Raw genomic sequence first — 144,179 nt, 5'->3', positions numbered from 1 at the left:
TCTGACCTTAGACCGCAGATCAGTCGCGCACCCTACGTAGCCTCGTAGTATAGAAGTAGTATAGAAGTAAAGTAATAGTAGTATAGAAGTAAAGTGCGATTGCATTCCAAGCTTTTGACCCAGACACATCATTCTCTAGAAGTCGTGTGACGCCACTGTCACTAAAATCCTAATATTTTTGAAGGATCCATATTCGCCGTTTACTGCAGAAGTTATTTAATCCACAGCTGCAGTTTCGGCCTTTGAAGCATTATCAAAACCTATTGCAAAAGCCAAAGAATACAAAAAACGAAGCACAAAGTGTACGTACCGAGTTGCACAAACGTGCCATGCAGACTGTAGTACATTCAAAACTGGTGAAAACAACACATAATTTTTATATCCAACTGTGAATATGATATCGTTTAAAAATTTACAAGACTGTGAACTCCGACAGTGAGAAGTTAATCTCCCAATTGTTTTCACTGTATATATGTGCCTAACGTGACGTTTTAGAGGGTGAGTGACGGTCAGCGCATGCTAGCGCCGTTGCTCTGTGACTACGATGATGTACATGTACATTTGTAAGCCTGTTACACAGGCTACCTAAGACAGTGTCTGGCGAACGGTGGCCTTTAATCTCTAACGTTGTCCGCTCCCGATCTCTGTCCATCGCGAGTGCTGCATGACAATAGCAACTGTGGGCAAGATTGCGTACAAGGACGAGTTTCGGTTAAATTACAATCATGGTCATTTAGTGAAATATGAATGAAAGGCAGGAAAGTAATTTTAATGCTTCTTTGAATGTGCCGTCTCAAAATTATAACAATACACTATGTGATCAAAAGTAACCGGACACCTGGGTGAAAACGACTTACAAGTTCGTGGCACCCTCCATCGGTAATGCTGGAGTGTTGGCCCACCCTTAGCCTTGATGACAGCTTCCACTCTCGCAGACATACTTTCAATCAGGTGCTGGGAGGTTTCTTGGGGAACGGCAGCCCATTCTTCACGGAGTGCTGCACTGAGGAGAGGTATCGATGTCGGTCGGTGAGGCCTGGAACGAACTCGGCTTTCCAAAACATCCCAAATGTGTTGTATAGGATTCAGGTCAGGACTCTGTGCAGGTCAGTCCATTACAGGGATGTTATTGTCGTGTAACCACTCAGCCAAAGACCGTGCTTTATGAACAGGTGCTCCATCGTGTTGAAAGATGCACTCGCCACCCCCGTATTGCTCTTCAGGGGTGGGAAGCAAGAGGGTGCTTAAAACATCAGTGTTGGCCTATGCTGTGATAGTGCCACGCAAAACAAGGGGTGCAAGCACCCTCCATGGAAAACACGACCACACCATAACACCACCGCCTCAGAATTTTACTGTTCCCACTAAACATACTGGCAGATGACGTTCACCGGGCATTCGCCATATCTACAGCCTGCAATCGGATCGCCTCATTATGCACCGTGATTCGTCACTCCACACAGCGTTTTTCCACTGCTCAATCGTCAATTGTTTACGTTCCTTATACCAAGCGAGGCGTCGTTTGGCATTTACAGGCGTGATGTGTGCTCACGAGCAGCCGCTCGACCATGAAATCCAAGTTTTCTCACCTCCCGCCTAACTGTCATAGTACTGGCAGTGGATCTTGATGCAGTTTGGAATTCCTGTATGATGGCCTAGATAGATGTCTACCTTTTACACATTACGACCCTCTTCGACTAACTGCGGTCTCTGTCAGTCAACAGACGACGTCGGCCTGTACGCTTTTGTGCTGTACGTGTCCCTTCACGTTTCCACTTCACCATCACATCGGAAACAGAGGACCTACGGATGTTTAAGAGTATGGAAATCTGGCGTACAGACAAGTGACACCCAATCACCTGACTACGTTCGAAGTCCGTGAGTTCCGTGGAGCGCCCCATTCCGCTCTCTGGCGTTGTCTAATGGTTCAATGGTGTGCTGCAGTGTGCTACTGTCTGGTGGCAATGGCACTTAACATCTGAGGTCATCAGTCCCCTAGACTTAGAACTACTTAAATCTAACTAACCTAAGGACATCACACACATCCATGCCCGGGGCAGGATTCGAACCTGCGAGCGAAGCAGCAGCGCGGTTCCGGACTGAAGGGCCTAGAACCTCTCGGACACAGCGGCCGGCCGTTGCCTAGTGACTACTGAGGTCGCCGATATGGAGTACTTGGCAGTAAGTGGCAGCATAATGCACCTAATATGAAAAACGTATGTTTTTGGGGGTGTCCGGATACTTTTGATCACATAGTGTACGAGGCACACAGTGCCTCTCTCGTTGCGACTGGCACGGATGTTCGAGGAGCACGTGCCGCCTAGTCGATTCCGAGTGAGGAAACGTTCAGCTTCATTTCGAATGTGGTGAAAGACAGGACGACGTTCAAACTATCGATGGTTCGTACAGAGACTGGCAATTAAACAAGTAAAGTTTTGCTGAAAACAAGTAAAGTTTTGCTGCAGAAAGCGAGACTTCCTAATAGAATTCCGTACGTCGTTGTCAATGGGGAAATGTCGCTAGTTGTGAGAGTAGACTCGGGTGTGACCGAAGGAAAAATTGTCTCTCCGAATATAGTATAGTAAAGAGCTCCCTCGGATCATCCAGTCACCTAGCTACATGTTCCGATCCACCTGTATTCCTTGTCGTTACGGACACTCCAGTCTCTTCCTCGACCTATTCCTTTGTTCTTCGAGCACTTCTAATAATTTTCAATATCCAGCTTTTCATCCATTGTCAAGTAATCCTTAGTTTTTGATTCGTTTTCGCGTTTATTAAAAAGCACACTGATAGTAAGCTTTTCTTTTCAGAGAAATCGGAAACGTAGTGTTGATATCAGTTAGTATTTTACCAATATCGTGAACAGTAATAAAATTCCTGGTGAAAAACTGACTCACATTCGACGATAACATCGAACTAAATTCTGTCTCGTAGTGAAAACATACATGGTGTCCCACAAACAAAAAATAAGAAAAACAATGAATTTTAATCCATATAGAGGGTCGCGACATTACTGATGATGTTGTAGTATTGAAGATGTTCAAAATGTCCTCCATCGGCGGCAGTACAGCTTCCGCAACGCTGCGGAGTAGATCGCCAGACACATGTCTTGGTTGCCATTGGAATGAATTCTCAGGCAGTCACAGTCGCCTCTCTCATGTGATCCAGCTTACGTGGATTTGTAGCGTAGGCGGTGTCCGTCAGACGTCCCCTCGGAAAGAAATTTAACGGCTTTAGATTGAGACAACTGGGTGTAGAGTCAACATTTTGGCATAGATCTATCCTCCACAAATGTTTCATCCAGGATTTGCCGCACGTCTCGATGGCAATGTGACGGTGCACCGTCTTGTTGAAAAAAAAAAAAAAAAAAACTAGTCATCTGATAGACTTACCACGCCACATTGATAACCCAAGCGATTAAATAGCTCTTCCGTAACATGGGGGGTTATCTCCTGTCCAGTACACACAGTTATGCCGATTGATGGTTCCATTCAGTTTAAACGTCGCTTCTTCAGACCAAACAATGACATCAGTCAGCTGTACGTTGTCGCAGATCCAGTCACAAAATTCTAAGTGCCTATGCGGATTGTCCTCATTCATCGCAGGAAGCAATCTGGAAATGTAGGGTTTCCACTCTGCTTGCTTTAAAATGCGGTGAACACTTGATTCGCTTTGTGGGTCTTGTGAATGCCTGTACGACTGGGTCTCCATCCAAATTTCATCCACTACTGATTTCTTCCGATATTACCGGCCCCTCTTCGGATTACGCTCGCCTCCTTCCCTGTTAGATCCGTCACGTAATGTCGTTATTGTTAGAGATGACGGTGGCGCAGTATCAAACTCTGCCCGCCATCGTCTCTGCACTTCTCTCGTGCTTTCACATTTCCAGTAACACTTTAAAATCAATTACTTTGCTCCAAGGACAATGTTCTAGCCATCAGACGAAAAAAAGAATGGCTATACACACTGTGAGTCATGGGAGCACCATATAATCACAATTGGACCAGGTTATCATTAATACCTCCTTAGTTATTAAAGTTCAAAATATGTAAACCCCTTTGCGGGACACCCTGTATTTTTTCTCTGGCCAATAATATGGATGCCTCGCAGAAAACAAGAAATTTATCATGCCTTCTGTCTCATGGATCTCATGGCCGAACGGACGGATCGGAACATAATACGAACGCTGCGTTTTGAATACATGTTGATTCCCGCTGAGGTATGTACTGTCTCCATGGAGGGCATCATAGGAGAATATCAAATGTGTTGCATTTTTTTCCATGGCAGATTGACGTCAATGATACAGGCGTGCAGCAACGTGTTTCTAGCCCCCAATTTCCAGCAAAATAGAATGAAATCTTTTTTAAAAAATAGTTCAAATGGCTATGAGCACTATGGGACTTAACATCTATGGTCATCAGTCCCCTAGAACTTAGAACTACTTAAACCTAACTAACCTAAGGACAGCACACAACACCCAGCCATCACGAGGCAGAGAAAATCCCTGACCCCGCCGGGAATCGAACCCGGGAACCCGTGAACCCGGGCGTGGGAAGCGAGAACGCTACCGCACGACCACGAGATGCGGGCCAAATCTTTTTAAATGACTATTGTGCCGTTTTCACTTTAAGCCTCCCCACAGCTTGTTTTGTGTTTTTCGTGGTTTTCCCCTGTCTCTTCAGACTATGGCTAGAATGGTTCCATCGATAAACCCACCACTGATTTTTTTAGTACCTGTCATCCTACCAGCAAACAGTTATCCAGTGAACAAACACGCCTCATCAAAATCGGCAGAAAGTGACTATAATCTAACAACAGGCAAAACTTGCAGAAAATTTAAAGAAAAGGGCAGGGAAATGCCTCAAGTAACAGCCTCGTTGAGCAGAAGAAACACGACATTTCCAATTAATTAGAAGGAAGCTCGTTAACGTAAGAAACACAAATTACAAATATTTTTCTGACACTTGGTTAGAACAGTACAACAAGGAGGTGCAGGATAAAGTCTATGGAGAGTAGAGGGATGGTAACTGAAAGTGAATTTTGAGAAGCTCCAATGTTACTATAGTACTTATGACCTCATAAATGTTTCGCTAAACATTTTCCTGCTTCTATCCTTAGTGCCCTGTTTTCCAGATATGATCGGGACCAGTCATTGATAGTTCCTTTTACTGCTAACGAGTCTAGCTTCTTTAGTAGAATTTTATAGTCAGCAGATCAAAGGCCTTTAATAGATCTGAAAATACCTATGACACATTCATACTTGTATGTAACATCAAGGACCAGTTTAGCTGTTTCTGAGTTGTTTACCAATGTATGTTCTGGAGCAAACATCATTTATGGGTTCAAAGCTGGAGGTCTTGGCTTGAGGAACCGGCGAGGAAATTTTTTCAATGATTTCACAATCCAAGATGGCAGTGACCTGAAATTAAATTTAAAAAAAAGATGGAAATGGTGGGAAATAATTTTTTTTAGCGTCCATTAAAGTGAAACAGACAATCACAGAACAATATTTCACCGACCATTAAAATGAAACAGCCAGTCACTATGTAGCCCATGTTCAAAAGTATTGGATTGCTTATTAAAAAATTCACAATACTACAGTATTTCCATGCTAAGGTTCACCCGAATTGCTCGAATCGACGCCATCTTCACAAGTATCTGAATGATCTTCATTTTTTATCAAAAATGCACGCACGCACAGACACTCAAAAAACACACACACACGTTTATCTCTCACAGTTTTATGTCAAATACTGAGCTGCACTGTTTCATCAGTAAATCTCACCTCACATATGTTCTAACAGCATCAAATTATGTATAGGGTGTGTGAAGGCATTGCTAATTACGCATATAAAATATTTTTCCTGATTTTCTTTAGATTTCTATTCTTTTTCTTTTGTTCATATGGGCATTTCTAATTGTGGTTATGTAACATTCTGCTGTGGTTTTTAAATGTAAAGATGTCACTGTGATTATTTCTTTTGCCAATGGATAAATTAGTTTCTTGATTTGTACCTGTGGTAAAGTTTGTAAAGTTCTCTTTTGGAATATTATTAATTGTGAAAAATGCAGTCAATAACATTTATAAAGATTTATGCAATTTACGATAACGATATAACATCTATAGACAGGGGACAGCGATGGTGATATCAATAGTCGAAAGGTTGTTGTGTAGTAGAGGGGATGGTGGATGGTGTGTACTTTGTTTATGAAAAGCATACGTAATTGTATGGACAGTGATACCGAACTATCAGATTGTTAATTCTCATTACCACTGCGGCATGTAATGCCATCTCCAGCGAACTTTGAGAGCAAATAAACCGGACTGTGAAAGTGCCGCTAACAATACTTTGTTGTGGCCGACACGAACAGTGCTTTTATGCGAATGAACTTTGCTCGTACTGGTTTTGGGTGGTGGAACTGTTGTCTATCACATTCTATCAAGCCGTGAAAGTGAAGACTTTAATTAACTGTGCAATACAAATGACTTTCAGTGACGTTCTGGAAGTTTGAAATGCGAGAACAGAGTGGACATCGTTTACGGTGTGCTTCACACACAAGAACAATTCTATGAACTGTGTATTTGTGGCTAAGACTATATGAATGTGACGAACTGTGTAATTATGGACGATAGCGTCACGGACAGTGCATAGAGTGTAAAAGCGAGCGATGTCTATGTAGTGTACTTTGAAAGAGAGGACATGTCAACAAAGGTCGTATACTGGCGTCTTGTGGTTTGTTAATCACCACGGGGTTAATGATACAGCTGTGCCGGAACTTTATTTGCGTATCGCCGGAGAAGATTAACCAACGGAACTGCCTGTATCCTACTCGCATCATCGTAACCCGCCGACTCGTGCTGCCCAACGCAACGATTCGTATGCAACAAAAGTTAAGAGATTTCGCCGAACGCTATCCTCTGACCTAGAAACTTTCTTTCTCTATTAAAAGTATAAGAATTAGAGACTCTATTCAAATAAATTCTTTGTTTAGTTTATATTTGCTTTCTTCTAACGAAAATAAAATTACAATCAGTGAATTAAAAGTTGCCTGGTAGTCATTGTTGAAACACCAGTAAATATAAACTTCTTCTTCGCATTAGAACCAATTCTCCCTGCATGTCAAAATTATTGTAGTTATTTTATGTAGTTTTATGTATTGTTATGAGACTAGATATATGACAGTGACTAATAAGAGTATTTTTTCGCGAAATATGGCGTCGCGTGAAAATTACGGCGACCGCCATAATTGCTTGCGTTCTGACCAATAACGTAACAGCTGTTATTCCCGTATTGGTGCATTTCCTGACGTGAGCGTGAATTATAAATGTCAAGTGTCAAATCACGTAGGGACTGTTTACCCAGTAATAAAAGTTTTTGATATTGTATTGCTACGAGTCGTAGTATTAAGAGACACTGGTTATACTCAAAAGTGGGTAGATGTATGGTGAAATGACCCCCCCCCCCCCCCCCCAGTGTTCATGCAATTATTAACAGTATTGTGTGTGAAATTTTGTCACTTTTTCTAATTCCTTTCAGATATTGTCTTAGATGTCTTTGAAATTTCAGAGAATATATACACAATTTTGTCGGTTCAGGTTAATTTCAGAGCAGTTCCTCGTGAATATTAGAGTTTTCAGTTCATAAACAAAGTGAGATTGTGACCAGTTGAGAAGTGTAACAAAGAGTGTGGTTTTCCAACTAGAATTTTGGATGACTTCACAGTTCAGATTTTGATAATTATTTTTCATATGGGTTGAGGTCATCACAGGTGTAACTTACAGCAATTACGTCTCCCTCCCTGTTTAATACTTCACTAAAAATGTTATTGACATATACGGTAATACTTTGTCAGTAAATTTCTTCACTCTCTCCTTCTCTGTTTTACGTACAACAAAAGCTGGTTATCTTAAATATCGTAATGTCTCATCAGGAAATTTTTATGACAGGTTAGCGTTTCACCTCCAACTAAAACTGAGGAAATTTTCGTTTGAAATAATTAAAGTGACGTATTTTTTTTTATCTTCACACAATAAATTTTCTCAAATACATTAAAATCAGTTACAAATTCCTTTTAACACTTTTTACATTTTCGCACATACACTAAACTCAGCCACAAATCACATTTTACATTTTCACACTTACACAACAGCATCAACCATCATCATTTTTTCAGGTGCCAGTGATCCAAGGTAAGTTACTCAATTCATGTGGAAGTATAAAACATTTACCATCTTGCGCCGATAAACTTAGCTTGTGCTGTTTGACTGTAGAAACTAAATGTTGTTTGGATTGAATAACGTACTATACAATCGTTTTAAATTCAAAATTGGTCGTTAGTACCTTTGCTGAAGGCAATTTACACCCTTTGCTCCATGCTTACGCGATATGCCTCCCTTTTGAGAGTGTATATTTTTGTGCTCAGTCCTGTGAATTATGTATCGATATCCGCTGACATTTCATTATATCCACTTTCTCTTTATTGTCACATGGAATACTATAAATGTTATTATCAGGATAAGCAGAGGGGTGCTACGACCTACGCACATCACTTTAATAGCGTCATAAAATATTGGGGTACTTACATGATACACCCACGTATGATAACTTATTTTAGCATTTTTTGGCTCAGATTTCTTCAGCATTACCCATAATGAGAGTCTACGAGTAGAGGCTCAGAAATGTTTACAATAATCATTCCTACAGCTATGTCCACATCAAACACTGCATCAAACCTGTTTAACTGAATGCCATATAAATTTTCGTTAAAAAGAACAGTACTTTGAAAATTAGTTTTTAGAATCAATACAGCAGTACCTTATCAACTTACCCAGAAACTCTTTGGTTTTATATCTTTCATCTTTCGAACATTTTGCATAGTTTTACGAAACGCGCTATTATTTACCAGTGTGAAAATTTTCCTCGAAATCATTGCTTGCACTCCTACGTTTCTGTACATTAATCTCAACATATAGCTTTATCCGGGGGGGCTAGTCTTAAATGATAAATTCTCCACGTATCTTTGTTAACACCAATTTATAATACAAACATTATTTTGGATGTCTATTGTGAATAAAACAGGTTTTCATATCGCAGAAAGTCGAATTTAATTTCTTTGTTTTGTTACATTGTGGCATTTTTTGAGGACAAAAGGGCAAACCTGAAGTAAAATCTTGAATACTCTCATGATATTCGAGATCCACTTTTGAAATGTATCCTTTGTAAGAATCATCCGTTATGTTTATCACTTCAGAAGTTTCAACACTCTCTGGAGGAAGACACACAAAACTGGACACTGGTAGTCACCCTAACATTACCCAGCAACAAAGGGCATCAAGATACATACTGTAATGTCAAACTAGCGATGAATCTGTTGTTTGAACAATAAGCAATATCGCTTCTAATGCGTCTCTTCAATAAATTTAATTGCAACGACGGTGATAAGCGGCAGTTTTGCTCGAGCAATTTTCAGTAGAACGTCCTATGCCAAGTAAGGTGAAGTAATGAGCAGGATCCAGTTCATATATGCTACTGAATTTTTCGAACACATCAGTAAGTAGTTGCACATCAAACTTCAAATTCTCCTAGTGTCTTATCCTTGAATAAATTCAACGCACGGCAGGCTGTAGTCTTTTGTAGTTCCATCTGTTAATTAGCTTCTAAACTTATCTGTTCGAGGTAAATGATCTACTGAAAAGATTCATTACTTACACATTCATAGTGAAATACTCCTTTCTGGTTGACTAAATTAAACTGACGATCCTCAGGAAAATGTCCTGATCATCTTGAATTCGTTTGATTTCAAGTATGATGCCCTCTTTCCGTGGGAACATTTCAAAAAATTAAGCGAATCTATAAATCGGAAAAATTATATTGGATTTCCTCTTTCAGTGGATTACTGCAACACTTCGTAAATGTTTTGTATGTCCCCATATTCAATAGTATCATGAAAACATAACCCAGTCTTGTTAACTTCATCGTCATTCCCAACGTGGAAGAATTCCTCACGGTCGGAAATGGTCGAGTCGACTGAGGAACCATTTGTCACGAAAGTTTGAGACATTACATGGAAACATTTACGAAAGAAATCGAATGGAAATGAACGACGTGTTATATTGGACACTCAGGATGCAAAGGCAGATTTGATGGCGAGACGACACTGTACTTTATTAAGTCTGAGACGAAGGAAGCGGCCTATACTGAACATAATCAACGATCTGGAAGGACACTGCGTGGCAGAGGTGCCTGACCTTTAAGTGGCCGATCGTTGGCTTATGATGGGTAGCACAGGTCGCAACTCAGCTAGCGCTGGTGAAGCCAGGTCTTCAAGAACGGTATGTCTCGATCACATCCAGCGAGCCGTTAAATAAAACGTCACAGTGGGTGAATTAGTGTTTGGTGGAAGAGAAGGAGGCCACTCATAGTTGCGGAATTATAAATTTAGACCACAGTGACATTTCAACTTGTAATAATTGTGTGCCGGCCGTTGTGACCGAGCGGTTCTAGGCGCTTCAGTCTCGAACCGCGCGACCGCTACGGTCGAATCCTGCCTCGAGCATGGATGTGTGTGATGTCCTTAGGTTAGTTACGTTTAAGTAGTTGTAAGTCTAGGGGACAGATGACCTCAGATGTTACGTCCCATTTTAATAACTGTGGAAAACATAACAAGAGTCTGATGCACTTCAAAATTTTTAAGGGGCTCCGGAAAGGCTCAAAATCATGAAAAGTTCAATTTTTACTTTTTGGCGTTTTCTGAATCTGCAGACTATTACCTTTTAATAGATATATAATTTATTCAATTCCGAAGACTACAACTATTTTTAAATTTTTTTTGAAATGTGTTCTACATGGGCGTGACCCACTGTGGCGCTGTTAAACTGCTGTCAAATGGTGTTATTATTAACGTCCGTGTTCATCAGGTACATTTTAGTGATGTGAGATAAAGTATGTGTTGTGGCTAACCTGTGATGGTTCAATATATATCGCTGGTGTGATTGTCGATTGTTTCATGTTTATTTACTCTGTCGTTATCTCGAAAATATTCGTAATTAATTCTGTTTCTTGAGTCTCTGTTTTGTTGAAGTGTAATAATGAGTAAAAGTAAAGTTATTATAAATCCTCTGAAGGCTTTTAAGAAAAGGAGAAATGTTGGAAAGCCAAAGGTATGTGTTATTACTGTAAACAGTAAAGACGATAACCAAGTGAGTGAACCTAACCTCTCAAGTACACCTGCCCATAGCAAAGTGGGAAAGAAAATACTTCACAGAAGAAGCTTGGTTCTGTGAGTGAAAACTATGAATGTTTTATGGGCGAATCGGATGTGAATGAAATATTTGATATGTCGGTTCTCAAAGGAATTTTTTCAAACTGTGTAAGATGTATTCATTGTAGGGAAGTTGGTCTGGAACTCTCCATAATAAAGCACGTAAGACTTGCTAGTGAAATACAACTGAAATGGGATAAGTGTTCATACATGACCACCTTTTGGAACAGTGTTGCAGTAACTGCAACTGAAGAAAATGGTAGCAAAATCTACGAACACAACAACGAGCGATGCTTGCTTTAGACAAGGAACGCCTTCGGGCTGCAGACAGGGCTGTAAAGAGTCTAGAAATACAAGCAAGAGTAAACAGGAGGAGGAACAAGAGGAAGCTGGAGGAGGAGTTTGCAGAGGATGAAGATAATCCATCCTATGGACCTGGAATGCACTAAAAAGTTAATCCAATCTTTGTCGCTCGATTCCCAAAACTTTTATTTTCTCATACTAATTACATGTTTTCTAAGGATCTTCCAAACATATTTGTTTCAAACTTTCAGTAAATGTTACACAGTACCTTCTGCATAATTTAACACAGCCTTTTTCCAAAAAACTGTATATTTTTGAATATATAAATAAAAAATTGCAAAAAAATGTTGTGAATTTTCATTACAATTGAAAAAAAATCATCTTTAATAACTGAACTAAAATTTTGTAAAATCGCTGTGTTAAGTTGTAGCCCATATTCCAATAAATAATCTGTAAAAAGTTCAACTTCCTACCTCAAATACTTTGTGAGGAAAGATGTAATTTATAAGCGTTATTTTAACGTTGCAAGTATAGGGCGTTCCGGAGCCCCTTAATACAAACCAAGATACTAATTAAGAAAGAAGGAATGAAAATATTTTCGTTACAAAACGTTGTGGAAGGACATAATTGTCTACTACGAGGTGCGTTCAGTAAGTAACACAACACATCTTTTCTCGACCATTTTGGTTAAAAAGTGCGGAATTTGTTTTGGGACATCGTGGAACATTCCCGCTTCAGCCCCTATAATGCCATGAACTTCCGACAGGTGGTGGCGCTTTGCGTAGCATTCAAAATGGCGTCTGTAACTGAAGTGCGTTCCAAGCAAAGAGCCGTCATTGACTTCGTTTTTGCGGAAAACCAGAGCATCGCAGATATTCATAAGCGCTGGCAAAATATCTACGGAGAACGGACAGCCAACAAAAGCACGGTGAGTCGTTGGGCGGCGCATCTGCATCATCGCAAGAATGTCGTGCAAACCTGTCGGATCTCACGCGTGCCATTCGGCCGGCCGCCCTTAGCTGTGACTCCTGCTACGTTGGAACGTGCGGACACACTCATTTGAGGTGATCGACGGATGACAATGAAACACCTTGCTGCTAAACTGGACGTCTCTGTTGGCAGTGCTGACGCACTCGTTCACTAGTTGGGGCACTCAAAGGTGTGTGCCCGCTAGGTTATTCGCCGCCTAGCAGAAAACCATAAAGGGCAATGAAAAACCATCAGTGCGGAACTTCTTGTGCATTACGAGGCTGTTGGTGACTGTTTTGTCTAACATCGTCACAGGCAATAAAATATTGGTTCATCGTTTCGAAATGGAAACCAAACGGCAATGCATGGAGTGGCGTCACACCACCTCCTTCGAAGAAAAAGTTCAAAGCCGCACCTTCAGCCGGTAACGTTATGACGACGGTCTTCTGGGACTCTGAAGGAGTTATTCAGTTTACTGTCTGCCCTCATTATGGAACGATCAGGTCTGAAGTGTACTGTGCCACCCTCGGGGAAACTGAAGAAACGACTTCAGCGTGTTCGTGACCACAAAAGTGTAAACGCACTCCTTCTTCATCACAACTCAAGGCCTCACCCAAGCTTGTGCAACCTAGAGGAGCTCCCGAAACGTGTTACGTCTTGAGCAATGTAGTGATCCTTGAGTGGACTCTTAGTTCCCTATTTTATGATCGGCAGAGCATGTCTGGAATATGATGTTATGACCTACATTTTCTCACGAGCCTTTAGCCAGCAATCTTATGCACTGACGCACCTTAGAGTTTCAGATGGCAAAAAATTCCTCAAAATGACGTTTGCAAGCTGTTTTGCTTCCATGCCATAACGAATACAATAGTGTATTCGTGCTAATGGGGATCACACCTGATACTTATGTGATGATGGACGTCTGCTCGGAAGGGAATACAAATTCAATAACGTAATATTCGTTATTTGATGAAAGCTTCACGAAGTTTGATAAATATCGGGCTTGTGCTTCATGGTGTACGAGGGTCGCCCAGAAAGTAATGCACCACGTTTCTCTCTCTCTCTCTCTCTCTCTCTCTCTCTCTTTCTTCTTCTTCTTCCTCTCTGTCTCTCTCTCTGTCTCTGTTTTTTTTTCCTACGACAACGATGAAACGAACGCGAAACTTTAGATATGTATTATTTTAAGCTTCCCAGAAATCGCGCGTAAATTATCTGTTACCTCTGACAGACATCGTAGCTGCAGCAGTGTTTCAAAATGGCGTCTGCAAATGATGTACGCTACATGCAGCGTGTCGCCATCGAATTTCTCACTGTGGAGAAAAAAAACTGTTGGGAACATTTACAAATGTTTGTGTGCAGTTTATGGAGCATCTACAGTCGACAGAAGTACGGTTAGTCGTTGGGCAAAGAGGATGACGCCATTACGGGAAGGCGTTTCGGCAGAGCTCCAAAATCTGCAGCGTGCGGGGAAGCTGACAAGATGCAGTTTGGTAACGTGCTGATTTGTGATACCGAGAGGTGGCATCGTTAAGTCTGAAGCATATGTGAACACATTAACCAAACTCAAGAAGCGCTTCCAACGACTTTGGCATCATAACAACACACTGTACGGCTGATCCCGGGGGAGGTTCGAGTCCTCCCTCGGGCATGGGTACGTGTGTGTTTGTTTGTCCGTAGGGTAATTTAGGTTAAGTAGTGTGTAAGCTTAGGGACTGATGACCTTACGAGTTAAGTCCCATAAGATTTCACACACACACACACGCACACACACATAACAACACAGGTGATTGTTTGATTCGGCATGATAATGCTCGACCTCACACAAGCTTTAGGACTCTGCGACACATCACTAAACAGGATTGGACAGTGCTTTGAGGATGACGTAAAGATGATTAACCCTCTGAAGAAATGGCTTCGTGACCAGAACATGGAGTGGTACCGACAGGGCATACACGACCTTCTGTCTCTCTGGAGGAAGGCCACAGAACTGGAAGGAGATCACGTGAAAAAATAGAGAGTGTAGGAGAAGCATCATTCTTTCTTGTGTGCATGTTTCGTTTTGTTCAATAAATAACTGTTGAAAAAAAAGTGGCGCTTTACTTTCTATGCGACCATCGTAGTATTTCCTGTTTACGTCAGCGTAAGTCATCGTATCCGTTGCGATTTTCACATAGCAATGTGGGGCGGTGATTGGTAAACTGCATTTGGTCCGAATGGGGCTCGAACCCGTAATCCTAGTTTAGATTTTCCGAGGTCTGCCTAAATGGATGAAAGCGAATGCTGTGGTGGTTGCGTTGTGAAGGACACCACCAATTTCCTTTTCGATGCTTGCCTATTCCGATCTTGAGATTGATCTTTAGCGACATGGCTTCCTTTCTTTTGAATGGCGTTACATACCAGTGTCTTCGCAGGCGGAGATCTCCTACCGCCAGCAGACGACCTTCGCCCTGGCCCACAGCCAGAAAACACTCTCTAGATAAGCCGCGATACTCCCAGCGGGAACATTCGTATTATCTGTCCCGCCTTGGTATAATTATCTTTCTGTAAACGAATGACCGAGACAGCTTGGCGCTAAGACCCAAGAGTCGCCTACGAGAAGACGTGAGAATAGAGACAGCGAAATAGTAGCGATAGGCGCACAAAACGAGAATTGATAGTCGTTTCTTGACAATGATACGAGGGCGTGCTAAAAAGTAATGCTTCCTAATTTTGTGTGTGAAAACTCTTAAAGCTTTTTAAATAAAACAAACGTTATTAACATTCTACATTTTTATTCTTTTTGTCCTTATATTTATTTTTCCACATAGTCGCTCTGGCGACGACGAAGTCATTCTCCCAACGACAGACCAGTTAGCTGATACCGTCACTGTAGAATGTTCGACTTTGTTAACATAACCACAACCTCATCTCTGCTTGTACCGCTTCGTCGTTATCAAAGTAAAGCTCTCGAAGGTGCTCTTTAACATTTGGTAACAGATGAAAATCGAAGAGTGCCAAAGCGGATGCGAACCCAAGGCATCGGATTGTTGCAGATGTCGCTGCGCTCGTATGTGGTGTGGCATTGTCATGCTGAAGGAATGGGTGCTGTATGTCTGGACGAAGTCTTCTGCGGTTAGAAACTCGATTTCAGCTCGTTGTTTTCGCCGCACCCACATAGTTAAGGTTACACATTGTCATGTTCCAAGCTACTACATTTTGGAGTCTCTAGCAGCAAAGTGCTGCAAATATGTAGACATGAGGAATAAAGATTTACAATGATAATAACTTTCGTTTTATTTAAATATCATTAAGAAATTTGCATATAAAAATTGCGGAGGTATTACTTTTCAGCACGCCTTTGTAAATTTGTGACACAAGTATCGCTCGGGACATCCTAAAGAAAAAAAAAATCAGAGGCATCACTTTTCAGCATGCGCTTCTAAAATTGTGAAAGAGGTTTCGCTCGGGACATCCCCCTCCTCCCCCCCTCCACCCCACACACCCTCAAAAAAGAAAAAGCAACGAGTTGTTTCTAAAGCTATCCCGATCGCCATGTTTGTTACAAGTTCAAAACATGTGAAAGCTTAATCGAAACCCTTCCGTTTGATGATCAAAATGTTACCAATCCAACATCCTGAATAATATCACACCATGCGTACAAAACATAGTTTCACGAAAGAAGTTAATACAGCAGAAGGAAATACTCAAGGCAGTGTGTGCAGTTTGCCAAATATTAAAATTGTAGGCGTTATAAACTTTATAAGTACGAGGGTTAGAACTTAAATAGTGGCAACTATTTATTCACAACCGATACAAAAGAGTTACATGTTTGGACCTGTTCTGTCCTTCAAAGTAGTTACCAGCGTCGTGTAGAACCCGTTGCCAGTGATGTGGAAGGCGTAGTATACCGTTAGCATAGCCTGTTCTGTTGATGATGCGGATGGAGCGGTATACTGCCTGTCGAATCTCTGGAACAGTTCTGAAGCGAATGCCACGAAGTGGTTCCTTCATCTTTGGAATCAAATCAAAGTCACCATCACCTGCGACCAACTTTGAGAAAGAAGTGGCGACAATTTCTGCGCAACCGACCCATCATTTTGCACAACAATGCGCGGGCGCATAAAGCGCAATCTGTGGCTGCTCTGTCTGGTCGATGGGACTGGGAAGTGCTGTACCATCCACCATACTCCCGGTCTTACGTCCTTGTGACTTTGATTTGATTCCGAAGATGAGGGATCCTCTTCGTGCCATTCGCTTCACAACTCTTCCAGAGATTCGACAGGCAGTAGACCGCTCCATTCGCACGATCAACAGAACAGGCTCTGCTAACGGTATATTACGCCGTCCACATCGCTGGCAACGGGTTCTACACAACGCTGGTGACTACTCTGAAGGACAGTAACAGGTGCAAACATGTAACTCTTTTGTATCGATTGTGAATAAATAGTTGCCACTGTTTAAGTTCCAACCCTCGTAAATATTTGCTGCTTGATGTCTGTGAGAATGACACAGTACATCGCTAAATGTATTTGAGAGCGACTAGTTTTTGTCCGTCAGCTCAAATGAAGTACGATTGAAAGACACGAAAGTCACTCAGTTCACTAAATATAATCGGAAAATTGTAGCGAAAAGAAAGCACCCAGATAAAATGGTCGTACATTTTAGCTGATGCCCCATCTTGGATGTAATGACAGGAAGAAGCTATATAACTGTTACACAGTATACGTTAAAATGCTGCAGTAACAGTGGAAAAAGTAAATAAGCGCCAGGGATGAAGATGAAGTAATCCCTTCATTGAGAACAAGTTTCAATTAGGAGTAAAATATACCGTTTTAACCCTGTGGTGCAGTTGTCCATTGCAGTGCACAGCTGTCAGTGTCGCTTATTCGGCGTTTTTGATCATCCCTGAGGCTACAAACGCACGCAGACCACTGCAGTGGGTTGCTCCTTACCGGGGCTGTGCCCTACTTGCATTTGCATCCTCAGGACTGATTAAAAATGCCAAAGAAGCCACACTGACAGCCGTCCGTTGCACTGGACAACCGTAGCACACAGTTAACCAGGACAAAGTAAAGTAATACAGTTGCTGTGATTACAATCGCGTATTCTAGCAATCTGTCACAAACGGAAAAAGGACATTGACAATGCTGTATGACAACAAGGGACGTTATTTTAGACGAAGGATCAATATCCAGAAAACGTGTAGTTGACATGAATTTGACAGTAAGATATTTAAAAAATGGGTCATTTTGCTAATATATTGGCTTTGCAGAAGAGGACATTGAAGAAATTGGTAGTTACCTGGAAAGTGATTTTGATGAGGACGATAATGTTCGTAAGTCCCATAGTGATTGAAATAGATTGTATTTTCCGAACTTTATCGTACTTTCCTTTCGTGAAATTTATTTAAAAAATCTTTTAGTTCAGTGGTTTTGAGTAAGCTCTCAGTTGATGATTTTGAGTAAGCTCTCAGTTGATCATATCACAATTTTAGGGTTGCAGTTGATTCATTGGCTTGCAACACAGACTTTCATAGGCCTCAGTAGGACTTGTAATGATTTTTGAGTATCAAAAAATTGTCTGATTAGTAAGATGTTAGACTAAATTAGTCTAACATCAATTTCTATTGCATCTAGGTGATATGTTTTATCATATCCAACTGTTTTCTAACGGGATGTTTTGTTAACGATCGGTAAAGTAAATAACAGTTTCATAGCGGTCTCAAAATGAAAGATAATCATATTATCTTCTGAAAAATGTTTTTTGCGGATTAATTGACTCAAATCTGACAGTAAAACAGATTTTCAGAGGGTTTGTTACGATTTTTTGTTTCATTGTTATTTTTTCAATATGTACCCATGTTTGCGCTACGCTACAGGCGCCTGAAAAACGTATTTTTTGTATCTTAAATCGGTCATTAAACTAACATCCAAAAATCAGATGTATTGCCGCTATACAGTTCGGTAAAATTTGTTTACATTTTTCAAAACGCCATCAGATCAGGCGCGACGAAAAAAAAAAGCAAATAACTCGATCAGTCTTTCTTTGAGTTCTTGTTCTTTCATTAGGCTTTCCTATTTTCCGAAAAGGCTTGTTTACGCTCATCCGACCACTTAGTCAGTACTGTTTTTATTTTGGTTGCTCTGGTATAACTCCCCATTGGCCTACTTTGTGTCTGAAGGTGTCTCTTTCTAGAACGTTGGCTGGTCTTATGTTTGCGTTATTTAGGTCCTTTCGAATTTCATCTAGCCAAGGTGTGGAATTCTTAAGTGAGATTACATAATCTATTATTCTCTTCGTCAATCGATTTACTGGTAGTCGGCTGAGGTGGTCAAAGAACTTCATTCGACTGTTCCTAACATCAGTTTCGATGTTTGAAAACTTTTCTGTTGTTTTAATTGATTGTATCCTATAACCGTCTTGGGTATTCCTTCCTCCTAGAATTTTCCTGGTGATTTTTCTCTCTTCCTTTTTGATGACTTCAAGTTGTTGTTTTCTGTTAAGTGTAAGTGTTTCATTTGCGTAGAGAATTGCTGGTTGTATGACAGTATTGTAGTGTCGAAGTTTTGCCTTGTTTGATACTGATTTTTTGTTGTAGAAGTTTTGCGTTAACCCTAATCCTTTTTTAATTTCTTGGAAGCGATTTTTCCGTTAGATTTTTTTCAATACCAGTCGGTTCGATGAATTCTCCAAGGAATTTAAAGTATGGGACGTTGCTTTCAAGTTTGCAAATTTTTTTTAACAAAAGAATTCAGTTTTCTTAAATGAAATATGTGAACCTACTTTTCCTCAACATTCTTTGAGTATTTCCAGCTGTCTGACTGCAGTCTGCTCATCCTCTGTTAGTATCGCCAGGTCCTCCGCAAATGCAAGGTATGCCAAGTAGAGGTTGTCTCTAGCAAAGACCAGTCGGATTGGCTTCCAAGCCCTGCGTTTCTTGAGTTCTTTCTTCCATTCTTCCATAACTTCCTCTAGAACTACGTTGAACACAAGAGGAGAGAGTCCATCACCTTGTCTCACACCTGTTTGAATGTCGAAGGGTTCTGAGATCTCGCCATAAATTTTACTTTAGATTTCGTGCCACTTAGTGTTTGTTTTATGATTTCTCGAGTTTTGGGATCTAGTCCCCTCTCTTTTAAAATTTGGAATAGTGAGGACCTTTCTATTGAATCGTATGCTTTTTTGAACTCTAAAAATGTGCATACCACAGGGTTTTGCCTTAGAGCTCGCATTTTGAGTATGGTTTTGATGTTGAAAATTTGCTCCGGACATGATCTGTGCGGTCTGTATCCTGCTACTTTGGGTCGTAATTGCTGTTGTGTTCGGCAAGCTGGTAGAATTTTATAGGTGACTGGAAAAAGAGAGATCCCCCTATAGCCGTTTACATCTGATTTATTACCTTTTTTATGTAGTGGATGAATCAGAGCAATCTTCCAGTCATCCGGGATGTTTTCGTTTTTCCAGGTGTTTTGGATTATTTGAGTAATTTCTTTGAGTGAATTTGGGCGTAAATTCTTCAAGAGCTCTGCTAAAATTCCGTCCTCCCCTGATGCTTTATTGCTTTTAAGTTTCTTGATGTGTGCAACTTTCTTCTTGTGTTGGTGGTGACGAGTTCTGTGCTGAGATTTCTGGCTGCACTTTCAGGAATCTCTCTTTGGGTTCTTAACAATTTAAAATCTGTGAAAAAATGTGGCTAGTACTTAGCAATTTTCTTTATTTGTCAGGGCCAATTTACCGTCTTGTTTTTGAAAGCAAAGGTTTTGTGGCGAGTAGCCTTTGATCTGGTTTGCGAAGCTCTTATAAAAATCGCGTGTATTGTAGTCTTTGAAGTTTTCTTCGATTGACTGCAGTTCCTCACTGACATGTTTTCGTTTAATTTGTCTTGAAATCTTGGAAGTCTGTTTGCGCAATTCGAAAAATATCTTCTGTGTTTCTTCTGATTTGTTGCAATTGTAATTTTGAAATGCCTTTCTTCTTTCTCCTAGTGCGTTCTCGCATTCTTGATTCCACCAAGGGCGTTTTGGTTTTTTGTGAAGAGGGATCAGATCGTTTGCTGTTTTGATGATTTTAGTTTGAAATTTCTCCCTATCTTCAGCGTGTTGTTCTTCCCACTTTTCAGTGATTTTGTAGTCTTTCATTTTATGTAGATCAAATTTTGGGATCAGCGGTGTTTTTTAATTTAGTTTTTATTCTGCTTAAATAATGATCTGAATCGATATTTGCACCCCTACGTACTTGCACATCGTGAATTTATTTTTGATGGTCATGTGATATTGTAACATGATCAATGTGAAAGTCTCACAAATGATGTATGGGTGATCGCCACCTTTTTTGGTATTGGGACGTTTCCGACGTGAGGTTGAAATATTTTTTAGGTTGTTTTTTTGGCATAATTCAATGAGGCGTATGCCATTTCTATTGGTAATTTTGTGTGCTGGATAGTTCCCTACTGTCTTCTTGTATCTGCTTCTCTACCAGTTTATGCACTGAAGTCACTGAGTAGATTTTTCACGTCATCTTTTGGAATTTTGTCCACCTCTGTTTCAACTTCTTCCCAGAATCTTTCTGTTTCTTCAGGCTCTTTTTTATTATCACCATTTGTTGATGCAAGTACATTAATAAGGGTGTAGTTTTTGTTTATGTGTTTGATTCTTAGGGTCATTAATCGATTGTTGTTGGGTTTCAAATCTGTTACTGAGTCCAGCACTTTTTTGTGTACAATAAAGGCCGTTCCAGATAGTGCTGCTCCTTTGCCAATTTTCTTGTTTGTTCCACTTTTGAATATTCTGTAATTATTGTAGTCTACCTTTTCTAAATCTGTGTAGCGTGTTTCTTACGAGGCGAGAATTTGAATTTTCTGCTTCGTGAGTTCTGTTGTGAAATTGTGTAATTTTCCTGCTTGAATCAGTGTCTGAATATTGAAATTCCCCATATATGTGTGTGTTTTTCCAGGAAGCTTACCAGAGCACTCCGACCTGCTCTCTCGTAAAAGTCCAAGCTCCCCAGAATCCGAATGCTTGGCTGCCGCTTTGGAGTGGATGGATCGTCCACCTGGGGTAATTTTGTCGTTACTTGTACGAGTCATGTTCGTTTTCATCAGTTGTCCAGCTTTGATAGTTGTGTAGAACCAGGGATTGTGAGTTCCTGTAGCATGTTTACAGCCGCACCTCCTGGTGAACAGACGCCGACCATACTGCCACTTGCTCCAAGACAGACGCAGCATGGATTCTGGTTGTCATTTTGGTCCGCGGGTGGTATTTTATTTCCCTCCTAACCGGCATATCTACCGAGCATTCCCCTATCCGTCACCTGGGGACGCGCCAAATGGCGGTTGACGAAGCCCATATATGGAGCAAAAAGTTTTTGGTTTAGCCTGGACCAGCGTCCATTTGTGTAGCTATTCGAACATATGTGTTACTGTACACATGTTATGGTTTATTGAGCAAGGTTTGAACAACTAACTTGAGCTGACGCCGCAGGTAAATTGAGCGAATCGATTAATTTCTTTTCCAAAAGATTTTAATCGGGCTGAAATTAATGCTCAGCCAGTGGCATCCATCATCTGTATGTGCAGCGAGGGGTTTTACGTTTTTCTAGGAGGTATTTCAAGCGTACCACTTCTGTACTTTAAAGTTGAACGAATCGGTTCAAATTTCGCACGAGGGTAGATAAATGGATAAAGTCAAAACGAAATTTTTATATCCAATAATCGTCGTCCTTTGTCGAGAACTAGGGTTTAAACTCGAGCTAAGTGCAGCACGTAAAATTCGTTCTTACGTGAATTGAATGCGCGGAAATGGTTTAAAATGAGTCAGATAAATAAATAATTCACTATTACGATACAGTAGAAAACCTTCTTTTAAAAATCTAACATTTTTTTCCTATTTTGTATGTAGAAAAAGCACGTTTTTCGTGAGTTCTTTTAAGCGCACCATAAGTTTCACACTTGTGTGAATCGGAAAGTAGACAAATACGTGTAATTAATGGTTGTCCTGTTGTTTTGTGAAAACTTTAACCGTGCCACGATATAAGCTACGTGCTTCGAAAGACAATAACAAAACCCTACACCGAGTCAGTCGTCACCCGAGTCAACAAAAATCTACACCGGTTGCCAAGCTATGGCGACCTAATGTGAAAATTATCCAAAGTAAAAGTTGGGAACCATAATGAAAAATGTGCCTATCACAGTACACAATGGCGAATATGTCCTGGGCAGGGTTAGGGACGTAGAAGAAGGGAACTAACTTTTCAATTTATCTGACAGCTTCAAAGACATTTTAATCAAAACATCTTGATATATTCGAGCTTTTTTATTAGTTAACCCAACTTTCCCAGCGTAGTGAGCTCTCTTAGCTACAAGATGCCAGCTCACCTGAATCTTTCAGTTTATAGGCTGAAGTTCCTTATCCCGTGCCAAAATCCAGAGGATTTGCCAGCCGTAATAAACATGAAATGATGGCATGTGTCGTGTTATACGACATGACATCTTACATCATGTTACTTTACTTGACACAGTGTATTCATTATATTACATGACATGAGTACTAATACCAACAAATAAAGAAGCGCGAACGTCTCAAGTTGTTTTGGTTTACATGTCTGTGAAGCTGCCAGATACGCCGAAAAGCTTGTTCATTTTCTTTCACATCCGTAACTCTGCCCAGGACATTTTCGCCTTTTTTTGTTGTGGTAGGAACAATTTTCATTCTGGTGTGACAGTGTTAATGTAAAATCGCATGGACAACATCCGGTGTTTTCTCATATTAACTGAACAATACTAAAGGACCTGGTACTGGAAATAATGACCGTACGTTATGTAAACTAAACAAAACTCGCATTAATTTTGATTACTGCTGTTTACAAGTGATTGCAAAGCAAATAACTAAAAACAATTACTTGGAAAACTGAACTTGCGTGTGACAATCTCAGAACTACGTGGTCGTACGAGTCGCCTTGAGGTTGTTTAACTGAACCAATATATGAGCAGGTAAGTTTTCTGTTGACTGAAAAAAGATGAGGGAATGAATATTTAGAACGTTGAAAAATAAGTACGACGCTTGTTTACATAGGCTATTGCTGATATTCTTGTTGTGTACTACGTGAAATCGGCGTAGTAAACTGCTACACGCGTAAAATATGTGTAAAATGAAAAAAGGAATCAGTATTCTGACTCGCTAGCAACCTCTGCGGGCGAAACATCGCGCTGGCGAAAGACACCGGGCTCATATTTTTAAGGAGCGAGACTTAAATCCAACCATCATGATATACACGTTCTACAACTTTGGTAAATCGTGTCTGGTGAATGCAGGAATGGTTCCTTCGAACATCCTACTGCCAAGGTCTCCTCCCATCTTCCTCCTTCTCCGATGATATCGATGCAGGCAGTAAATTAAAATTAAACCTTAGTTGATCCCTTCAAATAACGTAACTGCCGTTCAGATATTAAAAATTATTAAGAAAGGAAGCTGTTTGACACTATAGAGAGCAAAGCTACCTTTTCATTTCTGCTGTCTTGAATATCAGAGTATGACGACTTCCGCCACGTCCCCCCAATAAGAGTATATTTCAATGGTAATATCTAAACAATAATCTACTGTAAATATTACCAGTTACTACCGGTTAGGTACCCATGCGACAGCATGCGCTGCCTAATATGTTCGAAAACGTCACCCATAAATACGGGATTCTTCCGGGGCTCATACCTTTGGTTCTATTGATGATGGAAAAGTAGGGTCAAGTGTTTTGGATAGCCCTTGGGCGAGGGACCATTGGCATACCCAACAGAAGGATCGTCTTAGTGTCACTATCCTACAGTACAACGTCAAATTTTGAATATTGCACACTTTCTCCCGCTCAGGCAAATGGAGCAAATAGTTTGTGTTTTGTTTTGGTTTTTTTTTCATTTAATGTCGTCTGCTATAGGCCTTAAGCGGGCAGTTCATTAGAAAATCACAAAAACACTTTTTTACCATTTTTTCGTACCAAAATTCACGGATTCCAAAATGGATACGCACAGTAAACGACTGAAATTTTTACGATATATTCCTAAAAATTACGATCACAAGTAAACTAGAAAATTTTCTTGATATCTTTATCCGTTTCCGAGATACAGAGGTACAAAGTTACAGTACTTGCACACATAAAATACGCTCGTAAAATCAGGAGTGAGACGAAAACGTAGTGTATACAGTGACATAGCACGGAAAAATAAACTGTAAAGTGTCTCTGTTACCATGAGAAGGGTTCTGGGAACGCCATGTTATAGTACCTAAACACATGCAAATTTTTGTGCACCTAAAATCCCGCCTGTGGTGTAAAATTAGTTTTCGGTTATTTCAATTTCACATAAATAAACTGTCAAAATCTTACTGACCCATAAAGTCCCTTTCATATGAGTGACATGTCCTGCTGTGGCAAGAAAAAGAAGGGACTCACTTGAAACATGCTCCTATCGGAGCGCAATTACCGCAAGTATGCTCCTGTATAAAAGACTCTGAAAAATGGGCTTCCATCTGTCCCATTGTACCTTCCCCAGTACTTAAAGTTTTCCCATACTTTTTGGTCTGTAAACATACTCACGCTTTTTTATATTGAGAGGGAAGACAGTGATGAAGGGAAAGAGACATAAAAATGGTAAAGTACAAGATAGTAGTCACAAACATGGTATAGAAAGAGCAAAGGAGACAATGACAATGTGAGAGAAAGAGAGAGACGCAGTGGCTTAGATCATATTTGACAGGGGACAGAACAATGCTAGGAAAAGAGTGAAGGGGTCAGTGCCAGTGAGAGAGGAATAAAGAGAAGGAGAAAGTGGAAGTGGTTGAGAGCCAGCGATAACGAGAGACCGAGTTTGTGGCAATGAAAAAAGGAGAGAAATAGTGACAGTTGGCAGCACTGGCGGAGATCGCACACGCTTGAATATTAATCTCTTGAAGATAAGTAATTAATTCTATAATAACTGTCAATTACTGTAATATTACGCCATAACGAAATTAATTAGAGTCTGTTGTACATTATCTCTTTAAGTATTAAGTGAAGAATTTAAGTTGTTTTCATTACAAATATACTTCATAGTGCCGTATCTACTCGGGGAATTAAAAGTTTTAAGTTCTATCTTTCATTTCCTTTCAAAACGCTTAAAGTAAGTATCGCGCATACACGATCTTAGGCGTAATTTTTCGGGTATACAAGTTTTGATTTTTTAACGTTGGTTTAACTGCATTACGTTACTATATTAATAGTATACACATACATTAGTGTTCTACATAACTTTGGTGATTCTTGAGATCTGTAGTTAATAGAATATTACTGTTATTGCATAGATAAATTTTGTAAAAATATTGTAAACAACAATGAGTTAGAAGCGTTTGAGCTGCCGTAGTAAAGTCAGTTCTGGGCTTTTGTGCAGCTGTTGTGGCAGATGGTTACATTGGGTTGAATGTAGCGGCATTGGTATCTGGGAAGTAAATGGGTCTCTTCCATGGTATTGCAGATTATGTTCAATGGATAGGAAAATAGCGGAAGAGGAATAGGAGAGTAGAGCCCTTCAGGCTGAACTGGATAGTGCTAGGGAGGAAGTGATGAGGTTAAGGGGGAGAAGGCTGAAGACAGGTAAAAATGGTAGCAAGGAACAGGGACCACAGAAAGAGAACAGTATCTGACAGATTCATCTTGGCACAAACAATAGATTTGCCTTGCTACCTCAGTCACCTAAGGAAGAGGCTCAAGTGAATGTAAGTGTATTCAGCACTCAACAGACTTTCACTAGGAAACCAAATGTTGCAAAAAAGTAGAAAGTGGGAGGAATGTTCTGTTGATAGGTAGTAGCCATGGAAGAGGTATGGGCCAGATCTTGCAGGAAAAATTAGGTGACAGGTACAAGGTCACAAGTATTTTCAAGCCCAGTGCATGTATTAGCCAAGTGATAGAGGATGTAGCCTTATTATGCAAGGGTTTTACAAAGCAGGATCATGTTGTTGTAGTGGGTGAAGCAGGAAACAGTATTGATAGGGATCAGGGTTACAATATTGAGTGTGACCTAGTAAAAATAGCATCTGCAACGAACCATAAAATGTTTGCTGGCCGCGGTGGCCAAGCGGTTCTGGGCGTTACAGTCTGTAACCGCGCGACCGCTACGGTCGCAGGTTCGAATCCTGCCTCGGGCATGGATGTGTGTGATGTCCTTAGGTTAGTTAGGTTTAAGTAGTTCTAAGTTCTAGGGGACTGATGAGCTCAGAAGTTAAGTCCCATAGTGCTCAGAGCCATTTGAACCATAAAATGTTGGCGTGGTTCCTGCTTACATTCAGTATGATCGGCCCCAATTGAACAGCTCTGTCAGGAGGGTCAATATGGAGCTAGATAAGCTGCTTCGGGCAGCTACTTTGTCAGGCCTAGGTTTGGTTCCTATTCATGGTATTGGTAGGTGGGACTTCACAAGACATGGCCTGCATCTCGATAGGAAAGGGAAGGGCAAGTTGGCTGGGATGATAACAAAATCTTTAAGGGGGGGGGGGGGGGAGCACTGAGACTCATAGGAGTACTTTTTTAGGGTAAGATCAGTGTCCCATCATCCTACATTGATTGAAATTAACCTTAATGAGAAGTTCAGACAGGCAGGTACTAGAGATTTGAAAATATTACAAGATTCTCATAACAGCATAAGTGAAAAATAATGTTAGTATGTCACAAAATTCACATAAAAGCATAGTGAAAAGTAATGTTAATATATTGCATCAGAATATAAAGGGATTAAAAAACAAAGTAGATGAGCTTCTTGTTTGTTTAGAAGATTTAGAAACTGAATTTGGAATAGATGTATTATGCCTGTCTGAACATCATATAGTCACAGGTTTGGAAATGGTAAATGTAGGTGTATATAAACTTTCAGCACATGTAAGTAGAGACTCTATAGAGAGGAATGGTTGCCATATATGTTAAAATCTGTCATAGTGTGAAAAATTTGGAAACTAAAAATTTTTGTGTAGAGTATGTGCATGTGAGCTTAAACTAAATAATGGCGCTTTTATAATTGTACCCATTTATAAGTTCCCATTGGGGAATTTTCAACTATCTTTGAAAAACCTGGATTCTTTGTTGTGCTGTCTGTCAGACAGAGGAAAGCAAATTAATGTTTGTGGGGATTTCAATGTAGATTTTCTGAAAGAGTCCGATAGAAAGCTTGACCTTGAAGTATTACTTGGTTCTTTCAATTTGACATCAGTTATTGATTTTCCTACTTAGATGGTACGGAAAAGCAACACAATGATACATAATGTATTCATAGACCAAGATAAATTTAATCAAATAAAAACTTTTCCTGTTAAGAATGGTCTGTCTGATCATGATGCACAGTTAGTTACAGTGTATGATATAGCTCCATACAGTATTGGAAAACAGTCCTCCAAAATAATGCATTCAATTAACGATTTAACTATTCAAAATTTTAGGGAAAGCTTGCAACAGTTAAACAGGGATGAAGTGTACAGGAAACATGATGCTAATTTAAATTTTAACCTATTTCGTGATACCTTTGTGAGTATATTTGAAAACAGTTCCCCTAGAACAACAGTCAAATATAATTTAAGAAACCATGTAAAAAGCCGTGGCTTACTAAAGGTAGAAAAATATCTTGTAAACAGAAAAGGGAAGTATATCCTATAGCTAGGAGGAGTAATGATCCCAAAACAATGAAACATTATAAAAACAACTGCGTTGTATTAAGGAAACTTATTAAAAAGTCCAGAAGCATGTGCATTGTGTCTGAGATTAACACATCTGACAGTAAAACTAAAACAATTTGGAATATTGTTAAAAGGGAGACAGGACAACCGAGAGTACAGGAAGACTGTATTTCTGTCAAACACAATGAAAACTCTGTTAACTAGAAGTCAGAAGTAGAAAACATTTTTAATAATCATTCTTAAGTGTTGTAGAGAAAATAGGATCAAGCTATTCATTAGAAAATGCAAGGCAGTATATGGAAGAGGCAGTACCTAAGCAATTTGATAAAATTGAAATTCAGCCCACCGCTCTTACTGAAATTAGGAAACTAATAAATTCACTCAAAAGTAAAAACTCACATGGAATTGATGGCATTTCCAAAAGAGTACTAAAAGCTTGTTCCCAAAAATAGTGGGATTCTCAGCCACATATGTAGTAGCTCACTTAAAGAGGGCATTTTTCCAGATAGACTGATATACGCTACTGTTAAACCATTGCATAAAAAAGGGGATAGATCTGATGCTAACAACTACCGCCCAATCTCGCTTCTGACAGCTTTATCCAAAATTCTTGAGAAAGTATTGTATGAGGGTGAGTCAAATACTATTTATTGTGCAGAAGTGGTACAAAGCTGTATCACTTTTCAACATAATCTCCCCCCGCTCAATGCAAGTCCTCTAGCCCTTACAAAGTGCATAAATTCCTTTAGAAAAAAAATTCTTTTGGTAGTCACGCAACCACCCATACACCGCGTTGCGTACCTCTTCATCAGAACGGAACTTCTTTCCTCCCATTGCGTCTTTCAGTGGTCCAAACATATGGAAATCACTTGGGGCAAGGTCTGGTGAGTATGATGGATGAGGAAGACACTCAAAAAGCAGGTCTGTGATTGTTGCAACTGTTGTACGGGCAGTGTGGGGCCTTGCATTGTCATGTTGCAGAAGGACACCTGCTGACAGCAATCGACGTCACTTTGATTTGATTGCAGGCCGCAGATGATTTTTTAGGAGATCTGTGTATGTTGTACTGGTGACAGTAGTCCCTCTAGCCATGTAATGCTCCAAAATGACGCCTTTTTCGTCCCAAAAGAGAGTCACCATAACCTTCCCTGCTGATGGTTCTGTTCGAAACTTCGAGTTGTTCGGTTTTGGTGATGAGGAATGGCGCCATTCCTTGCTCGGTCTCATCGTTTCCGGTTGGTGGAAGTGAACCCAGGTTTCGTCCCCAGTAACGATTCTTGCAAGGAAGCCATAACCTGCTCGTTCAAAGCGCCGAAGAAGTTCTTCACAATCATCAACACGTCGTTCTCCCATGACTAATCTGTAAACATGCTGCAATGTCATTCAGTGTCACTCGGCGGTTTTCCTTCACTATGGCTTCAACTGCTGCAATCTTCTGTGGAGTCACGTCTCGTTGTGCCTGACCTGGAAGAGGGGCATCTTCCACTGAAGTCACACCATTTGCGGACTTCCTACTCCATTCGTAGACTTGCTGCTGCGACAAACATGCATCGCCGTACTGAACCTTCATTCGCCGATGAATTTCAATAGGTTTCACACCTTCACTACGCAAAAACCGAATAACAGAACGCTGTTCTTTCCTGGTGCAAGTCGCAAGTGGGGCAGCCTTCTTTATACTGATACTGCGACGGTATGTGTGCATCTGCACTATGCTGCCACCTACAGACCATTCTGCACGCTGTTTGTAGCACGCTTACCAACTTACAGGATAACAGCGCGAAATTTCGATTTGTTATTACAGATTTAAGGTTTTCATTTGACTCACCCTCGTATTTAAGAGGAGTATCACATATTTGTAAAAATGAAGTACTAAAAAAATATCAGTCTGGTTTACAGAAAGGCTTTTCAACAGAAAATGCTATATATGCTTTCGCTGATCAAATATTAAATGCATTGAATAACTGAAAATCATCCATTGAGATATTTTGTGATCTCTCAAAGGCTTGTGATTTTCTAGATAAGCGTAAGTATTCTGGTATGAGTGGGACAGTGCACAAATAGTTTAATTCATTCTTAACTAGAAGAATGCAGAAGGTTGAAATTAATAGTATAGATAGTCTGCAAAAACCAGCAGAGTCCTCTAACTGGGAAGGTATCAAGAATGGTATCCCGCAGGTTTCAGTTGTAGGTCCCTTTTTGTTCTATATATACACTCCTGGAAATGGAAAAAAGAACACATTGACACCGGTGTGTCAGACCCACCATACTTGCTCCGGACACTGCGAGAGGGCTGTACAAGCAATGATCACACGCACGGCACAGCGGACACACCAGGAAACGCGGTGTTGGCCGTCGAATGGCGCTAGCTGCGCAGCATTTGTGCACCGCCGCCGTCAGTGTCAGCCAGTTTGCCGTGGCATACGGAGCTCCATCGCAGTCTTTAACACTGGTAGCATGCCGCGACAGCGTGGACGTGAACCGTATGTGCAGTTGACGGACTTTGAGCGAGGGCGTATAGTGGGCATGCGGGAGGCCGGGTGGACGTACCGCCGAATTGCTCAACACGTGGGGCGTAAGGTCTCCGCAGTACATCGATGTTGTCGCCAGTGGTCGGCGGAAGGTGCACGTGCCCGTCGACCTGGGACCGGACCGCAGCGACGCACGGATGCACGCCAAGACCGTAGGATCCTACGCAGTGCCGTAGGGGACCGCACCGCCACTTCCCAGCAAATTAGGGACACTGTTGCTCCTGGGGTATCGGCGAGGACCATTCGCAACCGTCTCCATGAAGCTGGGCTACGGTTCCGCACACCGTTAGGCCGTCTTCCGCTCACGCCCCAACATCGTGCAGCCCGCCTCCAGTGGTGTCGCGACAGGCGTGAATGGAGGGACGAATGGAGACGTGTCGTCTTCAGCGATGAGAGTCGCTTCTGCCTTGGTGCCAATGATGGTCGTATGCGTGTTTGGCGCCGTGCAGGTGAGCGCCACAATCAGGACTGCATACGACCGAGGCACACAGGGCCAACACCCGGCATCATGGTGTGGGGAGCGATCTCCTACACTGGCCGTACACCACTGGTGATCGTCGAGGGGACACTGAATAGTGCACGGTACATCCAAACCGTCATCGAACCCATCGTTCTACCATTCCTAGACCGGCAAGGGAACTTGCTGTTCCAACAGGACAATGCACGTCCGCATGTATCCCGTGCCACCCAACGTGCTCTAGAAGGTGTAAGTCAACTACCCTGGCCAGCAAGATCTCCGGATCTGTCCCCCATTGAGCATGTTTGGGACTGGATGAAGCGTCGTCTCACGCGGTCTGCACGTCCAGCACGAACGCTGGTCCAACTGAGGCGCCAGGTGGAAATGGCATGGCAAGCCGTTCCACAGGACTACATCCAGCATCTCTACGATCGTCTCCATGGGAGAATAGCAGCCTGCATTGCTGCGAAAGGTGGATATACACTGTACTAGTGCCGACATAGTGCATGCTCTGTTGCCTGTGTCTATGTGCCTGTGGTTCTGTCAGTGTGATCATGTGATGTATCTGACCCCAGGAATGTGTCAATAAAGTTTCCCCTTCCTGGGACAATGAATTCACGGTGTTCTTATTTCAATTTCCAGGAGTGTATATATATATATATATATATATATATATATATATATATTAACGACTTGCCACTCTATATTCATGAAGATGCAAAGCTAGTTCTTTTTGCTGATGATACAAGTACAGTAATCACACCCAACAAGCAAGAATCAGCTGAGGAAACTGCAAATAGTATCTTTCAGAAAACTATTAAGCGGTTCTCTGCAAATGGATTCTTACTAAATTTTAAGAAGACACAATTTATACAATTCTGTACAGTAAATGGCATAACACCATTGATAAATATAGACTGTGAACAGAAGTCTGTTGCTAAGGCAGAATACTGAACATTTCTGGGTGTGTGCATTGATGAGAATTTGAATTGGAAGAAATACATCGATGATTTGCTGAGACAGTTTGGTTGAGCTACTTATGCTATTAGGTTTAATGCAAAATTTGGTGACAAACATGTCAGTAAATTAGCCTACTACGTCTATTTCCATTCACTCCTTTCATATGGAACCATATTTTTGGGAAATTCGTCATAAAGAGAGAAAGTATTCATTGCACAAAAGCGTGTAATCAGAATAGTAGCTGGGGCCCAGCCAAGGTCACCTTGCAGTCATTTATTGAAGCAACTTGGGATATTCACAGTACCTTCGCAACACATATATTCACATATGAAATTTTTCATTAATAACCCATACTAATTAAAAAATAACAGCGACGTGAATAGCTACAACACTAGAAGAAAGGATGATATTCGCTATTCTGGGTTAAATCTCACTTTGGCGCAGAAAGGGGTGCATTATGCTGCCACAAAAATCTTTGGACATTTGCGAAATAGTATTAAAAGTCTGACAGATAGCCAACCAACATTTAAAAGCAAATTAAAATAATTTCTGAATGACAACTCCTTCTACTCAATAGATGAATTCTTAGGTGTGAAGTAGTAACTGTAAAAAAAAAAAAAATATTTTGTGAAAAAAAGACTTTTGTTAAAGTGACACAATCCACATCATTATGAAATGTATGATTTGTGCAACAAGTATTAATGTATGTATGTACGAGAAGAGACAGCAGCATTGGGAAGGAATAAATGAGATAGTAGCAGTAAGAGAGAGCAATAGCGAGGCAGTGACAGTGAGAGGAGACACTAGTAGTAGGACAGAGGGAAGGAGACTGTGGCTGTGAGAAAGAAGACAGTGACAGAGAGAGAATGATGTTTGATGTCGTGTGACTAGGGCCTCCCGTCGGGTAGACTGTTTGTCAGGTGCAAGTCTTTCGATTTGACGCCACTTCGGCGACTTGTACGTCGATAGGGATGAAGTGATGATGATTAGGACAACACAACACCCAGCCTTGAGTGGAGAAAATCTCCAACCCAGCCAGGAATCGAACCAGGGCCCTTAGGAATGACATTTTGTCGCGCTGACCACTCAGCCACCGGGTGCGGACAGAGAGAAAATATAATGCAATGATACAATTACAAAGAGTTTGACAGAATGAATAAGTATGTGATTGAGAATGGCAATGTGGATGTGGATTGATATGAGCGACTTACAGCGATGGACTAGTGGGTGTGAGCGAGTTACAGTTAGGGGTGCTTGTGGGAGTGAGATGTGAGTTGCATGGTAAAGAGAGCACGAATGTATTCGTAAGGACAATTTATTGGTAAAATTTTTAAAGCTGCTGAGGAAGGTAGAATGAGGTAGCTGGTAATCCACTTTTCTGCCAGAGTCTTTTAAAGAGGAGCATATTCGCCTTTTTTGTGCTCTGATGGAAGCATTCTTCCGCTTGTTACAAATACCTGTTTAACTAATAACACAGTTCCACCGAAGAATCGTAAATACACACACCAACATTTCATATTCTTGTTCTTCTTATCTTCATCCTTGCCTGTTCCCGTTTCTCTACGAGGCTGGCAGTTGTTATAAGGGTTCCGACAATGTTAGTGACCTTTGGTGACCTATGCCCTTCCTAACATCCCCAATCATACCCTCTCCCTACCCCTGGACGGAATCTCTGTACCCCCATCTGTCTGCGTCTAGAGAAATCTTATGTTCAGAGGTGAAAATCTTTTCTGAATGTTTGTGTAACGTGCATACGAGGCGGGACGAGGGTACCAGCCCGCTATTCGCCTAGGTGGATATCAGAAACTTCCTGGAAACCACACCGAAGCTGACCAGGTCACCATCCCTCGTCTTTAATCCACGAGGCGGATCCGATCAGGAGCAGGCTCGCCCCCCTGAGCTCCGGATGCGGCGTTTTAACGCGTCGACTATGCAGGCCGGTAATTTCATTTTGGTGTTAGAGTCATAACGTCGGGCTGCACTTTTGCCGATATCTGGTAAATTGCGTGCTTATATTTTAGAAGAAGTAAGACGAAAATATTCACGCCATTGTTTAATGAACGATTATTTATTCCTTAAAGGCTGAACGCTTCTAGTTGGCAACTGAAAATTCTGCAGTGCTTGTTTTAGGTACAGTGTTTGGTTTGTACCTTGCGTTTCAGTTGAGCTAGTCCAGTAAAGCCATAAGTTTCCAGAGGATTTCCAGTACTTTTCCACAGTGATCCGCGGCTAGCGGCGCATGCGCGTATCAGTTGCTGTGGCTACCCCTCTACTCCCTGCCGGTGTGGCGCCTGGCGTTCCATCGTCAGTTGGCCGGCGCGGCTTGCGGGCAGCGTGCAGGGGCTCCCGCAGGCGCCGTGCAGCTGTTTTTTTGTAGCGCGTGACACAGTGCAACGAGTACGCGAAATACTGCATCGTTTAAGGACACAAGTTCCACTTCTGTGCGTGCTTCAGTATAGTTAACTATCCAGCTCTGGCAGTGAAAGTTATTGTTAGCTAAATTCTACGAGTTCAATAAGTAACTACCTGCTACGTAGTGGACTCTTCATAATGCATATAAACACAAGATTTCTATACCAAGCCGCTTACGAAGTCCTCTCTTGTACGCATTCCACATCACATATATTTTTTAACAGTTTCAGAATATCCTGTTTCAAGTCGAAAATAAGGAGCCCCACTAACAATCTCTGGAAGCATATTACAGTAATTGTCGACGATCGTTCATTTTCCCTCATGTAACTCACGGTTTCGAGTTAATACCTAATTTGACTGTAGTCTGTTAAAATATTGGTAAAGAATTAATCGTTTGGGCTGACGTAACGAGTTTTAAAGCAAACAAAATTAATTTAATCTTTCTCTAAATCTTTTCTTGGAAAGCCAAAAGCACAGTTTGATTCCTTAGACTCATTCAAACCTTAGTAACGTGGAATATAATGGTGAAACTACTATAAATGTAAATTAAAACTATAAGCTGCTTCGTATTTTTTCCAATAAAGCTTGAAGGATGAAGAGGACGTAGTTAATTATTTTATACGGATTTATTTAAATGGTATTTCATCTAATTCTTCCGAGTGAAAATTTATTCTCTCCAATTTGTTGATGTTCAGAGCATTAGAATACGGAAATGAAATATGTAATTCGTGATCTATATAGCAGCCACGAAGAACAATGTATGTCATAGCAGATTTCCACTTTCAGAAGTGCGTTTTCCCCAGTGATGAAGTAGAACGTTAGAAATATTTGCTAATCATATTATTTGAAGAGTTGCCTCCGTGTCATTGCTAGTGTAAGGCTAGAAGAACTAGGTCAGTGGAACAAATCTCGTTGCATAAAGCAAATAACTCGCACTGGCAGGCGTAATTTGTTGCTTTCACGAATCTGTGTCTCTCTCTCTCTGTCTCTCTCTCTCTCTGTTTCCGACTTAACGTCTGTGCGTGGAAATGGATATAAATCTTATAAGGGGAAGCCACCCAGTAGTGGATTATTTATGAGTTCGGAACAGAGTGTGGTTTTCAAATTGTATTATGAAGTTTTCTGTTGTGGCCACAGTTACCACTGATGACTAAAAGTATATACACTTGTTAAAAATTGTTCTGTGTATCCATGTTGAAATCCGGTTCTAAAAAAAAAGAACAACACCAAGCACAGCTGAAGTAAGACTGCTGATGTTCTAACACTTACCTGCGTACTGCGTACCAGAACTATTGACGTGAGTCGATTCTCAAATATTGTACTCTTTGTAAATTTCTGTGTAAGGCTCTCAGAATGAACTGGATCTCTTATAAACGTCAGATGTACCAGAAGAATTAAGTGTCTTGCAAAATGTACTTACTTTTGATGCTGAGTAAGTAAAAAAAATTCACATTCGAGATACCGGATATTATGGCACACACGTTTTTTTTTTACGTTTCTACTTTCTGTCTGGTAGGTGCATGTTGAAAACCGTAGAGTATATTGAATCCAAGCTGGAACACATGCAATGACACTACTAAGCGAAGGGTGAAAGACGTAAGAGAAAACATTATTTGAAAGTTTGCTTTGTTGCTGAACGATAACGTGTCTCAATTCCCTGCTCGTAAACATTTTGAAGATAATGTGGGAATCATTTTTGCAGTAATAACAAAATGGAATGCAACATTATGAAATCTGCACACTAAAGAAGTTTTACAATAACCAAATAGCCAAGATTTAGTTCCTAAAGAATTAATCTGAGTTTGATAATCAAAAAATATTACACTGACGACGAAAAGTAGTTTTAATTTCACAGAATTACAGGACTGTTTATGTGGAAACTGAATATGAATCATTAGTATCTATAAACAATTAAGAAAAATCATCCTAACTGAAAAATGCAATTGTATGATATAGGATTTAAACTGCGACCTCAGTGATGCTGGCTGGCATCAAGTGTGTTATTTAGTTAGGGATGGTGTGAGTTCGGAATCTCAAAGTATGTTGTATTCATTGTCGTCATAATTACACCAGTTTGTGCTGCCTAGCCTTGTGCCGGTTATTCACAATCCTTACGTTATTTAGCCCGTAACAGAGATAATTCACAGACCCCTATTGCCAACTCCTCATTGTTACTTATGATTAAAAATAAAAATAAATATTTCCATGTACTGTGCGTTTTACGCGTACTTTCCGAGTATTTGCGATAGAAGTTATAGTTCATATAGGTGCTGAAACTACGTTCCGTAATATCGTGAAGACAACAGCTTTTAAGTATTTCATTTGCTACTAATAACAGAAGCCTCCAGCCACTCAAGGTAGTGCGAGGGTAGTGATTTCTTTATATGTTCAAGTGTTACCGACTGTAACTTATTAGTTATCTTTGTGCTAGGGACAGTATTTGTGTGTGTGTAACTATGATATGGAACGTGTCAGTTCATTTAACAGAGTACAAGTTCTCTCTCTGAATATACTCGTATATTCAAGTGACAGACATTCAAACAAGCTGTTTGAATGATATGCTTTAAATTTACACTAAAATCGGCCTAGATTTAAAATTACTGTCTAAAACATGCACAAACGCTAATGAAGAATTGCTGTATTGAGTAGTAAGAGTTGGCAAGAGCAAAAATTGTTTTCAGTTATCTTAAAATTTGGTTTTCTTATATTAGACTTGCACTTCACTGGGAAGCAGGCAGCATATTTTTGTAATTGCACTTGTTACGAGGCGATTCTTAGAATCTGTGGTTCCTCAAATAACCGTTAGCAAGGGAACTGAAAATCTGTGTCATGTACTAAAGCTCTATTTTTACAGTGACTGAAGTGAAGAATTTCCCCATAAGTTATTCTGAATAACATTAATGAATGGAAATATTCCCATCATTGTAGCTTTTATAATTTAACTGGAAAAAGTTACATTTAGTTAGTGAGAGGTAAGTTAGGAGAAGGGGAAAAAACTTTTTAAATATCACATGAAAACATGTTATTAGATGTCTGGAATGATTGAAACTCAGTAATCTATTTAATCTACTTTATAATACACTAACAATCACGCGTTAGGCGCTGAAAACGTTGTCATGCTGTATATGCCTGAGGTGGTGTCGATACAAGGCAGTAGCTAATTTTATATAAGGCAGAAGAAATACTTGATTAAAGGGAACACGGAAGGTAGTGGGAGCTTGTATTAGTGAAGCTGAAAAATAATTATGTCTCGCAGAGGGCTCAATTTCCATTCAAATCTAAGTTTGGAAACATGGTGTTTAAGTCAAACCGATTACGTACCCAAGAGACACCTAATACGATGGTGTGAATCATATTTGATCTTGATTGCAACAACATGAAGAAATATGTACGTCAGAGGACCGTTGATGATTTTACAACGGTCTGCTTACGTTCATTAATCAAACAAGGAGGTGGCTGCTTTATCATATTCTGTTGTGCTAATGTTGCTCGCCACGGACGAATAATGGTCAAGGGTTGTGAGGAAATTTTAGGTAACCAAGTGCATATACAGTAAAGAGTATCGTTCTCTGATGGTGAGGTCGCCTTCCAAAAGGGCGATATAACAGTTGATGAATATGAGGGAACAAAGCATTTACAGTCACAATGAATTAAACATTCCGGCGTTCGTCTTATTCAGGGTAACCATTGAAAATATAAATTACAGAGACCGTTGCGTCCCGAATAATTGAGTCTGAAGTGCTGAGTCTCTCAGCAGCAGGTAGGTTAGCGATGCAGTCGCATATCAAAAAGAAAAGTAAGTCTCTCACAAGCCTCCCTTCTTCCGTTTGTTTTGTTGAGAGATAGCTCACTGCTTTACAGAAGACATAGGTTCGATCTCCGATGGATGATACGGTATAAGTTCCGATCGCCTTGTGTGGATAGCTGAAGAAGACCATGAAGGATTAGAAGTGTATCCCAGTTATAGAGCAAACATTAACCACCCGGACAGTGCTTTTCTGACCACATTGCATACCCCTCTTGTCCACTTGGGGCACAGGATGAAGCTGAATTTTGTCGGAAGGCGAAAGGCCAATGATCTATGCAGATAACAGGGCCACTGAATTCTGATTTCTAGCTCCCACTTACCTTTCTAGATTTTCTTCTCTGACCATCACGCTGTGGACGGAGCACTAACCCTAACCTTTTCAGTCTTCACAGAAACGTTTGAGTGACCTGGAGTCATTGGAGTGCACAGAACTAGTCTCACATGACACTGTCCGCATAGATACTGCAGCAACAGTAAAAAAGGATGATTACGGTTTAACGTTCCATTGACTACAGCGGCTAAGAATGGGGTGAAAGCTCATATTGGAAAGGAACTCATCCACGTATTCCCAAAGAAACCATCGTGTTAAATTGTTTAGGGAAAACACAGAGGAATGAAATAAGGGGGACATTCGGCGGTTTGAAACCACCTATTGTGATTACAATAAGTTAAACTCTGTAACTGTGATTGAGCAAGGTCGTTGGATTCCTTCGTTAGCTTGAACAATAGGCTCTGTCTTTGGTTACACTGTCTCAGTGTGTGTGTGTGTGTGTTTCTTTGTGTGCGTGTGTGTGGACGGATATTTGTTGAGAACTGGACGCTGTCGATGCTCCCAGAGATAGATGAAGCTTTTTCTAGGAACGGTGCGTCAGGCACCGATATCAATGACCGCCATAGAGGAAGCTGGTCCTGCAGTCTATCGCATCTGCCTTCCCACCACTATGCTGGAGATACTTGTTTGCCAGACGAATCCGGTTCATCGCTCTCCCGCGTTGCTGACGTCCCCTGCGCCTCAGTTCCTCGTTCACTCCTCTCCGTACGCCAGTGCCCGCCATGAGCGAGCAAAGCGCCTGGTAACAGTAAAAACAGCACGTGCCGCACATGACTCAGAGCACTGACCTCGACCTCTGTTATCTGCAAGTCAGGTTTTAAAAGCATAAACAAGTAAACAGAAATATGGTGATTGCTTCAAAATGCGTTAGTAGTAAAATTGAGAGCAGAAAATCACACTTGAGATAGACATTCATTTGGATAACTGTCATCATCGCTGTATTTATTTAGCTTTTTCGGCAAGCGAATTCCAGATAATTATGAAACCACAGCATTGACATCCAGGTCAGTGGAACAGGCTGCGAAGTACTTGCGGTAGTGGGGTACATATATCTTTTGTCTTATCCCTTGACTGTGTTACTGTTAGTCGTTTGCATCGCTTTGTTAGTCCGATATGCAAAATTCGAGATTTAGCATATTTTAGTCAAGGGCAATTATTAAACTGCATCACATACACACACACACACACACACACACACACACAGTCACTGGTCATACCGGACTCGAGAGTCCATTACCGCAGCAACGTATTTTCGCCATCTGTCCCTGTCTTGGGCTATTTCCTTCCATTCCCCTTCAATACCTAGGCTCCTCAAATCAGCCTTCACATTCTCCTCCCATCTACGCCCCGGTCTCCCCACAGGACGTTTTCCCTGTAGGTGCCCTACCAGTACTCTGCAAGCTGCCCTGCCCTCATCCATTCGAGCTACGTGACCCGCCCATCGCAGCCGACGTGATTTAATAATACTTCGCCTCAAGACCACGTGATTTCTACAGTGGGGAATCGAAAAATTACCCCAGCGTTGGCAGGCTGTTGTAAATAGTGAAGGAAAATATGTTATTGATAACTAATGCCTCTGTTATGTGTATCTGTTGTGTTTATTGAACTTATGGAGAAACGCTACGAACTTATGTACCAATCCAATACAGATAAAATACGTCTTAAATATAATGGAGTTAACGAGAAAATCTACGTTTCCAAAGGAATGGTACGAAGACAGCTCCAAAAACACATCTGTTATAGGAGAGAAGTTCACTGGCTTTTACCTTACGAACAAATGCTGCAAAGAGGAAAATATTTGGCCGGCCTGAGTGGCCGAGCGGTTTTAGGCGCTACAGTCTGGAACAGCGTGACCGCTAAGGTCGCAGGTTCGAATCCTGCCTCGGGCATGGATGTGTGTGATGTCGTTAGGTTAGTTACGTTTAAGTAGTTCTAAGTTCTAGGGGACTGATGTCCTCAGAAGTTAAGTCCGATAGTGCTCAGAGCCAGAGGAAAATATTTATATATTGTTAAAGAATGAACACATCCATACAACAAAAAAGGCTATAATTCTCTGATTCATCTCACTGGTTTTTAAACCCTGTATGAGGCTCAAGCTTGAAATCTCAAAACTCTTTCGATTGATAAACATTAGTCATTGCTTGTAGTAACAAACTGTACTGTGTCAACATGTTACCCGTACTGGTCTGAGGCGTCGTCTTGATGTGAACAACCATATTTTTCTTCCGTTAGTTTGGCAACCGGATGTGTATTAAGAAAGTACTCTACCACAATCTATAGCGTCTTCCATAGTGATGTTACAAAATGTTCAACACGTATTGTTGTCCCGAAAATTAATTCCAGATTATGGTGTTTGTGAAGCCATAGATTTTCTTGTAAGATTCTGAACTTACAATACACTAGGTCAGTACTGTCTAAATTATTATAAAGCAGTTAAGTTTAGATTTACGTAAAAAATATTAAGCCCGTAACTTTTTAACTTCTGTAAAGTTCAAATTCCTTCATTTTTTAACACTCATTGTCCTTGTAAAGTGTTTGCTTTTAGGACAGTTAAACAACTAATTAAGAGTTAAGTCGTTTCTGAAAGTATTTGTATGGAGTGTAGCCATGTATGGAAGTGAAACATGGAAGATAAATAGTTTTGACAAGAAGGGAATAGAAGCTTTCGAAATGTGGTGCTACAGAAGAATGCTGAAGATCAGATGTGTAGATCACGTAACTAATGAGGAGGTATTGAATAGAATTGGGGAGAAGAGGAGTTTGTGGCACAACCTGACAAGAAGAAGGGACAGTTGGTAGGACATGTTCTGAGGCATCAAGGGATCACAAATTTGGCATTAGAGGGCTGAGTGGAGGGTAAAAATCGTAGAGGGACACCAAGAGCTGAATACACTAAGCATATTCAGAAGGATGTAGGTTGCAGTAGGTACTGGGAGATGAAGAAGCCTGCATAGGATAGAGTAGCATGGAGAGCTGCATCAAACCAGTCTCAGGACTGAAGACCACAACAACAACAATGGTACTAACGTTATTAACGAGATACGTTGTTCCCAGTAAATAAGTCATTTTGTGTATTGTATAGTGGAGTATTATTATTTACATAGTTTTTTATAACATGACACGCGAAAAAATTACTCATTTTGTAACACAAGAAAAAGTGTTCAGTTTTATGGGCTTCAGGAGAAGATGGGAAGTTCCCGGACTGGCACTAAAAAGCATGTTAAGAATGTACTCATATTACGATGTATTTTTCATTTAGACTAACTTGCATTTTTCAGTGGATAGACTTCATCCTGGAATGAAGTTTTCGGAGGTCTGCGAAGTACTTATGTTAGCCAAAACTAAAGATCCATCTAGAGGCCATGTCGGCCCATTCTGTACAGTTGCAATAACGTCTTCACATTGAAGTCAAAACTTTGACTAGCCATAAAAACAGGATGTGAGCAAAAATAGAAGTCAGAGGCAACCAGATCACGCGTAAGAAGAGGTATCCCAACAATTTATATTTCTGATTGTTTAATTTCCTTATTGACAAAGCGTCTATGTGAATAGGTGGAATATGATTGAGAAATATTGTTTTCTTCTTTTGTAATTCAGGCCTAGACAGACGTTTGTTTCGTCAAATTGATCCAGAGTGTTTGTGGGGTATTCGCCAGATATTTGTTTGTTTTCCCTATTCAAAGTACGCGACAGGAAAGATCCCTCTTCTCCATCAAAAGAGATTACCTCCTCAACAAATGAAATCGAATCGCGGTTTTTATACAGGTTCACGAATTTCCATTCACAGCTTTGATTGCCGTTTCGTATCTCTCATGTGATTGTTTCACGTCTCCGACGCAGTAACAAGATCAGTTGAATTCGCTTTAATACGCTCCATGCATTGCTAAAAAAATTGTTTTTGCGTTTAATTTCGTTCAGCAATCCCGATAGCCAACAGCTATGTTGCACAAATCTTCGTCATAGGTAAATTGTCCGAGCAAGTCCGCAGCTCGTGGCCTTGCGGGAGGGGTCTCGCTTCCCGCGCGCGAGGACCCGGGTTCGATCCCCGGCGGGGTCGGGGATTTTCTCTGCCTCGTGATGACTGGGTGTTGTGTGTTCTTCATCATCATTGACTCCCAAGTCGCCGAAGTGGCGTCAGCTAAAAAGGATTTGCAATACGGCGGCCGAACTTCCCCCGCATGTGGCCTCCCGGCCAACAATGCCATACGATAATTTCATTTCGTTTTTTGTACGTACAGAAGTATTATACTTCTTTCTGATTGGCCTATGGCATCACTTATTTAATATTACTAAATCGCGAATATTTCATTATCATACACTGAGGTGGCAAAAGTCGTGGAATACCTCCTAATATCGTGTCGGACCTCCTTTTGCGCGGCCTAGTGCAGCATGGATTGAGGATTAACGGGTCGTTGGAACCCCTGCAGAAATGCTGAGGCATGCTGCCTCAATATCTGGCCGTAATTGTGAAAGTGTTGCTGGTGCAGGATTTTGTGCACCAACTGACCTCTCGATTGTGTGCCATAAATGATCGGTGGCACTCATGTCGGGCGATCTGGGTGGCCAAACAATTCGCTCGCATTGTACAGAATGTTCTTCAAAACAGTTGAGAACAATTGTCGCCCGGTGAAACGATGCAGTGTCATCCACAAAAATTCTATCTTGGTTGGGAACATGAAATTCATGAATAGCTGCAAATGAAAAAAATGGCTCTGAGCACTATGGGACTTAACTGCTGAGGTCATCAGTCCCCTCGAACTTAGAACTACTTAAACCTAACTAACCTAAGGACATCACACACATCCATGCCCGAGGCAGGATTCGAACCTGCGACCGTAGCGGTCGCGCGGTTCCAGACTGTAGCGCCTAGAACCGCTCGGCCACTTCGGCCGGCAGCTGCAAATGACCTCTAAGTAGCCGAACATAACCATTTCCAGTTAATGATCGGTTCAAGTGAACTAGAGGACTCAGTCCATTCCATTTAAACACAGCCCACACCATAATGTAGCCAGCACCAGCTAATACAGTGCCTTGTTAACAACCGAGTCCATGACTTCGTGGGGCCTGCGCCACACTCGAACCCTCCCATAAGCTCTAACCAACTGAAATTGGGACTAATCTGATCAGGCCGCGGTTTTCCATCTGTGGTCCAACCGATGTGATCACGAGCCCACGAGAGACTCTGCAGGCGATGTCGTGCTGTTAGCAAAGGCACTCGCTTTTTGCTTCTGCTGCCATAACCCGTTAATGCCAAATTTCGCCGCACTGACAAATGGATACGATCGTCGTACGTCCTATATCGATTTTTGCAGTCATTTCACGCAGTGTCGCTTGTCTATTAGCGCAGACAACTCTACGAAAACGGCGCTGTTCTCGGTCGTTAAGTGAAGGCCATCGGCCACTGCGTTGTCCATGATGAGAGGGAATGCCTGAAATTTGCTATTCTCAGCTCACCCGTGACACTGTGGATCTTGGAGTACCGAATTCCCTAGGAATCTCCCCAATGGAATGTCCCATGCGTCTAGCTTCAACTATCATCCTGCACTCAAAGTCTATTATTCCCGTCGTTCGACCATAATCACGTTGTACAACTTTTCGTATGAAGCACCTGAGTACAAATGACAGCTTCGCCAACGCACTGCACTTTTATGCCTTGTGTACGCGACGCTACGCCATCTGTATATGTGCATATCGCTTTATGGCTTTGCCATGTCTTTTCTCACCTCAGTGTATTCTGGCTTTCTTGACGTTTTCTTATGTGGTTTTGAGACGTGCATCTTCCAAATCATCTTCTAGAGGAGTACGATGATATGTGAAAGCCTTTCTTAACCAATCAAAATGAAACGATAGAGTTTTTACAAACCTTCGCCAGAATCCGGTAAACTGTGCCGTTGTATGAAACGATTAGGTACGACTCTGACAGGTGACACGTACGTAAGCATCCTGTTTGATCACATGCATCCATTCATATCCGTTGCCCAATCCGACGAACTTGGGCAATTCAAGCAGGACAATGACACAACCCACACGTCCAGAATTGCTACAGAGTGACTCCAAGAACACTCTTCTGAGTTTAAACACTTCCGCTGGGCACCAAACTCCCCAGACATGAACATTATTGAGCATATCTGGCATGCCTTGCAACGTGCTCTTCAGAAGAGATCTACACCCCTCGTACTCTTACGGATGTGTAGGGCAGCCCTGCAGGATTCATGGTGTCAGTTCCCTGCGATACTGCTTCAGACGTTAGTCGAGCCCATGCCGCATCGTGTTGCTGCACTTCTGCATCCAGGCGAGGGCCCTACACGATGTTAGGCAGGTGTACCAGTTTCTTTGGGTCTTCAGTGTAAATGTCTTGTTGTTCTATGATGGTTTAGTATAGGGGTCCATTTATACGTGTGTGTAATTCTGCAAGATTGTAATTAAATATATGTTTCAGCAGGTCATCTGAAGATGAGCAAAGCCCGGAACGCGTAATGAATAAAAAAACAGTCATTTTAAAAAAATTTCTGTTCTTGTGATTATAATGGTCACATGTCTCTACGGCATTCAGTCACGTCTACGTCACTGAATTAAGACACAGAAAATCCACTGAACGTGAAACTTACATTAAGTTCCCTGTATTGTTACCTGTACGTGGATACCTGTTCCTGTGTATTTTAAAAGTCCTCATAAATCGATAATCACTTGTACTCTTATGACATAAGTGTTTGCAGTTGCAACTTATTAAGTATTTTGCAGTTAAATGCTGAGTGAAACTTCAATATTTTACTTATTTATTTTTCCATTCAAGCCGTTCACAAGGTCGTACGGAAACGTAAAGTATTTGTCGTAATAGTCTTTTGATAAGTGTTAATCTGTTTGGTTGAGTAACGCCAATATTTCCGGTTTGCTGTATGACAAATATCAAACATACTTGTTTTCAGCGCTCTAGCTTTCTGGACAGGAGTGAAGTAAGAGGCGATAAATACTGTAGAACGATGAATCAGGTGTGCCTGGCGATACAGCCTTGTTTAGTTTAGGCTGAAGAAATCTTCCTGTCAGTGTGCTTACACCACACTGGGTGCGGACGTGTCTGTTGACTAGAAGCAAAGATGGCCATCGGAAATCGTGAGTGAATTGCCGATTGTGTCCCTCATTTTCATGTTATCCCACATTCTTTCTTAGTGGAAGATATGATGGAACAGCCAATAAACAATAATTCCATTCAGGCCAAGTAGCTAAATACGTAACATACAGTGACTTAGTACATTATGTATTTAGCCACATGTCCATTTTAAACTTCTAATCCGTGACAAGAAGCCTACAGATGAATTTAGCAATGCAACCTTATTATAAAAGCGATACTTTGTAAACTTAATAACACAGTTGTTAAACTGGCCAAACAATCTGTTTTTCAGCGCTGGTAGTTATTCTTTTATACCTTTCGTTAAAATAACGTAGTGATGTGCGTTGAGAACCTGGAATGTGCAACCGTTTACTGTCTAGGCTATATGATTGCCCATTTGGTTAGCAAGCAACTAGGTATGATAATTCTCAAATATTTCTAATGTTCTAATACTGCCACAGCACTGGAAGACTATTACATTACAGTTAAAAAATCTAACTATGTATTTAGCAGAGCAACATACTGCTCATTTTTGTCAAGAAATAGAAAAAGGAGGAAACTGAGTTAGTCAGAAGATGACTGTGGTACTGCTATATTTAATTCACTTCAGCTTTAGATTTCTGGATTTAAATGAGACGTAGGTTATCAAAGGATCTTCTGTTATTTTTGTTTCGAAAATGAACAATGAAAAAAGAAGATTGGTATCAGTGATTTAGATGCTACAGAGCACAAGCCCCGTGCTGAAGTCAGCTTCACGAACCATTTCACAGACAGCAGGTGCACATACCACTGGGTGCATATGCGAAATTACATCACTACGTATCACATAGTTCAGGAGAAACCCCTCGGTCTCAGGCGTCTTGTCACGGTTCGCGCGGCTCCTTCCGTCGGATGTTCGAGTCCTCCCTCAGGCATGGGTGTGTGTGTGTCGCCCTTAGTGTAAGTTAGGTTAAGTAGTGTGTAAGCTTAGGGACCGACGGCCTCAGCATCATCTCAATAGATCACCAGTTTGAAGAAAGTCAGAACATGTAAAGAATATTGGGTTGTAAGCGTTCCGAGAACGATTTGTCGTGAAAACTCACGACTACTTCGCCGTTCGCACTAGCTCTCCTTGCAACTGGAAATACCAAATGGCTCATTCGAAAAGCTACCAGTGATCATCATTTTATAATGTTTTGTCTCGTGTTCAGGACCTAATGGCAAAAACTGCTAACATGTAAATTATGAAACCATCTGCATGTATCTGAACGTCTTCTGCCAGAAAGCAAAATAATGTGAACAAGTTCATTACAAACTGTGGTCCTTTAGTTACGAGCTTGCGGTACGTACATTGTAAGCGGTAAATAATCATCATAAAGTGGTAGCATTAGTATATTTTGTGTTCAGTTGTTTTGATTTGCATTTTGTAAAAAATTGCGAAATTATGCTTCGGTTTCCTCCATCTGTCAAGTTCCACGAAACTCTTATGTGTACACCCCCTTCCACCCAGACACTTGCTCTGACCCTTAGTACGCCTTGATCATATACGTAGTAATGTCCCCAGATACAGTTCTAATCTATGATTCTTCATGATATTGAGCTAATCTACACAAATTATAAAAAAGTGTGACTGTATATATGTTCCACATCTCCTCCTCAGCCACTGCCACTGCACCGACTTCAACCAAACTTGGTACCCACATTATTCACCACCTGGAAAGAATAAATATGTGGCTACGGTCGCAGGTTCGAATCCTGCCTCGGGCATGGGTGTGTGTGATGTCCTTAGGTTATTTAGGTTTAAGTAGTTCTAAGTTCTAGGGGACTTATGACCTAAGATGTTGAGTCCCATAGTGCTCAGAGCCATTTGAACCATTTGAATAAATATATGAGTAAGAACTACCAACCTATCAAAGGGGTGGGGGTGAAAAAATATTATAGCCCACGACGTGAGGACACCCATATTTACGAAACATTTTCTCACTGAAACCCCCATAAAATAATTAAAGGAATAAAGTTTTTGTCTACTACATTTTCTCTGCTTGTGCAGTAAAACTGCCACTTGAAGCATGACGTTTTAATTTATTACTTCTTTACTGCTTACTCTATTCACAACACATTTCACAGACAGCAGGTGCACATACCACTGGGTGCATATGCGAAATTACATCACTACGTATCACATAGTTCAGGAGAAACCCCTCGGTCTCAGGCGTCTTGTCACGGTTCGCGCGGCTCCTTCCGTCGGATGTTCGAGTCCTCCCTCAGGCATGGGTGTGTGTGTGTCGCCCTTAGTGTAAGTTAGGTTAAGTAGTGTGTAAGCTTAGGGACCGACGGCCTCAGCAGTTTGGTCCAATAGTACTTACCACAAATTTCCAATTTTTTTTCGGGAGAAAGGGCGTCATAAAATTAAGCTGCATGGCGAAACTTGCTAGATATACAGAAATATGTGTAGAAATATGCGTGAAATATGTTAAATGTGTGTGAAATGTATTTGACATCTGCGTATACAAACAAAGCCACAGGTACAAAGCTCATCCTAAATCCCTGGAATAATTTCAGTTAAATTCGGCACACATGTTAGATACAATCTGGAAAGAGATAGTACGAGGGTAAGAACCACTAGCCTCCTACTGGGGAATGTCTCATAACATGGACAGAGAAGGGTGGACGAGGAGATGGACAGACAACGAGAGGGAATGAGGAGACGGGTGCAGATATGAGGAGGAGGAGATGCACAGGGATAGGGGAGAGGGAAACGGAGAGGGGAGAGGAGAAAGTGGACATAGAAAGGAAAGACGAAGAGGTGAACAAGGAAAGGGGAGTAGGAAATAGACAAAGACAGGAGGAAAAGGGGATGGACAAAGAAAGAGGTAAAGGAGATGGAATTAGAGGGGGAAGAATGAGGAGATGGAATTAGAGGGGGAAGGAGAAGGAGATAAACTGAGGGGAAAGGAGCAGAAGGGCAGAGGAGGGAGGAGCAGATTGACAGAGAAAGGGGGAAGAGGAGATGGAGTGGGGAGTGCAGGAGTTGAACAGAGAGAGTGGGTGGTGGAGATAGAGAGAGGAAGATGTGGAGTTGATGGACAGGTGTACGGGGAGATGGACAGGAAGAGCAGGGAGGATATGTAATGTCACAATTTAATATGAACAATTTTACTGGTGATATGACTGTTGGGACTGTGCGATCTATGTAGGAATCAAAGATGCTATCTCTTACAGAGAGATATGAACAATACTATCATCTCTGGTTCATAGATAATTTTTGTTGCTATCTGCAGTGTTAATTATTCAGATTATTGTTTTTCGGACTACTGTTCTCGTTAAGATTATCTTGAAACTGCTACAGCTCTGTAGATATATTGTATTGTATAAGAAGAAATTGAAGACTGATTAATAGATGAGACTCGAAATTAATTATTCTTCCACAATTACATTCTCATAAATATCTAGAGATCCGAATATCTGTATTGTGTGCATATGGAGAAACACTGGAGACTTGGCAAACGAACCTGGAATCACATGCGATTCTTTACACACTCAAGAACTCGCAATTAAATAGCGTTAATAGCGCTTTACCAAGATTTCGTCACTCAACATATTACGCAGACCACGAGTTAAGTTAACAGTACAACATTTGAAACCCAACAATACAAACCAAAATCTTGTCCAAATAATATTCTGACACAACATAAAGCACCACAACAAATAAAATAATAGTTGGCGACCATGACGGGAGACGACTTGAGTCTTCACAGAAACATGAACATTATAGTGTATTGAATTTTACAAATATTGTATGTATTAGTGTTGTAAGGAACTAATATTATACTTCTTCTTCAAGTATGGTTGCTTGAGTGTATTGACGGAGAGGTGTACATAATAGAAGGCTGAAGATCGAGGAATTGTAACAGTAGTCCACTATACAGCATCTACGAAAAGGAGGTGTACATTTCCATCTCTATCTCTGCTGACTTTTCTATGGGTTTTGTAGGAAAGAATTAGTGGTAGACAGGCGGTTTCATTTTAATAGATTTGACGTAGGTAGTACGACAGTTTATTTGTGTCAACTATCTATGCGACGCTATCACTATGTAAGAGATATTAGATTGTTTCTGGCGTGCTTGTTACGTAACAGGCAAACACGGTTTTGCAGCATAGTATTGTTGAGGACCCAATTGCTATTAACTTAAACAATATAAATTGTATCACAACATTTGTGTAAGATGGTCAGAACAAGACAGAAACCTAAAATGGCGGAGCAGAACGTACAAAATGTTCTGCAGGCGGATGTGCAAGAGGGTGCTGATCAGATTACGTTACTGTTAGCGCGTATTGAACAAATGTGAAAAGAATTAAAAACAAATTAAAGAACAGAATTGCAGAATAGTCACCCAGCGCTAACAACTGAATTTCAAACACAATTTCAAAACTGTCGGACTGAATTAAAAACCGATTTGTAGGCAATTAAATATGCGTTGCAGTATATGGAAGAGGCAGTACCTATGCAACTTGATAAAAATTTAAACTCAACCTACCTCTCCTACTGAAATTACGAAAATAATAAATTCACTCAAAAGTAAAAGCTCACATGGAATTGATGGCATTTCCAACAGAGTACTAAAAGCTTGTTCCCAACAAATAAGTAGGATTCTCAGCCACGTATGTCGTAGTTCACTGAAACAGAGAATTTTTCCAGATAGACTGAAAGATGCTATTGTTAAACCATTGCATAAAAAAGGGGATCGATCTGATGCTAACAACTACCGCGAAATCTCACTTCTGACAGCTTTATCCGAAAATTCTTGAAAAAGTAATGTATTCAAGAGTAGCATCACATATTTGTAAAAATGAAGTACTAACAAAATATCAATTTGGTTTTCAGAAAGGGTTTTCAACAGAAAATGGTATATATGCTTTCACTGATCAAATATTATGTGCAACGAATAACCGAACATCACCCATTGGGATATTCTGTGATCTCTCAAAGGCTTCTGACTGTGTGAATCATGAAATTTTTCTAGACAAGCTTAAGTATTGTGGTATGAGTGGGACAGTGCACAAATGGTTTAATTCATACTTAACTGGAAGAATGCAGAAGGTTAAAATTAACAGTATAGATAGTCTACAAAAACCAGCAGAGTCCTCTAACTGGGAAGGTATCAAGAATGGTGTCCTACAGGGTTCAGTCTTTGGTCCCTTATTGTTCTTAATATATGTTAACGACTTGCCACTCTATATTCATGAAGATGGAAAGTTAGTTCTTTTTGCTGATGATACAAGTATAGAAATCACACCCAAGAAGCAAGAATCAGCTGAGGAAATCGCAAATAAGGTCTTTCAGAAAATTATTAAGTGGTTCTCTGCTACTGGACTCTGACTAAATTTTGAGAAAACAATTCTGCACAGTAAATGGCATAACACCATTGATAAATATAGACTATGAACGGAAATATATTGCTAAGATAGAATACTCAAAATTTCTGGATGTGTGCAGTGGCGAGAAACTGAATTGGAAGAAACACATCGATGATCTGATGAAACAGTTAGGTTCAGCTACTTATGCTATTAGGGTTATTGCAAATTTTGGTGATAAACATGTCAGTAAATTAGCCTACTATGCCTATTTTCATTCACTGCTTTCATATGGCATCATGTTTTGGGGCAATTCGTCGTTAAGAGAGAAAGTATTCATTGCACAAAATCATGTAATCAGAATAATAGCTGGAGCCCCCCCAAGACCACCTTGCAGACATTTGTTTAAGAAACTCGGGATATTGACAGTACCTTCGCGATACATAATTCACTTATGAAATATGTCATTAATAACCCATCCCAATTCAAAAATAACAGCGAAGTGCATAGCTACAACACTAGAAGAAAGGATGATATCCACTATTCTGGATTAAAGCTCACTTTGGCACAGAAAGGGGTGAGCCATGCTGCCACAAAAATCTTTGGTCATTTGCGAAATAGTATTAAAAGTTTGACAGATAGCCAAGCAAATTTTAAAAGCGAATTATAAGAATTTCTTAATGACAACTCCTTCTACTCAATAGATGAATTCTTAGATATGAAGTAGTAACTGTAAAAAAATAATTAATTAATTAGAAAACTTATGTTAAAGTGACACATTCCACATCATTACGAAATGTGGTATTCATGATCTATGGAACAAGGATTAATGTATGTATGTATGTGCGTATGTATGAGCCAAGTAGTAGAGTCGCAAACTGTACTCAGCGGGGCAGTTCAGCAGATTTCTAATGTGCAAACGAGTTTAGCCACTGAAATTGGTCAATTCTGAGATCAACATAAGCATTTTCCAGACGCATTTAATACTTCAAAATCGATATTTGAAACTGTGAAATTAGGCCAAGATGAGCTGACGAATACTGTTGCGGAGCCGCCATTAGCAATGGGTAATTTGACTCGGCGTCAGCGTGACATTATAAATGCGCAACTCAAGCAACATACGGAACAATTTACAGACTTTTTCCATTCGTGGTTAGGTGAGCAAGACACACAGCTGACTAGTACTGTTGAACGAGAAGTTCAGTCTTTGCTAAAGGATGTCATCTCAGACAGGGATTTAGCCAATCAGGAATTCGCTAGACGTTTGCAAGCAGGTTGAAGACGTGAGCAAGCAAGTAAAGGATTTACGTTACGCTTGCCTGGATAATTATTCATTTGTCGGGGACACTGAATCTATGAACGAAAGATCTAGTCCACACATGGCGCTGAAAGCTTTTAGAATTAATGAACAGGTCCATACACAGACTTTACTACATGTGAATGTAATGAAAAATCATGTTAGTGATTACGCTACGTTACATACGGAGGAGAAATTGATTAAGGACAGACAGTTCCCATCTTATAATCAGGAAGAGAAGACTGTATGTCCAGTTGTATGTATTAGATCATCTAAAGGAGTATTAGCGAGAATATCGACGGAAAATCAGAAGATTAGTTATGTGAATGGGCATATTTTAGGAGATGGAGCCCTATGGGCAGCTGAAGCTGCAAAAACCTGCACTACATATGCTGAGTTTGAACATGCATTTATTGCAAAATACTGGTCTTCTGCGATACAAGAGGGGTTCGTAACCAGATATACAACACCGAACCGTACAATTAACGTTTGGTACTTTGAGAGGTATCTTAATAAGATTAAGTATTTTACAGAATCAGTATCTGCCAAAGACGTCATTAGAATACTGAACGCAAAATTGGCACTGGACATATAAACTAACTGCATGTCAGTGAAACCAGTTTTGATGTGTTTTTGACTGCAGTAGAAGCCGTATATATGTTAACGGAAGACACCAAAGCCAGCGAACCATAGACGGCAGGGAAACTAGACGCGACCAGCTTTAACCCCGAAAGGCTTGTCATAGTTAGTGAATGGAGATGCGACAATAATATTAAGATGATAAGGGACAACCACAGTGCTGACATTAGACACGAATTATTGCACGGCGACAAACCCTGTAACTTTAAACCGAAAAGCATACCACAAGCAGCTGTTAATGTGAACATTGTTGGATTCAATGTTACAGCACTCTTGAACAGGGGCGCAAGTGTAAATACTATCTCCACGGCTCTTGTGAAGAGATTATGGGAACGAGCTAATTTGCCTACCTTACCCGTGGCGAACTGCAAAATACTTGGGGCTATAGGAGGACGCTCTCGTTCAATTAAACTGCGAACAAGAATCAAAATTGATGTTGGTAATGGAGCTATAGATGGCACATGCCTAGTGGTACCTAATCTTGTTGTGAACTTGATTCTAGGGCATGAATTACCGAGAGAGATGAATGCAGTAATAGACTTCGCCACCAGTAAGCTTAAGTTAACTATAGACGGCGTACCTCTGACGGTTAATCTGGTACAGAAGCAGGAACTGAATGGGTGCTACTGTTAAGGGATTGCGATAAAATTCATTACTCGGGATAAGACCAGAAAGTTTGGAAAGAGGGAGACGAGATACTGGCGGAAGTAAAGCTGTGAGGACGGGGCGTGAGTCGTGCCTGGATAGCTCAATTGGTAGAGCACTTGGCTGCGAAAGGTAATGTTCCCGAGTTCGAGTCTCGGTCCGGCACACAGTTTTAATCTGCCAGGAAGTTTCATAGCAGAAGGTCACCAACCTAATGCCTAGTGACTCTAGCCTATTAGAGCACGTTAACACAAGAGTAACTGAATCTAATGCCGTAATACTTCAGCAAAAGCATGAATTAAAACAATTATTACAGGATTATGATATGGTGTTTTAAGAGAAACCGGTCGTCATAAGATGATATGGCTGTCTTTTAAATGTGAGACTTCATAAAACATACTGTCACAGGTATTACGCCATTTCTTGGGCACTAAGATTTGCCACCGACCGAGAACTAAGCTTTCTGTATAATTACAAGCTTCTACTTGATTGTTTACCTAGATGGATGCTTATTCTACAAGAATACTGTTTTGAAATTATATATGTCCATGGTAGACAGAATATTACTGCAGATGCTATATCAAGACCACCAAAGGACTAAGCGAAGCTGTGAAAATATAATGACAAACAGTGGAATTTAAATTTTTGCTAATGAAGGACGCGGAAAATCAAAGAGTGTATCTTAGAATGTGCAGGAACTTGGCACAACGGTAGCGAAAAGATCCCCATTGTATTTATGTCATTGAGAAGCCTTAGACAGAAAGTTCACCAATGATAAATGAGCTGTATCAACTGCATGATAATGTCTTACTTCACAGGAGACATCCTCAGTCAAATAATTGGTGTGTTTGCATGCCACAAGACTATGTTCAGAAATTAATATAGCATACACATATAGTTTGGCGGCATTATGGGGTATATAGATGCTTAGAAAAGATTGGTAGATATTACCATATTACCATATTGTGCAAAGCATGATCAAGAAGTGTCAAATATGTCAGAAGCAAAAACCGTCGAACCACGGCGCCAGAGTAATATTACATCCAATTAGTATTGAGCGTGTTGTAAGCGTGCTAGAGGAATTGACATATATAGTGTTGGATTCGACGATCAATTGACTAAATATGCAAAATTATATTCAATCAAGGCATGTACTGCGCAGTCCATCATCCACAGACTCACGGCCGATTATATTCCACGTTTTGGAAAGCCACGCATTTTGTTATCTGACAGTGCAGCCAATTTTACGGGATACATATGGAGAAGACATTGACGAGGCAACAGGATTAGACATATATTAATTTCCAGATTCCATTCTGAAGTTAACCCAAGTGAGAGGTTGTTTCGTGAGGTGAATATAGTTGTTGTTGTGGTCTTCAGTCCTGAGGCTGGTTTGACGCAGCTCTCCATGCTACTCTATCCTGTGCAAGCTTCTTTATCTACCAGTATTTACTGCAACCTACATCCTTCTGAAACTGCTTAGTGTATCCATCTCTTGGTCTCCCTCTACGATTTTTACCCTCCACGCTGCCCTCCAATGCTAAATTTGTGATCCCCTGATGCCTCAGAACATGTCCTACCAACCGGTCCCTTCTTCTTGTCAAGTTGTGCCACAAACTCCTCTTCTCACCAATTCTATTCAGTACCTCCTCATTAGTTATGTGATCCACCCATCTAATCTTCAGCGTTCTTCTGTAGCACCACATTTCGAAAGCTTCTATTCTCTTCTTGTCCAAACTATTTATCGTCCATGTTTCACTTCCATACATGGCTACACTCCATATAAATACTTTCAGAAACGACTTCCTGACACTTAAATCTATACTCGATGTCAACAAATTTCTCTTCTTCAGAAACGCTTTCCTTGGCATTGGCATTATACATTTTATATCCTCTCTACTTCGACCATCATCAGTTATTTTGCTCCCCAAATGGCTAAACTCCTTTACTACTTTAAGTGTATCATTTCCTAATCTAATTCCCTCAGCATCACCCGACTTAATTCGACTACATTCCATTATCCTCGTTTTGCTATTGTTGATGTTCATCTTATATCCTCCTTTCAAGAGACTGTCCATTCCGTTCAACTGCTCTTCCAAGTCCTTTGCTGTCTCTGACAGAATTACAATGTCATCGGCGGACTTCAAAGTTTTTATTTCTTCTCCATGGATTTTAATACCTACTCCGAATTTGTATTTTGTTTCCTTTACTGCTTGCTCAATATACAGATTGAATAACATCGGGGATAGGCTACAACCCTGTCTCACTCCCTTCCCAACCGCTGCTTCCCTTTCATGCCCCTCGACTCTTATAACTACCATCTGGTTTCTGTACAAATTGTAAATAGTCTTTCGCTTCCTGTATTTTACCCCTGCCACCTTTAGAATTTGAAAGTATTCCAGTCAACATTGTCAAAAGCTTTCTCTGTGTCTACAAATGCTAGAAACGTAGGTTTCCCTTTCCTTCATCTTTCTTGTAAGATAGGTCGTGAGGTCAGTATTGCGTCACCTGTTCCAACATTTCTACGGAATCCAAACTGATCTTCCCCAAGGTCGGATTCTTCCGGCTTTTCAATTCGTCTGTAAAGAATTCGCATTAGTGTTTTGCAGCTGTGACTTATTAAACTGATAGTTCGGTAATTTTCACATCTGTCAACACCTGCTTTCTTTGGGATTGGAATTATTATATTCTTCTTGAAGTCTGAGGGTATTTCGCCTGTCTCATACATCTTGCTCACCAGATGGTAGAGTTTTCTCAGGACTGGCTCTCCCAAGGCCGGCAGTAGTTCTAATGGAATGTTGTCTACTCCCGGGGCCTTGTTTCGACTCAGGTCTTTCAGTGCTCTGTCAAACTCTTCACGCAGTATCCTATCTCCCATTTCATCGTCATCTACATCCTCTTCCATTTCCATAATGTTGTCCTCAAGTACATCACCCTTGTATAGACCCTCTACATACTCCTTCCATCTTTCTACTTTCCCTTCTTTGCTTAGAACTGGGTTTCCATCTGAGCTCTTGATATTCATACAAGTGGCTCTCTTTTCTTCAAAGTTCTCTTTAATTTTCCTGTAGGCAGTATCTATCTTGCCCCTAGTGAGATAAGCCTCTACATCCTTACATTAGTCCTCTAGCCATCCCTGCTTAGCCAATTTGCACTTCTTATCGATTTCATTTTTGAAACGTTTGCATTCCTTTTTGCCTGCTTCATTTACTGCATTTTTATATTTTCTCCTTTCATCAATTAAATTCAATATTTCTTCTGTTACCCAAGGATTTCTACTAGCCCTTGTCTTTTTACCTACTTGGTCCTCTGCTGCCTTCACTACTTCATACCTCAGAGCTACCCATTCTTCTTTTACTGTATTTCTTTCCCCCATTCTTGTCAATTGTTCCCTTATGCTCTCCCTGAAACTCTGTACAACCTCTGGTTTAGTCAGTTTATCCAGGTCCCATCTCCTTAAATTCCCAACTTTTTGCAGTTACTTTAGTTTTAATCTACAGTTCATAACCAATAGATTGTGGTCAGAGTCCACATCTGCCCCTGGGAATTTAAAACCTAGTTCCTAAATCTCTGTCTTACCATTATATAATCTTTCTGATACCTTCTAGTATCTCCAGGATTCTTCCATGTATACAACCATCTTTCCTGATTCTTAACCAAGTGTTAGCTACGATTAAGTTATGCTCTGTGAAAAATTCTACCAGACGGCTCCCTCTTTCATTTCTTAGCCCCAATCCATATTCACCCACTATGTTTCCTTCTCTCCCTTTTCCTACTCTCGAATTCCAATCACCCATGACTATTAAATTTTCATCTCCCTTCACTACCTGAATAATTTCTTTTATCTCATCATACATTTCATCAATTTCTTTATCATCTGCATAGCTAGTTGGCATATAAACTTGTACTACTGTAGTAGGCATGGGCTTCGTGTCTATCTTGGCCACAATAATGCGTTCACTATGCTGTTTGTAGTAGCTTACCCGCACTCCTATTTTTTTATTCATTATTAAACCTACTCCTGCATTACCCCTATTTGATTTTGTATTTATGACCCTGTATTCACCTGACCAAAAGTCTTATTCCTCCTGCCACCGAACTTCACTAATTCCCACTATATCTAACTTTAACCTATTCGTTTCCCTTTTTAAATTTTCTAACCTACGTGCCCGATTAATGGGTCTGACATTCCACGCTCCGATCCGTAGAACGCTAGTTTTCTTTCTCCTGATAACGACATCCTCTTGAGTAGTCCCCGCATGGAGATCCAAATGGGGGACTATTTCACCTAAGGAATATTTTACCCAAGAGGACGCCATCATCATTTAACCATACAGTACAGCTGCATGCCCTCGGGAAAAATTAGAGTTATTAGAACATATTGCCACCATAAACAGACATTGGGAATGGATTATCTGCAGCAGTTTGAAGAAATTTATAACAATTTAAGACATTCTTCAACCGAGTCTACACCAACAGAACTAATAATGAATAAGAGAGGGATCATTGAGTGGGTTAATTGTTTACTCAAGGTACATGTATTAGAAGAACGTCGGGAGGCCAAGATTTATCGAGGATTAGCCAAAATGAGGAGAAAAGCTCAACAGAGGAAAACTTATCATGAGCAACAATTGAAGAAAGAATATATACCAAGTGGGTACAGAAGCACTACTAATGACCTATGAAAAAACGTCATTGCTTAAAAGGAAGAACAAGGAATGGCCACTTGTGTACTCAGGACCCTACAGGATCATTTCTATACCTAATGGTGGAGCCTATGAATTAGGTTAATCGATAATAACAAATTGAAGGGAAATACTGTCATCACAATCTGAAACCTTACCATTCGAAGGACTGATGTAATCAATGATTAATAATGTGTAATGGACCCTGTAAGTAGACTATGATAAGACTGATTGTTATATTTCAGAAGACCGGTCCGGTTGTGATAATTAAAACTTAGGGACAGCGTCGTGTTAGTCATTTCGTAGAGAACTTCGTCATTGCGAGTGGAAAAAAATGTTTCTGTAAGTCTGGTGAAATCTATTCGTTAACATTCACAACAACTGTATATTTCCGGAAATTGCATGCAACGGATTCTGACAGAAGATTTGCACCTTTAAGCTTATAAAACCGAACTCAGACAAGAATTAAAGCAGAACATTTGCCCAGTGGGTGTTTGAGAAACAAAGAGCGGGCAGCAATTTCTTCAAGAAAATAATATTCACTGGTGAGGTGAACAAGCAAAATTGCAGGAACTGAATCACAGTAATTATGGAGAACTCTTACATCCAAAACGAGTGACTGTGTGGTGTGCCATTTAGGCTGAGGGGATAACTGGGTAGAATTTCTTCGAAGATGACGCCGGAAAAGCATTAACAGTGGACAGCAAATGCTACTGCGATATGCTAAGAGAGTTTTTATTGTCTGAACTGGATCGTGTGAATGCTGAAGAGATTTATTTTGAATATGATAGCGCAACCTGTAATACGTAAATTGCAACGGTGTAGCTGTTACTGGTACAAGAAACATTCACTCGTCGGGTGATTCCTAGCAAAGGTGATGTTAATTGGCCACCCAGATCTTGTGATATGACATCATGTGATTTCTTTCTCTGGGGGCCATTTGAAATAACGTGTGTATGCCATCAAACCATGATCACTTTCAGAGCTCAAGTCCGTGGTTCAACCTGTAATGGCGGAACTAGAGCTGTGCCGATGAGGTACGGAAAATTTCATCAAAAGAACGAGATCGTGCCTGCAGGGCCGTGGAGAACATTTGAATAAGATCAACTTTCATGTCTAATCACAGGTAGCATGCACAGCAATAATTTATGTAAATTATTTAATTTCATCAGTGACTTTGTATGTTATTATACATTCAAAATTTGAGTTCTTTGTGGGACTCCGTTTACCTCTAAATACTCGTCGGAGACTTGTTCGTTATCTACTATAGGTTTACAACGAAAAGTGCGTTAAATCTGGCGCGAACGTAGACATCAGGCTCCATTATGGCCCCATTGTTGCCACGACATTTATTACGCATTCACATTCTTTGGTTTCGTCAACCCACAACCAAAGCATCGAATTCCAACCTAACTTAGGCTTAGAGCTACGCTACAGGTCATTGTTTCACCACGACCAAAGTATGATGGGGATCTCAGTGTTACACTTCAGGTCTCATATCAAACGACGAGCCACGGCTATGAATATGTGCACACTCCTGCCCTTTCTTTCTTTCAAGAATTGCAGTTTGCAGCGTGTTCTAGTTTAACACATTCGTCAAACTTTCTAGCACCTTTACCACAGGTTATTGAAACAGATATTGCAATACGTCAAATAACTGGACTGCTGTATAGCATATTTTACTCACGGTAAATCCGTGCCATGTTACGACGTTGACAACAACACAGCGCATCATTTGCTGTGTTTACATGTGACACAACTTCTATAAGATAAAAACCGAATTTTGAAAACAGTCTTTTCGCTTTCGCTTTACATGTCAAGGCGTGAATGGGTTTTGCAATCCAAACTAAATATCAATGTTTCGATCGTCAGATGTTTTACGCAAACGGCCTCTGGAAATCAACTGATTCGGTTTCCGATTTAGTCATTAGGCTGGCTATTTCTCTTCAGTTATGTGTAAGAGGTAGGTAATTTATTGCTCAGTCTAATACTTTTCCTTCACTTCGTCACTTCATGCAGATAGCTTACGTTTTTATAATCATACATAGCCTGACAACTGGAGTACGTTTTGAAAACGGTTGTGCTCTTACATGAGAGCAAAAGTCGTTTGTGGAAGAGAAAATACGACAATAAGAATAGCGTTTCCAAAATCGGTATTGGAGTGTCTATATAAAGAATCAGTGGCACTATCGGAAAATCGATTTACGAAAACCAGATTTGGGAGGCCTATGTAAACACAGTGCTGCGTGCCAACCTTATATACGGCAGTAAAACGGGTAAAATTCTCAAAGTCCCCGAGCGAAGCCATCTCGCTACATTACGGCAACGTCAACATGAGGCTGGCGCAATGAAAACATTTCGCCGCCGAGACTAGGATCAGGGCAAAACAACATCGGCGTTTCTAGCGGGCCAGGCAGCAGACTTCAGCAGAGTGTAGTGGGTCAGAGCAGCAAAACAGGGTCACGTCACCTTCGCTATGTGACGAAAGAAAGGCTAAAGCGATTGCGACAAACGATACCAAGAGCTTTTAGGAACCAGTTCTAGACTGTTCAGAATGGTTCAAATGGCTCTGAGCACTATGGGACTTAACTTCTCAGGTCATCAGTCCCCTAGAACTTAGAACTACTTAAACCTAACTAACCTAAGGACATCACACACATCCATGCCCGAGGCAGGATTCGAACCTGCCACCGTAGCGGTGGCGCGGTTCCAGACTGTAACGCCTAGAACCTCTCGGCCACTCCGGCCGGCGTTCTACACTGTAACAAACCCGTTAAGCAAGCACGGCAGAAGGAAAACCGCCGTAACCTTCGTTATAGCAAGCGCTATGCGGTCATGGCGAATGACGTTGAGTGAACATTAACCAGTACTTCGCTCCATAAATATCCCAGCGGTGTAGCTCGTAAGGCAGTCGGTCAGAAGGATCGATTGCGTACATGACGTTCGCTCTCGATTCCCTGACTGCAGCAAAGGACGTCTGGCAGAAGTCTGTTGTAGATTACCTTCACACTACCGACAACAGCAGCCGCCACTGGGAGAGATGGCTACCTCGCGGTTTTCACTAGTCGCAAAGCTCAGCAGCAAAGTCTGCCTATGTCGCTGATGGGAGGACCTGGCGATATTTCCGTCCCATCAGGATCAGGACACCAGAGTTCCTGACATTCCGGTGGACTGAATAGGGCCTACCTGGACGGCAAGCCAACATCGTCGAACTTCACGGGTACGCGGCAACTGTCATCGCGGTACGACGGATGACGAAGACGTGTGGTCAGCGGGAGGGGACAGAGCACCTCCCATGCTGGCGTGTGTTGAGTTCAATAGACGCGCCGCCGGCACTCACTGAAGCGGCGCCGTGGTACAGACGGAGCCGGCGCCACGGCAAGGCGCGAACGCCAGTGCAGCAGCCGGCTGGAACGAAGTGTGCGGTGTCAGCCGCGTGGAGCGGGCTGAAGGCCGCTTACGACGCTATTCCTCAGCGAGCATCGACAGAAGGTGCTAACCACGAGTCAAGGGGTCATCTGTATTTTATATGGAAATAAATAGCTAATTCTGAATCTTCTTCCGCTGCGCCTGTCGGTGAACACAGGTCACTACCGTCCTCCCGAGGAAAACTGGCAAGGAACGAACTGGAAGAGTGGCTCCTGACACAGAACCAACACTGCTTTCGCTCTCCCAATAGTCGCCTCGTGCAGTAGTAACTAAAACTGCTACAACCCATGTTAGCACAGCAAATCCGTTTACCGTACCAGCATTCTATTACCTACGCGCAGTTTTACGAAATGCAGCTGTAAGCATCGATACAGGTATACTGGCGTGGTTGCGCGACGCATGGAATAAAGTCTAGTGTCTTATTCCACTCGTCGGCTTTGAACAATGACGTCATACCAGAGGAAAGGACGTTTATACACGCAATATTTGAAAGCAGCGCATGATATTTGTAAACAAAGGACTGCAGCGTATGGTACAGTTACAATCGCAACACACGTGATTATTTACTTAGCCGCGAGTTACACATACAGTACGCTCATTTTAACTGAAGACATTGAAACACTGCGAAAACTACACATGTTAACAAAAGAAGTTATAATTTCAGTTTGTTTGTCTCGGAGGGGCACACCCAGTGATATCACACTCGACAGTCCACCCCATCCCGTTCCGTGGGTGACGGGGGCAACTCTATTCAATCACAAAATGTTTTTTTACTGCAGATTACGATTCTACGGCAAGATCTGCATACATTTTGCCTGAAGCATTTTTTTCGTTTCGCCATAGACGGCGTTGTAATCGAAGGAATAGAAATGGGTAAACAATCTTTATTTACGACATGCTGCTCAGTGGTCCTTGAATATCCAGTGGCATGTGGGACACCATACACACAAACACACACACACACACACACACACACACACACACACACACACACACACACACACACATAAACAAACTGTGTTTGAAACAAATTATTGTCGTAATTTATGAGAGTAAGAAAAGCACGAAATCCTTTAACCCCATTACACTATAGCGTGTAGTGAAGTCTTAACATTATAAAATAGTGTTAATTTATAATAATTATTATTGAATACAGTAGAACAACTACGGGAAAGTCGGAGTTTTGGGCGGGGTAAAACTAAAACAGCAACAGGAAAATGAAATAAACAATACTGTATATGAAACAGTAGCTTGAAATGTGGAACAACCGACACAGAAATCACAGAAATACTAAAGGAAAACCAGGACACAAAAAACGAAAATTCACAAAAAGTAACAAATATTGGAATCCAAACTAGTACTGACCTCTTACGTAGTTCAATTCTGGTTGCCGATTCCATTATTTATCATTTGTTACAGTAGTTTAGAGAGCAATTAAAAATGCCGAAATCTTATTATATTTCAGAGTAAGCACGTGCCGGAAAAACGATCTAAATAATGAGCCGCGGCATGGTCGGAATCGGTAAACAGAATTGACCTACAGAGGTCATCATAGATATAGCAATTCGATGGTCCATAGTTTTTAACATGTTTGCCGTAGTGTGTGAACTCGGTTTTTGTAGTATTTCTAGAGTTCTTATTGATCTCTGAACTTCTGCTAAAAAGTAACAAATATTGTAGTATCGATTCCAAGGTCTTTTTTTCACAGTAGTCGATGTAGAAATCTTATAACACTTAGTGGACACACTTGTTGTAAAACCGGCCTAAACAACTATTCATGGATTGGTTGGAATCGGTAACTAGATTAAACGTATATAAGTCAATTCTAGTTACCGATTACAGTATTATAAATACAAAAAAAAATTACAATGCAGTGCACACACTTGCTGGAAAAACAATATAAATAATGAACCATGGAATTGTTGGAATCTGTAACTAGATTTGACCCGTAATGAGTAAACACGGAATAATATAGGACACACTAACTACAATTTCAATGAACAAACGTAACGAACTTTATGTCAAAGATACCAACACGAACCATATATAACATTACCGGTAATGCACAACCATGTGTTCAATACATGTCAAGCTACGATACCAGCTTTTTTATGCTATTTTCCTTCTATAATGTTACGTTTTAACCTTCTGACAATCTTTTGGTACATTCGGTCTTTCACAGATTATAACCCAGCTGAAGAGTTGAGACAGCAAGGTTTTTAAAAGGTAGATATTTCTCAGTTACAATTGCTTATACTGGAGTCGCATGACCTACTCAAGAGGTTCAAGTTTTAATCCCACTTTTCCCACAACAAAGAAATAATTATACTCCATGATTGCAGCAGTTGCTACTAATATGTCTCTCACTTAGAATGCATTAAAAAAATATTCTTCTTTGGTGCGATAAATTGCCCTGGCTTGTATAAATTTACTGCCACAGATTTTCATACTAATGTGTGATTACAGCAAACACAATATAAGATAAATTTCTTGCCATGTTACTCCAATAAACGGATACAGGCTTTCAAAACACTTATTTTCATCAGCGTTTTTAATATACTAGCCAAGAAATCCGGCGTTGCCCCCGTATTTACGAGTATTTATTCCAATCTTTTGTTAGTTCATCTCCTCCTCCCTGCTCTCTCTGTCTCCTCCCTTCTCCTCTCTCTGTCCTTTTCCTCCTACCCCCTCTTTCGTTCATCTTCTTCCCCCTATCTCTATCCACATCCTCCTCTCCCTCTCTCCCTACCGATCCCCTCTCTCTTTATCCACCACTCTTTTATGTTATTGTGTTTGCTGTCGTATTTTATGTTGTAATGGAATATTATTTGGACGAGATTTTGGTTTGTACTGCTGGCTTACAAGTGTTGTACTGTTAACTAAACTCGTCGTTTGCGTAATATGTTGAGTGACGAAATCGTGGTATTCGCTCTCAACGCAATTTAATTGCGAGTGCTTGAGTCTGTAAAGAATCGCCGTATGATTTCTGGTTCGTTCGTCAAGTCTCCAGCGTCTCTCCAAATGCACGTCAACGCAGGTACCTGGAACTCTCCGGATATTTATGAGAATGTAATTGCAGAAGAATAATTAATTTTGAGTCTCACTTATTAATCAGTTGAGATGAGCTCTTTTATTTCTTCTGATACAATACAATATATCGAATGAGCTGTAGCAGTTTCAAGATAATCTTGACGAGAACAATAGTCCGAAGAATAATAAATCTGAATAATTGACATTCCAGATAACAACAACAAAAAAATATACAAATCAGAGATGAAAGTATTGCTCATATCTCTCTGTAAGATAATAGCATCTTTGATTCCTACATACATCGCACACTATCAAACGGTCATTTCACTAATAAAATTGTTCATATTAAATTGTGACGTTAAAATGTCCTCCCCAGGAGTACGGCAGAGTGCGGCACAAAATAAAGTGCTGCACAAACCCTTTATAGTTCGTAATTTTAATAGCACACTGTTAAGTTCTTTCGTGGGAGATGAAGAAGCATGCACAGGATAGAGTAGCATGGAGAGCTGCATCAAACCAGTCTCAGGACTGAAGACCACAACAACAACAAGTTCTTTCGACCTTTTCGATCAGACACATTAGTATTAAGTTTTCGTCCAACTGAGGATTGTTCATGTTTACATGACAATAATTATAGTTTTATGTATATCTACATTTACTTGTGATGATGTGAAGTTTATTGTTGTGTAATGTTCACTACGTTTCATTACAGTTCTCAACACTTGAAAAGACTACCCTGGATTCTAACTTGACCCTCATTCAAGCATGGATTTTCGAGCATGGGTGACCGGAAAAATTAGGAAAAACCGCATCGAGGCCTTCAGTATTGATAACTGCAATGGGTGGGTCACTGTATATCGACAATAAATGAACGAGCCTAGATGTCTGTGTGCATAAATCGTGTTTGATGACTAGATTTCACTAAACTTTTCCAAATCTCTCTCTCATTTGTTAGACACATGTCTCGTACAGCATAGAATTAACAATCTTCTAAATATATGCTATCATTGTCTACTTGTGTCGTCCTGGTGTGCAGGTGGTAGGCGACGACGAAGTTGACGGAAAAGTCGACCGGAATCAGGATCGCAGAATGACCGGTTCAGAACGGCCGTTGGACACGGATCTTAACCATCCTTCGGGTTGGCGCGGGAATCAGCTCGGGGATGGGACAAAGAACAATCGTAATAGGGCATTAGAATTTTTGAAAAGTCAGTTTCTGCACCTGTAAGAAATGTATGGGGTCTTATAGACAGCCCATTCTCACATGACGAATCTGTGGTCCCTAGAAATTTGGATTCAGAGTTCATATCCGAGAATTTAATAACTGACAACATGGTAACTGTATATTATCTGGTCCACATAAACCAGCGAAAACTTCAGATCACACAGATGTTTCAAGAACTTTTTAACAACACTGAATATCTTTATCACAGTTTTAGTGAATGATTGTTGCACATCACTCATAGAAATGCACTGTTCTATTGCAGCACGACTGTTCGCAGGAGTTCGTGCAAATAGATTCGGTCACAATCCATGACTTAAATTGAGCGTTCACAATGGAATACATTATATCATGTGGAGCACAGTCTTCTCAAAATTACAGATTGAAAAGTCGTGCAGAAACACCAGTTTTAATTAAATTTTACGTTAATCACTGCACAATGTGCATATACATAATTATGTGTCTCTGAAAATCATTGCGCAGGGAAACCGTTCACAGAGTTGTTCTCTGAAAACATTGTGTCCGAATGTCCTTGGGAAACAGATGGTCCCACAGTCAGTTCTGTTCATGCACATTCTATCATTCTCTAATATAAGTAAGCTGCAATATGTATGGTATGGATACCTGCATGAGATGCAGATGTACCTTAGTATGTACACTTTCGTATCTATCTCTACTGACTCATATCACGCGGATGGGCTTCCTTACACGAAAGAAAAAAATAGATTAGCAATAGATAGATCCCACTAATATTAAAGTCTGTCATCGCTAAGTAAGTGTGCATGCCTATGGATGTGCTATGTAGGAATAAATCACGAGCATCCTTTTCATAGACAATGAAAGAAATAACAAAACAACATGATATCATTGTTGCAATGCTAATAGAAACAAATAAAATGGATAAACATAGAGGTCAAACAACATAATATCTAGATCTATATGTAGAGTTGTGAGTGCCAACAGACAAGCATCACTGCGCGAAATAACCGGAGCAATCAATATGGGACGTACGACGAGAGCATCCGTTAAGACAGTGCTGCGAAATTTGGCGTTAATGAATGGGCTGTGGCAGCAGACGACCAACGCGAGTGCCTTTCGTAACAGCACAACATCGCCTGCGCCTCTCCTGGGCGCGTGACCATTTCGGCTGGATCCTAGACGACTGGAAAACCGTGACCTGGTCAGATGAGCGCCAATTTGAGTTGGTAAGAGCTTATGGCAGGGTTCGAGTGTGGTGCAGACCACACGAAACGATGGACCCAAGTTATCAACAAGTCAGCAAGGCATAGTGCGAGCTGGTGGTAGCTACATAATGGTGTGGGCTGTGTTCAATGCAATGGATTGGGAGGTTCGGCTACTTGGAGACCATTTTTAGTCATTCATGCGCGTCGTGTTCCTAAACAAGGATTGCATTTTTATTGATAGCAATATTGAAGAAGCTGTATAATTTTTTTCTGTTTCGTCCGTCCGTCTCAGTTGCACTGAGATAAAATTCAGCTGCAGAAATTATTATTCATACAGTACAATACAATATGGTAATTACGGTTAGTAACAAGGTGCGTGTGATAGTCGCGAGCTCTATCTTCTTATCTCGTGTTTTCTACTGAAAATCTCATGCTTGTACTCTTGTTAACTTTACTATTACAGAGATCGCCTAAACTTTATTTTTTTAAATTGGTCCTGTGCGCAACAAATAACTTACTTGGTCTTTCTGCTGCCACTGCTTGGTCTGCTGCATTCCATTATTTAACAAAAACGTAAACATCAACATTCATGCTGAGTGAAATGCATGTTCTGTATGGCGGCTCCTGCTGTTGCTGCGGCTGCTGCTGCTTACTACAACTACATATAATTCAAGAGAATGGGTTTGATCAAATATAAACTCGATAAATGATAACCCAAACAAGTAATTCCTTTTTTCAAAAACTATATTCTGAAAGCGATTTTTTTCTCATTCAATTAACAAAACGCTAGAAGCTCTTTGAACAATCGCTCCGTATGTAAATCTACCTCCAGTGGCATTAAAGCAATATTACAAATTAATCAAATTCTTGAGACAGACTGAAATACTTCTCAATTAAATACATAGTGAAACACTTCCCTGACAATTACAAAAGAAATCAATGACAAAAATCAATAGCTTGAGAATGGGCGTGTCAGCCCAAAATCGGTAACCACTACAGCTGAATTTTATATCAGTGCAACTGAGACGGAGTAAATAAAAAAATCATCCCATTTCCTCCGTACTGAACAGTTGCCAACCCACCATCCGAGGCAGCATGCCTCGAATAAGCAACGATGACAATGTGCCATGTCACAGGGGCACAATTGTTCCCGATTGGTTTGAAGAACATTTGGACAATTCGAGCGAATCGTCTGGCCTCCCAGACCGCCCATCATGAATCCCATCGAATATTTATGGGACATAACCGAGAGATCAGTTCGTGCAGAAAAACTTTCACCGGAAACACTCTCGAAATTATGGACGGCTGTAGAGGAAGCATGGCAGGGGACTTGCAGTGACCTGTTGAGTCCAGGTCACGTCGAGTTGCTGGCCAAAGAAGGCCCGGCTCGATGTTAGGAGATATCCCATGGCTTTCGCCAACTCAGTGTAGGTGTTTGTCAACAAAACATTCCACGGAGTTTGCGAGTAGTTTTTGCGCAACATTCACCACATTTGTAAAACATTTTCACTGTGACAGCACACTGTTCTGTCGTCATGCACTCCATTAATAACCAGAAAAAAAACATGAAAACCATGCCAACTACTTGAACAGAAATGGTGGTAATTTCAAAAGTAGCATTCTATATTCGTTGTAACATAATAAAACAGGGAAGAAAGCGCACTGCGCGAAGGAATTACCTGAATGGGACGGAAATCGGTAGACGTGATGTACCTGTACAGACAGACAAATAAGCACAGTTTCAGAAAAATTAGATGATTTATTCAGGAGGAATAGCTTCACAAATTGATAATGTCAACACCGCATTTCATGACAAGCTATTCCGAACTTACTTAGCAGCAAGGTAATGCCTGCTTGCACACGGCAAGAGTTTCTACTGCTTGACTTCGTGCTGCTTGGCCAGAAACGTCGCAGGATCTCTATCCGATTGAGACCTTTTAGAGCATTGTGGGCTGGCCTCACCAACCAGTTCGGGATTTTGAAGAACTAACGCACCAGTTGAACAGAATTTGACTGATGTCCCTCAGGAGGACATCCAACATCGCTGTCAGTCAGTGTCAAGCCGAATAACTGCATGCATAAAGCAAAAGGTGGTGACCTGCTCAATATATGAAGCTGTTTCTCTTGATTAAATCATCCAACTTTTCTGAAAATGTAATCATTTGTTTGTCTGTACACGTACGCCATGTCTACCGGTTTCCGTCTCACTCAGGCAATTCCTTCGTGGTGCATTTTTTTAATTTTTTATTTGTATTTATTTATTTATTTATTTCATCGAGGAAAGGAAACATTGTACGTTTCGCTTAGGAAAAAACTCAGCACTCTTGTTACGTCGCAATGTTATTCACGGCATGTTTCTGGATGATACTTGCGACAGCAGTAGTGTCACATACTCAGAGTATTCAGTAGACAAAGCGAAGCTTGCTATTTAGAGGCGCGGACGTTATGGAGAGTATGGTTTCTGCTGTGTTCCACAGTGAAGCGCACAGAACACGCCGATTTGTGGGACCATGAACCAAAATTCTGTAAAGCACCCAGCACTTAAGCTAGAATAGTTTTTATGTGACGACGGAAGCTGGCCGTGTTTCTGGGAGTACTTAAAGTTAGTTGGTTAGTTAGTTAGTTTGTTTGTTACGTGATCCAGGAATAATTCTGTGTGCTAAATCGTAATGGTGTCGAACGAGTCATTCTACACTCACATCGCAAATTAATTTCCAAACATGGCTACATGCCGAACATTTGTAAGATTTTTAAATACACAAAAGTGAGCCAGTAATTCCTACCTACCACTTTTTACAAAATACAATAGAAATCCTTCTACAGAATCGAAGGAGTTGATAAACAAGAAAATTTTTCAGTTTGTTTCCAAGTTTTGGTTTGCTGTCTCTCAGACATTTTATATCACTAGGTAAATGATCAAAAATTTTTATTGCACTATTCTGCACCCCTTTTTGTGCTACAGACAACCTCAAGTTGAGTAATGAATATAGTTTTTCCTTCTGTAATTGTAATTATGTACACCACTGTTCCTTTTGAACTGCTATGGATTATTTACAACTTCATGAGGGAATAAATATACTGGGAAGCAGCAGTCAAAATACCTAATTCCTTAAACAGATGTCTACAAGATGATCGTTTATGAGCACCACATATTACTCCTACACCACGTTTTTGAGCAATGAACAATTTCTTTCTTAACGGTGAGTTATCCCAAGAAATTAATCCATATACGTAAAATACGCCAAATTACAAATTTGTCTCTCCCCAAGATTTACAATGATTGTAAGTGCAAATGTGGCTGAACTAAGTTGTTTTAAGAGTTCCAAAATGTGCTTTTTCCTCCACTTTAAAATCTCATCAATATGAACACCTAAGAACTTTGAATTTCCACATTATTTATTATTTCCTCACCGTGTGGTACACTTATCATTGTTGTAGTACTTCCAGATGGCAGAGCTGAATATTTTGTGTCTTTTTAAAAATTGAAGGTGATACCATTCTTATAAAACCAGCCAATAATACTTTTAAGAACTTTGCTCACCATTTCTTCTGCTTTCTGCACGTATCCATGTATTGATTACTATAGTGATGTTAACTTCAAAAACAGCTACTTCTGTTTGTTGTATATTAGACAGAAGGACGCAGAAATTACCAACCGCTCCTATTTCATTATTTAGTGTGTGTAAATTTTGTTGAGTGAGCAAGTACATGTCATTATCAGTACAGCAACTCTTCTGAAACTCAATGTGATTTGCTAAAGATATTATTATTGCTAAAGTGAGACGCTATTCTAGAATACATCAGCTTCTCAAAAATTTTGGAAATTATGTCAGCAGCGAAATCGGTCGGTACTTATTGACATCTCTGTTATCACCTTTCTTAAAGAGCCATTTAATAACGACATATTTCACTCCCTCTGGAAGAATGTCTTGAGCTAGTTATGCGATACATATTTCTGATAGGAGTGAGATTGTTATATGGGAACAAATCTTTAGAACTCTATTGGAAACACCATCAAAATCTGACGAGATTTTATGTTGGAGAGAATGTATAATTTTCTTAATTTCCCAAGGATAAGTTGGTGATACATTCGTATGACTGAATCTTCTGAGGGTTACCTTGTCAACATGCTGCTGTGCTTTTCTTTTGAACTGTTTCTCCCTATACTTTCTACTACATCTTGTCTGCAAAATCCTCCATAGAAGATAATCCGTTCCTGTTAATCGGCAACAAGCACATATTACCCCGTCGATATCTTGTAAGACAAGCGAAACTGCTCTTTGACTGTACCTCAGCTTTTGAAGATCCATAGAGAGTGACCGGCTTGCAACGTATTTTCAGACGGCAGTCGGATTGTCCAAGTTCCCCTTAACTACACTACTGGCCATTAAAATTGCTACACCAAGAAGAAATGCAGATGATAAACGGGTATTCATTGGACAAATATATTATACTAGGACTGACATGTGATTACATTTTCACGCAATTTGGGTGCATAGATACTGAGAAATCAGTACCCAGAACAACCGCCTCTGGCCGTAATAACGGCCTTGATACGCCTGGGCATTGAGTCAAACAGAGCTTGGATGGCGTGTACAGGTACAGCTGCACATGCAGCTTCAACACGATACCACAGTTCATCAAGAGTAGTGACTGGCGTATTGTGACGAGCCAGTTGCTCGGCCACCATTGACCAGACGTTTTCAGTTGGTGAGAGATCTGGAAAATGTGCTGGCCAGGGCAGCAGTCGAACATTTTCTGTATCCAGAAAGGCCCGTACAGGACCTGCAACATGCGGTCGTGCATTATCCTGCTGAAACGTAGGGTTTCGCAGGGATCGAATGAAGGGTAGAGCTGAAATGTAACGTCCACTGTTCAAAGTGCCGTCAGTGCGAACAAGAGGTGATCGAGACGTGTAACCAATGGCACCCCATACCATCCCGCCGGGTGATACGCCAGTATGGCGATGACGAATACACGCTTCCAATGTGCGTTCACCGCAATGCCGCCAAACACGGATCCGACCATCGTGATGATGTAAACAGAATCTGGATTCATCCGAAAAAATGACGTTTTGTCATTGGTGCACCCAGGTTCGTCGTCGAGTACACCATCGCAGGCGCTCCTGTCTGTGATGCAGCGTCAAGGGTAACCGCAGCCATGGTCTCCGAGCTGATAGTCCATGCTGCTGCAAACGTCGTCGAACTGTTCGTGCAGATGGTTGTTGTCTTACAAACGTCCCCATCTGTTGACTCAGGGATCGAGACGTGGCTGCACGATCCGTTACAGCCATGCGGATAAGATGCCTGTCATCTCGACTGCACGGCGTTCCGTATTACCCTCGTGAACCCACCGATTCCATATTCTGCTAACAGTCATTGGATCTCGACCAACACGAGTAGCAATATCGCGATACGATAAACCGCAATCGCGATAGGCTACAGTCCGACCTTTATCAAAGTCGGAAACGTGATGGTACACATTTCTCCTCCTTACACGAGGCAGCACAACAACGTTTCACCAGGCAACGCCGGTTAACAGCCGTTTGTGTATGAGAAATCGGTTGGAAACTTTGCTCATGTCAGCACGTTGTAGGTGTCGCCACCGGCGCCAACCCTGTGTGAATGCTCTGAAAAACTAATTGTTATATCCTAGCCAGTAATGCCACCCGAGCCCGCTGCCAAAAGGTTGGCAGCATCAAAGTCCGGACGCCGTCCGCATAAGCAGCGCCAGTGAGACAGGAAATCGCCGCAAGTCTGCGCGCGCCACCGCTGGCTTCTGGTTTCTTAAGCGCTGGAGTCGCGAGCGCTAGGACAGTTCTGTATTCGCCGCTCAGTTGTATACTCGCCACCGAATTGTGTACTTGCTAGTCAGTTGTGTGTTCATCGCAGCAGAGTTGTTGTTTGTCGTCAGCCGACGCTGACCTAGCCGCTCCGATTCGAACTAGACAGATTTCTGTAGACACGGAGTTCACTACTGTGTTGCTGTATCTTCGTTAATAAAGATAAGTACCGACTTTTATTTAATCAGAGTGTTTGGGTTTTCCTCTTTCTGTTCACTGTTCCAGCGGACCGGTCGGCCCGCTACTAAAAGTGTGGCGGTGACTTCGTAAGCCGTTTCTACAGCGAACTGCTTGTCGCTACGAACGCCGCCACAAAACTGGCGACGAGGACTTCCGAACTCGTGTGCAGGGCTGGTTCAACTTGTTTCTGGTTATACTAATTATAGCGATAAAATTTTGAGGGCTGGTTTAATTTGTGTTCACTATGTCTGCCGAATTACAACAGTTGATCTTGTTACAGAGTCAGCAAATACAAAGTCTGGTGGAAGCAATCGCCAAACAAGCGGCTAATCCTCCAACACAACAGGAACAAGAACAAGCACAGGCAGCACCACCTTTCCGTGCTTTTGATGCATCAAGAGAAGAATGGCGAGAATATTTCGCGCAGTTGCAGGCGCACATGACAGTCTACAAAATCACGGGTACTGAGCGGCAGCTTTATTTAATTTCCACTGCAGGCGTGGAAGTCTATCGACTACTTTGTAAGTTGCTCCCGGAATCCAAGCCAGAAGCTTTAGACTATGACGTTGTTGTTAACAAGCTTGCTGAGTATTTCGAGTCGCGAGTTCATGTGGCTGCAGCCAGATTCAAGTTCTTCAGATTAAAGAAACTGCCACATCAATCTAATAAACAGTGGGTAACAGATTTACGGGGCCTCACCCGTCAGTGCCGATTTAATTGTGTGTGTGGAGCTTCCTACAGTGATGTCATGTTACGAGACGCTATTACTCAAAACATTGCAGATTCTCGTATTCGTGCTGCTATCTTAAAGTTGCCTGACCCGTCATTAGAGACTGTGATGAACATCATTGAAGCCCAAGATACTTTTGACTATGCTGAGTGTGAGTTAGATCAGCCATGTATTTCTCAAATTGCCTTTGCTAAGCAAGTTATGTCACGCCCGCGGCCCCACCGGCAGAGTCAGACTGTAAACACTAGCCGGCCGCGTCATGTTAAACACATTCGTCAGCCGCGTGTGCAAAATGATAGAGTTAAGTCTTGCCCTAAGTGTGTTCTTGCTCATCCTCGTGAACGTTGCCCGTTAAGAAACGCGGTTTGTCACTTTTGTCAAAGGAAAGGACACATCCAGACTGTTTGTTTGCGTAAACGCAAGAACAATTCTAGTGCTGCCCAGCCCATGGATATTCATGTTCTTCAAAGCCAGCCCGCCCAGAAGGTCGCGTTTAAAGCCTCTTCCACGGTTCGTGTGGGTAATAAACTTGTTCGCAATAAGCCACCCACCCAGCCCTCTGCTATGCGACCCAAGCGTAATTCAAACGCTGTAAAACGTAATGTACAGACTGCAAGTGAAGCGGGAGTTGTTGTTCCACCCGCCCAACCCACGAGTTGTCGTAAGCAGCGAACACGCGCTAAACGCGCTGATTTTGTGTCTTCCGCCTCCACTGCACCGATCCAGAGACAGTGTAATAAACTATTTGTGAAGCTACGCATCCAGGATAAGACCTTCAATTTTCAATTAGACACTGGTGCGTCTGTGACTCTCACAAATAGTGCTACGTATGCGGCTATCGGCCGCCCTAAACTTTCAGCGGCAAAACATTCTTTGGCTACTTATAGTGGAGAACAAATTCCTGTGTTAGGTGTATGTAGCGTGCCAGCCACATTCCGTGGCAATACAAAAACAGTTTCATTCACAGTGCTCCGCGCTACAGACAGTGTAAACATTTTCGGATTAGACTGTTTTGACTTGTTTGGCCTGTCTATCCAAGACAATGTGTTGCAAATTAATTCTGTTGTTGTTCCTCAAGACAGCATAACCGATTTGTGTAAACAATACAGTGACATATTTAAAGACGAACTAGGTTGTGCTGCGAACTTTGCCGCTCATATTACGTTAAAAGATAATGCTCAGCCTCGATTTTGTCGTGCTCGTCCAGTGCCTCACGCCCTCCGGACACCTGTAGAAGATGAACTTCGTCGTTGGCAAAACAACGGTGTTATTCAACCCGTTTCAGCGAGCCAGTGGGCTTCTCCCTTAGTTATTATAAAGAAACCGTCTGGCAAGTTACGTTTGTGTGCTGATTTTAAGTCGACAGTTAATCCTCAGACTGTCATTGATTCTTTTCCTTTGCCTAGACCGGACGAGCTGATGGATAAGTTAGGGGAAGCTCGTTTCTTTTCCAAAATTGATCTCCGTGAAGCATATTTGCAATTGCCCCTCGACGAGCAATCACAACAGTATTTTGTCATAAACACGTCGTTGGGGTTGTTCCGTTTTCTGCGTTTGCCTTTTGGTTGTGCGTCAGCTCCAGCTGTTTTTCAGCGTTTTTTGTCACAACTTCTGGCTAATGTGCCATCGTGTTGCAACTATTTAGACGATACTGTTGTGTCCGGTCGGACGCCTGCTGAACATTTCCGTAATTTGGAGTGTTTGTTTACAGTGTTGTCTCAGGCAGGCCTACGTTGCAACATCGATAAATGTTCATTTTTCCTTACGGAGATGGAGTATCTGGGACATGTTATTAATGCTCAAGGCATTCATCCCTCCCAGTCACATTTAGCAGCTATTCGTGATTTGCCCGCCCCTCGCAATCTGCATGAATTGCAAGCAGTTCTTGGCAAATTGACATATTATATTAGGTTTATACCTAATGCATCACAGATTGCTGCACCGTTGCATCGTCTCCGCCGTAAGAATGTTCCGTTTGTGTGGTCAGCTGATTGCCAATCAGCCTTTCAGCAGCTTAAAGAGGCTTTATTGAATGATCGTTGTCTGGTCCATTACGACCCTAACAAGCCTCTGGCGTTAGCTTGTGATGCCTCTTCTTTCGGCCTCGGTGCTGTGTTGTCTCACCGAGTCGGTAACACCGAACGTCCTATTGCGTTCGCATCTAAATTGCTAAACAAAGCTCAGTGTAATTATAGCCAACTGGACAAGGAAGCGTTGGCTATTGTGTTCGGTGTCACAAAATTCCATCACTACCTCTATGGTAGACCATTCTATTTAGTAACAGATCACAAGCCCCTGACGTCACTGTTTCATCCGTCTAAACCAGTTCCTCAGCGGACAGCTCAGAGACTACAACGCTGGGCTCTTTTGTTATCACAATACCAGTATGAGATACTGTATCGCCCTACAGCTCAGCATGCAAACGCTGACGCGCTTTCTAGATTGCCGATTGCTGCGGATGATGTCTTCGATTCCTCTGACGACTCTTGCCATCAGATTGGCGCCGATGAGCATCAATCCCTCCGGGATTTTCCGATTGATTATCGTCAGGTGGCACGTGAGACAGCTACGGATCCTCATCTGAGTTTACTATTACGTCTTGTTCAACGTGGTTGGCCGTCCAAGGCAAAGGACATATCGGATCCTGTGAATCGTCGCTATTATCCGCAACGTCATCTGTTGTCTGTTTCGCACGGAGTTTTGCTGTTACGCACCGAGAATGACCAGCTTCGTGTAGTGGTCCCCCAAGTGCTCCAATCCAAGGTCCTCGACTTGTTGCATCAAGGTCATTGGGGAGTGGTCCGCACCAAGCAGCTTGCCCGCCGTCATTGTACATGGATCGGCATTGATAAGCAGATTACGCAGATGTCTACAGATTGTTCGACGTGTGCCGAACACCAAGCTGCTCCGCCTCAACGCTATTTTGAGTGGGCACGCCCTGCCGGTCCCTGGCAGCGAGTACATATTGATTTCGCTGGTCCATATTGGAATTCTCGTTGGCTCATCGTGATAGATGCATTTAGTAATTTTCCGTTTGTTGTGCCCATGCAGTCTACAACGTCTGCACAAACTATACAGGCGTTGACTTCAATTTTCTGTATTGAGGGTCTTCCAGAAGTTTTAGTGTCTGACAATGGTCCACAATTTACCTCTGCTGAATTTGAAAGTTTTTGTTCTGCCAATGGCATTCGCCATGTTCTTACTCCGCCGTTCCACCCTCAATCGAATGGTGCAGCGGAACGTTTTGTACGCACATTCAAGGATCATATGGACCGCCTTCGTGCTACGCACTCTCGTCAGCAGGCCCTCATCACGTTCCTGTCGTCGTACCGGACCACGCCACCCGACGGCCCTTCGCCTGCCGAGCTTCTCCACGGCCGTCGTCACCGCACCCTACTACGGTTGTTGCACGCCCCGGATCGACCCGCCGCTTCTGAGCATCGTACGCGTTTTCAGCGCAACGACGCCGTTTTTTTTTCAGAGTTTATCACGGTCGTCGTCGTTGGGAACGTGGTACCGTGATAAGTGTCCAGGGTCGCGGTTTTTATACTGTCCAAGGTGCTACTGGGGTGCACAGGAGGCATCAGAACCAGTTGCGCCGCGCTGGCCGCCCGGATTCTGCCGCTCGTTCTTTGTCCACAGATTTGGTCCGCGGCGGGTTCCAGCCGCGCCTTCCGACTTCGCTGCCGCCCCCAGGGCAGCAGCAGCAGCCGTCGCCGCTACCACGTCGACAGCCCGTCCCGTTGATGCCTCCCGCGCAGCTTCATCCGGGAGCGCCCCAGGTGGTCGCTCCGGCGCCTGCGGTCCCTCTTAAGTCGCCACCGCCTTCGGAGCTGATGGACGTCGACCCCTCAGCCGGGCCGCCTTCCCAAGCGGTGGCTGTGCAGCCTGTCCTGCAGCCGCTTTCCTTGGGCGCCCCCAAGGAGTCTGACACCGCAGCGCCTTGTCCGGCGCCCACTCAGCAGCCGTCGACGCAGCGTCAGGAGACGCTGCCTCTCCTCGTGGGTCCCGACGCCCTGTCGCGTCCAGTACCAGAAGCTGCGCCCGTGGTCACAGGCGTGCACCCTGACCTCGCTTTTCAGTCGGTGTTTCCCGAGGCCCCGCGCAGCCAATGCTGGGGTGCGGACCGGGGACTGCCACCGACAACAGTCTCCGCCCCGGTCTCTTCTGCTACGCCTGCGGCCAGACCCCTCCCCCGCCGTCGACGCTCGCCACGTCATTATTCAACGACGGTGCGGCGATTTGGGGGGGGGGGGGAGGAGTGTTATATCCTAGCCAGTAATGCCACCCGAGCCCGCTTCCAAAAGGTTGGCAGCATCAAAGTCCGGACGCCGTCCGCGTAAGCAGCGCCAGTGAGACAGGAAATCGCCGCAAGTCTGCACGCGCCACCGCTGGCTTCTGGTTTCTTAAGCGCTGGAGTCGCGAGCGCTAGGACAGTTCTGTATTCGCTGCTCAGTTGTATACTCGCCACCGAATTGTGTACTTGCTAGTCAGTTGTGTGTTCATCGCAGCAGAGTTGTTGTTTGTCGTCAGCCGACGCTGACCTAGCCACTCCGACTCGAACTAGACAGATTTCTGTAGACACGGAGTTCACTACTGTGTTGCTGTATCTTCGTTAATAAAGATAAGTACCGACTTTTATTTAATCAGAGTGTTTGGGTTTTCCTCTTTCTGTTCACTGTTCCAGCGGACCGGTCGGCCCGCTACTAAAAGTGTGGCGGTGACTTCGTAAGCCGTTTCTACAGCGAATTGCTTGTCGCTACGAACGCCGCCACAAAACTAATCATTTGCATATCACAGCATTTTCTTCCTGTCGATTAAATTTCTCGTCTGTAGCACATCATCTTCGTGGTGTAGCAATTTTAATGGCCAGTAGTGTATAATGCAAAAGTCGTATTGAGGCTCTTCAGTCGTTTGGGGCGGGAGGGGGGCGGCGAAGAGGCGATAAGGTAAATAGTCGTGTACTCGAGCCGAAGATGCTACGCGTATTCCCTGACGGCATGTGCTAGTGCTGAATAATTCACGCAAATCAGTAGCTTCCTACGATAATCTATTAATTATTAAGCTTACTTCTCTCTAATGGCAGCATCGGCCTCGTAAATCACTCCCCTTTCCCTTATTTCCACCCTAAGCTGTTTCAAATACGCTAATTACATTTCTCCTCTTACGACATAGGATACACAGTGACACACAGCCGTCACTATTTTGGTCATATTCTCCTTGCACCGAATACCACTAATCCATTTTCTATCTCCCGCAACCTCAGGAAAACTCTTGCAGTCGCCTTTCTTTCGGCACTCGCGGAGTCACAAACAGGGCGCGCAAAATCTCGGACACCCCTGTGTTATGTCACATGGCGGAAGCACCGGCCAGTGCCTCTCGCGGCAGGTAGTGCCTAACAAAGGGACAGACCAGTCTGCCACCCTGCTCCAGGCTGCTCAGCGGAACGCGTCAGAGCCTTTAGCAGCTCACTGCAACATCCAGTCTTTACCTGCACATTATGAAGAACTTAGCCTCCTCTTCAACCAACTAAACTACCACGTAATCCTCTTATCTGAAACGTGGTTGAAACCACACATATCCTCTGCATCTATTCATCTCCCAGGGTACACATTTCTTAGGGCAGACAGATCAAAAAAGCGAGGTGGCGGGGTCGGCGCGTATATACGAACAGATCTCAAAGCGAAAGTCTTATGTACGTCAAATCCTGCTGAAGAAAAAGAGGCTGAATTCATGTTCATTGAAATAAATATACAAAGTCGGAAATTCTCGACTGGTGTCGTGTACAAGCCGCCAAAAATAAGCTCAATGAGTTCCTTCCAGTCGGAATTACATTCACTTCAGTGTCAATACGAACATGTTATCGTAATGGGTGACTTGAACATAGACCTGCTAAGAGACACTCCCTCCGCAATAAACCTAAGAAGACTGTTTAGTTGCAATAGCATGAACATTCTTCCATTACAACCTATAACCACCATACGGCGCACATAGACGTAATCGCAACGAAACAGACTGACAAAGTAAGAGATGTTGGTCAAACATCGGCCCCTGGCCTGTCAGCACATGATGTAATATTCCTGGCCTACTCTGTGCAGCCCCCAAGGATCAAATCGCGTTACATAACTTGTAGGAACATGAAACGTATTGACCTTGACGCTCTAACAGCCGATTGCCCAGAAATCTCATGGCATCAAATAATCAGAGAACCTACAATCGACGGCAAAATTAATGAACTTGGTGATAAACTCACTGTCCTCTATGACAAACATGCACCTGTGCGCACAATCCGTGTAAGAAAATCTCCTGCTCCATGGCTGACAGCTGAATTACGTCAAATAATGACTAATAGGGATGCTGCCCACAGGCGTTTCAAAGCAGATCCGAAACCCGAGCGTTTCGAAGAATATAGAAAGCTACAGAACAGAGTGAAATAATGCATTCGCAATGCTAAAATCAGGCACGCTCGCTCCCTTGTATGCAGCGATCTGACGCCCACGACTCTATGGAAGAATCTCCGTAGCTCGGGGGTCGGAAAGGCAAAATCGGAAACTACTTTTCATGTGTCAGCTAACGAATTAAATGAATTCTTCTCTGCACCTCTGAATACCCGCACGGCTGATAATTACTGTCCACAAGAATCCACAAACAGGATAACTAACAACGATACCTTCCATCTAAAACATGTAACAACAAATACGGTAAGAAAAGCAATAATGAGAATCTCTTCTGATGCAATAGGCAACGACAGTATCGGTATAACCATGATTAAGAATGTTGCCGATATCTTAGTACCTGTCTTAACTGACATATTTAATTTTTCCCTCGTGAACGGAATATACCCCACTGCATGGAAAAGAAGCATAATTCGACCCATCCCTAAGATCGAAAACCCGCAACTGCCTAGTGATTACCGACCAATTAGCATACTGCCCGCTGTTTCCAAAGCACTTGAATATATTGTTCATGACCAAATTACTGAACACTTGCACGAATTCAGCCTATATGACAAATTTCAATCCGGTTTCCGTAAACATCACAGCACAAACACTGCTCTAATTAAAGTAACTGATGACCTGGAATATGCCATCGACAATCGAAAGGCAACAATATTGACGCTACTGGACTTCAGCAAAGCTTTTGACATTGTTAACTTTGACATATTGCTCATAAAAATGCAACAGCTTAATTTCTCTGATAGTGCAATGAGATGGTTTGAAAGCTACTTAAAAGACAGACAGCAGTGTGTTGTCTGCGTAAATGAAAAATTTTCCTGGAAACATGTTTCCTCGGTAGTGCCACAAGGATCAGTCTTAGGATCACTTTTGTTTTCTTTGTATGTCAACGACATTTCGTCGGTTCTGTCCTCCTGTAAATATCATTTCTATGCCGACGACCTCCAGCTCTACCTAAGCGTCAGACCTGAAGATGTTAACACTGCAATCGCTTAGATGAATGATGATCTGTCTTCAGCAGTGACATGGGTGAAAAACCTAGGGCTTAAACTAAATTCAAAAAAGACGCAAGTAATCTTAATAGTTACCTTCAGAAATTAATAAGTTCAGATTTCCGCGAACGGCTACCTCCTATTCTGCTCGACGGTACTCCAATACCATATCAGAAAACAGTGAAGAACTTGGGTGTAACTTTGGATGAGCATCTCAACTGGGCGGAGAATACAATCGCAGTGTGCCGAAAGACGTCTGCTTGTCTCTATGCTCTCAAAAAATTTCGGAACATATTTCCACAGGACTTGAAACGCCAGCTCGTGCAAGCACTCGTTCTACCGAACCTCCACTATTGTGATGTGATTCAACAAGGCATGAGTAGTGAAAACAAAAGACGGCTAGAGCTAACCATGAATGCCTGTGTGCGTTACACCTGCAACATTCGCCGATATGATCATGTTAGTGCTTCATACTCCGAGCTAGGGTGGCTGCGGCCGGACAAATTGCGTGACTAGCACACACTATGTCTACTTCACCGACTCCTCGTCGCGCAAGCACCCCAGTACCTTGCTTCAGAGATTAAAAACCTGTCATGCCATCATAATCGAAACACGAGGCCACTCTTATTTGGTATCCTAACTGTGCCCACTCACAAAACAAAAACTTTTGCAAACTCCTTCTCAGTTGCCGCTGTCCGCCTCTGGAACAAACTGCCCCTTACCTTGTGCAAAATTCAATCTCCTGCTGCTTTTAAGAAGAAGTTGAAGCATTTCCTACTATCATCCTCATAAAGTTCTCCACAAAATTAATGTACAAGGCCAATCCTCTCATCTGTCAAATAGCAAAGCTAGCGTCTCCTATCTTGCTCCTGAGATGCCTTCCTCTTCATCTATCTCTATTAGCCACGCAAGCTTCTTTTCCTTTATATTTCCCTAATTATGTTTCATTATGTCTCTCTATTCTTCTCCTCCCTTCACCATGAGTCTCCCTCATACTCCCTGCTGCCAGCACTCCTATCTAAAATCTGTCTCTTCAATAATGTCTAATTATAACAGTACTTGTGATCTACGAATATAAACTCTATATGTATGTATTTTTCCAGGTGTACCTTTCTAATTGTTTATTTCACTTTTTGTACTAGATGTAGTTTAACATGCCTACTAAAACATATGAATGTAAAATAAGTAGAATGCCTGGTTAGATGTAAGAGAGGGCCTGATGGCCCTAAACTTGCCAGGTTAAATAAATCAATAAATAAATAAACGTGCGTAAGTTCCCGGTTTTACCCTTTGTACAGCTGCATTTCGTGTTTTCTCGTAACCTGCATTTCCACAAGACAAGTTCACGACAAAGGCAAAGGAGTATTGCGTGTTTTGTTAGCAGACATGCCACTGGTTACAGGATTATAAGACTTACAAATGAGGGTGAACGTATCATGATACTGAAACCAAATAACCGTTTTTAACAGACATAATTGTCTCCCGTGGCTGCCAAAATTATTTATGTTTAAAATCCACGGCTGAAGTTTCGGCTGTTAACCATTTTCTGGCGGATCTCAGCAAAAACTTTGCGTTTCAGCACAAGGCAAAATTTAAATACTGTATATCAGACATATGGACATGTGCCATCATCAGAGGACCAATCTCCATTGGCTGAGTACGCAACGTTTTTAACATCTTTTGCACAACTAACGTGAAACTGCTCCACGTGATCGTTGTTTTCTGGGTAGATAGGAAATGGCTCTTAACAGCTGGAAAATATTTATATGCTACAAGGTCACCGAAACTCAAGCCTTCATCATATCTATTGGATCAGACGAGTCCATGAAGAATGCCTCTCTGGTGAGACTAACGCCTCACATAATGAAAGGCCACCGTAGCGAAAATCGAAATGAAACGCTTCTAACGACTTTTAGGTACCAGTAGTGGTTTCATATTTTTTGTGGTCGTCTACAATTTACATATCTATCCCAAGAAGAGAACTGCCTGTTCGTCTCGGAAAGAGACCATCACTTTACGTAACTTATGACCCTGCATACACGTGTGAATCTTCGCGTCAGAACAGTAGTCTCTGAACTTTCATCATCTTTTTAGGAATTTTATGCATGTCGTGCTGTCAAGAAAGTTATCAATCGCCACCTTTCTTGTAATACCCCTTGTTCCAACTCTAAGTGAAGTAGAAGCCTGGAGATCGTTACAGTGCCCTTTTCATCTGTGAGAATCAGTGCCTTTTACTTGGAACTGCCCAGCAATACACCAGCAGGTACATTTATTTATTTTTTATCGTATGTTTTAAGCACAATATTAAATATAATACAGGCAATATCACATGTACTTTACAAACAGCCATCCAAATTTTTAATATAATAATTTCGTCATTCGTTGCCATCAGGAAATAGTCAAAAGTACCACAATAGGACCTGTTGGGACATTCTGTAACTATGTGCCTAACGGTTTGCTTAGCTGCTCCACAAAAATAAACATTGTCCATGTTCTGCGTGATTGGTCAAAGGCAGGGGATTTCTTTCATGTGCAGAGCAAATTGTAACGTACGCTACTGAGAGATCTATAAGTGCAGTTGACGTTTTTAAATTCTTTTGAATGTCTTCTTCTGTGTATGTCGTGAATCACATTATGTGGTCCGTTCAGCTTCTTTCTAAGTAAAAAACATCTTGTTGAATTGGAATTTTCTCAAGTATTGTAGCTGAGATTCTTTTGTAGATGGCTCTTTCAAGAAGCTTGTGTAATGAATTAAGAAGGGCTATTGGGCGGTAGCTTTTCGGTTCGTTGACACTTGGTTTGACTGGCTTAAGCATAGGGATGGTGTTAGACTTTTTCATACTTTTCAGGATTCTCCCTCTAATCGTGATATCAGTAAAGAACGCAGCTGGCCATCTTTTTTATATTTACCGCAGTTTAGGAGGAATTCAGGTTGAATTCCATCAGGCCCTGGTCCCTTGAGGAATTCAGGTTGAATTCAATCAGGCTCTTGTGCCTTCACCTCTTTAACTTTTCTGAGGGCCTCGACCTAAATGGATGGAGAAATACGGTCTGGTCTGGGCTAGATGTCTTCAAAGCCATGGATTCGTGTTTGATATGGGTGGTATGTGATTTGTCCCGTGGTGTTCTTGAAGTAGCAGTCACAACGTGATTCGCAATCCTGTCTGGGTACAAGGCCACTTGCCCTCTTGCATCCTAAGGACTTCCACCTAATTTTTTAAAAGAACACAGGCTTCTCTGCTATATCTTTTGAAGATCAGGTTCACGACTGTTTCTCTCCATTTCCCACATTGTGCGTGGGAGATCGTTAGCTGTCTCTCCATCCCCTCCTTGGGGGAACTCCTTGTACAGTTCTTCACGTGGAGCATTTCATCCTGGAATGTACTCCTTACGGAATCCTCTAGGGACAGTCTTTGCTGTTTCAGTCACTGCTCTTGTAGCTTGTAACTTTAGGTGGTGGGTGGTATCCAACCTAAACATTTGTCAAGGTGGTTGTAGAAGTACTTCCAGTCCACCTTCTTAAAATTCCGTATTGGGTTAGGATAGGATCTGATCAGAGGATACTTATTCCTGTTTCAGTTAGGTGTGGTCGATGTTAGCTGTGTAGAAAGTCTTTAAGCATTCTGCAGATCCCTTGCAACGGTAAGTCCTTGTCGTCTTTGCTTACAAACCACAAATCAGGTTTGTATTATAGGCTCCAAGCTGCTGATTTAAAATATCCCTTCTCTTTTGCATCAAACGGCAGAATTAGGTTGTTATCATCAGCCCAGCCTGTTAGAATTTCACTGTTCTATCGTTGGTCGTATATTTCTATTGTGTGTGGTGACTGTTGAAGTCCCCCCCAAATAGACCACTGGGTTGGACAGCAGAGGCAAGGTTTCAGGTTCCCTTCAATGTGTGTGTGTGTGTGGGGGGGGTGGGGGGGAGTTGTATACTCCTGATAGTTATTTCTCCCACTTTGATGACACCTTCATGAATATTGTTGGTGATGAATGTCTTAAGCAGGTAAGTATGTTCCAAAGAGGACTGAACATCTGTTGCGGCTCATAAGTTTGGTGATATGTGACTCCTAACAAGTCATATCTTGGTATTTTCCTTCGTTTGGTTAAGTGGTCTTCGTTGTCAGTATGGGTTTCCTGGAGAGCTAAGACGTCAATATCGTTATCTGCTAGAATGGAAATATTTTAGAACTTGAACAGTAACTTGAACAGAATAGGACTGACCTTGTCGTCAGTATCAGTGTAGAGACAGGGATTAGTGAGCATGATGTCATCTTGGTAACGACGGTTACTAAAGTTAATAAATCCTTCAAGAAGGGAAGGAGAGTATTCGTGCTAGAAACAGCAAATAAGCAGTTTTTAGCCTTCCACTTAGACAATGAAAGGAAATCATTTAGTTTCAATGCGACAGTTGTAGAGAAATTATGGGCAAAGTTTAAACTGATTGTTAATCGCGCTCTGGAGACATTTGTGCGAAGTAAGTCAATTAAAGAGGGAAAAGACCCTCCGTTGTCTAACAGTCAAATTCGGAAAATGATGAGGAGTCAGAGATTCTTGCATTCTCTGGTTCAAAAACGAACGCTCAAATGTTGACAGGCAAAAATTAGTACAAATTCATGCATCTGTAGGAAGATCAATGCACGGAGCCTACAACAACTTCCACCGTCATACCTTAACAAAAGATCTTCCGGAGACGAAGAAAATTCTTGTCAATGTGAAACCATTAAGCGGATCGAAGACTTATATACAATCACTCGTTTACAAGTCTGGTGTGGCAATAGAAGACAACAAAAGGAAATCTGAAGCTTTAAATATCGCGCATAAAGAGTCATTCGCGCAGTAAGATTGTACAAACACACCGTCGTCTGGTCGCCTCACAGACGCCCGCCTGGAGACATAGAAATGGCATAACTAGCGTAGAGAAGCAACTAAAACAGTTGAAAACAAATAAGTCGCCAGTTCCAGATGAAATCTCATTTTGTTTTTATAGTGAGCACTCTCCGGCATTGGCCCCTTGTATTTTTCGTGAATCTCTGGCCCAGCGCAAGCTCCCAAGAGACTGGAAAAAACTAGGGTGACTCCTGTGTACATGTTGTTGTTGTTGTTGTGATCTTCAGTACTGAGACTGGTTTGATGCAGCTCTCCATGCTACTCCATTCTGTGCAAGCTTCTACATCTCCCGGTACCTACTACAGCCTACATCCTTCTGTATCTGCTTAGTTCCTGTGTATAAGAAAGGTAAAAATACGGACCCGCAAAATTACAGACCTATATCGGTTTTCTACCGAATTCTTTAACACATTCTGAGTTAAAATACAATAAATTTCCTTGAGACAGAAATGCTTCTGTCTACAAATCAGCACGGATTTAGAAAGCATCAATCGTGCGAAACTCAACTTGCCCTTTTTCGCATTATATCCCAGAAACCATGTATAGATGGCAACAGACACATTCCATATTCCTAGATTTCCGGAAAGCGTTTGACACGGTGCCTCACGGCAGACTGTTGACGAAGGTCCGAGCATACATAATAAGTTCCCAGATATGTGAATGGCTGTAAGACTTTTTAAGTACCTAGTAGAACCAAGTATGTTACTCTCCATGGTGAGTGGTCCACCAGAGACAAGGAGTGCCTCAAGGAATTGTGATAGGACCACTGTCATTCTCTATATACATAAATGATATGGTAGACATGGTGGACAGCAATCTACTGCTGTTTGCTGATGACGCTGTAGTGTAGAGGAAAGTGTCATCATTGAGTGACTGTAGAGGAATACAAGATCAGTTAGCAGAATTTCTAGTTGGTGAGGTAATGGCAGATTGTTGTAAACGTAGAAAAATGTAAATGCAGATGAGTAGGAAAAACAATTCTGTAACGTTCAAATACAGCTTTAGTAATGTGCTGCATTAAATAGCTAGGCGTAATGCTGCATAGCCACGTGAAATGGAATGAGCATGTCACATTGATTGTCAGGAAGGCAAATGCTCAGCTTCATTTTGTGACAAGAATTTTGGAAAGTGAAGCTCATCTATAAAGGAGATGGAGTATAGAACACTACTGAAACCCATTCTTGAGTACTGCTTGAGTGTTTGGAATCCCCACCAGGTCAGATTGAATGAAGATGTTGAAGCACTTCAGAGGTGGGCTGCTAGATTTGTTGCCAGTAGGTTCAATCAGCATGCAGGTGTTATAGAAATGTTTTGTGAACTGAAATGGGACTCCCTGGAGTGAAGACAAGGCAATTCATGAGGCACTAATGTGGAAAGTTAGAGAACTCGCCTTTGAGGCTGACTGCAGATACATTCTATTGCCACCAACATATATTTCACATAAGGACCACAAAGATAAGATGAGAGAAATTAGAGTTCAACAGATGCTTATAAAAAGTTGTTTTTCCCTTGCTCTATTTGCAAGTGGATTAGGAAAGGAAATGACTGCAGAGTATGTATTTAGATGTAGATGTACTATTCTTAAATGTGCTTGTTTGCTAAAATTTAGCTTTTGTTGAACTCAGTTGTTGATATGTACAGTTTCATTGTATAACATACATGCTTTGTAGATAGTGCAAATACACAATGCCCTAAAATCAAACTTTGACAGCTTGATTTTTGTAACACTTCAAATCTGATACTAACTCTCCAGAATGATCAATCTCAACAGTCTCCAATAACGAATGGCATGCAGAAAAAAGCAGACAAAAGATAAAAATGCACAAAACTGAATTCAGCAAATTCTGCAATTCAATGTGTTCTATATTGCAGAGAATTATTATAAAAGTTTCCAAAAATAGATAAATGTCGTTAATAAATATTATGCAGTCAGTATTAGGAGAAATCAGAATGGGAATAAAAAGCTGTAAAATTAAAACTCAGCAGGCCCAATTGAATGACAGTGTAGGAGTTGACAGAACTTCTCAGAGGCATACATCCTTCATTTACAATTTTAATAAATCAGTTATTCAGATCAAATGTTATTTCATAATATTTTTAGTGGCAAAGACTTATGCCTTTATTGAAGAAAGACAATACTGTGATACGTCAACTTATTACCCAGTTTCTCTGTTGCTATTATTACCAAAGGCAACCAAGGTAATAACGAAAGATGTGTTAATGAATTTTCTGATAAATGTAATATTGTAAGTGAAGCATAGTTTGATTTCTGAATTGTTAGATATATGGAAGCAGTGTTTGTGGAGTTCACAAAAGTTGTACACAGTACACTTGATAAGAGAGCTGTAGTATAGGCATATAGTTGTACCTTTTGAAAATAAAGTATGTTCACTAAAAAGTTATTTTGATGATACATACTAAATGTTACAAAATACACTAAAACAAGGTAGTTATGACACAAATATCACAATCACTGACAAAATACCAGAACTTCTGACTGAGAGGTCACATGAAAGCACCAGTGACTTTTGCAAATGGAATAAAGTGTAATTAAGCATAAACACCAAGTCATGTGGTACTGAACTGCAGATGGGCACAACAAAAAGATTCACACAATTATAGCTTTCAACCATTAAGGCCTTTGTCAATGATGGACACACAACACATACACTAATGCAACTCACACACATGACTGCCAGAGGATAAATTTATGAATTAAATAAGAAGTACAATATTTTTATAAATGAGAACTGACTGCCAACTAAAGTGAGCACACAAAAGTTATATCTCAGATAATTTCATCACAGTACTACCAGTGTGCTATTAGAGCTCTATTTTTAACGTATGACAGCCAGTGTTACACTCAGTTCATAGTTATCATTTAATAATCATTGTATACCTTTGACACATTATTGAGTGTAACTGAAACATTACTGTGCATGAACAGTCTAAGATGTGGAGCAACAGTGCAAAACTATTTTTCATATTAAAATTTACCTTGTGCAAATTGCGTATGAGCAAAAGAACATTGCATAATAGGGACCAACTGAATGAGGCAATGCAACTGTTAAGACACTTACTTCACATTCTGGAGGATGGAGTTTCTGTACCCAGCCTTCATGATTTAGGTTTTCCTTGGTTTCCCTAAATCATTTCAGGCAGGTGTGTTTTATAGTTCCTTCATCAGGTCCTGTCCTGTCCTCATAATGCATACTTAAGTATTCTGTGTATATCTACATTTTGTGCTATTGATTTTCACCCTATTGTCATGATTATTCTCATATCATTGTGAAATGATCCTCTAGTAAATTAATTGAGACAGACTAGTCGATTTTTATTACTTTGTTTCTTACAAGTATTTCATGTTTTGTCTGTCTAGGGCTACTTCACATAACATTTACATTACTGTTAGAGAACCTACAGTTCCAGAGAAGGAAGTCTGGAAACAATGCCATATCGAATGCAATCTCTCTCCAGATGAGAAGGCACTTCTAAGAACACTATAGTAACATGTTTACTGCTTTGGAGTACTGGAACCAAAATCAAGCCAGATAATAAGGCTGAATAGTCAAGACCTGTAGAAGAGAAGATGTTGAATGAAACAATCACAACTTCTATAAACTCCACCTTATTATTTAGACTGGACTATGGAGCAGTTGCATTCTCTGCAGCAGTATCAGCAATGCAGCAGTGTACAATTATGGTAAGTATATCATATTATACAGTGTACTCATATTTATGTAATATGCACATATCTCCTTTTGTATAAATTATGTTGACTGAGTCCAAATGACTAAGGAGACAATTAAATCTTCTTTCCACTCAACAATGTTTCTGTACATTTGTGCCATCATCAGTGAGTTATGTTCTTACTGAAGTCTTAGTCATGAGAAACATTGATTATTCTACCTGTTCTCTTAGGCATCTTCCTCTCTTGCAGGCTGAGGCACAAAAGCATGGTAGTGGAAAGCATCATTAAACCACTGAACTTCAAAAACTCAGTGTTATGTACACATAATTTAATCACAACCCACAGGTACTGTTTGAATGTACCTGTCCTTTTTTCCCCGTAAGGTAAGTCTTTCCACTCCCGGGATTGGAATGACTCCTTACCCTCTCCCTTAAAACCCACATCCTTACGTCTTTCCCTCTCCTTCCCTCTTTCCTGATGAAGCAACCTTGGGTTGCGAAAACTTGAAATTTGTGTGTGTGTTTGTGTGTTTTTTATTGTCTCCCATCTACATACCAACACTTTTGTTTGGTAAGTCACAGCATCTTCTTAAAGATATATTTTTCCCACATGGGATGTTTCCCTCTATTATATCCACATCACATTATATTCATTTCATAATTGATTTATATATATATATATATATATATATATATATATATATGATGTGACTTACCAAATGAAAGTGCTGGCAGGTCGACAGACACACAAACAAACACAAACATACACACAAAATTCAAGCTTTCGCAACAAACTGTTGCCTCGTCAGGAAAGAGGGAAGGAGAGGAAAAAGACGAAAGGATGTGGGTTTTAAGGGAGAGGGTAAGGAGTCATTCCAATCCCGGGAGCGGAAAGACTTACCTTAGGGGGAAAAAAGGACGGATATACACTCGCACACACACACATATCCATCCACACATATACAGACACAAGCAGACATATTTAAAATTTGTTTTCAAATTTTCTGGTGTTCATAATTTGAGTTCACTGTGGTGGCAGCTTGGAAAAGACTTTTGCACCATTCTGGTATTACAGAATACTGCTTTGATTCCTAAACAAAGAGACATGGCATACATGCAAGTTCCTCTTGTATCACAGTTCCAGAAAATAGATTTTTACTGTTAGGTAAAAATATAATCAAGGAGAAGATTAACATAAAGATAATGTAAGGATTCTAAAGTATGGGAAGACACTATAAGACATGCAGCTGCCAGCTCTACACAAGATTCTTATCACTCAATTTTTCACAAATTATTACTTTATTTACTTGATCTGCATTGTCGCAGAAGATAATTTTGTATGAAAAACATACATTACAAAAACAGAAATTCTACTACAGAGTAGGAGTTATCCAGAAGAAGCTTTTACAGTTTGTTTTCAAAATTTACTTTGCTGTTTGTCAGATATTTTATATCACTGGATAATTGATCAAAAACTTTTGTTACAGCATTGTACGACCCTCTTTGTGCTAAAGACAACCTTAATGTAGAGTGATTTCCCTTCTGCTATTGTAATTGTGTACATCATTATTCATTTTGAACTGTAATGGATTATTTACAACAAACTTCATGACAGAATAAATATACTGTGAAACAGTACTGGTAATCAAAATATCCAACTCCTTAAGCATATGTATACAAGATAATTGTTTAAATACCACATATTATTCTTACAGCACATTTTTTTGGCAATGAAGACTTTCTTTCTTAAAGATGAGTTACCCCAGAACATTATTCTGTATGACATCACTGAATGAAAATACGCAAAGTATGTCAACTTCAGTACTGGTTAGTCTCTCCACAAGGCTTACAATGACTCTTAAGTACAAATGTGGCTGAACAAAGTTGTTTTGGGAGTTCCAAAATATGCTTTTTCCAATTTAAAATCTCATCAATGTGGACACCTTAGAATTTTGAAGTTTCCATTCTATTTATTATTTCCTCGCCATGTGTTACACTTACCATTGGTGTAGCATCCCTACATATGCAGATTTGAATATATTATGTCTTCTTAAAATTGAGGGTGAGACCTTTCACAGGAAGTCAGTCAATGACATTTTTAAGAACATTTTTGTCATTTCTTCTGTTTGTGTGTGTGCTTGGATTCATTAAAATACTAGTATCAACTGCAAAAGTAACTAATTCTGCTTGTTGTATATTAGGTGGAAAATTATTTACACATATGAGGAACAACAGTGGACCTCAGACTGAGGCTTGGGGAACTCCATACATGATTTCTACTCAGGCAGAATTACGTCCACAGATTATACTGTTTGAATTACTACGTATCATATAATTTTCTGTGATTTTTTTTTATTTATTTATTTATTTTTTTGTTAGATATGGCACTATCCATTGGTTGGCCATACAATCAACCCCAGAAAACTTCAATTTATCTAGGAGAATACTGTGATTCATGCAGTGAGATACCTTAGATATGTTGCAGAAAGTACCAACCAGCACTATTTTCTTATTTTATGCTTGTAAAATTATGTGAGTCAACACACAAATAACATTCTCAGTAGAGCAACTCTTCTGAGACCCAAACTGTGATATGCTAAGGTGAGATACTATTCTAGAATACATCACCTTCTCAAAAATTTTGGGAAATGATGTTGGCATGAAACAGGTTGGTAGTTATTGGCATCCCTCTTATCACCTTTCTTAAAGAAGGGTTTAACAATGATATATTTCGGTCTCTCTGGAAAAATGCGTTGAGTTAGTGATGCATTACATATTTCAGATAAGACTGGACTTATTACATGAAAACAAAATTTTAGTACTCTGTTGGAAACACCATGAAAAACAGGGGAGCTTTAATTTTTGGGATAATGTATATTAATCTTAATTTCAGAAGGAGAAGTTGGTGACCCTTTCATATGACTGAATTTTATGAGAGTTACTTTTCCAACATACTGCTGTAATTTTTCTCTGGAACTGTTTGTCACTATACATTCTACTACATTTAAGATATGATTATTTAACAGATGTGCTAACTGTAACTCATCATCTATAGCCCTTCCATTCAGTTCAGTAGTAATGTTAATCTGTTCTGTGGACGGTTGTCATGTGTCTCATTTCACTACATTCCATATAGTCTTACGTCTTGTCAGAAGTACAGATTCCTGATATTATGTGCATCTTCCCGTGATTTTTAATAACCTTCCTTAGTAGTTTTGAGTATTTTTTGTAGTGTGCTATTATTGCAGGATCTCTACTTGTTCTTACCAAAAGATACATTTTCCTTTTCCTTTCACAAGATACTTTAATCCCTCTAGTGATACATGAATTTTACATTGTTGTTTAATGTCCTTTCTGATTATGCAGAAAGTTGTTTCAAAGTAATGATATGACTTTATCATGCAATAGATTAAATTTTATATTAGCAGCTGGTTCATTATTAATTTCATGCCAGGATACCTCTTGTAATCTGTTCTTAAAAACATTTGTCCTGGAGTCATTAATTATTCTGATTTCTGCTGAGCAGTATCCACACTGTAAAGTACTATGTTCTTTATCCTAACTAACTACACATCATGATGAGAGATAGTATTTGTCTTATTGGATTAACTGTTGTTTTTTTGTTTTGAGTTTCACCAAAGAACGCATTATCAATTATGGTCCTACAGTCGTTTTCCACCGATATTGGAATGTTGATTACTCAGATCAAATTGAAGTATACAAATAAGGTTTCTGAATCAGTTTTCTTATCAGAATCCTTTAGAAAATCTGCATTGAACTCGTCGCAGACTATAAACTGCTTTCTGCTGTCAGGGAGATAATGAGGAATCCAGATTCCACATAAACACTTCAGAATTTCCCAGTTGGGAACTATATACAATTACAATTAAAAGTGAACTATTTTCCAGTATTATTTCATATGGATGCACTTCTGTGTGCTGATCACTAAAAAATTTACTTGTCTCAATGTTTTTGTGCTTGTATTCTGTCTTAATATACGGGGTGACCATTATAGAACTATATGAAAAGAAACATAAATTATTTTCAAACTACAGTGTGCACACATTTTATTCACCATGTAAACATCACTACAGATATTTGGATTTAGATTATGACATGTTTGATACACCTGTCATCATTGGGGATGATGTGGCACAGACAAATAGCAAATTTCTGCATGACCCACTGAGGTGTCGGAACATTGATGCTGTTGATGACCTCCAGAAATGCTGTTTTCAGCTCAGCAATGCTTTATCTGTCATATAGCCCAACAGAAAGGAGTCACATGTGCCCAGAGAATATGGCAGCCAACTGAGGCCCATGCCAGTGGCCTCTGGGTAACCCAGAGCCAGAATGCAGTCCCCAGAGTGCTCCTGCTTTGATGGTGTCAAGTTCCATCTTGTGTGAACCTCATCTTGTCAAAAACATGGTCACTTTGGATAATGGGGATGAAATTGTCTTCTAAAACTATCACGTACCATTCAGTAGTCACTATGCCATCAAGGAATATCGCACCGATTATTCCATGACTGGACATTGCCCACCACACAGTCCCCCATTTAGGGTGAAGAGACTTCTCGATCATGAAATGCGGGTTCTCGGAGTCCCAGATGTGGGGGAGAGTGGGGCAAGATGGGGTTGGAAGGCAAGACGGGGTTTTTGTAAGTGCTGCCATGGCAGATGTTGCAACCTAGTGGCAAATATTTGAACTAGTACACTGTTGCTGTGCGAGTGTCTGACAGTGCTGGCAGCCATTTTGAGCAAATCATTCGGAGTTTTTACATCAAAACATGTTTTCGTCTCTGCTGATGTAATTTTTCATCATTTTCAGATGTGAAAAGGTAAGAGAAGTAATTGTTTTCTGTACTCTTGAGTATTATCATTAAAAAAGCACTTTTTAGCAATAAATTAATGAATACAATAACTAATTGAATATATCCTTTGTGCTATAATATTAACCTAACCTAAAAGGGCAAGACAGGGTACATAGTGGGAGGCAAGATGGGGTGCCCCACATGACATAACACAAAATGCAAGAAATCTAATTATATTTCCTATTTCCAGGAAATGGTTCAGACATATAAAAGGAAAACAGAGAGGGGTTCATGGAGTGAAGTAGTTATGAAAAATGCTGTCACTGAAGTAGTCAATGGCCAAATGGGTTATTATCGAGCTGCAAAGGCATTTCTGGTGCCTCAAACAACTCTTGAATGTAAGGTAAAAAAATTCAAATCAGAATCTAATGAAGTCGAAAAAAGTGAATCTTTTGTTGCAAAGGATCAACTGGGACCTTTCAAAAGTGTGTTTAGCCCTGAAGAAGAACAAGAATTAGTTATTTATATAAAGAATATGGAAAGCCATTTGTTTGGTTTGACTGGTAATGATGCAAAGCAGCTGGCACACCAGTTAGCTGTGAGAAATAATGAGCAGCATAATTTTAACCAGACCTAAGAATCAGCCAGAAAGGATTGTCTTAGGGGATTTTTGCAAAGAAACCCAAGTTTATCAATTAGGAACCGTGAGCAAATCTCCACAGCTAGAGTGATGGCTTTTAACAAAGTTAATTTATCCAAATTCTTTGGTTATTAGGGGAACTATACGACCAGCAAAAATTTACAGCAGATCAAATTTATAATTGTGAAGAAAATGGGATTTCTGGTGTTTCAAAGAACGCTTACAGGATATTGGCACTGAAAGGGAAAAAACAAGTAGGCTCATTATCATCTGCTGAAAGAGGGAAAACTGTCTCTGTTGCATTTTGCATGAATGCAGCTGGAAGTTTTATGCCACCCATGTTAGTGTATCCTCACCAGAGAATGAAGCCGGAACTGTTTAACAATTGTTCACCTGGAATGTGGGCAAAATGTCATGTGTCTAGTTGGATGCAAAAAGACATTTTTCAGAAATGGTTCAACAAATTCACTGAATTTTCTATAGCAACCAAAGAGAAACCCATGCTGTTATTGTTGGATGGACATTCAACCCATTTGCAGAGCCTGACTATAATTGATAGAGCAAGGGATAATTGTGTGGTCATCATCTGTTTTCCACCCTATTCTACCCACAGGCTTTAGCCTCTAGATGTTTCATTAATGAAGCCTCTCAGCACATACTATGATCAAGAGCTAACCAGCTGGCTAAGATCAAATCCTGGTAAAGTTGTTACCATGTTTCAGATTGCGGAGATTTTGGGCAAAACTTTTCTCAGAGCTGCAATCATGTTGACTGGGGGGGGGGGGGGGGGGGGGCAAAAAAAAAAAAAAACCAGGAATTTGCCCTTTTGAACAAAACATCTTCCCAGATTCAGTGTTTGAAGCTTCTCTCACTGCAGACACTCCTTTAGCTACAAGTGAGGCTACTAATGTTACTGTCAATAATGACCAAGCAGGGGCTTCAGTTGGCTCACATAAGCAGGTTATGCCAGAGACAAGTGATGGTCCTGTCAATCAAGCTGGTCCTAAAGAGAAAGATGCACTTACTAGGTACTTGTTTTGGAATGATAATAACCCCAATTACCAACACTACAAACAAGCAGGCTTCTGAGAACAACAGAATTGGTTATGGTCATTTGCTGTTTCACCTGAACAAATTGTCCTGATCCCTCATGCTGGAAAGAAAAGCATGCAAAAACAGGCCACAAAAAAGGAAAAACTGTTGTTGTTACTAGCTCCCCTTACAAAAGAGAACTTATGGAGAGTGCAAGTAAAGTTAAGCCTGGCAAAAGAAGAAAAGAGCACACCTGAGAAGAATGTTAAAAAATCCCTCTTTGTTTGTAAAGGAAAAAGTGGGAAAAATAAAAAACCAAGGACAAACTTGGCAAAGAAGATAAAAAAAGAGAAAAATGAAGAAGAAAGCACATCAGAAGATGACACTGTGTGCCTGTATTGCGGCTATTTCTACTCGTAGCCAACGGAACGATGGGTGTCATGCATCTCTTGTAAAAAGTGGGCTGACTGTTCATGTGTGGGAGAAAAGGGCAAGGATGCCAAGGTATATCATGTCTGTGAATTTTACTTACAGAAAGATGGTGATAACTGAAGAACAATAAACTAAACCTACTAGAGATTAAAGTAAAAATGATTGAGCATCTTTATCCTCCATTAACAAGAATTATTTTAGTTAAGCCTATTGAAGTCAATAGTTTGAGTAACTAACATAACTTTTTTATCGTACAGTGGATTAGATATTGAAGTTAATGTTACAATTACTTTTTTTTTAAGTTAGTAGCCTATTTATATACTTTCTTCATAATACAATGTTGAAAAGAAGATTTGTATTTAGTTATTGGAGTTATCTTTAGTAATTAAAGTTAATGTTTAAAGTTAATATTTTAAAGTTGATGGTTACTGAACTTTAACATCATATAATGCTTACTTAAGGCATTTTCATTAGATATTAAAATAAATCTTTTATAAATTTGTAAACCAGTGTTCATTGAATCATTTAATAACCTTTGCTTTATACAGTATTGAGGTAACCCATCTTGACCCCACCCCCATCTTGCCCTCACTATAGGGAAAAATAGGGTACTTGGTAAACCTTGAAAAAATATTTTTTTATAGTAAATACTAACATTTTTTGGTCCTATTTAAAAAAAAAAAAAAACAACTCTATAAATACTGAAGTTTAAGGTGGAATATCTGGTATTTTTATTGAGCATTTTGTAAGCCTACAAAAAATTGTTAAGTGCTTAAGTACCCTGTCTTGCCCTGCTCTCCCCTGCCAATTTTGCCAGCCATTGTGGCTGAGCGGTTCTGAGCGCTTCAATCTGGAACCGCGCGACCACTATGGTCGCAGGTACAATTCTGCCTCAGGCATGGATGTGTGTGATGTGCTTAGGTCAGGTAGGTTTAAGTAGTTCTAAGTTCTAGGGGACTGATGAGCTCATAGTATTCAGAGCCATTTTTTTTTCACCAATTTTGCTTATTCACAAACCTATACAAATGAAAGTAGGCTTTATTGCTTAAACAAACCATATCCACATCAAAGTACTGTTCATCAGTTCTGTGGACAATAGTGTTAGCAAAACACAACTGTTATTCCATGGCTTTGGGGCTTAATGGCTGATGGATTTGAATTTTGTATGAGAAGAGATGCAGATCCTCGACAACGATTAGTCACAGTGTCCCTCAGTTGATTCCCACCTATTGTGCAGCTTGTCTCATTAATTTACTAGGGCTGGTTTGAAAGACAGCATGTCTCTTCTCTATGTTTTCAGGCATTTTTAGTATTTTTGGATGACCAACATTACCGACACTGTCATCACGAACATTACCTGTTCACTCAAATTTGCAAATCAACCTGTTCACTCAAATTTGCAAATCAAATTCTTGATTGTTAGCGCACTTGGACTGGCTGTCTTCAGCTGAAACTAAGTCAAAAACTTCCTTTGAGCCACAGTTGGGCTGTTATTGCTTCCATAGCCAACCTTCACAAGTGCTATATGCTCCAGCATGCTGTACCATGACACTTTCATGTGCAAATAGCCAACAACAGAAAGGAACGTGCACATGCACATACTAATTCCCATAATACCCCACAGCAACAGTGCAGTTTGAATGTCCTAATGCAAACTGTTCAGAAGTTATGGTGATTTCGTTTCATATAGTTCAATAATTGTCATCCTGTATGTAACAAATCCTTCTTTTCCCATATTAGTTTTGCATGAATAATTTGGTAGAATTTAATCTTTTATGTATAACTTATCACCTTATCTAACTTATCTAATCATGTGGTTATGTAGTGGCCACAGGATATGTAGTGGGCACAGGATAGGTAACCTCAGTTGCCAGTTTTTGTTCTGCTAGTCAGTAAGAAATTAATTCAAGTTGTTGAAATTAATTCAAGCTGTTTCCTTTAGTGTACAGCAATTACCATCTATTTTTGTACCTGAAGCTCATTTTTATACATTAAAAACTGAATGGTAGTATTTTTTGTGAGATGAAGATTTATTTAAACTATTTGTATCTGCTGGTAACTGTTTTCTGAATCACCAATTAAATTATTTTGAATGCTATTTGTGTAGGTTAAGAATGAAAGTAGACAAATGTTAAACCTTGTGGTCCTCATATTTCATATTTGCTCATGTTGACTTGGGCTTGATTGGGAGGAGTAAAATTTGTCAACCATTAGAGGTGACTGGGCTAGCTTAACTTTCACAGGTGAGTGGCACTGCTGCATGTTGTCAGAAAATGTTCTCTGAGTATTTCACTGATTGCAAAGATAGCTTAATGTTGATGCCACAAAATCAACAAAAGACTTGAGAAACCTAACATAATCATCTTTACAAACAACTATGTCACTCTTCAGTGATACAATGACTTCTGCAGCAATCTTGGGGGTGTGTTTACTGAACTAGTGTCTGTTATTATTGTGTAGAATGTCTGTCAGAATAAATATAATGCATCTGCATTTGGTTGTTTATTTGTCAGTCCAGTATTTGATGTCAGTATTAAGAGATAATTACTGAATCTGATGGGCACCATTTCATATCTCAACATTTTTGTCAAAGTTGCTACCTCAGAGATCAATTTTATTTGTTACGATACTCCAGATTATTTTTATTTTATTTATTTATTTTTTTTTATGTAACAGATTGAAAGTTTTTTTAGTGCTGTTCATATGAGGGGTTGTGAGAAACTAATAACTGCTGATTTATTTCTTTTTTTAAACTCATTCACAGGTTTAGACACAGCAGATATAGAGAAACAGCTGTATATGACTGCATTAATTCATCTAATATGATAGAAGATCTTATGGATATAAAACCTGCTACTATCATACTTCTATGTCTGTCATAGACTTTTGACACAATAGATCATAAAATGTTGGTGATAAAAATTAAACAGTATGATATCAGAGAACTGAAAAATGAAAGGAATGCATAATTTTTAACCAGTTGCTGGCATAAGGTCAATATGATATACACACATAAAAGCAACTCAATTCAGTACCATAACAAATTTTATCTGGAAGTAAAACAGTGAAGCAGAGTATGCCTCAATGCTTGTTACAGGGACCTCTGCTGTCCCTCTTGCATATCAAAGCATGGGCCTGAATGAAGATGCTCTAAAACCATTATATTTCCAGATGACACAACTGTACTCCTCAAAGGAGACAATACAGCAACATCACAGGATGCTATGAGTGTGGTTGCTGAACAATTTGGCAACTAGGATATAAATAACAGACTAACTATCCATGATAAAATGACTGTTCCCATGAATTTACACACTACACAAAACACCAGTTCCTCCCAGGCAAATGAAACTATATGGTTCCAGAGACCTTTTCAAGTCTCAAATACCAGTGATGTACATAAGCAGTAAAATTTTCGTATGTCACTTCATTCTGCATATACACATCCTCTCAGGCCCTTGTAAGAATTGAGGAGCAACCAATGAAAACTAAATTCCTGGAGCTGTGGTTACAATGTCATCTACAATGGAATAAACATTTTGAACAATAAAATAAGTACTGACTGCTATTCCCTGAGCATGCTGTGAGCATGTACTTGTTAGAAAATGGTAAAAAGCTCACACTATGATCTCATAACAAGTGTAAGATTTACTGTAATATTCTGGGGTAATTCTTTGCCCTTGGAACTTTCAGAATACAAAAGAGAGCCATGAGGCTCATTAATGCAAGCAAAACTAGACTCTCAGACTTTCAGGAAGCTGGAGCTCCTAACACTGCCTTTCTTATATATTCTCAAGATGGTAAAATTCTTAAAAACACTTAGTGCTAACAGAATGGAGGGTAAATAAAACAAAGAAATTCACAAACAATATGCTAGGATAAATTGAAATTTGTATGTGTTACGTGCTAATATACAATTGTTTCGAAAGGGACCATTCCAAATAGGTCTTCACCTGTTCAGTAAGTTTCCCAAAAGTATAAAGTCTACCGAAAACATGACACAAATCTATAAAACATGAATTATTACTTAATGTATTGCCTTTCTTTTATAAAAGAATGCATGTAATGGGAAATGTACTGTTTATGATCAAGTGCAACTATTCAGTGAAGCAAATGTTATATAAGAGGCAGTAAGATGTAAATGAGACAGATGGAAAAAGTAAGCAAACTTTTCATTATTTCAGAAGTAATTTCCATAACTGAATGGTTATCATGCTAAAGGAATTAGGTAATAAAATGTACTTTCTAGTTAATTCAGAACATAATTTATTTAAATAATGTGGACATAAATATGCACCAACTCCACATTAATACTTGCTCATTGACTTTAGCAAAGCATGTTATTACTTGGCATGATCCACAAATATCAAGTACACACTGACATTTTGGAATAAATTTTCCCTGAAGTGTTAAATAAGCTAAGTCCATCAAAAAATTTTTTTTTTGTAATATTTCAACCTCTAATAACCATTTTACTGTTCAGTCTTTGCACAGTTCCCTTTAAAGCTGTTTGTGTACCTCAGGTTTGTATTCCATAATACTTCTGATATCTGTTTTCTTCTCTGAAGACAATCGTTTTGGACCATTGGCCTCATTGAACATGCTCTTCTTGAAATCTCCACTTCACCATCCTTTTTTCAACACCCTTATCTCCCACCCCTCTATTTCATGAAATGCCTTTTCTTATCTCAATTACTTAAATATAGTTATTATAAACCATGAAACAGATCTTATATTAAGCTTAGCTTTGTAGCTGCTTACTGAAAAGTCCACAAAATAATTATCTTTCATCTGAACAACTTTACCTTGTTTCTTATTGGGAGCTGTGTTATGGTATTCATTACAACATCAGGAGCAAAATGCTTCCCCACCTATGCTCCATTTCCAGAGTTACCAGTTTTTCTGTTACTACCCTTCAGAGTTATTTACATTGTTTCCGCTATTTGTTGTACCATCAACGAAGGCACACAAGAGACAGGCCATAAAATGACAGGAGCAAGTGGAAGTGTATAATCTCTATGTCCAATACAGCCAACCTGTCTAACATGTTCTGCACTTACCCCATTTAGCTTGAACAAGTCATTTACTCTTCGAACAGTACCTATGTAAGTGATCGTTCAACACGAAAATTAGTCTACTTTGCTTATTTTCATTCTCTTATGTTGTATGGTATTATATTTTGGGGTAATCTCTTCCCATTCTAAAAGGATATTTTTGGCTCAGAAACAGGCAGTTCAGGCAATAGGTGGTGTAGGTTTGTGAACCTCTTGGCGACCCCTATTCACTAGTCTGGATATTTTCACATTGGCCTCTCAATATACATATTCTTTACTGTCATTTCTTGTTAACAGTATCGGCTTATTCCCAAGAATAAGCAGCTTTCTTTTAGTTAATACTCAGTAGCAATTCAACCTCCATTTGGACCGGACTTCCTTAACTCGTGCAGAAATTTGTGCAATGGACTGCTGCATCCGTTTTCAATAAACTACCACAAGAATTAAAAAATTTTAGCAGTAATACACACACTTTCAAATCAAAACTGAAGAGTTTTCTCATGGGGGTCACTCCTTCTATTCTGTCGAAGAGTTCCTTGAAAATTAAGCTGACTCTTGTATTGTTGATTATTTTATTTTTATCTGTTATTACTTTTATTTTGTAATTTCATGTACTGACACATTCTATGATCTTGGAGATTTGGTCTTCAATTTGGTCCTGTGTAAATAACTAAATAAATATATATAAAAACAAAGATGCAATAACTTACCAAACAAGAAAGTGTTGGTATGTTGACAGAGACAATAAAAAACACACAAACACACACACAAATTTCGAGCTTTTGCAACCCAAGGTTGCTTCATCAGAAAAGAGGGAAGGAGAGGGAAAGACGAAAGAATGTGGGTTTTAAGGGAGAGGGTAAGGAGTCATTCCAATCCTGGGAGCGGAAAGACTTAACTTAGGGGAAAAAAGGACAGGTATACACTCGCACACACACACACACACACACATATCCATCCGCACATATACAGACACAGGCAGACATATGTAAATGCAAAGAGGTTGGGTGGAGATGTCTGTGGAGGCGGAAGTACAGAGGCAAAGATGTTGTTGAATGACAGGTGAGGTACGAGCGGCAGCATCTTGAAATTAGCGGAGGTTGAGGCCTGGTGGGTAACGGTTCAAATGGCTCTGAGCACTATGGGACTTAACTTCTGAGGTCATCAGTCCCCTAGACCTTAGAACTACTTAAACCTAACTAACCTAACGACATCACACACACCCATGCCCAAGGCAGGATTCGAACCTGCGACCGTAGCGGTTACGCGGTTCCAGACTGTAGTGCCTAGAACCGCTTGACCACCCCGGCCGGAGTGGGTAACGGGAAGAGAGAATATATTGAAGGGCAAGCTCCCATCTCCAGAGTTCTGACAGGTTGGTGTCAGTGGGAAATATCCAGATAACCTGGACAGTGTAACACTGTGCCAAGATGTGTTGGCCATGCACCATGGCATGTTTAGCCACAGGTTGATCCTCATTACCAACAAACACTGTCTGCCTGTGTCCATTCATGCAAATGGACAGTTTGTTGCTGGTCTTTCCCACACAGAAGGCTTCACAGTGTAGACATGTCAGTTGGTAAATCACGTGGGTGCTTTCACACGTGGCTCTGCCTTTGATCATGTACTCCTTCCGGGTTACAGGACTGGAGTAGGTGGTGGTGGGAGGCTGCATGGGACAGGTCTTACACTGGGGGCGGTTACAAGGGTAGGAGCCAGAGGGTAGGGAAGGTGGTTTGGGGATTTAATAGGGATGAACCAAGAGGTTACGAAGGTTAGGTGGATGGTGGAAAGACACTCTTGGTGGAGTGGAGAAGATGTCATCAATAAATCTCTACCAAACTTTGGGTTGGCAGGCTTGGGTAACCAAGAAGGCTTCCTCTAAGCAACCCATAAATAGGTTGGTGTACGAGGGGGCCATCCTGGTACCCATGGCTGTTCCCTTTAATTGTTGGTATGTCTGGCCTTCAAAAGTGAAGAAGTTGTGGGTTAGGATGAAGCTGGCTAAGGTAATGAGGAAAGAGGTTTTAGGTAGGGTAGCAGGTGATCACCATGAAAGGAACTGCTGCATTGCAGCGAGTCCTTGGATGTGCAGGATATTTGTGTATAAGGAAGTGGCATCAATGGTTACAAGGATGGTTTCCGGGGGTAACAGATTGGGTAAGGATTGCAGGCATTCCAGAAAGTGGTTGGTGTCTGATGAAGGATGGGAGACTGCATGTAATGGGTTGAAGGTGTTGATCTACGTAGGCAGAGATACGTTCTGTGGGGGCTTGGTAGCCAGCTACTATGGGGTGGCTGGGATGTTTGGGTTTGTGAATTTTAGGAAGTAGGTAGAAGGTAGGGGTGGGGGGTGTCGGTGGGGTCAGGAGGTGGATGGAGTCAGGTGAAAGGTTTTGTAGGGGGCCTAAGGTTCTGTGGATTACTTGAAGCTCTGCCTGGACATCAGGACTGGGATTACCTTGGCAAACTTTGTATGTAGTGTTGTCTGAAAGCTGGCGCAGTCCCTCAGCCACATACTCCTGATGATGAAGTACCACAGTCATGGAACCCTTGTCAGGCAGAAGAATGATGATGGATTGGCCAGACTTCAGATCACAGATAGCCTGGGCTTCAGCTCTGGCAATGGGAGTAGGATTAAGGTTTTTCAAGAAAGATTGAGAGGCAAGGCTGGAAGTGAGAAATTCCTGGAAGGTTTGGAGAGGGTGATTTTGAGGTAGAGGAGCTGGGTCCCGCTGTGATGGAGGACAGAACTGTTCCAGGCAGGGTTCAATTTGGATAGTGTCTTGGGGAGTTGGATCATTAGGAGTAGGATTAGGATTATTTTTCTTTGTGGCAAAGTGATATTTCCAGCAGAGACTATGAGTGTAGGACAGTAAATCTTTGACGAGAGCTCTTTGGTTGAATCTGGGAGTAGGGCTGAAGGTGAGGCCTTTGGATAGGACAGAGGTTTCGGATTGGGAGAGGGGTTTGGAGGAAAGGTTAACTACTGAATTGGGGTGTTGTGGTTCCAGATTGTGTTGATTAGAATTTTGAGGTTTTTGGAGGAGTGGAGCTGGAAGTGGGAGATTGAGTAGATGGGAGAGACTGGGTCTGTGTGCAATGAGAGGAGGTTGAGGTTTCTTGGAAAGGTTGTGGAGGGTGAGTGCGTTGCTTTTCCAGAGGTGGGAAACCAGCAGATTGGATAGTTTTTTGAGGTGGAGGATAGCATGCTGTTGTAATTTGCAGTTGGCCTGTAGGAGGATGTGCTGAACAGCCAATGTGGATGTGGGAGAGGAAAGATTGAGGACTTGGATTAGGGTTAGTAGTTGACGGTTGTGTTCATTGGCTGAGTTGATGTGTAGATGAAGGATTAGGTGGGTGAGGGCTATGGATTGTTCAGTTTGGAACTGGTATAGGGACTGATGGAAAGAAGGGTTACAGCCAGAGATGGGAACTTTAAGTGTGAGGCCTTTGGGGGTAATGCCAAATGTCAGACAAGCCCGAGTAAATAAAATATGGGAGCATCATCTGGCTAGGGTGAAGGCATGTTTGCAGATGGAATGTAAATAAAACTTAATGGGGTCGTTGTGGGGATGTTGTGAGGGTGACATGGTATTCAGAAGGTGGAAAGTGTAATATGAGGCTGAAATGAAGATAAAAATAAAAATATATGGGGAGTGATAAAGGTGAACTAGAAAGCAACTGGAGTTCTGGTGTGAAAAAAGTCAGAAAAGTGTTGGTTAAAGCTGAGCTATGTTGATCCTGTGGTGAACTTGGGTTGGTAAACAGCGGTGTGCACAAAGGTTAGGTGGTTGTGTTGCCTCCAAAACACGTTAAAAGGTGGAGAAATTAGGGAAAATTTCGAAAAACTGCGTGTAAATGTATTAAAAGGAGTGGTTATGTGGTGGCAGATTATGAAAATGAGGCTAACAATTGTCTGACGAAGAAATAATAACGTTAAAACCTGTGGGAATCTGCTAAAAAATGATCAGTGATGTGGGAAAAATGGGTTGCTTAGAGGAAGCGTTCTTGGTTACCCAAGCCTGCCAACCCAAAGTTTGGTACAGATTTATAGATGACATCTTCATGATATGGACTCACAGTGAAGAAGAACTCCAGAATTCCCTCTTGAACCTCAACTCCTTTGGTTCCATCAGATTCACCTGGTCCTACTCCAAATCCCATGCCACTTTCCTTGACATTGACCTCCATCTGTCCAATGGCCAGCTTCACACATCTGTCCACATCAAACCCACTATCAAGCAACAGTGCCTCCATTATGACAGCTGCCACCCATTCCATATCAAACGGTCCCTTCCCTACAGATTAAGTCTTCATGGCAAATGAATCTGCTCCAGTCCTGAATCCCTGAACCATTACACCAATAACCTGAAAACAGCTCTCGCATCCCGCAACTACCCTCCTAACCTGGTACAGAAGCAAATAGCTAGAGCCAGTTCCTCATCCCCTCAAATCCAGAACCTCCCACAAAAGAACCTGAAAGTGCCCCACTTGTGACAAGATACTTTTCGGGACTGGATCAGACTCTGAATGTGGCTCTCCAACAGGGATACGACTTCCTCAAATCCTGCCCTGAAATGAGATCAATCCTTCATGAAATCCTCCCCACTCCACCAAGAATGTCTTTCCACCATCCACCTAACCTTTGTAACCTCTTGGTTCACCCCTATGAAACCCCAAACCACCTTCCCTACCCTCTGGCTCCTACCCTTGTAACCGCCCCCGGTGTAAGACCTGCCCCATGCACCTTCTCACCACCACCCACTCCAGTCCTGTAACCCGGAAGGTGTACATGATCAAAGGCAGAGCCATGTGGGAAAGCACCCATGTGATTTACCATCTGACATGCCTACACTGTGAAGCCTTCTATGTGGGAAAGACCAGCAACAAACTGCACATTCGCATGAAAGAACACAGGCAGACAGTGTTTGTTGGTAATGAGGATCACCCTGTGGCTAAACATGCCTTGGTGCACGGCCAGCACATCTTGGCACAGTGTTACACCATCCGGGTTATCTGGATACTTCGCACTGACATCAACCTATCAGAACTCTGGAGATGGGAACTTGCCCTTCAATATATCCTCTCTTCCCGTTACCCACCAGGCCTCAACCTCCGCTAATTTCAAGTTGCTGCTGTTCGTACCTCACCTGTCATTCAACAACATCTTTGCCTCTGTACTTCTCTCTGCCCAACCTCTTTGCATTTACATATGTCTGCCTGTGTCTGTATATGTGCGGATGGATATGTGTGTGTGTGCGAGAGTATACCTGTCCTTTATTCCCCCTAAGGTAAGTCTTTCCGCTCCCAGGATTGGAATGACTCCTTACCCTCTCCCTTAAAACCCACATCCTTTCGTCTTTCCCTCTCCTTCCCTCTTTCCTGATGAAGCAACCTTGGGTTGCGCAAGCTTGAAATTTGTGTGTGTGTGTTTGTGTGTTTTTTAGTGTCTCTATCAACATACCAACGCTTTCTCGTTTGGTAAGTTACAGCATCTTTGTTTTTATATATATTTTTCCCACGTGGAACATTTCTCTCTATTGTAACTAAATAAATAAATAAATAGGATCTACCTCTTGTGATATCTACTGCCCTTCCTAGCACCTACATCATCCATCATTGGAGATAGCCTTTCAGTATGTGTAAGCCCTGTTCACATACCATCTAATGATGTAGATAAAACAGTTAATGTAAAACTGGTACTTAATCTCTATAGCATGATAACCTTTCAGCTGTTAATACATTTATCCCACTGTGAGACAAGGTAGCCAATGCCTTTGTGGAAAAATATTTATGGTTGCCTATGGAACTTCAATTTACCCAGCCATGCACCTTGATGGCCATGAATGTATTCCTTCAGGGCTCCAAAAATATGGCAAACACACGGGGAGAGTTTGAGACTATATGGAAGACATGTAAGGGCTCCCCAGAGAAACATCTGCAGCATAGTTGAAACAATCTTGGCAATATCTGGGGGGACATTGTCCTACAACAGAACGAAGCCATCCGTCGACCCACTGCTCAATGATTTTCTGCAGAACAGCACCATAATTAATGCACAGTATTATGTGGATACTTTGCAAAAGTTTCAGCATGGCATCAAGTCCATATGTCCAGGAAAGTTCCTGGAGAATGCCTGTCCATATGATGCTTAAGTTGTTTTTCAGTAAGCTGCAGACATTTCACTGGGATGCCCTTATGTATCCCCCATACAGTGCTGATCTGTTCCAATATGACTGCCACATTTTTGGAGCACTGAACAAAGACATTCATGGGCATTTTTTGCTTTGGATGAAGAGCTGCACACCTTGATGCAATCATGGTTCTGTAGTGTAACAGGACATCCTCCTCTAGCATTACTTTTCCTTAACAGTAGTTGTCGATACCAGTATTATTTTTCAATTTTTGGACAGGTCAGTATTATCTCAGCTGCTTTTCTGAAAACTTCCATATAATTTTATATGCTATATGTTACATTTCAAGCTAAAATTTATGAAAATGAATTACTTTATTTCTGATGTTACAGTCGATAAGTACTAGTTGTGAATTGACAGTTAAAATAATTTTTGTAGAAATCTTTGATATTATGAATTATTTGGCACACTTAAAATATCTATTATTAATTATGCAATCTAGTACTGTTTACTATGTTTACTTGTGGATTCATTTATGAAATAATGATTGAAATTAATAGAAATTCGTTGGTCAAGAAAAATTGTAAATTCTTTAGAATATGGTTTTTACCACAGAGTGAAACAGTTGTAAGCATGCCTCTGATGTGATCAGACATATTTTTGTATTTCGAGCAAACAATTTAATTTTGGCTCTATTAACGTGGAAATTCAAAAGACTGTATGATGTACTAAAATGCGACAAAATATATTAACATAACAACAAAAATTCTGAAACCACAATCTTCAAATTTATTTAGATCAATTCAACCACGAGGACTTGAAATGTGAGAATTTCAGCTTCAACAATCAGACCCCTAGACAAGAAGAACTGGAGCCAATTCTACACGGAAAGCTAAACAAGCTAAAAATTTTTTGTGATCTACAAATGATAGAGCACAGCAATCAGTTGTCTTTTTCTGCAGGTTTTATTTGGCAAATCTAGATTTCAGGTAGTGCAAAGCCATTATAAATGCATCATTTCAGAGTATCAATGCATCATTAGTGTGTGTGTGTGTGTGTGTGTGTGTGTGTGTGTGTGTGTCTATTGTTGACAGAAGCCTTAATGGCCGAAAGCTATAATTGTGTGAGTATCTATCTGCAACGCAGCAGCTCTGCTATATGGTGAGTAGCAACTTTCCTTCTCATAATATTGTTACATGTCAGTCCCCTGTTGTCCGGGCATCTATCACAGATCTCTCAAGACTACAATACTTCCTAATGGAAGGTAATCTGATGAATTTTTTGTAATCTTTGCTTCTCTCAAATTGTTCACAAAAGACTTTGCTTATTGTGGGCAGTAACTGGAATTAGGAAGAAGGGGGAAGATTACAGTAAGCATTCACAAACACTTGCCTCCTGGTGGGATAAATGTATTAAAATATATGTTGCTTATTTTTGAAATAATAAACAGTTTACTTACTTTTTTTCATCTGTCTCAATTTCATTTGACTTTCCCTTGTGTAAACTTATCATGTATTGTACACCATAATCTACCCAAAATAATTACGGGTATTAATATATTTTGTCTAACATCTGTGACACACAGTGTAATATCAGATCTCATGGATCTGATAAATAAATATGGTAACAAAACAAAAAAATTAAAATAAAAATCCACAAAACTCTTGTTATAAAGTCTCAAGAACCAATATTAGGCAAAGAATGTAGAGATCTTCTTCTTTCCCCTATGTATGACCGCCACACACCGTCAGGTGGCTTGCGGAGTATGGATGTAGATGTAGATGTAAATAGAGATCATGATGACAGACATGATTAGATCAATTACAACACACACAGAGACATTTAAGTAGTCATCCTTCCCAAGCTCGGTATGAGTGTGGCAAGAAGAACCTTAACATGTGATACCACGCTAAATCCTCTTTGCCGTGCAGTTCTCAGATGTTTGCATGGTATGAAAGCATATGTATGTAATTAATACTAACAAAGAGATAGAGGGGCTGGCCAGTACTTACCTCACCCCAGTACAGCTGATAGATACACAAAACAGAACAGAAAATTTACATTCCTATCTTTCGGAACATTGTTCCTTCATCAGGGAGGAGAGAGGGGAAAAAAGGGAAGAAGGGAAAGTGGATTCAGTTACTCACAACCCAGGTTATGAAGCAACAGGGAAAGGTAAACAGGGAGGGTAGTAAGGACGGAGGCATGGTTGTCAGAGGGAAGCCAAAGATATACTACTGTAAGTACTGTGCCAGCTTCAAACCAAAGAGGATGCATACAGAAGTAAAGAGGTATATAGTATAAAGATAAACACAACTATGTAGGAAGAAAAGATGCGTGAATGGCTAAAGAGGAGAGGGAAAAAGGAGAAGACTGAAGAGTAAATGGGAGTGAAGTTGGTTAACGTAGGTTCAGTCCAGGGGGATGGCGGGATGAACGGATGTGTTGGAATGCAAGTTGCCATCTCTGCAGTTCCAGAGGGACTGGTGTTGGGTGGGAGAAGCCAAATGGCACATACAGTGTAGCAGGTTCCTAGGTCCCTAGAATTATGCTGGAGGGCATGCACTGCTACTGGGTATTGGACATCTCCCAGGCAGACAGTTCGTCTGTGCCCATTCATACGCTTAGCCAGTTTAGTTGTCGTCATACTGATGTAAAAGGCTGTGCAGTGCAGGCAAGTCAGCTGATAAATGGCACATGTTGTTTCACATGTGGCCCTGCCTTGAATGTGTATGTTTTACCAGTAGTGGGGCTGGAGTAGGTGGTTGTGGAGGGATGGGTGGGGCAGGTTTTGCAGCAGGGTTGGTTACAGGGGTAGGAACCGCTGGGTAGAGAAGGTGGTCTGGGAATATTGTAGGGTTTGACAAGGATGTTATGGAGGTTAGGGGGGGGCGACGAAAGGCAACTCTGGGTGGTGTGGGGAAAATATTGTCAAGGGATGATCTTATTTCAGGGCTTGACTTGAGAAAGTCATATCCCTGGTGGAATAATTTGTTGATGTATTCGAGGCCAGGATAATACTGGGTGACAAGGGGAATGCTTCTGTGTGGTCTGGGGGTAGGAACAGTGTTGTCGATGCGGAGGAATGTATTGCTCAGGAGATCTGTTTGTGGACAAGGTCTGCAGGATAGTTGTGGGAGAGGAAAGCACTGGTCAGGTTATTGGTGTAATTGTTGAGGGATTCGTCACTGGAGCAGATACGTTTGCCACGAATACCTAGGCTGTAGGGAAGGGAGCATTTGATGTGGAATGGATGGCAGCTGTCAAAGTGAAGGTACTGTTGTTTGTTTATGGGTTTGATGTGGACAGAGGTGTGGATGTGAGCTTCAACAAGATGGAGGTCAACATCCAGGAAGGTGGCTTGGGTTTTGGAGAAGGACCAGGTGAAATTCAGATTCGAAAAGAAGTTGAGGTTATTGAGAAAATTAAGGAGTTTTTCTTCACCATGAGTCCAGACCCCAAAGATGTCATCTATAAACCTATACCAGGCCAGGGGAAGCAGCTGTTGGGTCTTCAGGAAAGCCTCCTCCATGCGGCTCATGAAGAGGTTGGCATAGGATGGAGCCATCCTGGTTCCCATGGCCGGTCCCCTGATTTGTTTGTAGGTATGGCCTTCAAAAGTGAAGTAATTATGGGTGAGGATGAAGTTGGTAAGTGTGATAAGGAATGAGGTTTATGGCAGATCTTCGGGTGGGCACTGGGAGAGGTAGAGTTCAAGGGGAGAGAGACCAAGGGTATGTGGGATGTTTGTGTAAAGGGATGTAGCATCTATTGCGACAAGAAAGATTTCAGGTGGGAGGGGAGTGGGAATGGATTTGAAGTGTTCTAGGAAGTGGTTTGTGTCTTTGATGTAGGATGGGAGTCTGCGGGTGATAGGTTGGAGGTGTTGATCTACCAGAGCTGAGATACGTTCTGTTGGGGCTTTGAAGCCTGCTATAATGGGACAACCAGGACGGTTCTCTTTGTGGATTTTGGCTAATAGGTAGAGGGTAGGAGTACGTGGCTCATGTGGGGTGAGTAAGTCTATGGAAGCTGTTGTGAGGCCTTGTGAGGGACCTTGCATTTTTAGGATTTTCTGCAGCTCAGTCTGGATGGAGGGAATGGGATCCTGTGTAACAGCTTTGTAGGTTGAGGTGTCGGAGAGTTGACACAGTCCTTCTGCCACATACTCCACACGGTCAAGTATCACAGTTGTGGTACTTACATCTGTCGTCTAAACACTTTCTCTTCTTCAGAATTGTATATATATAGATATTTTCGTCACCAACTGTACTAGTTTCATTTCCCTCCCTCCAATTATCTTCTTCCGTTTATAGTCCACTTCTCTTTATTTATTCATCGATTTACTTATTTAACATTCCATAGTTTTCCAGCCAACAATCACTGCCAATAATCTTTTCCACACCTACCAGTATCATCCATTTCCGTCGATTTCGTGTTGCTGGCGATCTTTTTGTACCATTGGCTGTCTTTCTCTGCCACAGGCAAATTTTTTTGGGACATTTTTGCGCCACGCGCGATCTTTTTTGCGCCACCCGCTATCTTTTTTTCGCCACCCACAATCTTTTTTCCGCCACTCGCGATCTTTTTTCCGCCACCTGTGATCTTTTTTGCGCCACTCGCGATCTTTTTTCGCCACTCGCGGTCCTTTTTGCAACACTCGCGATCTTTTATTTAGCAACGTGTGTTCGTTTCCCTCTGATCTGGACATACTTGCTTGGTCTGGTCAACCTTTATCCGTACTTTTCTTATTTAGTGGTATTCCTTTGGTATTGAACATTACCAACACATTTTCTTTTGTTTCTCGTTCTTCCCTCCTTGTTTTATTCCTTCTTATTATTACTATTTTAACTTTAGTTATTTACTTTCCCTACCCACCAGTTACCCACTATGTACCCTAATCCTATACCACATTATTTACATTGATTCCGGAAACATGCATTCATCCTAGCCAAACTGCAATCCCATATACTTTTCTCCGTCCTGCTTAACTTTTGGAATTACCCCTAAAGGACTTACACTAAAATTTCCCATCTCTGGGTGCAATCCCTCCTTCCAGTCTCTCCTGGACTTCCAGAACCTTCAATCCTTAGCCCTTACCCAACTTGTCCTGAATCTCTACACTACTTCGTGTAACCACCACTCCCAACAGCTCCTATCTCTCTTCAAAGTACTCCCCCTCTCAAACTCCTGCTTGGAGAACACACTCAGTAACATCATCCTAGAAGCCAGCTGTAAACTTGAGTTCCATGCCACACACCACCTGAAAAAATTATCCACAGTACTAGTGCAACACCTAAGAAGTGGGGTCCCTCTCCCTATCCCTCACAAACACAACCACAACAGCACCTTCAACAAACCCCCCTCATAGCCAAGAAACCTAGCCTGGCCACCCTGCTCAATCTCCCAATTCCAGCACATACCCCACACAGAGCGAATCCCAACTATAACCATAGTCAAATGCCACATATCACCAGTCCCAATTCAATTCTAAACCTCTCATCCAGATCCCTCTCTCCTCCAGAGATATCTGTTCTATCAAAAGTCTTAACCTTTAGCCCAACGCCTAAATTCAACCACACTGCCCTGGTTAAAGATCTCCTCTCATTCACCCAGAACCTCAACTGGAAGTATCACTTCACCACCCAAACACATATCCCAAATACTAAACCCAGTGTTGAACCCTGCCTAGAACAGTTCCGACCACCTTCTCAAAGGGATCCTCCTCCCCTCCCCCAAAACCATCCCTTGCAGACATTTCAGGAATTCCTCACATCCAGTGTTGCCTCCCAGTCCTTCTTGAAGAACATCCCGACAACCTCCAACATCATCCCAGCAGAATCCCGTGCCATTAAGGAGCTGAAAACAGACTGCTCTATTGTCATCCTCCTGACAGATATAGGCTCCACAACTGTGGTACTTGACCGTGTGGAGTATGTGGCAGAAGGACTGTGTCAACTCTCCGACACCTCAACCTACAAAGCTGTTACCCAGGATCCCATTCCCTCCATCCAGACTGAGCTGCAGAAAATCCTAAAAATGCAAGGTCCCTCACAAGGCCTCACAACAGCTTCCATAGACTTACTCACCCCACATGAGCCACGTACCCCTACCCTCTACCTATTACCCAAAATCCACAAAGAGAACCATCCTGGTTGTCCCATTATAGCAGGCTTCAAAGCCCCAACAGAACATATCTCAGCTCTGGTAGATCAACATCTCCAACCTATCACCCGCAGACTCCCATCCTACATCAAAGACACAAACCACTTCCTAGAACACTTCAAATCCATTCCCACTCCCCTCCCACCTGAAATCTTTCTTGTCGCAATAGATGCTACATCCCTTTACACAAACATCCCACATACCCTTGGTCTCTCTCCCCTTGAACTCTACCTCTCCCAGTGCCCACCCGAAGATCTGCCATAAACCTAATTCCTTATCACACTTACCAACTTCATCCTCACCCATAATTACTTCACTTTTGAAGGCCATACCTACAAACAAATCAGGGGACCGGCCATGGGAACCAGGATGGCTCCATCCTATGCCAGCCTCTTCATGGGCCGCATGGAGGAGGCTTTCCTGAAGACCCAACAGCTGCTTCCCCTGGCCTGGTATAGGTTTATAGATGACATCTTTGGGGTCTGGACTCATGGTGAAGAAACACTCCTTAATTTTCTCAATAACCTCAACTTCTTTTCGAATCTGAATTTCATCTGGTCCTTCTCCAAAACCCAAGCCACCTTCCTGGATGTTGACCTTCATCTTGTTGAAGCTCACATCCACATCTCTGTCCACATCAAATCCACAAACAAACAACAGTACCTTTACTTTGACAGCTGCCATCCATTCCACATCAAATGCTCCCTTCCCTACAGCCTAGGTATTCATGGCAAACGTATCTGCTCCAGTGACGAATCCCTCAACAATTACACCAATAACCTGACCAGTGCTTTCCTCTCCCACAACTATCCTGCAGACCTTGTCCACAAACAGATCTCCTGAGCAATACATTCCTCCGCAGCGACAACACTGTTCCTACCCCCAGACCACACAGAAGCATTCCCCTTGTCACCCAGTATTATCCTGGCCTCGAATACATCAATAAATTACTCCACCAGGGATATGACTTTCTCAAGTCAAGCCCTGAAATGAGATCATCCCTTGACAATATTTTCCCCACACCACCCAGAGTTGCCTTTCGTCGCCCCCCTAACCTCCATAACATCCTTGTCAAACCCTACAATATTCCCAGACCACCTTCTCTACCCAGCGGTTCCTACCCCTGTAACCGACCCTGCTGCAAAACCTGCCCCACGCATCCCCCCACAACCACCTACTCCAGCCCCGCTGCTGGTAAAACATACACATTCAAGGCAGGGCCACATGTGAAACAACAAGTGCCATTTATCAGCTGACTTGCCTGCACTGCACAGCCTTTTACATCAGTATGACGACAACTAAACTGGCTAAGCGTATGAATGGGCACAGACGAACTGTCTGACTAGGAGATGTCCAATACCCAGTAGCAGTGCATGCCCTCCAGCATAATTCTAGGGACCTAGGAACCTGCTACACTGTATGTGCCATTTGGCTTCTCCCACCCAACACCAGTCCCTCAGAACTGCAGAGATGGCAACGTGCATTCCAACACATCCTTTCATCCCGCCATCCCGCTGGACTGAACCTACGTTAACCAACCTCACTCCCATTTACTCTTCAGTCTTCTCCTTTTTCCCTCTCCTCTTTAGCCATTCACGCATCTTTTCTTCCTACATAGTTGTGTTTATCTTTATACTATATACCTCTTTACTTCTGTATGCATCCTCTTTGGTTTGAAGCTAGCACAGTACTTCCAGCAGAATATCTTTGGCTTCCCTCTGACAACCATGCCTCCGTCCTTACTACCCTCCCTGTTTACCTTTCCCTGTTGCTTCATAACCTGGGTTGTGAGTAACTGAATCCACTTTCCCTTCTTCCCTTTTTTCCCCTCTCTCCTCCCTGATGTAGGAACAAAGTTCCGAAAGATAGGAATGTAAATTTTCTGTTCTGTTTTGTGTATCTATCAGCTGTACTGGGATGCGGTAAGTACTGGCCAGCCCCTCTATGTCTTTGTTAGTATGTGTTTCACATCTTTATATGAGATTTTCTATTAATCATTTATGTATGTAATTACAATTCTGCCACATTGGCTGTCACACATAGTAACAAAGTACTCTATTATTCTGCATTTTGATTGTGTAACCTTTTAAAAGTGCTTGGCTTGTGTAGACCATTAAATGGACATACTTGAGATACATGCAAAGCATTCATCAAGTCACTCATCAGTAAAAAGTGTAGGGGATTGGCCAGGATTTACAGTCATAGACATGACACCAAGTGTCTCTTACACATCAGTGATGTGATATACCACTTAGGAACGTAAATGCATTCTGGACTGTGTGCAGTGACACATATTACCACATACATTTGATGGGTCCTTTTATAAAATCGTTTGAAATGATTAGAAAGCTAAAAATTATGCTGTAGTGAATGCAAAATAATCCAAAAGCCAGTGTAGTAAAATATTATTATTCAGAAAGCCTGACTGTCAACATTATTGCTACTGCAATATTTTTTGTGCATTTTATTTATGAAACTTCTGTATTACTCATCATAAATTATCTTCACAGTGTCCATCCAGCCTTCTATTGACCATATTTCAGAACTGTCCTAAAACTTGTAGCACTGGAAACATTTTCCTAAATCTTAAAACAATTGCTGGCATTAATGTATTTCTCTTTGTGATTCACCTAATCCCGTTGTACCAAATGTATTACTCATTGACATTTGTTACTCCAGTTCTTAGATAGCAGCTGACTTCAATACTTAGTAATAAAAACTTGACTGGCTATTAATCTTCTAGGCAGTTCTCATGCCAGAGGTGTAGGCCAACTTCTGCAGGAGGAATTAGGACCAGAATACCAGGTCACAAATTTTTTCAAACCAAGTGCTAGTCTGGATCAGGTGACAGAGGATTTAGGTTCACTCTGTAAAGGATTTACCAGGGAAGACACCGTGGTTATTGTGGGAGGGCCAGGTAACAGCATCGACAGAGATCCTGGGTACAGTTTAGAGTGTGACCTGGCAAAGATTGCGTCGACATCGAGACACACCAATGTTGAATTTGTATCTGTCCTGAGACGCCATGACCAGCCTCATTTGAACTCTTCTGTTGGGAGAGTTAATTTGGAGTTGGAACGGCTGCTTGTGTCGGATGCGGGGGCTCATATTGGTGTGGTTCCTGTTGATTATCTCAGTAGGTGGGACTATACCAGGCACGGCCTACATCTCAACAGGAAAGGGAAGGGGAAACTGGCTGGGGTAATAGCAGGAAATTTAAGGGGGGGAGGCACTGCCGTGAATGGTAAAATACCAGTGGTTACAGGTGTTGGAGCAGCACCTTTTTTAGGATAGGTAAGACAGAAAGATGTCAAGTTCTACGAGAGGTCAGGATTGAAACAAATCTTCAGTTTAGGAAAGAAATTCAACAGCACAATTCTAGCACATTGGATCACCAATCACAGCTATCAATTATAAATTTTCACCAATCACCAGAAATTTTATCTCCACCAAGTTGTATCTCAGTCCTAGGTAATTGCATTGATGAACTAAAGTCACCCAACCCAATTGACATAATCTGCCTCTCTGAACACCATGTGACCACTGGTATAGGAACTAGGCCTAAGCACAATGAGAAACTCAGACAGGAGAGTACTGCAAATGTTAGAATAAGGAAAGGTTCTCATAAAAGTATAATTAAAAATAATGTAAGTATATTTCATCAAAATATTGGGAGTTTAAAGAATAAAGCAGATGAGCTTCTGGTTTGTTTGGAAGATTTAGAAGCTGAGAATGAAATAGATATACTATGCCTGTCTGAGCATCACATTGTTACTGATATGGATAAGGTAAATGTAAGTGGTTATAAGCTCTCTGCACATGTAATGAGAGAAAATATGGAGAAAGGAGGAGTTGCCATATATGTCAAAAGTTATCATTGTGCAAAAAGTATAGAAACAAAAAAGTTTTGTGTAGAGAAACATATAGAAGCATGTGCCTGTGAGCTTAAATTAAATAAAGGCACATTTATAATTGTAACTGTATATAGGTCCCCATCAGGAAATTTTCATCTATTTCTGAAAAATTTGGACTCCTTGTTGTGCTATCTGTCAGACAGGGGGAAGCAAATTATTATTTGTGGGGACTTCAATGTAGATTCTCTGAAAGAGGGTAATAGGAAAAATGACCTTGAAGTATTACTCGGTTCATTCAATTTGACACCCGTTATTGATTTTCCTACTCGGGTGGTAAAGGATAGCAGCTCACTGATAGATAACTTCTTTATACACCAAGATAAGTTTAACCAGATAAATGCTCAGCCTGTTGAGAATGGTCTTTCTGATCATGGTGCACAGCTAGTTACAATATATGACATAGCTCCATTCAGCAATACTAAACAGTCCTCCAAAGTAGTACGTTCAGTCAACAATTTAACAATTGCAAATTTCAGGGAAAGCCTACAGCAGTTAGACTGGGATGAGGTGTACCGTGAACCTGATGCCAATTTAAAATATAATTTATTTCATGACATTTTTGTAAATGCATTTGAAAACTGCTTCCCCAAGAAAATAGTTAAATATACTCGTAAGAAACCTTGTAACAAACTGTGGCTTACTAAGGGTATAAGAATATCTTGTAACCGGAAAAGGGAAATGTATCTGACAGCAAGAAAGAGTAGTGACCCAGAAACTATCAAAAATTATAAAAACTACTGTGTTATATTAAGAAAAGTTATTAAAAAATCCAGGAGTATGTGTAGCATGTCTGAAATCAGCAACTCTGATAATAAAATTAAAACAATTTGGAATATTATTAAAAGAGAAACAGGTCAACCAAGAGCAGAGGAAGACAGTATTACCATCAAATTGAATGAAAACTTTACGAACAAAAAGTCAGAAGTTGAAAATATTTTCAATAATCATTTTCTAAATGTTGTGGATATAGTAGGATCCAGGTGTTCCTTAGAAGATGCTAGGCTGTTAATGGAAGAGGCCATACATATGCAATTTGATACAATTGAAATCTCAACCACTTCTCCCTCTGAAATTAGGAAAATAATAAACATGCTTAAAAGCAAAAACTCACATGGAATTGATGGCGTTTCCAGCAAAATACTAAAAGCTTGTTCTCAACAGATAAGTAAGATTCTCAGCCACCTGTGTAATAGCTCTCTGGAACAGGGCATTTTCCCTGATAGACTGAAATATGCTATTGTTATACCTTTGCATAAAAAGGGGGATAGATCTGATGTCAACAATTACCGTCCAATCTCCCTTCTAACAGCTTTATCCAAAATTTTTGAGAAAGTAATGTATTCAAGAGTAGCTTTACGTATCTGTAAAAATGAAGTACTAACAAAATGTCAGTTTGGTTTCCAGAAAGGTTTTTCAACAGAAAATGCCATATATGCTTTCACCAGTCAAATTTTGAATGAGCTGAATAACCGAACACCACCCATTGGGATTTTTTGTGATCTCTCAAAGGCTTTTGATTGTGTAAATCATGAAATTCTGCTAGAGAAGCTCAAGTATTGTGGCATGAGTGGGACAGTGCACAAATGGTTTAATTCGTACCTAACTGGAAGAGTGCAGAAAGTTGAAATAAGTAGTTCTCGTAACATGCAAAGATCAGCACATTCCTCAAACTGGGGAACTATCAAGAATGGGGTTCCACAAGGGTCAGTCTTGGGTCCTTTGTTGTTCTTATTATATATTAATGACTTGCCATTCTATATTCATGAAGAGGCAAAGTTAGTTCTCTTCGCTGATGATACAAGTATAGTAATCACACCTGAGAAACAAGAATTAACTGATGAAATTGTCAATACTGTCTTTCAGAAAATTACTAAGTGGTTCCTTGTAAACGGACTCTCACTGAATTTTGATAAGACACAGTACATACAGTTCCGTACAGTGAATGGTATGATGCCATTAATAAATATAGACCTTAATCAGAATCATATAGCTAAGGTAGAATATTCCAAATTTTTAGGTATATCCATTGATGAGAGATTAAATTGGAAGAAACACATTGATGATCTGCTGAAACGTTTGAGTTCAGCTACTTATGCAATAAGGGTCATTGCAAATTTTGGTGATAAACATCTTAGTAAATTAGCTTACTACGCCTATTTTCACTCATTGCTTTCATATGGCATCATATTTTGGGGTAATTCATCACTGAGGAATAAAGTATTTATTGCACAAAAGCGTGTAATCAGAATAATAGCTGGAGTCCACCCAAGATCATCCTGCAGACATTTATTTAAAGATCTAGGGATATTCACAGTAGCTTCTCAGTATATATACTCTCTTATGAAATTTGTTATTAACAACCAAACCCAATTCAAAAGTAATAGCAGTGTGCATAACTACAATACTAGGAGAAAGGATGATCTTCACTATTCAAGATTACATCTAACTTTGGCACAGAAAGGGGTGAATTATACTGGCACTAAAGTCTTTGGTCACTTACTAAATAGTATCAAAAGTCTGACAGATAACCAACAAGTATTTAAGAAGAAATTAAAAGAATTTCTGAATGACAACTCCTTCTACTCCATAGAGGAATTTTTAGATATAAATTAAGAAAAAAAAGAAAAAAATATTTAAAAAAAAATAAAAAAAAAAGAAAAACAAAAAACACAAAAAAATAAAGTTGTTATATTAACTTAAGTATGTTGTTAAATTAACCTAATTATGTCATGTATTGGAAAATTCGACTCGTTCCACATCATTACGAAATATCGTATTCATGATCCATGGAACTAGTATTAATCTAATCTAATCTAATCTCTAATCTAATCATTACTGAGGAATGGTTTTGGACATGATATAATGAGTACTATGAGTGATATATACTGAGTTTGTCATCCTTGTAAAAACTCCAGGGCAAGAACTTTGATCTAGTCAAAAGGGAAGCAGATGGTAAGTCAATGCAGTGAGTGTAAGAAACATCCCATGTATTGATGATGTTATTCACAGTGACTGTCGGGTAATAACCAATGAGATGTCATGCAAGCTCTTGTGTGCCAAATCTTTTACGTGACAGTGCAAAACCAAACAAAAATTGTACATCAGCTAAAAGAATGGAAAATTTAATGGAAACTGTGGCCTCTTCTGCTGCACAATCATGATACAGAACCATCAGAATGCCTCCTCTTCAGGCTGCTAAATGTCTTTACACTGACAAATGAGAACTCCTTTAAGTAATCTCTGTGGAACAGATTTAAGATTTTTCCTGTGTGAGATTATATGCATTATCAGTGTTTTTCACCAAGTGACAAATTGTGTACTAATACTGAAGTGAAAAAGTAAACTAGTATAAAGGAAGGAGCCTGTATTGAAAAGCAAAAGTTGTAAAGATAGTAATGAAATACTGTGGTAACAACACTTTGTTTCCTTGTGGTTTAAAAAAAAATTAGTAGGTATTACTTTCTCTCAACTCTCATACAAGTTTTATGAATTAAATAAACAAATGAGGTTTAAAAAAAAGAAATTAACTAGCATGTCTTACTTTCTCACCAGTTCTCATACAAATCCTTCAAGTTGTTATACTGCCATTAGCTGTGCAACATGCAGTGTGGCTTCAGTAATTGGTATGGTGCAGTTTGCCATTTTAGTTATTTGTTATTTAGTACTTACAAATAACTGAACTGGTAACCCACATCATTCCTAAAAGGTTCTCCATTTCTAAAAGGGTCTCCTAATTTATTATATTTGAAACATTTGTATGTTCTGGAATATTTCATGTTGGTGTAAATAGCAGCATTCTCTGTCCAGATCAGTTCTGTTCTGTTGGTGTTTGTAATAAAGGTGCTGTAAGATCTAAGCTTACTGATGTCCCTGCTTTCAGATCTGGACTTGATTTTGGTTACAACATGACAATATACAAAAATAAATAAGTAAATAAATAAATGAAACCTTACACAAACATGATTTTAAAAAATATAAAGAAACAGGAGCAGGCTTTTTCAGCAGTAAAATAAAAATTATCTGGAGCACTATAACAAATAAAATAATCACATCAGAAACAATCAATTATTGACAAAATAATTTAATTGTATAGATAAAAAATCCACTCACCAAGCAACAAGAAAACACACACATAAAAGACAATTGTGATTGGCAAGCTTTCAGAGCCAGTGGCTCCTTCTTCAGGCAGAAGAGCTGAAGGGGGAGGAAGAGGTGTTAAGGATAAGAACTAAAGAGGTCTAGGAAAAGGTGCAGATTTCGGACAAGTCACTCAGAACTTCAGTTCTGGGTGACTTTCCCAAAATCTACCCCTTTTCCCAGACCCCTCCAGTTCTTTTCCTTCACACTTCTTCCTTCTGCTTCAACCCTTCGGCTTGAAGAAGGAGCCACTGTCTCTGAAAGCTTGCCAATTACAAGCGTATTTTATGTGTGTGTTCTGCCACTTCTTGGTGAGCAGATTTTTTATCCATGCAATTAAATAAAATAATCAGATAAATGAATCTGAGTTTCCAGGTAATATCTGTGACAAAAATTATAAGACATTGAAATAGTGACCGTAAGCATCAATAATCTTTTTATAACATTGGTGTCAAATATTGGACTGATAAACAACTAAATGCAGATGCATTAGATTTATTCTGACAGTCATTCTGTGTAACATCAACAGATACTAGTTTCAAGAAATGTAATTCCTAGAAAGGCTACAGAAGTCATTTTTTCACTGGAAGATGGCAACTATTCTGACTGTAAAGATTACTATGATAGGGTTCTTAAGTCATTTCTTAATTTTATAGCACCAACATTAAGCTATCTTTGTAACCACTTACTCAATAAATGTTTTCTGATGTACATCAATATGCAGTAGCGACACTCACTTGTGAAAGTTAAGCTGGAGTGTCCATCCAGCCTTCCGTTCACCATATTTAAGAAATGTCCTAAGATGTGTGACACCTCTCTCCAGCTGTAAACCAATTTTGCTCCTTCCAGTCAGGCCAAGAATTTTTCAGGAAATGTCCTACATAGTAGACTACTTTTTCTCATAAAGAGAATTTGTTAACTGTCGGTTTCATTTTCTTTAGGAGTCATCTACAGAGAGAGTAGCTGACAGTTGTAGTGGATGATTCTTTCATCAGACACCAGTTTTGTCAACTTGGCAAACTGAAATTTATGGCTTTATTTATCTTTGATACAAAATTTAGCCTTTTGTTCATATTAGCAAGCAGGAGATATGGCCACCTTGTATCACATGAATATACTAAAATCAACATGGAAAAACATGACATATGAAGCACTGAAAAGTTCATCACATAGTCTTAAGGTTAACCTACACAAATATCATTCAAAATAATTTAATTGGTGATTACAAGAGTGCTTTAGTCCAGGAAAAACTTCACATAGACCATGTTAAATGGTAGCTGAACAGGACTACAAACAGTTAAAAGCAGGTACCAGTAGTTTAATCATATTTTCATCCTACTAACATTAATATCAGACAATTCCTAAATTACAGAATGACCTGTAGTTACCAAAAAGAGACGATAACTATTGTACTCAAAATGAAACATTATGCATTAATTTCCTACTGCCTATAAGAATAAAATAAGACAATTGAATCTACGTCCAGGTAAGTTAACACAAACAAATTGTGTTTTGCATCTACAACTATCTCTCAATGCACTCTTTTGGAAAAGCAGATGCCACCTTATTTTACCTAAATTCACATCTTTTTTCCACAGAATTATCTTCTGTGTCAATATAGATAAAGTAAACAAAGTGTTAATTCGTCAAAATGATTGATAAGAATCTTATGTGGTAACCACATGTCTTATTGAGACTCTCCAAATATCTTGGAATCCTTAAATTTTCTTCATGTTATATTTGCTCCTTAATCATATTTTAACTAACACTAAAAATCTGTATCCCTGAAGTACTGGATAGGTATGAGGAGTGTCTTATGGTCTCATTCTCAGTGAAAGAAAAACCCCAACCTACACCTCCTAGTGGTGGGGAGCAGGTAATGCGTTAGGCAGCTAATGTGAAAGTGCTGACTTTGGACTGGATAATTTCAGAATGATTCACAGTGGAAACCTTTTTGTGCCATGCTAAGCCTGAGTGATGGAAGCATAAATAATTTTTTATTCTAGTATTATATTTAAGAATGTTACTGTTTGTGGACTAAGACTGTCTGTTGACAACAAATTTCACAAGGATCCTCTGAGTGTCAGAGAGTGAATGTATTTTATTTTTCTGTATTTATTGAGTTTTATTTAATATTTTTTGTTAATCTCAAGAGCATTTGTACACATTTAAATTGAAAATGTTTAACAGGATTAACTGTGATGTTATCTTGCAAGAGGAAGAGTTTACATTTGTATCAATATATAACAAGTTCTGATATAACAATGGCAGGACAGCAGTTATGGAAGGTTGTCTGTTGGCCAGAGGACAAACATGGATGTAGAATATGTAACAGCAGACAGACAGATTGTTTTTGGCTGTATTGTGAACTGTAAAAATAATGGACAAACTGTATTTAAATGTTACATGTCCTGGACTAATTTTTCACACAATATTATAAATGCTGCAAAATTTTAATAGTGCAGTGACATATATATTAATGGGATGCACTATGAAGTACAACACAGAGTGCTGGGCTGAAGTTCCACTGTGTCAGTGTGCCTCTTATCATGAACTAATATGGTGTAATATGAAAGTAGTGACTATAAGGGCAGGGTTATCAAATGAGTTCAATAATGAGCACATGCCACATGCTCTGAACTGTGTACCATATACTAAAAAATGCTAAGTTCAAACAGCAATTACCAGTGTTTATGACATGCATAGATAGTGGGTCCACAACTGATTATATTGAGCTAGGAAACTAATTGTTGGAAATAAATACTTACCAAGCTGTGGACATACACAGCATACACCACATAACAAAATCACATCTCACAATAATTGTTCAACGTGACAACCGCCAGTCTCAGTGTATGTATTGCAGTGGCACATGCAGTTCTGCTGCTCACTCACAAAGGTCCCAGGCATGTATTGTACACTGGAACAGAGAGCAGATGATAAATAGTGTACACCACTGACCACCAAATAAATATACTGTTTACAACTTAGCTCATAGCACGTTGTCATGTAACAACCGCATGCATCATGCCAGCAATATAACCTGCACCACATCCATGCCATTATCCCTAGTGTTAGTTGTCCATTGCATCAGACAGCTTGTGATGTGCCCTGGTGAGGTGAACTGCTGTATACAGTGCATGATATGTAGTCAAAGATGTAATGTTACTTGTCACGAGAGTTGGCAGGCATGCATCTACTGTGCAGTGCAGCTGAATGTAGTGCCCATAAAGCAGTACAAATATGCAGAGAATGCTTTCCCAATGGGCATTACCCTAACTGTAAGAAGTTTATCTTCATGGATACCTACTTATGAGGGATGGGGTCTTCACACCACAAAGAGCCAGTCGGGGTTCTCACCAAAGGCATGTCAAGACATCAGACTTGGAAGAGATGGTAGTGGATCATGTGTCTAACCACCAAGCAATTAGAACCCATCAACTTGCCTGTTAAACACACTTCTAAGGATACAGAGTAAAGGACGCATGCAAGTACTGGGATCATTGGATTTTGAGCCCCTTTTCACTTCTGTCAATAGATTATTCACAACAGTATTGTAGTGCTAAACTTCGTACAGTTTGTATTGTTCACATGTGAAGCCTCATTCACCTGTAATGGTGTTTTCAAAAGCTACAACACCCATGTTTGCTGTGAGGACTATCCACAGGCCACCCTCGTCAGTGGCCACCAGCAACAATTTTCTTTCAACATATGGATGGACATTGCCCAATATCAGCTAATAGGACCTTATTTGCTGCCTCTCTATTGTACTGGTCCACATTACTAATGTTCCTGCAAGATGTAGTGCTACACTTCTTGGAAACTGTACTGCTTGTTAACCATGAAAGGATGTGGTTTTGACATGACAGTGCACTAGTCCACTAGTCCATGAGCACCTGAACAACACACATGCTCATTGTTGGAATGGTAGGGGAGGTCCTCTATCATGGCCAGTGCAATCACCAGATCTCACACCTCTGGATTTTTTCCTCTGGGTTATGTCAAGAAGTTGGTATGTGAAATGTCAGAAATTGATGAAAACCTGCTTGGTAGGGTTCAATCTGCCAGTCTCCTGGTACAAAAGACACCATGCATCTTTGAGAGAGTGTGGCAGGACTTCATGCATCATTTCCATGAATGCATTGATACTGGTAGTCATCACTTTCAGCAATTACTATGAGCTACATTGTTGTTAAGTGGTGTACACAGTGTGTGTCAATAATACAATAAATATACATTTCTGATCATTGATTCTATGGCTCAGTATAATTGTGGACCCACTAACACCTGTTTCAGTCAGACCCAAAGGTCTGAGACACTCTGATATGAATTGGTATTAGAAGTGTTTATGAGTGCTGCTCTTTCTTTTGTATGTTTGGTGAGATCTAGCAGTGGCTTATACAACATTTAATTTGAATTGTTAGAAAAAAACATATGTATCATAAAGTATTTCCAATTACTGCAGCTAGATTCAACTAGTCAGAGCAAAGGAGGACTAATTTCATTGTTAGACCATTTAGGCAGCAGGAAAGCTTTAAATTGGATAGGTCCATGTGGAATAAAGTTTGTCCACATAAACAAATTGCCATATTGTTGTATCCCAGATCTTTTGTGGGAACTTGCCTGCTTGTGTTGGTGGGTGTTAATGATCATTTTAGTACATGTGAGAAATCTATACAGTAAATGTTTTCTAATTATTCCAGAATTATGTACAACAATTCTTGTACTTGATTCATCGGGAGAAATCAGGTTCCTTCCCCCTTCTTTGATATTATACACCAGATTTCATGTTTGTTTAACACATCTCTTCAATGTTGTTAGATTTATTGCATTAATGTGGTCATTGCTGCTAGGAAAATTAATTGAGGGGGGATCCTGTTCTGCTATATGTCTCACTTTGGATTTCATGAGGTAGAGATAATATCTGTGTCAATTTACAATTTGAAATATACACAATTAAAATGACAAAATACTGTCAGTGACAAGGTAGTAGTTCCTGGAGAGGAATTTCTGTGACTTGTTAAAACCATTTGACTGTGTAATTCGCACAGAGTAGCTCAAATACCAGAAATCTTGCTGGTTCTGGTTTTAAAAAAACAGCAGCTTCCAAATGGTGAATCATCGCTACTTGTGTACCATATAAATGTGGTCTGTGTAAATTATTTACCAGCGTATACCAAAGAAGTAAGAACTCTTCTCTTCACTCACAAGAGCATGTGTTAATAATGAAGCTTAATGAATAAACTTTAACAACTTTAATAAATGTATGTAATTTTTTAGCTAGTAACTGGTTCTCTGTGAATGAACTGTCACTGTACTAAGAAAAAATACAATACAAACAATTCTGTACTGCTCAGAAACTGATCACACAGTCAGAAATGATGTACGTCAGTACAGAAACAAGTGAACAGAGTAGTCTAAATTCTTGGATGTTTATAGTGATACGAACCTGATGTCATAAGATACAGAGAGTACTCTTAAAAATCTTACAGCTTTTGTGCCATGGGTAATAGCAGCATCTGGAGACAAAAATATAAAAAAAGCACTTACTTTTCTTATTTTCATTCACAAATTTATGGCATGATGTTGTGGGACAATTCATGGTTGAAGGAGGTGTTAGTTGTGCAGAAAATAGAACCTTTGCAGAGTGCTCCTTAAACAGCTGAGCTTACTGATGGCAGCCGCACAGCAGTACGTTTTCTCCATTTTGGAGTTTGATGTGAAGAAACAGTCAGTTGGAAAACAATAACATTCTTAAATATAGTAATAGAAGACAAATTGATTTATACTACCCATCACTCAGTTTTAGTGTCTCACAAAAAAGAGTGAGGTATTCAGCCATAAAAAGTTTTGACCAGTTACCTAGTGATGGAAAGAATGTATTAAAATTAATTTCAAACAGTAACAAAAATTATATCTGCTAGGCAACTTCTTCTATTCCATAGAAGAAATTTCTAAATGTGTAATAATGTGAAATGAGTGCATCTGAGTTAAATATAAATAACTGTATTTATAAAGTAGTATCACGCAATCATGTAATTTTTAAATGTTTAATAATATGAAATTCAGTGTGTCTGAACATACTTCAATATGGATCACTGTACCATACATAAAAAGGGGTTGAGGAAATCATGCAAATAGTCAGTATGTCAACATATTTTTAATTATGAAGTGTACTGTGGTCAATCTGGCAACTGATTCATTCCACATCATAATAAGAAGTCATAATTTAGATCTAGTGAAAATACAAATAACTAACTAAAATTGAGTAATTAAGTAATTATTTTATCTTCTCACATCACATTACTGTCATATCAGATATTATTTGGCCCATGTTTAGTAAGTTGGTATTGTTTGGACCAGACATCACTTAGTAACTCATAATAAAACCATCAGACAAGATCTTTGTGGAACTTAAGTAGCTCCATTTATTCTGAGGAAAAAACTTCAAATTTGGAATGATGCAAAATGGGGCAGAAACAAATCTACCTTACTTAAATAACAGCCAGTCAGACAAAGGCTCTAAGGCAAAATAGTGATTTTGAGCAAATCAGGGCAATTTATGTGGCTCTAAGGCTAACCATATTTAATATTAGGTGGGAAAGTGGGTACATTATGAGATATACAATTGCCTATGTCATAAATGTTGTCTCCATGAGTTTAGCATTACTGAAAAATCTAGAGGACATTAAACAAGTTTGAATATACTATAGGCTACAGCAGAGACAATCCATTTGCATGAGATTATCTGCAAGAATAAGGGACAAATGTGAATGCAGATTGTAACACAAAACTTTGCTTTTGTAAATGGTGGTCTAGAAAATTACATACATGAACATCTAATGACTATTCCCACATATACAAGGTGATTCCTCATTTTGAAAGGTGATGATATGGACCAAAACAAGAAAAAAACGTTCATTAGACATGGGCTACTGTGAAACATATTTCTAAGTTATGCATTTTAGAGTCAATGTTTACTGGAAATTTTTTCTCACTTTCTTCCATACTACCACTTCTCAGGATATGGAAAGTAAAGAGCTTCCAGTGGAAGACGTGTTTCACAGAAGTGAAGATTTAAAACTACTCATAGCTTTATAAATTACAAAGCACAGCAATCAGTTGTCCTTTCTTTTGTAGATTTTATTACAAAAATCCAGATTTCGGCTAGTGCCTAGCCATTATCGATGCACTATTTCCTGATTTGATGCATGTTAGTTCCCTGTTGCTCAGGCTTCAGAAACAGTTCTCTGAATACTATAGTAGTTTTCAAAGAACTGTGATTGATGCCCGAACAACAGGGAACTAACATGCATCGAAATTAGAAAATAGTGCATTGATAACGGCTAGGCACTAGCCGAATCTGGATTTGCATAGTAAAACCTGAAAAAAAAAAGGGATGACTGATTGCTGTGCTCTGTAATTTATAAATTGCGTAACAGTCACTGAGTGCACCCATTTTCCTAATGGAAGGTAACCTGACTACTCATCATAGCTCTTAAAGTATGAATCTTGTGGCTCATATTTAATGACAATTTTTTTCTTATTTTAGTGCATACATATTGGGTACTGTTTTAAACACTCTATATAATTCAAAATGTTAATTTTCATTCACATATAATCTAAAATCCCAAGGCCCATTTTATAATTATTTACTTTCAATTCTTTGTCCTTTATTTTTATTTTCAATAATGTTTGCATGTAATAATATTTGTATATCTGAGAGTCAATTTCTCCAATACAGTAACTAAATAAAAATTAAGAAATAAATTCTCTTTAGAGGCAGAGGGTTTCTGGCATAGAGACCTCCATCTGATCATAAATGTGTGGCCCAAAAAAAGTTATCGTAATGGCTTAAGTCAGAATATGAGTAACACAAAATGAATATCAGTGAAGTTGTAATGTATGCTCAGTGATAAGTGTTTACTTCAGTAAAATATTATTTACCTTATGCCTTTATTCATGGCATTTAGTTTCATCTTTTATTAGTGTATTTAATTATGAAACATCATTAACAAGCACCAGTAATACTATACCATTTTTTTTAAAGCCATTAATGCTCTGACAAGTTTGAAACAGTTCTTTGGTTCCTCACATGCATACATCATACAAATATATAGTCTGTGTTTTCTTTTATTAATCGTCCTTTCTCTACTCCTGACTCTCCCAGTAGTCAGAATAATAGTTGGAAGCCACCCAAGATCATGTTGCAGGCATTTATTTAAGGAACTTGGGATATTCACACAGCACCTTCAAAATACATATATTTACATATGAAATTTGTTATTAGAAACCCACCACAATTCAAAAATAATAGTGAAGCGTGTAGTTACAACACTAAAAGAAAGAGTGATCTTCACTATTCTGGGTTAACTCTGAGTTTGGCACAAAAAGGGGTGAATTATGCTGCTACAAAAATCTTTAATCATTTGCTAAATAGCATAAATCCGACAGATAGCCAACCAACAAGGATCATCCTGTGGATAAACATGCCTTGGTGCACGGCCAGCACATCTTGGCACAGTGTTACACCGTCCGGGTTATATGAATACTTTCCACTAACACAAACCTGTCAGAACTCGGGAGATGGGAACTTGCCCTTCAGTATATCCTCTCTTCTCGTTACCCGCCAGGCCTCAACCTCCGCTAATTTCAAGTTGCCGCCCCTCATACCTCACCTGTCATTCAACAACATCTTTGACTTTGTACTTCCGCCTTGACTGACATCTCTGCCCAGACTCTTTGCCTTTACAAATGTCTGCTTGTGTCTGTGTATGTGCGGATGGATATGTGTGTGTATGCGAGTGTATACCTGTCCTTTTTTCCCCCTAAGGTAAGTCTTTCCACTCCCAGGATTGGAATGACTCCTTACCCTCTCCCTTAAAACCCACATCCTTTCGTCTTTCCCTCTCCTTTCCTCTTTCCTGATGAGGCAACAGTTTGTTGTGAAAGCTTGAATTTTGTGTGTATGTTTGTGTTTGTTTGTGTGTCTATCGACCTGCCAGTGCTTTCGTTTGGTAAGTCACATCATCTTTGTTTATATATATATAAACAAAGATATATATATATATATATATATAAACAAAGATGATGTGACTTACCATATGAAAGCGCAGGCAGGTCGATAGATACACAAACAAACACATACATACACACAAAATTCAAGCTTTCGCAACCAATGGTTGCTTCGTCAGGAAAGAGGGAAGGAGAGGGAAAGATGAAAGGATGTGGGTTTTAAGGGAGAGGGTAAGGAGTCATTCCAATACCGGGAGCGGAAAGACTTACCTTAGGGGGAAAAAAGGACAGGTATACACTTCCACACACACACATATCCATCCGCACATACACAGACACCAGTCCTTTGAATATGTCTGCTTGTGTCTGTATATGTGTGGAGAGGGGCTAGTGTAATTGGTTAATACAAACCATAAAAAAATGCACGGAAATATGTTTTTTAACACAAACCTACATTTTTTTAAATGGAACCCCATTAGTTTTGTTAGCACATCTGAACATATAAACAAATACATAATCAGTGCCATTTGTTGCATTGTAAAATGTTAATTACATCCGGAGATATTGTAACCTAAAGTTGACGCTTGTAACCTCCGACGTTCAGTTGCGTGTTGTAACAAACGTGGGCCACGCTCAGCGAGCAGCATCTGAAGGGACACTGAGAACTACTTCTTTCTGTGGGGTACGTTAAAGGAGAGTGTGTACCGTGATGTGCCTACAACCCCAGAGGATATGAAACAACGTATTGTGGCAGCCTGTGGCGACATTACACCAGATGTGCTGCGGCATGTACGACATTCATTACGCCAGAGATTGCAATTGTGTGTAGCAAATGATGGCCACTACATTGAACATCTATTGGCCTGACATGTCGTGTCAGGACACACTCTATTCCACTCTGTAATTGAAAACGGAAACCACGTGTGTACGTGAACCTCACCCCTCATGGTAATGTACATGTGCATCAGTGAAAAAGACCAATAAAAAGGTGTTAGCATGTGGACGTAATGTGCTGTTCCAGTCTCTTCTGTACCTAAGGTCCATCACTGTTCCCTTTGGATCCCTACGTAATTCGGTGCTCTCCGATACACACGATCGAACAGCGGAGGAGTGGTACTCAAGCGTCAACTTTAGGTAATAATATCAACGGCACTGATTACGTATTTGTTTATATGTTCAGATGTGCTAACAAAACTAATGAGGTTCCATTTAAAAAAACGTAGGTTTGTGTTAAAAAACATACTTCCGTGCACTTTTTTATGGTTTGTATTAACCAATGACACTAGCCCCTCTCCTCACGTTTGGTCTGTGGAGTCGATTTTTCAGTATTTGATGTTAAACTGACACACTCCACATCATTATGAAATGTCCTGTTCATGATCTACGGAACAAGTATTAGTCTTATATAATGTTGCTACATGCCACTATTTTCTCCAAAAACAATTTAAGTGACTCTGAATGTCTTATGGTTCATCCATATGACTTATCTCCTCTTTTGGTGAGACTGTCAGTGACATCTTACCTTTGGAACTTCTTTAGCCAGCCAGTGCAGCCAAGTGGTTCTAGGTGCTTCAGTCTGGAACCGAGCGACCGCTGCAATCACAGGTTTGAATCCTGCTTCGGGCATGGATGTGTGTGATGTCCTTAGGTTAGTTAGGTTTAAGTAGTTCTCAGTTCTAGGGGACTGATGACCTCAGATGTTAAGTCCCATAGTGCTCAGAGCCATTTGAACCACTTTGAACTTCTTTAAGTAACATTACTTGAATGATAAATTCTTAGATGAAATTATAGGTAGTAAGGCTAAAGCAAAACTGCTCAGCCCTGTTTTCAAATGTTCCTTTACTAAGAAAGTTACACATGTAGTGCCAAGTTTACTTCATGCATCATGGCAAATATGAGTGGTGTAGGTATTAGTGTCAGTGGCATTAAGAAACAGATAAAATCACAAATACTAGAGAAGGCTTTGATGCCCAGTGGAATCCCTGTCAGATTCTATACAGAATTTGCAGCTGAGTTAGCTCCCATTTTAATCACAATACAGCACAAATCCCTTGAATAAAAACCTGTGCCCAGTGCCTGGAAGAAAGTGCAGGTCATATGCATCTACAACAAAGGTAGCAGAAGTGCTGTAACTGGCTCCAGCAGATACATTGAGCTATCACAGCTATTGGAGATCTACTCATATTTGCAGCCCTCACCATCAGTGGCACCGTGATCTGGCTGTCACCACAAGTTGGGCTCTTGAGAGAAGCCACATGATAGAGTTCCTGTGTCAGCATATTTCACCTAATAAAATATGCTCATTATTGCAGACTTCAATAGTGGTAAAAATATTTTCAAACTTGAAATGCATCAATCTGTCAGCCAATATGGACCTGAAATTCATGAAGCAGTGGCTTCTACAACACCAGGAAAAACAGCAGTGACTGCTGCAACAGCAGCAATAGCAATTGATCTTATTACAGCAGCAAATAACAGCACCATCCATCAGAAGCAAGACACCTTTGAGATTCTACCATTTCCATTATTTCTATATGGTGTTAATGATTGGGAAATGTATTTATGGTTCCTCAGCCATTATTTCTCTGCTTACAAGGTAACTGATTCAGATCAAAAATGAACATTTTTTTTTTCTTTCATGGTCTCGACGTAGTGTGCTGGTGTTACCCCATAAGTTGTCATCCACAACATTTCCTGATAGTCTGTCTTTTGCTGAACTTTGTTAAATGTTGTCACATCATTAATGGTGTTCATCATGAGTCCATCCTGAATGGGCTGGAATTTTACCAGCAAGTCAGAATACAATAAGGACTGTGTCACTGACCTTTGGCATCTTATTGGTCACTGTGCTTTTGTGTGCTCAGAAGCAGCATGTTGCAAATCATAAGCTGACTCCATGATTAAAGACTTGCTTCTCCAGTGTTCAGCCAATAAAGAAATGCATGCACAGGCTTTATGGCATTCAGACCCTTCCCCAGACGAGGTACTTAAATTACTCAGCCTTTCAGATTCACACAGGAAACTGACAGCTAGTTGGAGGCTCAGTCAGTAGGGTCTGCCATCTCACCAGTGTGACAGACACTTCCCATAAGTGCAACAGTGTACTACCTGAATGCTGATTAGGGGCATCTAACTACTCACATTAATGAAACTCTCTGTATTATTTACAACTAGGCAAAAAGTAGCAGTTAAATATTAAACATCCAAACTGCAAGCAGTCTTCGAAGCCCATCAAAGATTTGTCCATTCATATGTGCTGTGTGGATGCATCTCACATCAAAAGTAAGTGTCCTCTATCTCATCAACAAGGTCATTCACACATCTGAATATTTCTGCTCCTCATATGACATTCTGCCTCCATAGCTGAGCATTCTGCAAGGCTGACTGTCATGTGGGGGACCCAATTTCAATTCCTGGTAAGCCAGGGATTTTTCCTTGGTGGAGAGACTGGTGTGAGGTGAGACTAACAGAGGAGCTACTCAACTGATCAGCAGTAGTTTGAAGGTCAAGTAACTTGACTATGACTGGAGATCAATGTGCTGACCACATGCCTGTCCACTTTGCATCTGGTGATGCTTTTTGGTCGGTCAGGCCCAGCAGCCTGTCTAGGTCCAGCATATGGAATTAAGAACTTGAGGAAGAGTGTTTGTGTGAAGCCTGTATGTATTGCAAGCACACTATAGAATAATTTGTCCTGTAACATTCTCTAACATATTTGTTACTCATTTCATAAAATTTAAAATGTAATTTTGTTAAACAAATTGTCCATTTCTTGTAATAATGGTAAATCAGACTTTACTTTACATTAGGTCCTTTACAGTTTTAAGATTGTTACCCATACTCATCAACAAGTTTTTAATTCTGTTTATACTTTTTCTTGATTTCCTTTTCCTAGTTAGTAATTTTTTTTATTAAATATGATATACTGTTGTATATTGCCCACAAATGCTAAGCTTTAATTGGTCAGTGCCATCATCATTACCATCACTATCAAATATTTGACATCCAATGTTTGTATAATTCACCTTATTCTATGATGTTCCAATTATTGTTTGTTTGACACTCTCTGCCTATACATTTTAATGGAACATATCTGAATCACCTTAGTTTTGAAGATGACATAGTACACTGCTGTTTTCCTCCACAGATGATGAACTTCGAGAAAAGATGAAGGATTACAGCAGAGCAAAAATTGGTGTGTGAGAGAAAATCAGCAACAACAAGACTAAAATGAGAAGAAGAAAAGTTAAGAATGAACTATAGAATCAGGAAATGAGATGCACAGAAAAGGCAGTGAGACATGTAGTTTTGTGTAGAAACATTTCAAAAAGGTGATGCTTGAATAGAAAAACATGTATAAATGTATGATGAGATTTACTAGGAGCAAGAGGAAAACTCACAAATGGATCAGAGAACAGATTGCATTGAAAGATTTAGTTTTGACTGTAATTTAAATGAAATTTAGATTGACAGGACAGGTGAATGGCTGATAGATGCCTCAATAAAGTTTCTTCCTGGTTTCCAACAGATGAGAGAACACCAGGGCAAGAACCTAATGGAATGTGCATAGATGACATTAGAAATTCAAATGGAGGACTTTATCCAGCAGTGGATGACAAATGGCTGATGATGATTATGGTGAGGTTGTATGAAAATAAAATAATGATGACAAAGCAGTTAATTTAAAAAGGTCTGCTTCTTTCTAACATGCTTCCATCATTTGCTTTTAACCTGCTTCACTTTATTTGACATTTGTGTGGTTACTGCTTGCTGAAACTTCATGCTACATTAAAACTCTGTGCCAGAGGAGGCTTCAGATGTGAAACAATGCATTTTGTAGACAGTGCTGTGTCCTAATATGCCATCCAAGGATGACTTACAATCCATCCTCATTGCTTCAGTTCCATCCATATGCCTCACCTGTATTCCATACTATTGTTTGTTGGGACAAATGATGTAGTAGTGAAACGCGTCAACAATAGCCTTGGGGCTGGCCCGCATCCTGAGGTGGGCCAGATTGTGTAAAGCATCAATGATCCTCCACCAAAAGGCAGACGGCACCAAGGGGCAGGGGGAGCCAGTAGAAATGACGCAGAGGACAGGGGTAGATGACACTTCCACGGTAAAAGATTTGATAGCGAGCGAAGACTCGTCATCTGAAACCAGTCGCTTGGTGTCCACATCTTCAGTCTGAGGTCGTGCCAGTTCATCTAAGTTCAAGGATGCGGAGATCACCGAGATACGAGATAGACAGCTACAACATTTTCCGCACTGCGAATGTAACAAGCGTCCGAAGAATGTTGGCAAATGAAGTCCATGTGCCGGAAGCGACGTGGTGGGAGATCCTTCGGCAGGTTGCATATTGCGTCAACGAGGGGTTTATGGTACGAGTAGATAGTGAAAGGACGCCCCTCAACGTTACTCCTGAAGTGTTTGACTGCCTCATAAACCACGAGAAGCTCGCAGTCGAAGGCTGACCATTTACACTGACTCCTGGTTAGTTTTTTTCGAAAAGAAACGGAGCGGCTGCGTGGAGTCTGCAGTGTGCTGTTGTAAGACAGCGCCCACAGCTGACTCGCTAGCGTCGGTAGTGATAGAAATACAGGTCTCGGGGTCGGGATGGGCGACAGTGACTGCTTTCGTGATGGCTGATTTCAGATTGTCGAAAGCGTTGAGCATGGGCTTAGTCCAGTCCAACTTTCGCTTTCCCGTGGTATGTTTATCGGAGGGGGCGGCAGTAAGGGCCGACTGGACGGAGGCAGCCCAAGGGATATGGCGTCGATAAAAGATTACCGCACCTAGAAAACGTTAGAGTTGCGCGTAATCCTCAGGAAGAGGCAGTGCAAGAATGGTTTCGACATGAGAATCCGTTGGCTGGAGGCCATCGGCCGAGACCATATGGCCAAGTAATGTAACTGATGCAGAGCAGAGTTGAGATTTATCGTGGTTGATAACCGCACCATTGACCATGAGAGCCACACGAACTGCGTCAAGGTGAAATTTGTGTTCCTTGGCAGACGAGTGAAAGATCAGCATGTCATCCAAATAGGCAAAAGTGAAATGCAGAGGTAGCAAAACTGAATCAATGAAACGTTGCCATGGCTGCGCAGTGTTTTTCAAGCCGTAAGGCATGTAACAGTTTTCAAATAGACCGAAGTGTGTTATGATGGCCATCTTCGAAATATCTGGTGGGTGCATGGGAATTTGGTGGTACACCTTCGAACAGTCTAAGACAGGGAAGAACTTCGAGTCATTCAGGAACTGAGGGAAATCCTGGATATGTGGAATGGGATAGTTATTGATTATTGTCCTAGCATTAAGGGACGTGCAGTCCCTGCACATGTGTAGCGAGACGTCCTTCTTAGGCACAAGGTGGATAGGTAAAGACCAGTTGCTGTCCACTGGTCGGAGAGTGCCCGAAGCCAATAAATCCTGAACAATTTCTTTCGCTCGTAGCAATTTGCAAGCATTAAGATGTTGAGGTTTATGATGTATGGGTGGACCATCCATGGTGCAGATTGTGTGACGAGTGCCTTTGCTGATTGCCAAAACCCGTGAAGGGAGGCAGGTGGGGGGAGGTGCGAAAGGGGGGAACGAGCAACGGCAGTTCACTGACCTTGTTGGGCCGCAATGGTGTTGGTGGTGCATCGGCAGCAGACAACAACTGAGGGCATGGCGCAGCAGCCCCGCAGTGCGAGGGATCCCATGAAGTAAGAACATGTGCATCCGTGCCATGTCGGAGTGACGTGGGTGGGGTGACGGAGGCAGACAATGATGGAAGGTGTGGCGTGGCAGCCACGCAATGCGAGGGATCCTGCGGAGCGGGAACACGAGTGTCCTGTAGATGCAATAGTGACAGCGCAGAACAGCCAGCAGGGGAAGGTAAGCTCGATTCAGGAGCGATGCATAATGAAGATGCATTAGAAGCGGCTGACAATTCTGAAAGAAATGACTCTGCAGACAGTACTCCGTACACGAACCAATTCAGCAGAGGTGGCAGCAGTGCGTGTGCATAAGTCCTTGCATTGTGGCTGGAGCCCATAAATCTGCGTGCGGACGTCTGCCAAGCCGGAGAGATGTGCAGTAATACCTTCAACAAGAGATGCACAAGTGGAAAGCATAGCCAAGGAGGTAGAGAGCGGAGTCGTGTCCAATTTGTTCGAGCAGGGAACGGTAGAACTGGATGCGTGGTGGAGCGTTGCGGCCTGCAGGTCAGGTGAAAGATCATAATGGTGTAGAAAGTCGAACCTTATCACAGGTTCATCTACTTTGGCGACGTGGAAGGTCCAAGGAAACGTCACAACCGGTGATAGGTGAAGCGACATTTTGATGGAGCCAAGGACCACGACAGGAGAGTGATTTGCAGCTATCAAAGCGAGGTTTGCATGAGAAAGCATGTTGCCCACTAGCTTGGCTGGGATAACACTGACATCGGCGCCGGTGTCAGCGAGAAAGCGCTTGCCTGATGACAGGTCCATGACATAGAGGCATTGCAGCACCAAAGCAAGTGGTGCGGCATTGGAAGGTAGGCGCCATTTACAATCATAAGGGACGTGGCACTTAAACATGCGTGCTGGAGTCGTTTGGGTATGCACAAGGTGCAAGGCAGTTGCGAGCGGTGTTCCCATAGGTTGCATGGTACCAGCATAGCGGGTAAGGTTGAAGGCGAGGTGGTGTGGATTGGGTGGGGGATGCAGCTGACTGCATCATTGCCCAACATCACTCGGGCTGCTGCTTGGGCTAGGTCAGCTGCTGTCGGGTGGTTGCAGGCAGTACCTCCTGTAGGCTGCCAGGTGGCAGCTCCTGGCAGGCCACTGAACTGCTGAGGCATGTGCGCTGGCCCCTCCCGGCAGGGTGTAGAACCAAAGGTGCAGGCGTGCCAATTGGAGGAGATGGCGAAGTCGTACGTGACAGACAGTGTCAGTGAAGAATGATTGCATAGGCCTGATCGGTCATACATAGACGAACATCGAGAGGGTCTGCTACATGAGATAGTAGGTGAAGGTCTGACGGAAGCTTTGCCATTCTCAAGATCCACAGCACAGCGTCTGGTAGAGATTGATCATCAGTTAATGGATGGAGGTGCCGCCATAGCTGCGAAGGTGTGCGGTCATCCAGGTGCTCACCATGGATGATGTGGTGGATATCCTCTGCTGGAGGGCGAGAAAGGCATTCGATGAGATATGTTTTTGCCATTAAATACTTGGGCAAGGCGGGCAATGAGAGGAGCAGATCACTGATGATGTCTGGATGAGCATGGAAGTGGCTCACCAGGCAGACAAAACATGCGTCGTCATCCAAAATCTCATGGATATCCAGTAGATGATCCACCAATACGAACCAAGTCTTAGGGTTGTCCTTTTGCAACGCAGGCAACTTAGGAAATCTGCCAGATAACAAATGTTGATGGAGTACAGGAAGGCGAAGCTCTATGTGAGTGGTGTAGGAAGCCCCTGACACTGGGATTGCAGTTGCGGTGGAGGATACGTCACTCGAGGTGTGACCAACGGCACGATGTGTCCCAACAGCAAGCCTGGAGGGGGCCATGGTGCAGGTGTAACGGCCAGTGCCGTTACAACAGTGGGCGGAAGGTCGCAGTGCAACCAAGTGAGGGCTGATCTGGAAACAGGCATGGATGAAACGGCCAGTGCCATTATGAGAGCAGATAGAGCGCAAGCGTGGTGTGACCACGGAGCGATGGTCGCGGAAACCAGCGCGGTTCAGACAAATGGTGTCGCCGAGGCAGTGTGCGGGTAATAATTTCAAAAAAGTAAACAATGATTAATAGGAAAGTCCCATACTAGCTTGATATATAAATGAAGAAGTGTGCATTTCGGTAAAGGTGCTAGAAAAGTTATTTTGAGAGTCAGAACTATCTTTATTATGTATGAAGGTTTGTTACGGAGCATGTTTCCATCGTGGTTGTTCTAATTATGTACTTGAGGTATTTGTTGTGAACATCTCTGCTAAAGGTGGCCAATGGGAAATGTGTAAAACCTACAGGAAGATGCACCATTCGTGTGGGTATAAGTCGTCATACACAGCCCTTAGAATTCATCGTCTCACAAGAGTGTAGTCATGACGTAATTCTCGGATGGGACTTTTTTAAAGCTTCTCAGGCAATTATAGATTGTGGTCGGTCGAAGATTATGCTAGACGAGATGAGATACTGTGGATAGGAAGATGCACATCCGAGTGTGTGGAAACTATGTGTGCTGTATGAAGTGATCATTCCTGCAGTCAGCGCTAGAAAGCTAAGCGTCACATGTCATGCCATGCATCATCCATGGATCTTGTAGTAGAATGTAAGAGAAGCATACCACTGAAGAATAACTTAGTCATCCCAGCCTCTGTCGTCTCATTTAAGAACGGATTCGGTGAATTGTGGATAGTTAACTGTCGCCGAGGACCGCAGATCCTTCCAAGACGAATGTGCGTAATAAACTCTGAGCCGTTAAATGAAGAACAGCTAAGCATCATAGAAACCTCCCATGCCGAGTCTGTGAGCGTAATTAGCGCCACCACTATGAGGCAAGATCTTCTAGCTCGACTATCACCAGATCTCACTACGGAACAACAGAAGAAGCTACTTGCCATTCTTCAAGAGTCCTCTGAATGCTTCAATCCACAGGCGAAGAGCAAATGAGACAAATGGAGGGTGAAGCACCGGATTAGCACTGGAGGCCATCAACCAATAAGCCAGAGAGCATACCATGCGTCAGCAACGGAACGTCGAGTAATTCGCTACGAGGTAGAGAAAATGATGAAGAATAACATCATGCAGCCTTCGCAGAGCCCATGGCCGTCACCAGTGGTCCTCGTCAGGAAGAAGGATTGCAGTTGGCCCTTTTTTGTTGATTACAGGAAACTTAATAAGATAACTAAAAAGGACATTTACCCTCTTCCACGAATTAACGATACACTAGATTGTCTGAAGGGGGCTAAGTTTTTCTCAACCACGGACATGTACTCGGGGTACTGGCAAATCGAAGTAGATAAGGCTGATCGTGAGAAAACTGCATTCATCACCCCTGGGGGCCTGTATGAGTTTAAGGTAATGCCGTTTGGTTTGTGTAATTCACCAGCAATTTTTTAACGGATGATGGATAATCTTCTATGTCGCCTGAAGTGGACGATGTGTCTTTGTTATTTAGATGACATTATAGTGTTTCCAGAGACCTTTGATGAACATATAAAAAGACTGAGGGTCGTTCTTAAGAGTCTCCAACAAGGCGGACTGAAACTTAATCCAAGAAAGTGTCTCTTTGGAGCAAAAGAAATCAAAAAACTTAGGCCAGACCCAGAAAAGGTGAGATCAATAGCGGAGTTTCCTATTCCTAAAAGTATTAGAAATGTGAGAAGCTTCCTCGGATTATGTTCTTATTACTGTCGTTTTATCAAAGACTTTTGTATCATAGCCAGGCCACTCCAAGAGTTGTTCAAAGCTGATGCTAAATTTATCTGGGGTGGTGCTCAACAAGATTCTTTCGATGTGCTGCGAAAAGCTCTGACGACTGACCCTGTACTTGGTCTGTATGATGAGAGAGCACCTACACAACTACACACAGATGCCAGTGGGTATGGGATCCGTGCTGTTCTGGTGCAAATTTCGGATGCAAAAGAGAAAGTTGTAGCCTATGCTTCTAGGACTTACAAAAGCCGAGAGAAACTACTCAACTACAGAAAGAGAATGTCTTGCTGCGATCTTGGCCATGTGCAGATTTTGACAGTATCTATATGAAAAGCCATTCACAGTTGTTACAGACCATCATTCACTTTGTTGGCTGACAGATCTTAAGGATCCAACAGCACTACTCGCCAGGTGGGCACTCCTCTTCAAGAGTATGACATTACCATGGACTACAAAAGTGGAAGAAAACACCAAGATGCCGACTGTCTCTCAAGAAACCCTGTGCAAGACCATCAAGAGTTTGATGAAGATAATGACTGTCTCGCTGCGCTCCAGGATCTCTCTGCTGAGCAGAAGAAGATATCTCAAATTACGCTTATCTTAAATCGGTCAGCGGATATGAAAGGACAATTGAAGGTAGTTAATGGATTGCTTCGCAAGAAAGACTTTGATCCGTTTGGAAAGAGGTGTCTACCAGTGTTTCCTAAACACATGCACTTAGATGTTCTACAGAAATTCCATGACACACCTGAGGCACAACATTTGGGATTTATTAAGACATACTATAGAATCCACATGAGATTTTTCTGGATGGGTTTATTTAGGAGTGTCCGTCACTATGTGTCGCAGTGTCGAGAGTGCCAGAGGAAAAAGGCAGTTCCTCAGAAACCACCTGGCCGACTCATACCACTTCCACCAGCCGAAATGCCTTTCCAACGTGTTGGGATTGACTTCCTCGGACGATTTCCAACGTCTGCTAGTGGCACTTGTTTGCACTGATTATCTGACACGCTATGCCATTACAAAAGCCATGAAAACAGTCAAAGCATCCGAGGTTGCCAAATTCATCGTGGAAGACATTGTATTAAAACACGGTGCCCCAAGGTCGTTAATTACGGATCGAGGGAAAGTTTTTCAGTCTAATCTAGTGACAGAGATAAACCGTCGGTGCTACATTACTAATCACATGACGAATGCCTACCATCTGCATACTAACGGACTTACTGAACGCCTTAATAAGACCTTGGCCGATATGCTATCAATGTTCGTCAACGTTGAGCAGAGCAACTGGGATCAGGTGCTACCTTTCGTGACGTTTGCCTACAAAACCGCCAAACAAGACACCACAGGATTTAAGCCATTTTTTCTGGTGCGTGGGCGTGAGGCGACTACGACGATGGACACTGTGTTTCAGTTACAGCCTGATGACGTGGACGACGACTACATCGGCCAGGTGTTAACCAGAGCTGAGGAAGCTCGGCAGTTAGCTCGACTCCGCACGCTGCAGGCTCAAGAAAGCGATCGCCGAATGTACGACGCGAGCCACTGCCCTGTTGTCTACCAGCCTGGTGACCTCATCTGGATCTTCACTCCTGTTCGGAAGATTGGTTTCTATGAGAAAATCTTCAGGCGCTACTTTCCACTTTATGTTGTAAGACGGTTGTCTGATGTTATTTATGAAGTGGAAGATTTCGACCCCGACACAAGATGACGAAAGATCAGAAATACGGTCCACATCCTTCGAATGAAGCCCTACAAGGATCCTGCAACCCAGGGTAAATTCGAAGCGCCAGCGGCAGGCAACAAGGTGACGAAGAGCGTAGCGGCAAAAGAAGTTCTTAGAAGATCACCGCCAGGGCGAGCATCAGTCATCGGGAGTCGGAGTATGCAGGACCGATGACTCGTTCCCGGAATAGGACGACTTAAGGAGGGAGCAATGTCGCAGAGGAAGATAAGTAGTCCCGTGGTGTAGCGGTTATGATACTACAGTGGTGCGCGGAGGTTCGTGAGTTCAAAACTCACCTGGACTGTACAGTTTTAATTTCTGTATTCTGTTCGAGTACGTTCTAGAAGTATCCATAAATGTCAAGAATCATTGTACTGGAATGTTCTGTAGCTGTATATATGTTGTATGTGTTCTGACCGGAGGCAGTTCACTCTACACTCTTGTATGTGCAAGTGCTGAATAAACGTTCGTAAAGTGAAGTTAGTGTTTGTCACTCATCAAAGTACACCTTCTTCTACATGACAATATTGAGCATGTATCCAATAAAAGGAAAAATAAGGTAGGAAATACAGCAGCAAAAATTTAGAAAAGATATTCATATTCCAATAATGTTTATTGATCCTGAAAGTGAAAAGTCTAAAGTAGGAAATACAGTGATGTGA

At 40.9% G+C, this 144,179-nt stretch overlaps 1 protein-coding gene across 1 annotated transcript; it reads left to right on the top strand.

Annotated features, from left to right (window-relative positions):
• Positions 1–58,298: 58,298 nt before the first annotated feature.
• Positions 58,299–134,000, top strand: LOC124613818 (SH3 domain-binding protein 1-like). Its single transcript, XM_047142540.1, has 3 exons — positions 58,299–58,365; positions 77,657–78,070; positions 133,693–134,000. Exons 1-3 carry the CDS (start codon positions 58,299–58,301, stop codon positions 133,998–134,000), a joined length of 789 nt encoding a protein of 262 aa, XP_046998496.1.
• Positions 134,001–144,179: the final 10,179 nt, after the last annotated feature.

Source organism: Schistocerca americana, chromosome 4, assembly GCF_021461395.2.
Source record: "Schistocerca americana isolate TAMUIC-IGC-003095 chromosome 4, iqSchAmer2.1, whole genome shotgun sequence".
NCBI classification, from domain to species: Eukaryota; Metazoa; Arthropoda; class Insecta; order Orthoptera; family Acrididae; genus Schistocerca; species Schistocerca americana.
Note: the sequence above shows the minus strand (reverse complement) of the source record. Positions and strands in the feature narration are given on the sequence as shown.

Excerpts from the sequence above, each read along its gene's own strand:
- LOC124613818 (XM_047142540.1), top strand. The coding sequence starts at position 58,299 with ATGAGGAGAAAAGCTCAACAGAGGAAAACTTATCATGAGCAACAATTG. Across the intron at positions 58,366-77,656 it reads GAAGAAAGAATATATACCAA|ATTTGGTCCGCGGCGGGTTC; the intron begins GTGGGTACAGAA and ends CTTTGTCCACAG. Across the intron at positions 78,071-133,692 it reads AGCTGCGCCCGTGGTCACAG|ACTTCAATAGTGGTAAAAAT; the intron begins GCGTGCACCCTG and ends TCATTATTGCAG.